Here is a 129,489-nt window from a genome sequence, read left to right as displayed (position 1 = left end):
CTGACAGCTTGGTGAGTTTTTACGTGGGTACACAGCTTGTCACTTCTGTGTAGGTCACAAACACGGTATTTCCCTCTCCCTGACTCCCCGAGGCTCTCTTTTTTTTTTTTTTTTTAAGATTTTATTTATTATTTATTTGACAGAGAGAGATCACAAGTAGACAGAGAGGCAGGCAGAGAGAGAGAGAGAGAGAGAGAGAGGGAAGCAGGTTCCCTGTCGAGCAGAGAGCCCGATGCGGGACTCGATCCCAGGACCCTGAGATCATGACCTGAGCCGAAGGCAGCGGCTTAACCCACTGAGCCACCCAGGCGCCCCACCCCGAGGCTCTCTTAAGTGCCTTCCCAGTGAGTACCAGGAAGAAGTTGGTTTTCAACTGAACTCCAACGACGCAGAGGACATAATTTGCATAATTTACATATTTTACACAATCTGCATAATTTGCATAATTTGTCTGGGAGAAGGGGTCTCTTGACAGAAGGAGCTGTGAGTGCAAAGATCTTGCTTTAGGAAAGAGTGTGACATACCTGAGGGATTGGCTAAAGGCCAGAGGAACTGGTGAAGTGAGAAAGGAGACAGGAGGCATGAGGTGGAAGCCGGGTGTTAACACAGAATCTCACAGGCTGTGGCGAGGAGTTCACTCACTGCAGGCAGCTTATTGAAATGCAACAGTGAGCATGATATCAATATGGGGATAACCTTGGATCTGCTCAGCCTCACACTTAAGGACTTTATTATTAGTTACAAATCACAAGCAGTCCCGCTTCTCCATCAGGGAGACCTTCCAGGATATCCCCGCATGCCTGAGAACCACGGCTCTAACGTGGCGGGAAAGAATAGCATAGAAATGAATCTTGCTCCCAACCTCAGGGATTTCCAGCGTGTAGGGATCTGAGGGACATGAGAATCCAGTACAAAGTGGCTGGTGCTGAGAGGGACCCACCCGTCAACCGCTGAAAAGAACTTTCTGATGGAGCTGGCAGGTTACTCTGACTGACCTCTAGCTGGAAAGGTGGGTCCAGCAAGGTTGCCTATGGTGGTCCCAGAGATGAGTACCCCCCTCCACAAATAAAATGGGTTTTACTTAAAATAGCTCCATTCTCTCTGGGCCACAAAAAGTGTGAGATTGGAATGTGTTTAAGTAACCCAGGAAGGGGTGTGGGCCCAAGTGGATTAGTGTGTGGGTTGTGGTGCTGCCATCAGCCCTGTAGGAAGGGGCCAACTTCTGAGAGTAAGGGTATCTTTTTCTGTAAAGAGCTCTTTTTCCCTTTTTCTTTATTAAACAAACAAACAAAAAAACAAAAAAACACCCACAACTTTTAAGGAGCATCTTTAGCTACTTCCTCTTCCCTCCCCCAGGGATTTACTCCTTTGAAGGCAGTTGACTTAACCCTTGGTAGTCTGATTTATAAATCCTGTCTGAGCAAGATGGGCAGGAGCCCAAAGCTCTGTGGTTGCCTCTTCTGGGACCTGACCTAAACCCATGTGCCCTTGCCAGGGACTCCCCAGGGATGGTCGTGGAGATGATGAGGGATACTTAGCCCTCTTTGGGGGGGATGGGGCAGAGAGAGGCAGAGACCTGGCAGGACCCAGAACTGGGGAGTTATCTTCCTTAGCTGTGGTCCAGGGCTGCTGGAGATTGTGAGATCAGAGCAATAGGTTTGTGACAGGTGGGGCAGAAACAGGTGACACTGTTCAGAGGGACTCTGGTAGCCCCCTGCTGATGAGGGTGAGGGCTGGTTCATCTCCTGACACTTCTGACAGGGCTGCCTCCTTGGGGAGCCACTGGGAGTCCTCCGGCAGAGGAGGCAGGACCAGAGGAAGCAGGACGGAGGTCCAGACAAGCAAGGTGTTCCCAGGAGGGGGTCTTCCCAGCCACACGGGGGCACCAGCCCCTCTTCCTGGCTCTGGCTGCTTGCGATGGGCCTCAGCCAACAGGGCCTATCTTTAGGCCTTCCCATTGTAGGCATTGATGAAGACCCAGAACGGGGTGCATCCTTCCCCAGTGAAATTGCCTTTGAGCCCAGGGTCTTTTCTCATAAGGGACACACTCTGAAAGGCACCCATTGTCAAAGACAAAGAAAGCTGACACTCATTAAAGTGGTAAAGACAGATATTAATCAGTATTGATTAAAATACTGGTAAAGACAAATTTAATCAGTATTATACTCACTCTGACAATAGGGAAAAGCATCCAACATGAACTGAACCCAACTTCGATTTGTACAGACGTGACTGGGTGTTTTGGGGTGTGGAGGGACTAGGGATGAGGGGTTCTCTGGAGTCAGTGGAGTAAAGAACTACAAAACAGAGGAAAGGGTTGGTCCACATGAAACCCATCTACATTTGCTAAGTGGCATTTATCCAAGGTGGACTCCTACCCTCCCACAGAGCCTGGGAGACACTGTCTTCAGATGCTGCCTGGAACAAACAATACGGGGGGTTTTTTTGGCTGCCTTGAGTTTTTTCCATCAGTCACTTTAAGGAGGCACTTAGGGTCACGGTTGGGACACGACCCTGAGCTATTAGAAACTATGGTAATGTTCTCGTTCAAGTCTTTATAGGTCAAGGTTGACAGGCCTAGTCCAAACAACTGCTCCGAGTAATGTGGCTAGAATTTAGGCCACGAGAGTGTCTTTGTCACCATTCCCTTCACAATGTGCAGCTCTGGTTATTATGGTGCAAAGAACACCGGACCCATGCTGCCTGAACAGGCCAGCCCTGGTCCTGGCCCGGCCTCCGGCTCACCTGACAGGTGAGGGAGGCAGCATGGCATGTGTCTGCGGAGTGTTTCAGGGATGACTTCTGGATTAGAACTATGGCTGGGGGCAGGTGGCAAATGAGGCACTTGCCTCTGGCACAAAATTTCAGGGACTGCCAAAACCCTCAGTAATAAATATAAATATTTTAATGTAATATGTTAATAAATCAAAATGCAAAAAAACCCTACGATGAGCAAAATATTAGAATTTTAAGTAAAGATGGAATCTGACTGTGCTGTGATTAGGGTGAGGTGAGGGAGGCCACAGATCCTGGCAGCCTCAGACCCCTAGCTCCCACGCTCTGGAGGGGAAACTTTTCTTCACTTCCTGCCTGTCATTTTCACTCCTTCCACTAGGGGGAGAACGTCTACTGCACAAACCTCCAGGCCCCAGGCTTAGAGGCTGGAAGAGCCACTCTGGCTGTTTTCTAGATTCAGAGCCAAATGAGGGGAGAAAGCGACTCTGGCTCACAGTACTATGCGGCCACGACCTTGCACACTGGGGAAGAGAAAAAATAAAAACACAAGAGCCGCGTGTGTTCCTAACACTTTCAGTGGAAGAATTCCACATACATTCAAAATTGCAGAGATGGCTGGTTTAGTGCAAGGAATACAGCAGTTGTCTGGGAAACAAGAAATCTCTGTTCCAGTTCCAGCTCTGCCTTGACGGCTTGGGTGCCTTTGGCCAAGTCATTTCCCATCTCGTGGCCTCAGTGTTTCCATCTGTAAAATGAAGGGTTGGATCAGATGGTTCCAGAATCCATTTTGGCCCTAAACATCTCAGTGTCTATCTCAAAAGCAGAGCTGGAAGAGCCTGAAGTTCCTGAAACAGAAAGTAAAGCAGCCGGGTCATTCAGGCCGGCACATTCTGGAAGGTTGATTTTCCACATTCGGCCTTCTGCCTCCATCCAAGACTTTCAGCCAACCGCCAGCACTAGGTGTCCTGAGCTGGAAGACAAGTCACTTTATCTAACGTGGGCCTTAGCTGGGTTTTACACGCGTTGTCTCTTTTCAGCTTCTCAACACCGCTGTAAGCAGCTACTAGGATCATCAGCCCCGCTTTACAGATGGAGAAGTTTGAGCCCTTGCAAAGGTTAGGTCAGTGCCAAGGTCACCTAGCTGGTGAGTGCATGGCTAGGCCTGGGCGGGCATTTAAGTCCAGAGGATGAGCAAGCCCACGTGTGAGCCGCAGACCCTCCCTGCCACCTGTGTATCCCCTAGGAGAGTGAGTGTCAGGGAATGAGAAGTGCCCTGATTTGGAAGCACTCCTGAGTCCAGCAGACAGCTCCTGGGTTCTTGCCAGGGCAAGGCCAGGGAAGGCCCCAGTGGTACCCCTGTCAGGCGAGGGATCAGAAACCCCCAGGGCGGGGTGGGAGTGTGGGAGAGGGCAGGGTCCTACCTTCTCCAGTTCCTCAGTTTCCCTGGTGGGGCCTGCAGGGGTGGGGATGAGGGGGGATCTGGAGGGTGAACCAGCTCCCCAGCTCATTCTAAAGCACAGCCTGCATTGCCAGTCCCTGGCCAGGCCTAAGGGAAACACAAAACCAGAAAAGACTCCATTCTGCTCTTTAATGGGGGGGGGGGGTATTCCTTTTTTTTCATTTTCTCCTTTCTTGATGCCATTTCCACAGCTGCCCTTAGGCCCAGGTGGAAGGTGAATCTGAAGCTCAGAGGAAGAGTTTGAAGGTCTAACTCTTCAGCCACAGGTCCTGAGGGCGGAGAGGAGTGCCAGGCTGGCCGGCTCCTAGTAATCTTCGGGAACTTCCTGGCCCGGCCCCTCCCCCTCTCCCTGCTTCAGAGACAGAAGCCTGGAAAAAAATTTCTCAGCAAAGGCATGAAGATGGCTCTGGGCAAATGGCTTTTTTAAAAAAAGACATTCTTCATCTACTTTATAATTTTCCCTCAGATTGGCCCTGATTAAAAATGGGAAGGAAGAGTTCACCTTTGTCTCTGGGATTTATTTTCACTGATGCCCTTGTCAATTCAGCAACACTGAGTCATGCCTGTCCCATGTGCTCTTCAAGTTGAGGCTGACAAGGACCCAAAATGGCCTCCTGGTGTAAAAAGTCCACGTTTCACTTGGGCTCCCTTATCGAATAAAAGTCATTTAAGGTATGAACTTAACATGGAGCTCAAGGGCCTTGGAGGTGAAAGGCTAACAAGGGCATCTGGAACTACTTCTCAGCTGCCCCATCAGTTGGCAGAACTGTATGAGCAAATCACTCTTGAAAAGCTCCCCATCCCCTAGTTTTTGTCCCAGTCAGGCACCATTCAACCAGAACCTGCCCAGGACAGGATATGGTGGGTCTGGAAGAGCCATTTTCTATAAGGAACAAAGAGGAAGGGAGAGTGGGAGTCTCAGTGGTGCCTGCCTACACTTGCAAGGGAACCCAGGGGTCAAGGGTGCAGACTGCTGTGAGAAGTTCTAGAATGCACACTTGAACACTGTTGGAATTTATCTCGTGACCATATTTGGTCAGTTTATTTATTCGACAACTAACTACTGACCCTCAACTATGTGCCAAGCACTGATACTGGGAGGAGCAAAACACAGAGATGGTCTCTGTCTTCCTGGAACTCAGCCTCTAGTACAGGTGACAGACATTGGACAAATGACCACCAAATAAAGGTAAAATGTCAACTGTGACATGGTGCTGTGAGAATGCCAAGTGAGGATTTGTCCTATAAGAAGCCAAGGAGAACTTTACTGGTGGAAGGACGCCAAAGCTGAGAGCTACATGGTGAATTAGCCGTGGGCAGCAGGGAGGGGAAGCATTTCAGGGAGGAGCATCTCATGCAAAGGTCCTGTGGTGTGAGAAAGCATGGCAGTTGGAGGCAGTCAAAAAAGCCCCCTCCCCCGGGCAGTGGTGGGGAAAGGTGTAAGATGAGAAGATGACTGGCAGAGCCTGGATCTTGAAAGCTTATAGGTCAAACTGAAGACTTTTGTCTTGTCCCTGAGAATAACAGAAAACCACAGAATGATTCTAAGTGGGTGGGTGGGAGAAACAAACTTGGGTTTTGAGAAGATCACTCCTGCAGCCAGAGAAAGAACACTTGAAATTAACCTACCAAGCAACCTTCTAAAGGAATGCTTGACTTGGGGAAAGTACTAACAATAAACACATTCATCGGCCTCATATGAAGAATGAAACATAGTGCTGTGTGCTTCTCAGGGATTCATACATTTGGCCTTGAGAATAGCATCTAAAACAGCTGTATTACTATGATGCATGTTTTGTAGATGAGGAAACAGAGGCCCGGAAGGTTGGTTGTGGTCACTCAGCGGGAGAAGGTGCAGAGCAGGAGTTCAGATCTATGTCTGGGTAACAGCAGAGGCCCTGCTATCATGACTACAACCCCAGAAAGCTACAGGTAACCCTGGCCTGGTCCTCAACCTTGGCTGCACGTTGACATCACCTGGGTGGGGTGTTAAAAAGTCTAGTCCTCTCCCCAGTGAGACTCTGTTACAATCAGCCTGGGCATTGGGCATTTTTGTAAACTCCCCAGGTGGGTTTACAGATTGTGCAACCCAGTGGAGACCCCCCTGCCCTCAGCCTGGGAGAACACCTGGGAATGTTCCATTTCCAAGGTTGTAGCTTACAGCAGTGTCTCTGGCTGCACTCAGTGACCTCCGAGTTCCCTGCCAGCATAGAAAGGCTACAGTTTCATGATCCACCAGTTGTGCTGCCAGAAGCTTCTCTCCCAAGGTGAATGGGTTTCTGGAACTGACAGATGGAGGCCAAAGGACCTTGGTAACACAGCATTGGCTGTAACGCCTAGGCAGCAAGAGCCAAGTCCTCAAGGCTGCGTCTTAAACCCTGCCAGGCACCTTCCCTCTGGTCCAGACCCAGCCTGCAGGCAGGCTGAGAAGAGGAAGAAAGATGGTCAGCTAGTCCCAGGTGGGCATGGCCACAGCTGTGTGTTGCTGGCTGTTGGCCCCATTACTGGGGACTGATCCACTCCTTCGAAAGCATCTAGAGCCTCAGAAGATAGGGGGATCCCTCCAAAGCCAAGGCTTCCCAGAAGTCAGGGGTGACCAGGCCTGAGGACTGGGTGGTGAAAAGAACCAGGAAGCATCCCTCACCAGCCCCCTTGGGGGCTCCTTGTGTTCTTGAAAGTGCTGCTGCCTGGATGGATATTTGACTTTTTCCCCTTCCTCTCTCTAGCCAGGCTTGTCTGCTACCACTTGAAGCTGCCAAGTTCATGCCTCCATCCAGGCCCTGCATTTGCGATCCTTGGTAAGCTTAGAATGCCCTCCTCCACCTATTGTCTTGGCAACTCTGGGCCTAAAACCCAAGCCTGGCCACTTGGCAGAGCTATGAGAGCAGACTGTGAGTTGCAGGGCACAGAGGCAGGCCAGGCCTGAGCCCTTGCTCCTCCCACATGCCTCCTCCCTAACATCTGGGGGGGCCTTCCTCTGTCCCCAGGGAGGCCAGGCCCACCTGAACCAGCATCACTATGGCAGTCTGGGGATTCAAGTCACAAATGCTCACCTGACCCTCTCCAAGCCCAGGACTGCACAGCCATGGGAGGCTGGGAAGAGGTGGAACAGCGAAAAATAAAACTACCACCTCACACCGGTGGGCTGCTTCCTGGCTTTTCCAGGCTCTCCTGGAACTGTTATCTCATTTATAGACATAGGATCCGACAGCCCCATGGCAACCACATGTGTCTCCCTCGTTATAGAAATAAGAAACTTAGAGGACCAGAGATGGTATGCTTATTATAAAGTCATGCGATCTCAACTCCAACCCAGCCAATTTGGATGCGCCTTTGATTCTCAGGATAACTCTGCAAGATTGGCAGAGCAGACCATCAGCCCATTGGACAGATGAGGAAGCAGAGGTGCAGAGAAGAATCAGTCTGCCCAAGGTTACCCTGGACCTCACTGGTGAACAGAGACCAGAAACCTGTACTCTTGGCTCCTGCCACCATTACACTGCAGAGCCCCGGTTCTGAAGGGCTGTGAGAAGGGCGAGAAGGCAGGTGGGACGTAAATAATGTGAGCTGAAGTGAGTTCAGGTGGGAAGTTGCTTTTAGGACTGTGAATTTGGAACTTCTCAGAACTAGAGTTTGCCCCCAAAGGTCAATCTCAGCCCAGTGTTTTTCCTTCACCCCATGAGTCTCAGTGTTTTCATTTATTAAATGGCAATAAGTGATAGAACTTACTACATAGGGTCATCATGAAGATTAAGTGAGGTAAAAGCCCCCAAAATGTATGACCTATCCTTAATAGGCAATAAAGAGTAGTTACTATTTTTATTTTAATTGCCATTATTATAATTTCCATTATAATCATAACCATTCCAGAAAACAATCCATCAAAACAGCTTCTTCCAGTAATGGGGCCTCATTTCCAGCCTGCTGGGCTCCTAGCTGGTAAATCACCCCAGAGGGAATCTATCGGTCTTTGCCCTTCCTTGTTTCTTCCTTGAAATACAGTGGTGTGCTGGAGGCAACCAGTACTGGCTTCAGAGGCCCTATTGTTAAATTTTCAGGAATTTTCTGAGCTGGTAGTTCAACACGAACATAATTAAAATTAAATTATATAAACCGCTGGGAGCCAGTTCTTCTTGGGTCTCTCTCACGTTAGCCGGTCTCACAAATAGAGGCACTGACTCTTCATTCTGGGCTGTCTTTTCAAAGATGTTTGTACAATGTCTTCTTCCAGAGGAGAGGGCAGGTTTGCTTATCATCCAGAATAAGAAAAATAACATCCACCTCTGAGCATTGCAAAAGAGGTAACTTACCGGAAAAAGAGATTCTGGGGGCGCCTGGGTGGCTCAGTGGGTTAAGCCTCTGCCTTCAGCTCAGGTCATGATCTCAGGGTCCTGGGAGCGAACCTCACATTGGGCTCTGTGCTCAGTAGGGAGACTGCTTCCCCTCCTTCTCTGCCTGCCTCTCTGCCTACTTGTGATCTCTCTGTGTTAAATAAATAAATAAAATCTCAAAAAAAAAAAAAAAAAGAAAGAAAGAAAGAAAAGAAAAAGAGATTCAGGTGCCTAAGCTCAGGCTTCCTCTCTTGTGTTCAACCTGCTGCTTGTGCAAGTGCCAGCTGGCCCACTTTGCTTCCACCCCGTGGGAACTGGGGCTTAGGGAACTAGTGCAAGATAATGCTGACACTCTGATTACCGCAGCTGCTGTGAGTAATAAAGGCCTTTGTCTCTGACCTGGGAGTCTCATGTCTTCTGTTGGCATCTGTGAAACTGACAATTTGTTAGTTTACCAGTAGAGTAAACTCTTAGAACTTCTGAAGTTCTGGATGTAAAATTAAATAAATTACACTGAAAACAAAGGTAATTAATACTCCAAACTCCTACTACATTTTTTTTGTTATCTATACTCCATCTATGTAAGTGTGGAAATACAAGGTATTGGTGTGCCTCTGAGCATCTCTTCCCAACTCCGCATTCAGTGGTACAATATAGGTAGCTTGAAATCAACTATGAAAGTCGTATTTTTACCACAGAAATTGCCCTTCCTCATCTGGAACCAGTTGTGAAACATTTACCGTCACATCACTGTCGAAATCCTACAAATCTCTCCCCAGCAGTTCTCAAATCTTCACGTTCCTGAGGAGCTTGTCAAAATGCAGGCTGGGGCGTCTAGGAGGCTCAGATGGTTACGTGTCTGCCTTCAGCTCAGGTCATGATTCCAAGGTCCTGGGACACAGCACCCCCTCAGGCTCCCAACTCAGCGGGGGTCTGCTTCTCCCTCTCCTTCTGTTGCTCCCCTGCTTGTGCATATGTTATCCAATAAATAGTCTTTTTTTTTTTTTTTGGAAGATATTATTTATTTATTCGAAGGAGGTGCAGGGGGGAGGGGGAGGGACAAGGATATTCCACAGGGAGCACGGAGCCTGACATGGGCCTCCATCTTACCACCCTGAGATCAGGAGCTGAGCCCAAATCAAGAGTCAGACACTTAACCGACTGAGCCATCCAGGCACCCCAATATTGAAGAAATTCTTAAAACTCATTAGTAAAAAAGCAAGCAATCCAATTAGACCATTGGCCAAAGACATGAAGAGACATTTCACCAAAGATAAACAGATGGCAAATAAACACACACAGAAATGATGTTCAAGATCATTAGCTATTAGAGAAGTGCAAATTAAACCCACAACATCACTAAGCACCTATCAAAATAGCTAAAATAAAAAATAGTGACGATAGCAAATGGTGGCAAAGATGCTGAGAAATGATCATTCTTCACTGGTGGTGATGTAAAACGGCACAGTCCCTCTGAAAAACAGTTTGGCAGTTTCTTTTGAAAAGTAAACAAGCACCTACCATACAAGCCAGCAATGGTTCATTGGTGTTTATCCCAGAGAAGTTAAGATTTGGGTTCACAAGTACAAAATTGCAGGGGCACCTGGGTGGCTCAGTCAGTTTGTGTCTGCCTTCAGATAGGGTCATGATCCCAGGGTCTCGGGATTGAGCCCCACATTCAGCTCCCTACTTAGCAGGGAGCTTGCTTCTCCTGCTTGTGCTCTCTCCCTCTCTCCAATAAATATATAAAATATTTTTTAAAAATAAGGGAAGGGCTGAATAAACTCCATCTCATGGAACAGCACTCAGCGATAAAAAGGAACAAACCATGGATACATGCAACAACAGAGGAGAAGAACTGTAAAGAAAATATCTCATCCCTTTGGCCCAATAGTCCTACCTTGAAGAATTGGGATGCTAAACACAGACAGATTACTTATGTAAATAAAGATTAAGATTAAGATTATTTATGTAAATAAACACTAAGTATGTACATGTTCCAGGCTCTGTTCTGGACACTGGGGATAAAGCTACAAAGAGAATAAAGACTCCTGCCTTCATGAACCTTCCAGTCTAATAGAGAGAGAGGTGATAAACCAGGTAAATAGACACAGTAGTATGTTGGATGTTCCTGAGTACTATGGAGAGAAAATGAAGTGGAGGAGAAAATAGGAGGTTGCTTGGGGTGGCTTGCATGTTTGGTAAGGTGTTCAGAAAAGGTGTCACTGCAAAGGTGACATTTGAGTAAAGACCTTTTAGTAGGTGACATGAGAATATCAGGGTATTGTGGGGTTGGGGGGACATTTCAGGAGGAGAGAACAACACATGCAAAGGCCTGAGACAGTGTATAGCCAAGAAGCCACTGTGGCTGGAATGGAGGGTCAGGCAAATAATGGTGGCGCAGGTCACGTATGGCATCGTGGACCTCGGACCTGACACTGGCTTTTACATGGAGGTGGAGAGTGACCTGGAGTGTTTTGAACAAAGGGCTTACATAAATGTTGTACATGTAAACAAGAAATAGATGCAGGCCCAGTTCCCCCCAGCAGAGAGCTGGCTGGGTGGGCCAAATCTGACAGCGTTCTCAAGTAGGTTTCATAGTGATCAACAAAAAAAAGGGAGTGGGGTAGAAATCAGCTCCAGAGAAACGCACATCCTTGAACCTAGTAACAATAAATTACAGATAAGAAATAATCCTGCAGAGGAGGGAAGGGATGTTTTCCCTCTCCGTTCTCTTGCTGTGCTCTGCCAGGCTTTGGTTCTGCTGAGATGACATGAAATCCTTGCAGTACGTGGGACTGGGAAATGGGACATTAGCAGGCTGCAGCTGCCCGTCCTCCCTGCCTCATCTCAACCCTAGGTCCGGATACCCCTATTCCCCTAAATGCCTTGCATACAGCTTCTCATTTCCACTAGCGGGTGGATGGATGGATGGATGGATGGATGGCTTTTATTTTTAAGTAATCGTACCTACACCCAACATGAGGCTCATTTTCACTACTTCGATCTTCACAACAACCTCATCAGCCAGGTCCTATCTGCTTCATTACATTTTAAATCAACACCAAGAAAAAGAATTTCTTCCATTTTATACTTTTTCCATTTAAAGACAAGCACTACCTCTTCAAATGGGTCCATTTTAAGACATAGTCTCAATACCAGCAATATTAAAAAGTGAATGACAGAATTGAGGAAATTCAGAGTTATAACCCCACTCTGAAGATAATAAAGTTGAGGCTCCTATACTTAGAGGTGTAAAATCGGGGTGAGGGGGGGAAGCAACATGAAATCAGAGACTTGAAACACACAACCATGGATCCTGGCCCCAGTTCCCTCATTGTAGTAACTGGCAACCCCATCCACCTATGTGCTTAGCTCAAAAATGTTGGAAGCATTCCCTCTACCACAGTGTTGAGAAGGAGGGTTCATCTTAATCCTAAATGAGCAGGACCTTGGCTGGGCAGATGGAGCCTCCTACCACAATTACCATCTGTTGATTTTTCGCTCCATGGCCCAGCTCCTGAATTGCTGGTACGTTTTAATCATCAAAATCTATGTGACTTTGCCATTCGACTTATTAGCATCTCTCTAACTGTAAAACACAGGAATAAAATATTTTCCTCAGGCAAATTTTTAAATAGTATTGAAACTTGAAGGAAAATGGGCCACGGCCTTGGGCACCCAGCATGCACTGATAAAGTTGATCCATTCGGCTGTGTGTTTCCAATTAGTCAACCACAGCTTGCCGCTTGGCAGATACGGGTAACAGATGAAAAGGTACTTTGTGTGTCAGCATTAATGCCTCACTGAAAGCAAGTCAGTAACGATTTGTAAGAGGAGGCAGACATCAAAGAGAAAAACCACCATATCATCAGGGTAAGTAAGGGTTTCTGTATTTAAATTGAAGGATGTGTTTGGATGTGTTTTTGGCATGCTGCTTATTATAAATTCCTAGTGTTGAAAGCAATGATGACTTTTCACTCTCTCAGTGGTGAACTAAAAAAGATAATTTTATTTACGTATGCCTGAGATACATATACATTTGTTAATTATCATCTTTGTCTTGGATTTTACTGTTCTATCTTCAAAGCCATCTCTCATTTATAGGGATTGAGGTTTAATCACAGGTGCTGGGGCGGAGGATTAGTACTGCAGTTAAATTTGCCAGGTCCTTCTTAGGTTTTAGTGTTCTTAGAATACTTGTGGTCATGCTAGCTCTTGCTCACTGAGCCCTTACAATGTGGGGGTCTCGTAGCAAGTGCCTCCTGTACGTCACCTGACCTAATTCCTCGCTCTCCAGCTTTGATTTCATGGTCCAACATTATACTCACTCCCTTGCACAAATGGCCTGAATGTCCTTATCTTCTCTTCCTATTATTCTTCACTAATAAAACCTTGATCTGGCCATGCCCAAGCCTCTCCTTTCTCCATTCACTTATTCCTAGCTGAATGTTGAAGAGAAAAAACTGTGCCAATTGACCTCACTTTATTATTTCCTTTTTCATCTGGCATCACTTCAAATTCATGTCTTCAAATCTCAAATAGCACGAAATGTAGCCTAGCAATTCCATCAGCTTCCCTCCCAGACCCCCAGCATTCTCAATGAAACGTTCTTGAGGTGGGAAACAGCACAGCTGGTTTGAGGACCTGAGTGATGGAGGAGGGAAATTGGGGGGGAGGGGTAACGCAGAGGTTACAGGGGCACAGATCATGTAGGTCCTTGTAGGACCTTGGAAAGATGCAGCTTTTATTTTGAGTGAGTTGGAGGACCATCGGAGGAGTGGCAAAATTCAACTCAGATTTTAACAGCATCGCTCCAGTTACTGTTTTGAGAACAGACTGTAAGGAGCAAGGACAAAATCAGGGAGAAGGAAGATGATTGCAAACACCCCAGCAAGAGGTGATTGTGGCTTGGCTCCAGGTGGTTGCAGGGAAGGAGGTCAGAAGGAACCTGACTGATGCTGCCTTTGAAGGTAGAGCCAACAGGGTTTGCTGACAATATGCACGTGGATTATGATAGAAAGTGAAGGTTTGGCCTGAGCAACTATAAGGCTAGAACTGCCCTTTCCTGAGAGGGTAGAGGCAGTGTGGGAGGAACAGTTTCAGAGGGTGAGGACGTGGGGAGGGGAGTAACCGAAGACTGTGTTCCGGACATATCAAGTTGGAGATATCCATTAGACATCTCTATTATTTTCCTAGGACTGCTATAACAAGTTAGTGCAAAGTTGGTGGCTTCAAAGAACAGAAACTTGTTCGCAGTTCTGGAGGCCGGAAGTCTGAAAACTAAGTGTCAGCAGAGCCATGCTCTCTCTGAAGGCTCTGGGAGGACCTGCTCTTTGTCTCTTCTAGCTTCTGGTGGCTGGTGGCATTCTTTGACTTGCGGTCACACTGCCTGTCTCCCATAGAAGCAGGAGAGAGCCAAGGGACTATGATGCTGGAAGCCAAGTGTCTTAGTCCATTCAGACTACTAAGACCAAGTAATGACTGGGTGTGTCATAAACAACAGAAATTTTGATCTTATGGTTCTGGAACCTGGAAACTCCAAGATCAAGGAGTCAGCAGATTCAGTGTCTGTGGAGAGCCCACTTCTTGGTTCATAGACCACCATCTTCCTGCTGTGCCCTCATATGGTGGAAAGGGCAAGATACTCTCTGGGGTCTCTTTCATAAGGGCACTAATCTCAAGTTCCTGAGGGCTCCACACTCAGGACCTAATCATCTCCCAAAGGCCACACCTCCAAATACCATCATACTGAGGATTAGGTTTTAATATATGAACTTGAGGTGGACACAAACATTCAGTCTACAGCACCAAGTGAAGACACTGTCACAAAAAGGAAGACATGATCCGCCATATTGTAGCATGGATGATGCAGCAGGAAAGGTAGGATTAGGACCAAGAGTGGACCATTGGAGTTCAGAGGAAATCCTTTGGAAAGAGTCACTTAGGAGGAGGAGCCATTAGAGGCAAAACATGGCTGGGGAAGATTCAAGAGACAACAGGAGGCTACATCTTGCTGAATCTGTTCATTAGCTCTAGTAGCTTTCTTGGAGAGTCTTTGGGATTTCCTCTGTGTAGGAAAAAATTCGGAAACTGTGGTGATGGTTGCACAACAGTGTGGATGTGATTAACGCCACTGGATCATACACTTACCATGTTTAAAGGAGCATACTCTGTGTTATATATATTTTAGCACAATAAAATGTTAGAAGATAAGGCTGGGTGAAAAATTAGAGGCAGTGACTATTTTGAGAAGTTTTGTTGAGAGAGATTTTGTTGAAAGCCAAGAGAGGTAGCAAGGAGGGAGATTTGAAATATTTTTTTCCTAAGATGAGAGAAGTTGTAGCATGTTTCTATGGTGATGGGGGTGCCCCCCCAGAGGGACAGTTCCTCTGTAACAACAGGCAGGAAGGCAGCAGAAAGGCAAGGAGGAATGACAGGGAGCTTGGGCAAGTTCTCTTCTGACCGCTCTTGTTTCCCCAGTGAGATTGTGAGGCCGTGTCAGCAGTCTAGAGTGAGGGTGGGAATAAGGTGTTGAAGGTTGAGAAAAGTTGTGAAATTGTGGCCATGGTCCTCACAAGGGTCTTCAGACCAGCAGTGTAGTCTCACCTGGGCACTGTGAGAAATGCAAACGATCTGGCCTACCCCTTCTTATCAGGGATTTGGGACCCCACAGAGTGGGACCAGACATCTGTGTTTAATAAGCCCTCCCGGAAGGTCTGAGCTTGGTCTGGTCTGGCCTGAGAAGGCCCAGCCTATTGAAATGTGTTATCATTGCTGGGCATCAGCAACCCTATGAAGTCTTCTGACCTGAGAGGCTGGTGTCCTTGTTCCAAGTGTGGGGTCTCGAGCTGGGCTCTGTTATAATTCTTCCACTTAGTTGTGTGATCCTGGGCCAGTCCCTTGACTTCTCTGGGCCTCAGTTTTCTCACCTTGAAAATGCTGATGCTAATAATTCTCATGAGAATTAAATTATTTATTCTATAATAATGACTTATTCTACCCTTCATGATCTCAGGGTTGAAAGATCCAAGCCCCAAGTCGGGCTCTGTGGCAGCATGGAGTTTGCTTGAGATTCTTTCCCTCTGCCCTTTCCCCTGCTCTCTCTCTCTCTCTCTCTGTCTCTCAAATAAATAAACCTTTTAGAGTGAGGCCTTCAGCATGGTTCTCTGTTTTTTGGTTTTTTTTTAAGATTTTATTTATTTATTTGACAGAGAGAGATCACAAGTAGACAGAGAGGAAGGCAGAGAGAGAGAGAGAGAGAGGGAAGCAGGCTTTCTGCTGAGCAGAGAGCCCGATGTGGGACTCGATCCCAGGACCCTGAGATCATGACCTGAGACGAAGGCAGCGGCTTAACCCACTGAGCCACCCAGGCGCCCCATGGTTCTCTGTTTTTATTGCAGCATCTAGTTGCCCAGGGACAGAGTAGATGACAGTTGCATTCTCTGCAAGGCTGGACTCTTGCCAGGTGGAAGTCATGAAGTGAGAAAAGGCAGCAGAGTTGAGCGTCTGGACAACAAAAGGGTTTAATGATAAGCTCTGAAATCTGCTGTCTACAGAAGCAAGCTTGGGCCTGATAGCAGGTGCGTGGGACAGTGAGAACATGGAGGATCAATGGATGGAGGGCCCAGTGGAATAGAATGGTTGTTGGAGTTGAGGGGCCGGAGGGGTGAGCTGGGAAGACAGGTGGGCAGTTTATAGTGTGTGATGCCTGAAATGGATGGTTTACAGTTATTAGTAATAAATTCGGGGTCTGGGTTGAGTGTGGAAGACAAGATCGTTGGAGAAACTCTCAGGAACTGAGAGTCTTGGACCTTGGATCATGACCCATGATAATGAAGCCAATGAAATGAACACAAACTATGATGAGGCAGTGGTCAGGATAGTGACTGTGAGGCATGGCCTCAGGTCCTCAAGGAATGAGGAGAAATGCCTTTGGGCCTTAGGACGTTGAGACAAAGTGATCTAGTCTGATGATGTAAATTTCTAAGCAGTGGCAGTTTATGACAGAGGGAATGAGAATGGTTTGAGTGTGCCAATGAGGCACAAGGAGGTCACCCACCCCCCGCATTCAGGCCCCCTGGTATGAGGGGAATAGAACAGAAAACAAATCCAACCTAAGGGGGAAAAAATCCAGTGTAAGGAAGCTAGAGTGGAAGGACATTCTCAGAAAGGAGCCAGGTTTTAGGTAAAGGGAAAACAAGAAGAGAATACTGAAAGAGATTGATAGTATAAGTTCATTCTCTGTGCCACTCACCTGGGTATGGAGACAGTGAACAAAAGTGTAAAATATCCTGTCCTCATAGACTTTCTGTTCCTCCTGGGGAGACAGAGTAAACAAGATTGAAAAAGTCAAATATACGGTCTATTAGTGCTTAATATTAGGAGAAAAAATAAAGCAGTGGAGAGAGAGTACAGTGTCAGTAATTGGGAATTGAAATGATAAAGGCCCCCTGAGAAGGTGACATTAAGTAATGACTTGAAAGATATGGAAAGCTGACCAGATATCTGCGAACAAGAAGAGCAACAAGTGCAAAGGCCCTGAGGTAGGAGTATACCCAAAATGTCTAAGGAAAACAAAGAGGCCAGTGTGGTGGGAGCAGGTGGAGGAATGGGGGTATCATGCTGACAGATGAGGTCAAGATGGAAACAGAGAAGTGGGCCAGTCATAGAGAGCCCTGTGGGTATCGGTAGAACTTGGCCTCTACTCAAAGTGAGATGGGGAGCCACTGAAGACTTTGGGAAGAGGAGAAATGCACTTTGATGAGAAGATTCTGGCTGTCATGTGGAGGGCAAAGTGGTGGGACAAGGGCTGATATAAAGAGACCAGTTGAGAAACTTTTGGCAAAATTCCACCAAGAGTTGGTGGTGGCTTGAAGCCGGGGCAGTAATTGGGCCATGGCCTCAGGAGCCCAGACAGCCAGTACATCCTTACTAAGAGCGAGCAGGTAGGGAGAGGGTGGGGGCACAGGAGCAGTAAGAGGGGGCACAGGTGTGTTGTGGAAGTACCTCCAGTTTCTTCTGGTTCATAGTGAATAAGGAAGCAAACTGCATATGAGGTGGGAGAGGAAGTATCAGGAGTTAGCAGGAAGGGAAAGTATAGTCATCAAAGAGGGTAGGAGAGAAGACAGACAAGAGCATTGGTTCTCAGACCTGAGCAGCTGTGCATGTCAGGCTCACCTGGACAGTGGCTAATGCAGACCGCTACCCTGCCCCCCAGAGTTTCTGATTCAGTAGGTCTCATCTGGGGCCTGAAAAATCGCATTTCTTCCAAGTTCCCAAGTAATTCTGATGCTGCTGTCCAGGAACCACCTTTGAGAACCACATGACAGGTGGTACAGCCAGCTTGCCCCACAGAAGGGAGCACTCACTTGGGCTTAATGACCGTGACTTCACTGAAGGCCATCAGCGTCGCTCCATTCTTGTCCAGTCACGCTCAGCTGGCCCAGAGCAGCCAGGTGGGTTTCACCGGGTTTGAAATTTAGCCAAAAGGATGCTACAGATCATGAGAAAGGCAACTGGGTTGTGAGTAAATGCAAAGGAGTGGTGTGACTGATCGACCTTGGAACTAAATGCAGACAAGGTGAGAGGGGGATGTGAGACCATGGAGAGGTGGCAGGATCCAGGACTTTGAGGCACTGGGGTCTGAGTCCTAGCAGGAGTGAACTGGAAGTTGAGGTTAGGGATGGGGTGAGATCCTGGCAAGGGGTGGCCAAAGTGGGCTGGATGATGGGGTAAATGGAGGATGGGCTGTCATGGGAAGTACATCAGTCTTCTTGGGCTTTGAAAACACCAAGACTTAAAAGAGGACCTGTTTAGAGAGAGTGACAGTGAGCCAGGAGCCAAGGTCCTCAAGCAATGAGATGCTGACCTAGGTGCCGGGAAGTGGCCACAATAAGGAGTGGTGGCAAGAGCTGTACTCTGATGACAGGAGGTCCAAAGCCAGAAGGTTTTACAAACGACAGAGGAGGAAGGTCTGGCAAGGGGGAACAAGGAGGAGCCCCCCACTCCGGGCCCCCAGAGTAGAGGCAGGAATGGCAGTGCTATAACAGGAGAGCATCTGGGTATGCTAAGCCAGAGTCTATGTCCCTGTCCTCGAGGCACACATTAGAAACAGCTGGGGACTCAGGAGACCATACCCCGCGCCTGGACACCACCCCCCTATCTGAGATTTTAATGTCAATAGTCTGGTGAGGTGCCTGAACTTTGGAGGGTTTTCAAGCCCGGGAAGAGATTTGAATGTACAGCCCAAGAATGACAGCAAGAAGGGGAAGGGGACACTGAGGAGTCTTAGGATGTGGGGGCTTTGCCTGTGACGGGGTTGGGGTGCCCTGACGGAGATGGAGAGAGGATTGGGTAAGAGCTGGCTTGAGGATCTGAGTCTGGGGGACGGAGTGGAGGCCTGGGCTGGAGGGGGCTTGAGTCCCTGATGTGGTCTCAGAACAGATCATGATGGCGGTTGGGCTCTGAGTGCCGGGGAGAGGGAGGGATGGGATCTTGCCTGGAGCACAGAGAGGTCAGTGGTCCCCTCTTCACCAGCAGTGGGGGCCTGGAGGCTGGAGGGACGGGCAGTCCTAACAGAAGGCCTGGGGCTCTGTGGCCTGCTTCCCTCCAAGTTTCCTCCTCCCCACATCTAATCCTTCAGTGGGCTCTAGTGAGGCAGACAAAGTACCAGGTAGAGCCTAGCTTGTGGAGTCAGATGGTCTTGGTTCAAATCTCTGGCCTAGGTGACCTTAGACAAGGTCAAGTTACTCAAGTAGACAAGTTACTCAATCTTTCTGTGTCTCAGTTTTCCAATCTGTAAAATGGGGCTAAGAATAGGACCCATCTCCCTAGGATTTTGAGAACATTGAGTTAATTTACAGATGGTTGCTAGAGGAGTGTCTGGCAAACAGTAGGCCCTATTTATGTTTGCCATTGTTCTTTGTAAAACATACCCCAAATCTTCTCCCTTTATCTATCCCCATTATTACTACTCCCATCTAGGCCACTGTCAGCACCCACCATCATGGCTGGGAGTCCTGTTTTCACTCCCTCCCTGCAGACCCACTGTCTCACAAAACTCCAAATCCATCCATGTCACTCCTTTGCTTAAATCATCCTATGACCTCTCATCCATGGTATTTAGAATAATGTTCCTGGATTATGATGTCCCTCACCATCTGGCCTCCTCTCCACCTCATTTCCTCCCCACTAAATTCCTAGTTCACTCACCTTCTTCTTTGGTAACAGGCCAAGCACACTCCTGCTTTGGGCCTCTGCACCCTCCTTCCATCCCAGATCATTCCTTCCCCTAGACCACGCATGGCTGGATTCTTCTTGTCCCTCAGGTCTCAGCTGAGGCTTTCCATGACCCCAGTGTTGTGTGACCTCTGATTACTCGTTCTGTTAATGACCATTTAAATCGCTCTGCATGGTACTGGCTACCCTCTTGTATTTTTTCTTTCTTCTTTTTTTAAAATGTCTGTGCTACTTTGAATTTTCCTGAAAACAGAGACTAAGACAAAGCTCTGGGTGTGGATGTGCTCTTTGGAAGATGTTGCCAGAAGCAGTGGGTGAGGATGCAGGGAGAGTACATGGGCTGCCTTAGCAAGCACAAGGATACAGGGAGAGTGAGAGAGGAAGGTGTGAAGTCAGCATCAGCCTGTTAGCCTTATTGCTGAGGGGGAGGGGTGGGATCTCACCATGACCTCTGGGAAGCATGTGGAATACCTCACAGACTTGTTCTGCTGAGGGATGGGAGGCTGAAGCCTTGAGCCCCTGGCTGCCATCCCCCGTTGGCTGAGGACTGCCTTTGGGGCATTATTTCCCTGACTTCCCGGTTGTGCTAACCTGAGGGTCAGTCTAATTCTGGCAGCCAGAGGCCCAGCAGCCCTTCCCAACACAGCTGTAGTTGAACTCAGAGACCGGCTGCACCACAGGCTCTGGGGTCTTCTGCCTGATGCATTTTCCCCTCTAGAGTGTAAGTTGTTAGTGAGTGGAGAATCTTGTGTCCCAAGAGCCCAGCACAGTGTCAGACAGATAATCAGTATTAGTAAATACTAGTTGAAGGAATTTAATTCATCCTTTCTTCAATCTACAGGTAGTTACTACTGTTATCTGCATTTTTAAATTTTTTTTAAGTTTTTGTTTTTTTTTTTAATTTGAGAGAGCATGCAAAAGCAGGGGGAGGAGCAGAGGGAGAGGGACAAGCACACTCCCCACTGAGCAGAGCCATATTAGGGTCAATCACAGGACCTAGAGATCATGACCTGAGCTGAAGTCAGATGCTTAACTGACTGAGCCACCCAGGCTCCCCTTAAAAATTTTTTTAAGTAATCTCTATGCTCACCAGGGGGCTTGGGCTTATCAACCTTACAACCCTGACATCAAATGTCATAATTTCTAGCTCTAAATCTGGAATCATAGAATGCCAAAGCTGGGAGTGAGCTCAGAGGTCTAACCACATCTACTCCCACCATTGGCTCAAATTCCCATTGACAGATGGGGAAGCTATGATCTGAGAGGAGATGTTACCTGCCTATGGTCAGTCACACAACAAGCTAGGGCAGAGGCTAGCCTGCACTTGGGTTCCCAGGGCCTTTGAACATATATGCCAATGGGTTCTGGAAGCCTATCTCGAAGGAAGAGAAAAGAGATTTGACTATATATGTCCTCTAAATTATAAAAGCCCAACATAAAACATAAAGACAGTAGGAAAAATATGTGCAATAAATTCAACAGACTAATTTTTGTTAGTTTTAGTATGTAGCCAGCTCTTCTGTTAGCAAAACCTCAAAAGAGAGATCAAGGACAGTTTGCAGAAAAAATGCAAATGACAGATAATCACATTTTAAAATTCCAGTCTCAATGAAGAGCAAAGAAATGTGAACAAAAACAATGTGTTCAATTTCATAATCAGTTTGGGGGAAAATCTAACATACTTTTCTCTCCTTGTTTTGTTTGGTGAATGCTGACTTCGTTTTGGTGAGGAATCAGGGAAGCAGTCACTATTCTAACATTGTATTGACAAGAATGTGTTTTGGTAGAATCTTCCTGAAGCTTGATTTCTCATCTTGTTTCAGAAGCCATAAAACTGTTCATACCCTTTATCACAGCAATTTCACTTCTAGGAGTGTCTCCTCAAGATATGATTGGAGAAGCATAAAGAAAGTATGTTTTTAGGATTTTTAACTCATTGTTGTCTATAATACACAGAGAAAAACCAGAAACAATGTAAGAGTTACCAATAGCCCTTAGTCATAGTTTAAAATAATCCAACAATAAAAGATTGGTTCGATCTATAATGATTTATCCATCTGATAGGGACGTAATGAGATCAGGAAGACAACATTTAAGGGAAAGAAGCTTGCTGAGGAGAAGAAAAGTCTCAGAGCTCTCCTGGTCTACCTTCTGATATTTCTGATAGCATACTACACAGCCATTACAGATATTTTTGAAAGATATTTTTTCAAGGTATCTCATGAAAACTGCTCCTAAGATACTTTGGAGCTTAGAAAGAGCAGGACACAAAATGATGTATACATGTGATTACAACTTAATGGCGACATGGTAATTTTGGCTCACACCTATTCAGTGCCCCGTAAACACCAGGCATTATACCGCTTGATCTTCATATAACTCTCTATGGGAGGGGCTGTTCTCATCCCCATTTTGCCAGTGAGGAACCTGGGGTTAAGTAACTAGCTGGGAATAGCAACAAGAAAGAAGCAAGGCCAAGACTGAAGGCTGAGGCAGAGTCACTGAGAACCTGGTCTTACCCACTGAGCTGTAGGGAGGCAGAAAGGCCAGGGTGGGGGAAGGGCAGTACCTCAGAAACATCCCTGCTAATAGGGTTAAGGTCCTTGTATCAGTAGATAAACACTTCAGTCTTCAGGTACTCAGAACTAAAATCTTGGAGGTCTTCCTGATTCCCCTCTTTCACACCCTACATCTGGTCCCTCAGCAGGGCCTCCTACTAGCCTTAACTTCAAAATATGCTCTAAATCTGGCCCCTTCTCACCTCCTCCACCAGGGCCACCTGGAGCCTCTGACCTAGTTTTCCTTGCCCCCATTGTCTCTGTGCACCCTGCCCCCCATAGCAAGAATACCATGTGATATAACACAGTTGCCTGGTGCTGGTAGGAGGGTGGGGTTGTTTAGGATCTCAATAATATTTTTATCGTGCTTAGGAGGAGAGTGATACTTGTGTCATCAAAAAAATTTTTAAATAGAAGACTGCCCAACCTCCCCTCCCCCTCTCTGGCCTCAGGGTCCCCAGATGGGTGGCTGCTACCCTAATTCCCAGCCCTTCACCCTCAGGTCTCTGCCCATCTGGAAGCTTTGGAAGCACCTCACAGAAGGTGACCTATTGGCGCCCTGCTGCAGGCCATCAGGACCTCCCCATCTTGAAGGCCCCACCTGCAGGCCCCAACAAGCTTGTCTGGTTGCTGTTTACTGTCCCGGTCTCAGTTTCCTTCCTGTTCATTGTCTGTCAGAGGAGGGGGTCTGGCAGCCTCAGGGGCTTTGAAGTTAATGGCTGCTTTTATTTCCTCCTCCTGGAGTCTGGGTCGTTCTTAGGGTCTTGCTCCATTGTTCCCCACAGACTCCTAGTCAGTCTGGAAGGCTCCTTACCACACACCTATTGTGTGAGCTCACAAACTAGGGCTGATGTGCAGTGTGGCCACATGGCATTTTTTTCTTAAAGCCAGTGTTTTAAAAGTTAAGGGGTACCTCAATTTCTTCTTTTGTTTGAAAAATTTTACGTTCTGGCAGTACCAGGCCCAAATTCTGGAGCTGGAAGAATTCAGAGGGTGTTGAAAGGGCCTCTTCCTTTGGATGTGGCCAGGCTCTGGCTTCACAGCAGTTCCCCCCCGCCATTTTGCTTCCCTTCACCTCCCTGGTTCCTCCGCCCTTGACCCTCACAGAGAGAAATACTTCTCTATCTCCCTCTCTCTTTCCAAGTGTGTCAGGGGTTGGGGGTCAGGGAAGGTAGACCAGGAGAGCTCTGAGACTTTTCTCCTCAGCAAGCTCCTTTCCCTTAAATGTTGTTGTCCTGATCTCATTACGTCCCTATCAGATGGATAAATCATTATATATCGAACCAATCTTTTATTGTTGGATATTTTAAAACTATGACTAAGAGCCATCCAGGCACCCAACCTCCTCCTTTAAATCAGGCACTGTGCTTGTTGTCTTCAAGGAGCCAACACTGTGAGGGTAAATAATAATATTGGTGGGGAAAGAGAGAAAATTTTCCCCCAAGTGTTGCCCATGGAAGAGGAGGGGTGAATTCAGATTAAGTGATATGGCATAGAATGTCTTTGGGAGGAAACATTCATGGGTGTCTTAGTCCACTTGGGGTGCGATAATACAATACCGCAGTCTGGGTCACTTACAAATGACAGGAATTTTTTTCTCACAAGTTCTGGAGGCTGGGAACACAGATCAAGATGGTCCCAGTGTGGTCATGTTCTGTTGAGAGCCCTCTTCCTGATTCACAGCCAGAACTTCTTGCTGTGTCTTCACAAGGTGGAAGAGGCTAGAGATCTCCCTAGAAGGGTCTCTAATCCCCTTTGTGAGGGCTCCGCCCTCATGACCTAATCACCTAAGGCCCCACCTCCTAATACCATCGCTGTTGGGGTTAGGGTTTCAACAAATGAATTTGGCTTGGGTGGGGGTTGTGTGTGGGGGGGACACAAACATTCAGACCATAGCTGTGGATTTCCTCTGGAGTAGACATCAAGGAGGACAGAGGCAGGAGCTGGGTCAGCGACCCAATTTGCAGGACCCTGTGCAAAATGAAAACGAGGGGGCCCTGGGTCATAATGCAGGGAATGTGCTGTTGAGGGTAGTAGACTATGAAGGTTTCTCCTTTCTCCTGCCATCTCTCAACTTGCCATGGATTTTTTTAGTTGCTAGTTAATGTTCTAAATAAAAAAACTTAAAATATTAGCATGAAGTTTTTTTTTTAAAGATTTTATTTATTTGACAGAGAGAGGAGTAAGAGAGGGAACACAAGCAGGGGGAGTGGGAGAGGGAGAAGCAGGCTTCCTGCTGAGCAGGAGGAGCCTGATGTGGGGTTCGATCCCGGGACCCTGGAATCATGACCTGAGCAGAAGGTAGATGCTAAACGACTGAGCCACCCAGAGGCCCCAAAATATTAGCATGAGTTGTACCGTTCATCTTTATATTATGCAATGTCACTTTTCAATGCAAAAATAAGAGTATTTAACTCATATGTAGAATCCCAGAAGTTACACAATTCATGTTTCATAGCTCATATGTGCACATGTATTTAGTTTGTACAATAATGGTAGAAATGCTGCAGAAAGTTAACTTAATCGTTCTTAATTTCACTTCTTTTTGTTTATTTTCTTTTTTGTTCTGCTTTGTTTTTGTTTTTAATAAAAATTGTATTTAAGGTGTACAACATGATCTTTTTATATATATATACATATATATATATATACACACACACATAGTGAAATGATTACTGCAAGTCAAGCTAATGAACATATCTCCTCACATAATTACTTTTTTTTTTCTTGTGATGGTGAGAACACCTGAGATCTATACTCTTACCAAATTTCCAGTATACACTGCAGTGACTATTCACTACAATCACTGTCCTATACTTTAGATCTCTAGAACTTACCCCTCCTACATAGCTGCAACTTTGTACACTTTGAGCAACATCTTCCCTTTTCCCCCACCTCCCTGCCCCCGGTAACCACTGTTCCATTCTCTGCTTCTATGAATTGGACATTTTTAGATTGCACATATAAATGATACCACATAGTTACTTTTCACTCTGTAACTGGCTCGCTTCACTTTGCATTATGCCCTCTGGGTTTATCTGTGTTGTTGTATATGGCAGCATCTCCTTTTTTAAGGCTGAATAATATTCCATTGTATGTGTGCGTTCTCTATTCATTCATCCATCCATAGACATGTAGGTTGTTCCCATGTCTTGACTATTGTAACGCTGCAATGAACTTCTTGAGATGTGCACATCTTATCAATACTCTACCTTTGGCTAACTGATGGCTAAGGAAGGGCAAAAAGAAAAGGAACAATGGGTTGCCCCATCTTTTCCTTTTCTTTGGTGTCATAGATGTGGTTGCCTAATATAAGGAAGCAGCACCAATAAGAAAGGATATGAGAGGGATCCTTGGTCATTCATATGTCTTAGAACACTATTGCCTTCTGTTATAGGTTGAATTGTGTCCCTCCAACTAGAGATGTTGAAGTCCTAACACCCAGGATGCCAGAATGTGACCTTATTTGGAAATAGGGTTATTCTAATGGAGTTAAGATGAGACCAGACTGGAGTAGGGTCTCAACCCTGTGTCCCTGACTGGTGTCCTTTAAGAAAACTGTAAAGGTGGAGGCAGAGATCGCATTTAGGCAGCTGCAGAACAAGTGACATGAAGGACTGACGGCCACCACCAGAAGGCACCAGGAAGCATGGCCTCTTGGGATGCCTCCGGGAATGCCCATGTCTAATAGGTCCACTGAAATTCTGTGCTCACGGGACATGGAGAATATCATATGGGAAGGGCGGCAAGGAACAGCAGACAGTCTCCTCGGCCCACATGCCCGCTCTACTGTCCCTTCAGACTTCATTTACAAACATCATTTCGAAAATAAAACTCCAGAATTTCCAGCAGTGACGGTAGGGTATTAAACCAAGTACAAGGCCCTTCTGAGCACTGGCCTGTGCAACCATAGGTTACACATGTGTGAACTGGCCCTCAGTGGGGAGGGAGATTTATTTGTCTACTTTTTGATCTTCTACCTTTTTTTTTTAAAGATTTTATTTATTTATTTTACAGAGATACACAGAGAGAGAGGGAACTCAGCAGAGGGAGTGGGAGAGTTAGAAGCAGGATTCCCACGAAGCAGGGAGCCTGATGCAGGACTCGATCCCAGGACTCCGGGATCATGACCTGAGCCGAAGTCAGACACTTAACGACTGAGCCACCCAGGTGCCCCTACCTTTCTCTTTTAATTAAAAAAGTAATATGGGCCAGCTTTCCAAATGTCCTAGGTTTTGAGCTCTGTTTGCAAAATGCTGTCTTTTTATTCTTCCTGCCTGGTTCTCAGAGATAATCTATAGAGTTGTATCTCAAGAATTTCTGGCCAAGGATCATAAAGGATTTGGCCAACGTTCTTCTGATTATGTACAGCATACTTCTAGAAACAGTTTGAGAGCATTGGCTTGGTTTCTGGTTAAAGACCAAAGGGGTAAGTAAACAAGGCTTATGTCTCTAGGTTTATGGTCCAGATGTCTTCCTTCTGTCCCTATAAACAGAGCCAGCCTTCATAAGTTGGGTCCTAAATGAAGAAATGCAAACCATTAAGACCCAAAAGAAACACTGCTCAAAGTATATGCTTATCTTCCCCTGAAAAGCCGAGTGCCTGAAGAATTTTTATCACTGACCCCCTTGACCCTGCAGGGTGGTCATGCCAGCAAAAGGCTGGAAACAACCGAAATGTCCAGCAGAAGAAGACTGCTTACATGTCTCATGATGGATACACGGGATAATGTGTATCTCTGTGGCCACAGGTGTGGGACCAGGAGGAAATAACAAGGTGTAGAGGGATGTGGACCGTAGGCTGTCGTTCATGTACAAGGAAAAAGGCAGGAATGTCTAAGTTATTAAATGCACGGATCACTTCTGGAAGGAAACATAAGGCGCCGGTTTTCCTCGGGGAGGAGAACAAGTCCTGGAACCAGAGTGAGAAGACAAACATTTTGCCCTAGATTATTTTAATGTGAGAGCTTGTATCCCATGAAAAAATGAGAGAAAAAGAAAAATTAAAGTGAGCATCTGGTAATATTAGATTGACTTGTCCACTGAGGAAGAGGGGAAAGGCCAGAGAAATTTTCTTTCTCCTTATTTTATACATGGGTAAGTTGCCCAATGGTAGGATGGTCTTGCCCTGAACCTTTGGCTCCCAGCCTGTGGGCTTCAGAGACTGGGGGTGGGCGGGTGTTAAGTGGCTCACAGTGAGCCCTTGATAAAGGTTTAGTTTTGAATGAATGACTGAGTGAACCAACAAATACTTCTTGGCTTGGGTGGGATGTAGTGGCGGGGAGAGTAACTAATTGTGTGGTTGCAGGCTGGTGGCCGGAAACCTCTCCTGCTAGGGGCACCGACGTCATTTCTCCCGGTGGACAGGGACTGACCACCCAAACCATCCATGCAATGCATTTTTGTTCTTCAGAGATACCAGGAAATAGAGAGTTTCCTGCGAATGATACGCAAAGGACAGCAGAGTACGCGTGACTTTGAGAATTGTCTTAAAATCGCTCCTGGAGAAAAGCCAAGTATCTGCCTCCCTGGGCCATACGACAGAACTCCCGATAAGGAGAGGGGAGGTTCAGGAGTCCAAGTTAGTGAATCATCAAGGCCTTTCTTCTTTGGGGGGACCCTGCATAGAGAGATGATAATGCAGCTATGAGGAAGGAACAACAGCAACACTGACAAAAAGCCAAACCATACTGGGACTTGTTATTCAGTGGAAGGCCCCGCCAGTGAGCAAGGACATCATGTGATTTAAAAAAAAAAAAACAAAAAACATTGATGGGGCACCTGGGTGGTTCAGTTAGTTACACGTCTGCCTTCAGCTCAGGCCATGATCTTGGGGTCCTGGGACTAAGTCCCGCATGGGACTCCCCGCTCAGCAGGGAGTCTGCTTCTCCGTCTCTCTCCCTCTGCCCCTCACTTGCTCAGTCTCTCCCTCTAAACAAATAAAATCCTTTTTTAAAAATTGGCTTTTTTTCTGATTATAAAAGTAATACACGGTTTCTTGTAGAAAACTTAGAAAATACAGATGTCCTAGAATAAAAAGTAAAAGAAAATTTCCTACAATCCCACCACTCTGATTACAGTTAATATTTTTAGGGATATTCTTCAGTGTCTTTTGCGTATGTGTTTAACCAGTCCCTGTTCTAATAGTTTGGTACAATAGAAAAAATTGTGATAAAACTCCCGGTAAAGAAACCTTTGTACTCATCTGCTTCTTTCTTTTTAAATAAATTTCCAGGGATGCCTGGGTGGCTCAGTTGGTCAAGCTTCTCCTTCAGCTCAGGTCATGATCCCACAGTCCTGAGATTGAGTCCTGCATTGGACTACTTGCACGGCGGGGAGCCTGGTTCTCCCTCTGCCTGCTACTCCCCCACTTCTCTATCAGTCAAATAAATACAATCTTTAAATTAATTATTAAAATAAATTTCCAGAAGTGGAATAGTTAGATAAAGGATACATTTAAATTTTTTTGAGTTTTATCTTTTAGTAAGAGGGTGTTAATTTATATTCCCAACAACACTTACATTTGTCAAATTTACATTTGTGTTTTTAAAAATCCTCAACAAGGATGTACCACACTGTTTCTAAAAAAAATTTTTTTTTTAAGTTTTTATTTATTTATTTGAGAGAGAGAGAGAGTGAGTGCACACAAGCTAGGGAAGAGGCAGAGGGAGGGAGAAGCAGATTCTCTGCTGAGCAGAACGCCCAGTGTGGGCTCCATCCCAGGACCCTAGGATCATAAACTGAGCCGAAGGCAGATGCTTAACCAACTGAGTCACCCAGGAGCCCCTAAAAATTTTTTTTTGTAATGTCTTTGCTAGTGAGTATGAACATTTTCAAAATGATACTAATCCATTTGAATTTCTTCTTTCACGGCATGCCTGTTCATCCATTTCTGAATTTTGGTGTTAGTGTTTTATGTAGTACTGATTTACAAGAGGTCCAAGTAGTAACACAAACTTAAGTCACATTTGTTAAAAACATTTTCTCCAATTTGTCATTTGCCTTTTCAGTGATACTCGACATGTCTAAGTCTTGCACACTCATTCAAATATATATACTCATCCTTTGGTTTCTTCCTGTGCTTTGTATCTGGGCTTTCTCCTCTGAAATAATTCACCTATGTTTTCTCTTAATTGTCTTGTGATTTTGTTGTTGTTTGCTTGTAGTTCTATGGGCTTGATAAAGCTAATTTATAGGTAGGGACCCATAAAATGGAGGCCACCCTAGTGACCTGTTCCACATCACAAACCCAAACCTAAGTCAGACTGCACTCTTCCGGAAACACCTGGCAGGGAAACCTAACATACACCAATCACGAATCTCCAAATTAGCTTTAGCTAGTTTACCTTATCTTAGAAAATAGGACCGGCTAGCCTTCTAAGGAAATCCCCATTGCCTTTTCTAACATCCTGGAAAACTTGCTCTTGCCCCAAATCCCTTTGGAAGACAATTCCGCTGCTGGTGAGGCACTGCATTCCCCCCCATCCATGGACTGTCTTCCCTTGAATAAAGGACATCAAACTTGTCATTAAATTTTTTTAGTCATTTGACAGGTTCTTCTATTTACTTTGGAGATGGTTTAAATAAATTATAGTTACTAATTTCCCCAGCCTAATTTATTGAAGAATTTATCCTTTTCCCCACAAAAGTGAAATGCCACACTTATCCTAAGGATGATACTTAAATATCTTATATATGCATCTTGACTTCAATTATTCCACTGATGCTTACCTGCCCATTGTTTTACCAACACCACATTATTACAATTGCAGCTTGGCAATATGCTCTAAGATTTGGTAATGCAGGTCTAGCCTCCCTTCTTAGTTTTTCCTCACAGATATTCTTCCCTTTGAGTGTTAGAAAAAGTGTTATATGTCCTCCCTCACCCCCCCCATCTATCTGTAATCATTAGAATTTTATTAAAAGAACTAACTTGAGGGGCATCTGAGTGGCTCAGTTAGTTGACCATCAGACTCTTGATTTCAGCTCAGGCCTTCAATTCAGGGCTCTGAGTTCAAGGCCCAGGGTGGCCTCACGCTGGGCACGGAGCCCACTTTATTTATTTTTTTTTTAAAGATTTTATTTATTTATTTGACAGAGAGAGATCACAAGTAGACAGAGAGGCAGGCAGAGAGAGAGAGGAGGAAGCAGGCTCCCCGCTGAGCAGAGAGCCCGATGCGGGGACTCGATCCCAGGACCCTGAGATCATGACCTGAGCCAAAGGCAGCGGCTCAACCCACTGAGCCACCCAGGCGCCCGGAGCCCACTTTAAAAAAAAAAAAAAAAAGTTAATTTGAGTAAAGTCGGTATTTTCACCTCCTTCTATTTCTCCAAACCTTTCTTATCATGTTTCAACTTTTCTAATTTCTTCATTAAGAGCCTGCACTTAACAGTAAGTTTATTCCTAGGTATTTTATACTTTTACAAGAGTATATATATATCATATATATACATACACATATATGTATATATATACATACACACATATATTACATATATTATACTACAATAAATATATGTATTACATTAAAACTGCTCTTTAAGCTCTAGTTGAAGCTTATCAAAGCTGACTTAAAAATTTTTTTCCAGGGACACCTGGGTGGCTCAGTTGGTTAAGCCGCTGCCTTTGGCTCAGGTCATGATCCCAGCGTCCTGGGATTGAGTCCCCCATCGGGCTCCTTGCTCGGCAGGGAGCCTGCTTCTCCCTCTGCCTCTGCTGCCACTCTGTCTGCCTGTTCTCTCTCTCTCTCTCTCTGGCAAATAAATAAATAAAGTCTTTAAAAAATAATAAAAAATTTTTTTTCCAGGTGGGTTATGTGCTTGCAGGAAATCAGTCAGAAACTAAAGGTTCTTTAGGCATGGCTATTTATTGTTGTTGTTGTTGTTGTTGTTTTTATACTTGTCATGGCCATTATCCTTTTACACGAATTATCTTATGTGATAATACATTATCTCCAGCAGGCTGGTGCAATTTTTATTCCCATTTTACACAAGAAAGTTCCCAGCCTCAGAGTGTGTGAGGAACTTGGCAAAAAACATCCACTTTGTAGGTGGATTTGAAACACATCTGTGACTCTCCAAAAGTATCACACACACAAAAAAGTCAGCCAACAGGATAGCTCACGAGGAGCCAATAGATCAGCTGATACGAGGGAGTGCCTTTCCGAAAACAATCAGCTGAATTAAAATGACAATGCTTTCCATCCACCGTACCCTTCCAAAAGACAGGTTTTCCTCTAACCTAAGACGAGATCTACACTCTGCAGGAACATGATAAATACCAGTTGGTATACTGATCTCCTTTAGAATTAAGGACTCGTGGATAACCAAGAGTGGCTTTTCTCGAGCTTTCGTGGGAACTGTCCGTTTGGAAATCTACCTCCCGATAGCAGGACAAGGTTGGAAACAACAACAACAACAACAGAAAGAAAGAAAAAACAGGTGAAACCTAACGTAAGGCTGGCTACAGCGGAGCACGCGGGAGACAGAACTTTCTGGGGGCATCCTGCCCGCGCGTTTCACGCGTGGTGCGCGCAGGTGGCGCTGCGGTCCCTGCGCTCCGCGTGCAAGCCCACGAGGCGCCCGGGAGGCCACCCAGAGACTCCGCGAAGGTGAGAGGAAGCTTTCCACCCAGGCGGGGGAGGAGGGCGGGCAGGAAGCGGAGCCAGCCCTGGCGAAAGAAAAGACTCCAATTCCCAGCCCCCCGCCCCGTGGGGGTGCGGGCCGGCGGCGCATGCGCGACGCCCGGCCCCCAATTCCCCCAGCGAGGGAGGGAGGCCCCCGGCGGCCGGGAGGCTGCGAGCCGCGGCGGGACCCGAGCGCACACAGGGGCGCGGCGGCGGCGGGGGCGAGCGGGGCTGCGGAAGCGGCGGCGGAGAGCGTGGAGCGCCCCGCTTGTCCGCCCAGACGCGTGCAGGCACCCGAGGGCACCGCCGGCTAGGCCCTGATAGGGGCCTGGCGCCCGCAGCCCCCCACGGCCGAAGAGGGATGCGTGAGTTTCGCCCCGGCTCTACGGCAGGATGTGGGAGCAGGACAAAGGCTGGGCGGCGGGGGAGGAGTGGGGGACGGCGAGCCGGTGGCCGCTGCCGGAGCTCCAGCCTCGGGCGACCTACCGGAGCCCACAACTTTCTCTGCAACTTTTGCAAAAAGGAAGATAAAAATTCTGCCAGTTGTTGCACAGCTCCAGGTCGCTCCGGCTCCCGCGAGCAGAGGGCAAAGGGGCACCGTACCCTCGCCGGGACCGGAGGCGACCACCAGCTCCGCCGAGCGGGGCAGGAATGGGCGCCCGTTCCGGCCCCAGCCGGGGACCAGCTAGGGTAGGGGTGCCGGGGGTCGGAGCCGGGGAAGGGGGCGTGCTGCGGATGCTCGAGTTGCCGTGTCCACGCAGGGTGCGCCCTGAGGGCCCGGTAGCGTCGGATCGCTGCGCTGCAAACCCGATGATGGATGAGCCGTGGTGGGAAGGGCGCGTCGCCTCGGACGTCCACTGCACCCTGCGCGAGAAGGTCAGTTCCTCCCCGCCGCGGTCGTGGGGCTGGGCATTTAATGGGGTCTCGATTCGATGTTCTCACGTCGTCCCGCGTTGGTGCTCAAACTCCCGGTGCCTTGCCTTGGTCCTCCCCTTCCCCTTCTCCGGGAGTGTCGTGGGGGGAGACATTCGAGGTTGGGAGAGCTTTAACTGGTCTTACTTATTAAGAACCCAGACGGCTCAACGGAGATAGTCATTAAACTGCGTTTCCCATAGTATTGACAGCTGAGGTAATTTTAAACAGTACGTTTTAAAAAAAAAGATTGTGTATTTATTTTAATGTGAAATTTAAAAATGTATATCTAGCAAGTTCTGCATAGGCTAGGTAATGATTCCCATTGATTGTAACGATACAGCAGTTTAAGATAGAAAAAGTTGTGACTCGATGTAAAGAAATGATAGGTAAATGAAAGTACGTGATATATATAGTTATGCCCCCCTCAAAAAAAAAATCTCTGGGATGGGACTGAATAAAATTTAAGAAACACTAGTCTAAAAGAGAGGTTGCAAAACTGGGAGGATGTGGGGAGAAAACAAACACTCCCCTCCCTCTGCCAGTTTGCCTCTGGAGGCAGCTGAAATGTAATCCCTACATTCACTCCCCTCACCTTAAAGGGAGAAGTGCTGATGGGCTTGGTGAAGGTAGAACTTCCAGGGTTGGTGGCATGGCCTGTGTGTCTTGCCTCCTGCTTCTGGGCTGAGACTGCGAAGGGTGGTTTGGGAAACAGGTGTGAAATAGAGGAGTGTATTGGTTTTCTTTCTTTTTTAAGATTTTATTTATCTATTTGACAGAGAGAGAGAGTGTGTGCCCATGAGCAGGGGGGAGAGGGAAAGGCAGACTCCCCAGTGAACAGGGAACCTGATGTGGGGCTGGATTGTAGGACCCTGAGATCATGACCTGAGCCACGCAGGTGCCCCTTGTGTATTGGTTTTCTAGGGCTGCTGTGACAAGGGGACTTAAAACAACAGAAATGTGTTCTCTCACAGTTCTGGAGTCTAGAAATCCAAAATCAAGGTGTTGGCAGGGCCATCCTAATCCTTGGAGTTCCTTGGCTTGCAGATGCATCATTCCAGTGAGTTTGGTTGTCACAGGTCGTTCTGTCTATGTGTCTGTCTGTTTTCTCTCCTTATACGAACACCACTCATTGGAATAGGGTCTACTTTAATCCAGTAAGACCTCATCTTAATTAATTACATCTGAAAAGACCCTCTTTCCAAATAGGACCACCTACAGAGATTGTAGGTGGACATGAATTTGGTGACATGGGTAGATACTATTCAGCCCAACATAGGGAGGGAGAGGTCTTCCTTGTGGTGTACCTGGGTCCCCACACAGACAGGTCCCACAACCAGTGCATTTGTATCCATTGTCTATGGAGTTCTGCTTAAAAAGTTACCAGCTGTTGGGGCACCTGGGTGGCTCAGTGGGTTAAACCTCTGCCTTCGGCTCAGGTCATGATCTCAGGGTCCTGGGATGGAGCCCTACCTGGGGTTCTCTGCTCAGCAGGGAGCCTGCTTCCCCCTCTCTCTCTGCCTGCCTCTCTGCCTGGTTGTGATCTCTCTGTCAAATAAATAAATAAAATCTTAAAAAAAAAAAAGTCACCAGCTGTTGAGGGTTTTTTTCCCTCAAGGGGGGAGTGGCTGTTTTCCATTATTATTATTATTAATTTTTTTCCTGTACCTATTAATCTACCTCTGTCTGACATTGGTTCCCCAGGCTGTAGTTTTTTTCTGCTTCTTTTGGTCCTCTTCTGGGAGAGCAGAATGGCCAGGGTATAGCCCATTCTGGTCATCTGGAGAAGGAATCCAGGTCTCGGTGGTCAGGTAGAAAGCTGGGATAGCCGTTGGTGTACCAGGCAGTCTAGTCTTGGTTCTTTCCCAGAGCTGGTGGCTAAGTGAAGTAGTGAGAACTGCCGTGGAAACTGGGCTTCCTTGTTTCTCATAGGCTTGAGTATAGTCAGTTCTGCTCAGATCTTGGGAGCAATGACTGTTCCTGATTTGTCCCTTTGATGCAGGAAGGCTTTCTGCAAGCAGCATAAACTGAGCTAGCTCAGTTACCTGAGAACCCCCCCATCTTTTATACGAGCCTTCCAGCTGCTCAGAGGAGCAGGGGCAGACAGTCCCCTGTTAATTGTGCCTCAGCCACACCGCGGTGCCGTGGTAATTTCTTATGGGCTACCCACCTCAGGGAGGACACGTATGTCCAGATTTTACAGGTTAGAAATAGAAACCTCACCCAGGGGTTGATGCCCGGGGTCTTTTAAGGGCAAATCCCATGTTCCTTTGGCTATGGTGTCCTACCTCCCCAATATATTAACAATTTTTCTCCTTTATTTTTTCTCTCTGCTCAAAGAAACAGATGCCCCTTGAGACAATTTGGCTTTATGGAGAGTTTGCAGAGAAAAGTGAGGTCTAGGGGGAACCCACACCAAACTCTCACCTTTCTTAAGTAATGAGGGCTGGCCTTTAATTTTCCCCAGAGTAATTTTTTGGTAGGCATCTATTCCAGTAATACATTTCTAACGCTGTAGGACAACTTCGCAAGTGTCTCGCACTTAGTCGACCCTCGTAGTTTGTCACATGTTGCCAGGTGAACATAAAACACGTTTGCTCGTGTGCTGTTGAATTGTCAGTCATTGAACCAGGAGCGGTTCTGCTCCCTGATTGATGTAGGAAGCAAGGCTGATCACAGAGATAATGGGAGCCCCACTTTGTCAGATGTGCAATTCCAGAATAACATTGTACTATCGCGTGCAAAATGTGATACTGTGGAAATGAACTGTGGTGTTGGATGCGAACTAGTTACCATGGTCAGACTCTGAGCCACTTGTTTAACTTTTCAAAACTTGGAACTTGGCCCCCATTGTCCATTCTCCCCACTACCACCAGAACTTAGATCGTGTCGGTTCCCTGCTTAAAGACCTCCAGTGTCATCCCGTTGCACTCACAGTGACCTCTGCCTGTAATACCTGACACAGTTAGGCCCTGGCCTGCTCTCCGACCTTGTCTCCCACTCCTTCCCATACTGACCTCCTTTCTCTTCCTTGAATGAGTCAAGCTTATTCCGTGTCTCCGGGCCTTTGCACTGGCTATTCCCTATACTTGAAGTCTGTATTCCTCTTTTACTGTTCTCTGTGTCTCTCCATCAGATCATCCTGTTTTCTTTCCTTTATAGTATTTGCCAGTACCTGGATTTATTTTCTGTTGATTATCTTCTCCCCTACACTAGAATGTATGTTCTGCAGGCATTGGTCTGTGTCTGTCTTGTTCAGTGCCAGGTGTCAGTATCCAGAATAGAGTCTCCTTGATCTGAGCAGAGTGGCAAGAAGAATGAGTCTCCTTTGGGTTTTTTTTTTTTTTTTTAAATATTTTATTTATTTATTTGTTAGAGAGACAGGCAGAGTGAGAGAGGGAACACAAGCAGGAGGAGTGAGAGAGGGAGAAGCAGGCTTCCCGCAGAGCAAGCATCCTGATGTGGGGCTCGATCCCAGGACGCTGGGACCATGACCTGAGCTGAAGGCAGATGCTTAACGACTGAACCACCCAGGCGCCCCTCCTTTGGGATATTTTGTAGGCATGTTAGGAGTGAGTGAGGACCTGAGAACTTGGGAGATATGTCACATGACAGGCATTGTGCCTTTCCACTTAATGATTGTTAAATGTGAAGCTGAATGTGAAATGGATCATCACTTTCACGTAGTGTGTGGTCAGAGTAAGGCTTGGGGTTTGTGACCACCCTCAGAAGGCTTCACAAGTGTGACAGGTAATCCTTATTAAGAAAGGCATCATTATCCCATTGGGCTTTTGAGTGGCAGGGGGTTGAGGCTGGGAAAGCCATCAGTTTGCCAAAAGTCATGTCCTTGGGACCCAGCAGCTAGACACCATCAGCAAAATCTAAGCAGTTAGCCTAAAGCATCCTGACTGTGTGGGGTAGAATGGAACCCTCCTCCCGCCCACATCCCTCTAGAGAAATGTCTCCCTCTCCGGCTACTTTATTCCCATGCTCAGCCTTTAATTGCTCCCTTCATCATCCTTCCTGGCTCTGTTGCTTCTGCTGGAACCGACCTAGAACCCCTTTCTCCAGCTACTTCCTGCTGGGGGTCGGGCTGCCAGCCGGTACTGGGGTGGGGGTGGCGGTGGTGGTCAAGTTTCTTTCTTGTAACACCTGTGCCCTTGAACTTCAGTGAGCACAAGGCAGGGAACAGATCCTCACCAGGCCAGTGGTGACAGTGAGGCTGTTGGTGATGTTTCCCTGTAACCAGGTGTATATCCCCATGAGTATTCAGATTAAAGCTGAGAGCCCATTAAAACCTGGGGCGCCTGGGTGGCTCAGTCAGTTAAGCATCTGCCTTTGGCTCAGGTCATGATCCTGGGGTCCTGGGATCAAGCCTTACATCGGGTTCCCTGCCCAGCAGGGAGCCTACTGCTCTCCCCTGCTTGTGGTTTCTTGCTCTTGCTCGCTCTCTCGAATAAAATATTAAAAAACAAAAAACAGAAAAAACTGAGAACCACCTTTTCTTGTTTCCCCCAAAAGAGGAACCCACCTTAAGTTTAAAATTTAAGACCCCCACCCTCCCAAAGCCATGTGGACAAGCCCTACCTGGCATGATCTCATAGCTTTATCTTAGGGACCCTGGGGAACCTGTGTGCTAGAGGCTCCCTCCATCCTTTTCACCTCCTAGGGTCGGGGTCATATGATATCTTGGGGGTCTTCTTGGCCTGTCCCAGACCTGCAGTCGGCCTACTTCCTGAAGCTTGCCTCATTGTATACTTAGAGAACTTTACCTGTCCGAGACCCGTTTCGTGAGCCGGTAGACTGATAGAGGACATTTTTACTGATCTGTGACTGAATTTATACAAAGCTCTTCCTATAAACCATCAACAAAAATGATGTTTAGTGATGATAATCTTGGCGGCTACTGTCTGTTGAACACTCACTGTTTCCGGCGGTGTGCCGGGCGCGCTCTGCTCCCCAAGCATTGACCCCTAGCCCTGGCATTGACCTTGTTTTACAGATGGGAAACTACCAGACTCAAAGGGTGTGAGTAATTGTTGAGAGCAAACAGATCATTATATCAGAGCTTGTACATAAATTCAATTGCAAAATCATCCATTTTAACAAAGATTGGAAATCCGTGGCACGAGACCATCCAGGCTCTGCCATCCATGGCACCGTAGGCTTTGGGTTTCAGTCGGTGTGACGATGACTCTCCACGTTGGGTTTTCTTTCAACCATGCGGAGAATCTAGCAGTCCCGGGCTCTGGCCTTGCTCTGGGCCTTGGAAGGGCTGATTGCCCAGCCAGGACCTTCCTTATTTGGTCCTGGCACCTCACCTGTGGGTGACGCTTTTCACCTTGAAGCGGTTTGGCCTCTGCTGTTGAGTGTCCCTGGGGTGGACATGATGGTGTTCTGACTTGTCAGGGCAGGGGAGGGATGCCTCCAGGGCTTCTCTCACCTGAACTCTGACAGCTGGAGGTGGGAGAATCTCACCCCAGCTCCCCTACCCCTGAGTTAAAGCCACATCGTTTTCTAGTGGCTTCTAAAGCTTCACATCCTTTAATGTATCTCTTCCAGTGTCCGTGGTTTTTGTTTTTTTTTTCTACTCAATCTTTTCCCTAAATTCCTTAAATTTCCCCACTGCAAGGCCAACATTTGACTTTTCTTTTTTTTTTTTTAAGATTTTATTTATTTATTTGATAGAGAGAGATCACAAGTAGGCAGAGATGCAGAGACAGAGAGAGGAAGGAAGCAGGCTCCCTGGTGAACAGAGAGCCCGACGTGGGGCTCGATCCCAGGACCCCGAGATCACGACCTGAGCTGAAGGCAGAGGCTTAACCCACTGAGCCACCCAGGTGCCCCAAAATTTGACTTTTCATAGAAAGTGTTGATCCACGTCCCTGCTCCACAGTTTGACTGGGTCACGCCCTCATTGGTTTTTCTATTCCCCTCCCCTCCTTTGGGGCTTCTGCACACGCAGGGGTGAGTTCTTCCCAAATCATGAGCCCAGACTGGATCTACCAATAGGAAAATGCTCTTGACACAGGCCACAAGATGTGTCTGCCCAGCTTAGTTCCAGAAATGTGTCATTTAAACCTGTCACACCCCATTGGCTGGTTTGGATAAACCCTTACCTACTGACAGGGCTGCCTACGGTTGTGGTCTTCAAGGGAGATCCTAAGCTGTTGGCCCTTAGGGCCCCTTCCTGGAGGGCGAGGTGAGGCTTTTAGTATAAGCAGACTTCCCTGCAGCACTGTTGACAAGAGTGATTGGGCTTCCCCCCTCCCCCACCCCTGGGTTGTATAGAGGGGATGGAAGACAGATTGGGAAATGGTGTGCTCAGTGGGCCCACAACACTCACCTGAGGCTTGGTCTCACTGCACCTTACCTGAGGAAGAAACACATTGTTTTGGAGCTTTCCTTTCACCTGCCTGTCAGGATGGTGTGATCCCTGCCTCACCTGTCTCCCAGGTGTCCCAGAGAAAATACATGAATATGGGCATAGTCGGTCAGCCTTTGGGGCCTCATGGATTTTGGGGTGGGGCAGGGGTTGGCAGGTGCCCCAGCTGACTGGGGAAGCCTGTGCCAAGTGAGGGAGGACGTTTAAGGCTTTGAGCTGGCCCTGTGCCTCTGCCCTTGACTTGTTCTTTGTCTTCCTAAACCACACACCCCCTTGGGTAAAGCGAGCGCAGCCAACGATTCTCTCGTATATATGAGCACCTGGCAGAGAGGTGACACTGTGGGTCTGCAGTTTTCTCTCTTTTTGTTTTTTTAAAGTTATTAAACCGTGTACACACACACACACAAAGTGGGGTGGGGTTTTTTTGCTTGTTTGTTTAGGAGACTGCAAAAACAAATAAAAGCAAGCAGAAGAACGTCAAATTCCTCATCCAGTCCCAGCACTTGGAAGTAATCTCTGTTGAAGCTTTGGGTTAGATTCTTCTCTTCCTTTGTGTGGATGTCATCATCATACATTTTATTTTGTTTTCTGTGTTTTGTTTTTTTGCTGAAAGTGGGAAAAAGCTTGTCTCTAAACACTCTGTTCATTTCACAGTATATTATGCCCACATTTCTTTTCTTTTTTTTTTTTAAAGATTTTATTTATTTACTTGACAGACAGAGATCACAAGTAGGCAGAGAGGCAGGCAGAGAGAGAGAGAGAGGAGGAAGCAGGCTCTCTGCCGAGCAGAGAGCTGGATGTGGGGCTCTATCCCAGGACCCTGGGATCATGACCTGAGCCGAAGGCAGAGGCTTTAACCCACTGAGCCACCCAGGCACCCCTATGCCCACATTTCTGTATCATTCTTCTGTACCCAATTCCTGGTTATTGGACGCTAGCAAAACAAGTAGAAACAAGTGATTGCGCTTATTTAGAATAAGTAATATGAGAACATGGTAACAAAAATTAAGCTACATAAAAGGGTAGGTAGTAGGGCGCCTGGGTGGCTCAGTCGTGTGTTGAACGGCTGCCCTGGGCTCAGGTCACGATCCTGGGGTCCTGGGATTGACCTTCCTCCCTGCTCAGCAGGGAGTCTGCTTTTCTCTCCCACTCCCACTCCCCTCCCCCTACTCATGCGCGCGCGCGCGCTCTCTCTCTCTCTCTCACACACACACTCCCTCTCTCAAATAAAATCTTGAAAAAAGAAAAGGGGGTAGATAGTGAATAGGCTTCTTTCCACCCTGTTCCGTTGCCCTGGTCTCCCTTTCTAAAAAGTACCACTGATCCCAGCTTCTTGTGAATCCTTCCAGAGTTATTCTCTGCATAAACAAGAACGTGTGTGTGTGTGTGCGTGCGCGCGCGCGTATGTGTGTGTGTTCTAACACAGGTGTAGTAAAATTTACACTTTCTTGTACCATTTGATTTTTTAATGTATATTTTATAATAATTCAAATATTATCTGTGAAACCAGTGAACAGAATCTCCATGATGAGGAGGGATTTTTTTTGTCTTTTCTGCCCAGTTATATAGTAGATACTAATAAATTTTTATTGAATAAATGGCTGAGATATTTCTTTTTGGTCATTTTTAATCTAAATATATATATTTCATCTTACAAAATGCCACTGTAGGGATGCCCAAGTGGCTCAGTCAATTAAACATCTGCCTTCGCTCAGGTCATGATCCCAGGGTCCTGGGATCGAGCCCTCCAACTGGCTCCCTGCTCAGAGGGGAGCCTGCTTCTCCCTCTGTCCCTCCCCCCTGCTCATGATTTCTCTCTCTCTCTTTCAAATAAATAAATAAAATCTTTAAAAATAAGCCATTATATATTATATTTCTAGAACTTAATTTTTTTCTCTCTTAACTGTATACATTAAATAACTTTTTATGTCATTAACTATTTTTCTACGATGTCATGCATTGTGTTTTATTGTGTGGATACACTGGGATTTGGTTGGCTCATCTCCTTCTTGGATATCTAGGTGGAGTTATTACTCATTTTGAGTTAAAACTGAGTTACAGTCTACAGTAAGATGTACAGATCTTAAGAGTGCATTCAGTTTACAGTGCACGGTGAATTTGGGTAAATGTATGCAGTCATGTAACTACCACCATATTCAAGATACAGAACAGTGCCAGAGCACCTAGCTGGCTCAGTTGGTAGAGCATGTGGTTCTTGATCTCTGGGTCATGAGTTCGAGCCCTACATTAGCTATAAAGATTGTTTAAATAGGGCGCCTGGGTGGCTCAGTGGGTTAAGCCGCTGCCTTCGGCTCGGGTCATGATCTCAGGGTCCTGGGATCGAGTCCCACATCGGGCTCTCTGCTCAGCAAGAAGCCTGCTTCCCTCTCTCTCTCTCTCTGCCTGCCTCTCCGTCTACTTGTGATCTCTCTGTTAAATAAATAAATAAAATCTTTAAAAAAAAAATTAAAAAAAAAAGATTGTTTAAATAAATAAACTTGAAAAGAAAATCCTTAAAGGGGCGCCTGGGTGGCTCTGTGGGTTAAGCCTCTGCCTTCGGCTCAGGTCCTGGTCTCAGGGTTCTGGGATCAAGCCCTGCATCGGGCTCTCTTCTCAGCAGGGAGCTTGCTTCTCCTCTCTCTCTCTGCCTGCCTCTCTACCTACTTGTGATCTCTCTCTTTTTGTCAAATAAACAAATAAAATCTTTTTTTTTTTTAATCCTTAAAAAAAAAAAAAGATACAGAGCATTACCAAAAGATACAGAGCATTGCCATCAACCTGGAAAGCTCCACTGTGCTCCTTCTCAGTCAGTCAATCTCCATCCTGCTCCCCAGTCCCAGGCAGTGGTCTGCTGTTTGTGGACCATATTTGTCTTTCCTGGAGTTTCATGTAAATGTAGTTACCCGCATGGACTCTTTCCTGTCTGCCTTTTTCTGTTTTGCATAATGTATCCGAGATTCATCCCTGTTGTTGTGTCTATTAGGAGTTTATTTTTTTCCTGCTGAGTAATACTCTGTTTGTTTATGTGTATAACACAACAAGTCTTTGTTTGAGGCACTCTTAGTGTACCATTTGATTATAAATTGCACCGTGGTGGTGATCCTAGTCTGTCTTTGGGTATGGTCTTGGGAATAAATTCCTAAAATGAAATTGTTGGTGACAGGGTAAAATGTTAAGAACTTTGCACATTACCAGTTAATAAAATTCCTGAAAGATTGTGTCTGTTTGCACTTCCACCAATGGTGTGAGAGAGTGCCTGCTTCCCAGCAGCTTTGCGAGACCTAGGTATTGGCTTTTATTAAAAAAAAAAAAAAAAAAAAAATCAGTGCCCTTTGGATAGGTCAGAGGGTGTCTCCTGGCTGTGTTTGAAAGGAATGGGAACCCAGAGTGGAGGAAGCTCTGGAGGCTGGAGGGAAGTGGGACGGGAACTCTAAATAGATATTCCCAGGACCTGTGGAGCCCCGTCTGTAGCAGGGAACCAGCCTGGGACACATGTCAGTCTGGGTGAGGGCTGTTGAGGTCATCTCCTACCTTGGCTGGAAAACTCCCCGTGCTCATTCTTAGACCGCTCCGTGTGTGGTGCCACTGACCCCCAAGGGGCAGTTCTTTAGAAATTGAATCCTTCTTGAGGCCAAATTTGCATTGTCCTGAGGATTGGCTCTCTTGGAGGTCACAGGAGCAGGCAGAGCCAGAGGCTGGGCATTCTTTGGGATAGAGACATCCACACTGGTACCATGAGCTACCCAATCCAGAAATGACTGTGCAGTGACTTGGGTGTGTGGGCTGAGGCAACAAGGATGGGAGGGGAGGGTCATTAAAAGAGAAGCATCGGGAACTAGATTCAGTGACTGTAAGGAAAAGTTGGAAAGAACCTAAATGCCCATCAGAAAGGAATTGGTTTTACTGTGATTTGTCTAATACACTAAAATATTGGGGACTCATTAGATGTGACATTAGGGAAGACAGCTTGGCACATAATGACTGCTGGTTTTCTGATCATTGTGAAAAACCCAGACAACTCAGAGCATGTCTGACTCTGGAGTGTCCCTCTGTTTTAATTTTTTATGATAGAGATTTTTAAAGATACACAAAAGTAGAGAACTTAGTAAAATGAATCCCCATGTATCCTCCACCAAGCTGAGTACTTGTTTCATCTGTTCTCCAGACAGCATGTCAGTTTACCCATAAATATCTGGTAACAGACTTTTTTAAAATGTAGCAACCATGCCATTATCACACCTAACAAAATCAACGACAATTCACTGATAATCTATTATTGTCTGGTCCATATTTACCTTCTCCATGGGTCTCAAAAATGGCTTTTATCATTGGTTTATTCAAAACATTATCCAGATAAGGTCCACATATTACATTTCTTAAAAAAATTACTCTTGGGGTGCTGGGGTGGCTCAGTCTGTTGAGTGTCTGACTCTTGATTTTGGCTCAGGTCATAATCTTGGGGTCATGGGATCAAGCCTCACATTGGGCTCTGCATTCGGTGATGGATCTACTTGGGATTCCCTCTCCCTCTGCCCCCCACCAATAAATAAATAATTTTTTTTAATTACTCCTAAGTTTTTTATTTGCTGATGGCCTCCCTGCCCACCCTCCCTGCCCAAGTCCCTTAAAAACATTTTTTTTCCTATAATGTTGACTTTTGGAGAAGCCAGGTCATTTTTTCTGATAAAAGGCCCCTACCTTTGATTTGGTATCATTTAACTTGAGTTCACGGTTCACAGTTTGTTTCCTATACTTTCCTACTTTTGTGGGATTTTAGTATGCTGTAGCCTGCTTGTTGTCAAGCTGTCGGCTCAAACAACACTTCCTCAGAGAAGCCTTCCCTGACTCTCGGACAAGGTTGGGCCTGGGCCCCTTGTTACATTCTCAGACCGCCCCATGTTATTCCTTCATTGCTCAGCATGGTTTGTAATTACACAGTTCTTAAGGGGAATATTTGATTTGAACCGGCTTCTCCCCATAAAGGACAGGCCCGTCAGGGCATTCTGGGGCTGTGTCTCTTCAGTTCCAAGCAGAGTGACTGCTGCACGTCATGGATGCTTATCTGGAGTCTGTGCCCTACAGTCTACACATTGCCTTCCTGGACTTCGCTGTTGAAACAGGCTTATGGGGTGGGTAGCATGGCTCCCAGTAACTCCATCCTGGTGGTAGAGAAGGGGCCTCAGAGCTTAAATGCTCAGCCAGGGTTTCCCTCTTAAGTGGGAGAGCTGGGACTTTAAAACCATGGACGTGCTGTCCGGAGTCTGACTTAGGATGGTGGGAGAATGGCAGCCAGCCTTGAAGTCAGTGATGGTGTAACGTGAACTTCCCCTCAAGCGATCTGAGAATGTGGGAGTTAGTGGCCTAAAGCCCTTGGCTCTGAGTTGATATCTCTTGTTAGTATCTCCTTTGGAGTTCACTTTCTGTTTTGAAATAATATCAGACTTACAGAAAAGTTGCCAGCATGGTACAAAAATTGTGAACATTTTATTTAACATGTTCGCCTTACCCTTCTCTCCTTCCATCTTTACTCATTTTTTCTTCTAGAACCGAGTTGCATGGGGCACCTGGGGGCTCAGTGGGTTCTCTGCCTTCTGCTCAAGTCATGATCTCAGGGTCCAGGGATCAAGCCCCCAGTCGGGCTCTCTGCTCAACAGGGAGTCTGCTTCCCCTTCTCTCTCTGCCTGCCTCTCTGCCTCCTTGTGATCTCTGTCTGTCAAATAAATAAATAAAATCTTAAAAAAAAAAAAAAAAGAACTGAGTTGTAGGCATCATACTCCATTATCCCTTAACTCTTCAGGGTTCATTTTGCATGGGATTGGCCATGAAGTGGTTTCTGGGGGGCATTTTTGTCAGTCCACTAGGGACATCTTCCTAGGTGTCAGGAACCTCCCTGGAGGCCTATTTGGGGAGGAAGGGATTTTAGCACTCTGGTGAGAAGGGAGAAAGCCTAGGGGCCACAGGTAACCTTTTTAGACCATGAGTCTGGGGAAGGCAGAATTCTGGCTGATTTCCTTGGGCCATCTCCATGACTTCATTGGCAGACAGCCTCTTTATTCAGCATTTACTGAGCCCCAAATACAGCCTGTAGACCTATGGGAGTCTCTGCCAGGGTAGTGTAGACTCAGCCATGTCCTGGGGACCCCCAACAGTAGTGTAACGATAGTCCACATTACCGTGCATTTATGGGTGCTTGCTTGACAAATATTCCCTTCCACAACCCAAGTCCTCAGCAGCCCCCTCTAGGATGTACTATAATTATCCCCTTTTTACAGCTGAGACATCCTTAAGTGTAGATAGTTAAATGACTTACCTAAGGCCATACAGCTAAGAAGATGGCAGAGCGGGGATTGGAAGGCACGCAACCTGGCTCCAGAGCTCACCTTGTTAACGGCTGTACAGATGGTGACACCTCGTTGCCTAGAGATGTGTGAAAAGCTTCAAAGAGGAGGTGCGGTTTGGGCTGGGTTCAAAGAATAAGCAGAAGCTTGCTAGGCGGAGGGAGGTGTGGAGGAAGTTCATCTCCCAGAGCCCAGGGCAATGTGTGATGGCCACTCGGTGACCTGCGAAGGGCAGTCTAGTGAGTAGGGGAGGGGAGGGGAGAGGCCAGAAGCTTTGGCTCTGGGGAGGTGGGGCTCCCAGATGTGCATATGTATCCCGTGAGTGCTCAGAGTGCTAGGAGGAGGGGGGTGCTAGATCACTGGGAAATGGCCTTGGCCTTGGAGACCTGTGTCTTCGTCGGTGAGGAGCCAAAGAAATGGCATCTGCGCTAGGGCAGGAAGTGGGGAGACTTGAGAGTTTTAGGAAATAGAGTCAAAGAACCAGTTAACAAAAGGAGGGAATGGTTTCAAGTTTCTTACTAGTTGGAACAAAGTATTTTTCCATTGCTGAGCCTGATTGGCTTTTTTCACAGTGAACATGGTTCTTGGAAAGCTGCTCCTCTGAGGGCACCTGGGTGGCTCAGTGGGTTAAAGCCTCTGCCTTCGGCTCAGGTCATGATCCCAGGGTCCTGGGATAGAGCCCCACATCCAGCTCTCTGCTCGGCAGAGAGCCTGCTTCCTCCTCTCTCTCTCTCTCTGCCTGCCTCTCTGCCTACTTGTGATCTCTGTCTGTCAAAAAAAGAAATAAATTCTTTAAAAAAAAAAAGAAAAGAAAGCTCCTCCTAGCATGTGCTAATTTCGGTTTCCTCTTTAAAGACTTCATTTAGTTAAGGGAGTTGATGTGTTTTGGGTGCCTATGATAGGCCAGATGCTGTTAAATGCTTAGTGCACATTCTCTCATTGATTATTAATGTTGCTTTAAAAAAAGACCAGTTGGGACGCCTGGGTGGCTCAGTAGAATAAGCATCTGCCTTCAGCTCAGGTCATGATCCCGGGGTCCTGGGGTCAAGCCCCACATCGGGCTCCCTGCTCAGCAGAAAGCCTGCTTCTCCCTCTGCCTACCTTGCGTTCATTCTTGGATTCAACATACATTGTTTAAAAGCTGTTGACATGCCAAGCAGTGCCATCTCCTGGGAATAGAAGTGGTGAACACAGCCATGTTCTCTACCTTCACGGAGCTTGTAGTCAAGCATCAGCCTCACGAGAAGCGCATGTAGAGCCCAGGTGGGCGTCCAGCTGTGTCCCCAGGAAGTCTGAGACAACGGTAAGTCTGGAAATGGGGAATGCATTAGACCACTAGGGATGCCTCAGGCTGGGTGGCCGAAAGCAGTAGAATTTTATTCTCTCACAGTTCTGGAGGCTAGAAGTTCAAAATCAAGGTGTCTGCAGGGTTGTGCTCCTACCAGAGGTTCTTGGGGAGGATCCTTCCTTGCCTCTTGGTGCTCCTTGGCTTGTCGCTGCGTTTGTCCATTCTTGGTCTCCGTCTTCACCTGGTCTTCCTCTTGCATCTGTCTCTGCCCAGTCTTTCCTCTGTACGTCTGTGTGTCTCCATTTTCTGTTCTCATGAGGACACCAGTCATTGGTTACGAGCCCACCCTAATCTAGTATAACCTTGTTGTAACTTGGTCACATCTGTAAAGACCCTCTTTCCCAAAAAAGTCACATTCTGAGGTTGTGGGTAGATAGGGAGTTTGGGGAGACATTATCGAACTCAGTACAGGGGGAAGCCTTCATTTTTCTGTGAATTCTCAGAAGGGTCCAGCGCCTGTGATCAGCTGACCACAGTGGCAAAAATCCTGGATGGTAGGTCAGCAAGGGAATGGAGTCCCACCTGGAGAGACTCAGGGGTCGTGGTCATGCTTACCCTCCTGACCTGTTTTGGGCTGCATAGTTGGGTCAGGGTGCCGGAGGAGCCATTAGAAGGAATCTGAAAATTGAGGAAGGGATCTGAAAGTGTCATGTGACGAGCTATTGAGGCCACCACTTAGAAATGGGGACCCAAGAGGGAAGATCGATCCAGGGTTGGACCTGTTGCAGAGAACCACCCATGCACCTAAATAAAGGAGGGTGTGGGAGAATGAGGGGCACCCCCAGTTGAGAAGGTGTGAGGGATGTGGTCATATCAGGAAGCTGCCGAAGTGAAGAACTTGGGGGACGTTTTATAAAAGGCCATGAGTGTTGTCTGTGGAGGCGTTGGGAGGTCTTCGGTGGGGAGCAGAGTGGGAAAGGGACTGCGGAGAGGCAGGCGCACCTGTGTTTGGCCATGGCTGGATACCCAGCCACTGTCTCGGGGCCTGTCATCGAATGTGCTCTGGAGGGCAGAGGCTCTGGCTTCTGGGAATAAGGTGTGTCTGGAGCTGGCTCTCTCCTGAATTCAGGGGGCCTGTGATCCATGCGGTGGCTTGTGGTGACCTTTCTGTCCGCTGGAGGTATGCTACAGACCAGGGGTCAGCAGGAGGGAATGTCACTGGCATTGTGGGCTCCATGTGCCGCAAGCCACCCTCCCGAGAGTGTTGAAATGGTTTTCTCGAAGAGATGTTGGTTCTTTACCGAAAATACCTCCTAGGGCTTTATGAAACAGTTGGGGTGGATAGGGGAAGGAAGGTGAGCCTCGGGCCTCACAGGGCCTTCTAGGTCAGTGGCGTGCGCTCCTGAGGCCTCTGAAGAACCAACCTACCCCCCTCCCCTTTCTTTTTCCCTTTCAATTTGCAAGTCTCCACTTCCTTGGTTACACATGGTGTTTCTTCATGTCTTGCTACTCTTTGTTCTCAGGCAGACACGATCCCTCAAGCTGTTTCCCAACCAGCTGGCCCCGTGCCTGGAGGCCCAGCCTCCCTAGGGAGGCAGCAGTTGGCGGCGCTGAGACGAGCATAGCGGGAAGCACAGAGGAGACCCGTGTGGTTTTCCCTCGGTGGCTGGTGTGGGAAAGCAGCTCAGCCCCGCGCTGCATCTTGGGCCATTTATGAAGTGGTGGTCACACTCAACGCAGCATCACACGCCAAGTCCCCGGCCAGTTCCTCTGACGTCCCAGTCCAAGCTTTGCCGCTAACCTGCAGGGTGGCCCCAGTTTTCTGGGTCCCCGACCGATCCTGGTGGTGGTACCACTAACTGGGCCCACCTCAACAGGGTGAGTGCCAGGATGGAGAGCCCAGGAGTAACAGTTGTCTGTAGGGCGAGAGCACAATGAGCGAGAGAAGTGGTGGCATGTGTGTCTGTAGAGAACCAGCTCTGTGTACGTGCTCATGCTTACCTCTCAGTGCTGCGATTGCTGGTGAATCTAATTTTCTTTGTATTCATATATATGTTTTCTAAAATTTCTGTAGTAATGAGATGTTTTGTAATTGGTTGAAGATAACATTACTTTGGAAGGAAAACAGAAACCTAAACTATCCCGTGGAAGCCACAAAACCGTGTTACAAGCATGGAGTCAAAAGACCAGATTCAGAGCCATCACTTACGACCTTAAGCAAGTTCCATAGCCTCTCTGAGCTGTCCATGTCTGGAATACCAGGATGCAGAGAATCCCCACCTTGTGGGCTTGTTGGAGGATGAAAGGACTGAATGCATGGGACACAGTATCTGGCAAATGAGATACATATGTATTTGAGATGACGTGTGCAACGTATGTATATAAAATGGAAGCTTGTCTAGAACTGTTCATCACAATGGGTGATTCCAGATACTTGTGAAGACCAGAGAGGAGGTACAAAAGCCTGGGTTTACTGAATTCTAGGGGAAAGTGAAAGCTCTGTCCTTGCCTTGGGGTGGCATGTGCCTCAGTCTACCCAATAGGAGATGATTTCCAAGGAAGAATCAGTTGTTGCTTTCCAAGGAGGATTGAGAGTTGAGTTTCTATAGAATATATAGAAAAGATATGTGTACATAATATATGTGGTGGGGAAGTTGGCGGGTTGGGGGCGGCATTTCATTTGGACCCAAGTCCCTAGACATGGGGCAGGGCACTCAGCCCTTGGCTGCCTGGTGGCATCTGTAGCCTCTTGTGCTGGTCCGAGGCTCCTAATACCATGGCTTTGTGGAAATTCTTACCAGGGCAATTCTGCGGGGAGAAGCAGTGGTTTTTGATCTCAGCGAGCTTTTCAGTAAATCTCTCGGCTTAGCATCATCAACTGATTGGGAGTTGAGCCAGGAATTTTCTCTGGAGTCTCACCTTGCAGATGCATTGGGGTTTAATTTCCCTAGCACACCCATGCCCAGCTGCCAGCATCCTGAAGCACCATCTCCCAGAACTCTGGGAGTTCCCAAGCTCTCTGGGTTGTTGTTACTCTCCCTGCACCCCAAAAGGAATGGTGGTAAGGAAGATCTATGGGTAGCCAGATTTAATTGAGAGTGTCCTAAAACTGTGTTCAAGTTTTTTCCCAAACAAGTGTTTCAGGGCTTCTAGTAAGGTAATAAATGATCCCTTGTAGGAAGGAACAAAGTAGTATGCAGTATAAAGTGTGGCCCACAGATCTCTGTTCTTCAGGGAGTGAACCTTGGGTCTGGGATGTGATGGAACACACATTAGGAAACATTGCCTTGGAAATGACTGAGTGCAGAGTGCGTAATTTACCATTCTTGAAGTTCCCATTCCCCTGTAAAACACTACCTGCTTCCTCTGTGTTCACCCTCTGCTGCTGTTGGGTAGACTGAGGCACACACCACCCCAAGGCAAGGACGGAGCTTGCTTTCTCCTAGAATTCAGCATCCCCAGGTTCTTATACCTCTCTGGTCTTCCTCAGTATTTGAAATTGCACATTATGATCGTTTCTTTCAAGCTAAGATCAGGAACAAATAATTTTTACTTACCTTTTCATTTCAAATATTTGCCTTTGTCCAAATTTGAATGTTCTGTTAATTATTAAGTGTCTTTTTTACGTCAAGTATTGAGGTCACAGAGCTGAACAAGATGAAACCATCCCTTTCCTCATGGTAATTACAGTCGAGGAGTAAAGAAAGACACTAAAAGTGTCTTGGGATGGGGATGGATGGGTGGGGAAAAGTTCTAGATGCTTGGGGAATATCTGACAGGGGCATGACTAGGATGTACTTTTCAGAGGTGACTTTTGAGCTGAGATCCAAAAGGAAGAGTAGGTTAATAATGAGAAGTAAAACCATAAGGCATTTAGAAACAACTCAGTGCAAGACACCAAGGGTTAAAATGAAGACTTCCCTTCTCCCTTAATAGGAGAAACCAGGGGTGACTGGCTGAACGTTTATAGCGCATGTGACCTTCAAACTTCTCTGAGGTTAGCCTGTGAAGAACACAGGCTGACTTTTCTCCCCCATCTGTCCTACAGCAATGACAGGCCAGGGTCCCTGCCCGGCTGTCCTGGCTGTGTGCTCGGGGCCTGTTTAACTAACTACACGTCAGCCTGGCCTCACCCGTTCTCCCAGGCACATTTGAGCCTAGCCCAGGTGTAGAATGTTTGCCACCTCTGCCAAGATCAGTGCCTCTGTAGGGGAGGGGAGAGCAATGGCGGTGAGATCTATGCCTGGAATCTTCAGAAGCCTGTCCAGGCAGCCCTGCTCCCTCTGTGTGCATCCCAGTTTGGGCTTTGTAGGCCTTGTGATGCACTTGTCCGTGGCCTTTCTCGGAGCGCTGTCCCTCTCAGATAATCCTCCTGCTTTGCAAACTGCAGACAGAGCTCTTCTTCAGCAAGCAGAGTGCTTATTAAAGGACTCAGCCTTTTCTGGACATTTACCAGCTACCTTTCCCCCAGAATGGTGCCCCTAGTCACAGAAGTGTCCTGTGTCACAGCAGTCCCCGCCTCTCCCTCATTGGTTACCCCAGTGAAGGATGCAGGGCTGTATAAGGGAAACTGTGGCAAGGCAGGGATGGCATCACAGGCAGAAAAAGCATTCCCCCAGCTGGTGTTGGCTGAGGTCACTCCTGTGTTCATCATGAAACACTCTCTGTCCATTCATTCATTCATTCAAACATTCATTCACTCATTCAGCAGACACTCATTAGCCCTTGCTGTGTGCCAAGTACCAGGGGCACAGCCAGGACATGGAGGGAAAAGTGACTCCCTCTCTCTCCCAGACGTCACATTCTGCAGGATGGAGGGAAGAGGACAGTTAATAAGCAAGCAAACCCCTTGCTTGACAGCCACTGCGCAGTGTGGGAAGACAGGCTGCTGTGGCGTGGGAGGTCAGGGAAGACCTGTCTGGTAAGTGACCAGTACAGACGCTGCAAGGAGGGGAAATGGCCCAAACGTCTAGAAGGGGGTTCTGGTGAAGTCACGACACAACCTTACAGTGATAAAACGCTAGGCAGCCGCTGAAAACATGGTTTCCGGGGCTGTCTTGAAGGGAAATTGGGATACCCTTGTAGATTATGATCCCCTTTTGTGGACATTTGCACGGAGAAAACATCTGAAGAATCCGTGTAAAACTTAACAGGACTTCTCTGCACGAGGGCTCAGAAGTGATATTGGTTACTTTTTTCTACTTTTGGAAATTTGTTGGTGAATATATAATTTATAACTAGTAAAGAGGAAAGAAAACGAAAGATCACTGCTTGCGGATTAGATTTGGGTGGGATCTTGCTTCTTGTGTGGACGAAGTGGGCTAGTTAGCGCAGTGCTGGCATGGGGCATGGTCTTATGAAAGGGCTGATTTTCTCACAGTTATGATGTGGGATTGCCAGGGAATCCTTGGGGGTACATTTTGAGTGGGGCCTTAGTACAGTGGGTATCTAGTCCCTGCCTCTTTTTCTTTTCAAATTGGAAACACAGTCATTGAAATTCAAACTGGTTACACATTGAATGGTTTTTTTTTTGTTTTTTTTTTTAATTTCAGTCGGTTTTTTTGGAAGTTATTTTTAAATTTGTTTTTAAGGTTTGGTGGACATACAGTGTTCTATTAGTTCCAGCTTGTACAACACAGTCATTGGATAGTTCTATGCATTAAGCTATGCTCACCATCATAAGTATAGTTACTGTCTGTCACCATATAACATTATTACAGTGTATTGACTATATTCCCCATACTGTACTTTTCATCCTCGAAATCTTTTTTTATTGACATTATAGTAGTTTCAGGTGTACGACATAAGGACCGAATATTTGTATATATTGGGAAATGATCACCACAATAAGTATAGTGTTCATCGCTTCACATAGTTATATTTTTATCTTGTAATGAGAACTTTTAAGATTGACTCTCTCAGCAACTTTCAGATGTATGAATCAGTATTACTAACTCTAGTCACCATAGTGCACATTACATCCCCAGGATTTATTTACTTTGTACTTGTAAGTTTGTATCTTTTGACCATCTTCACCCATTTTGCCCATCTCCTATCCCCTCACCTGTGGCAACCACTGTCTATTCTCTGAGTTTGTTTGCTTGCTTGTTAGTTTGTTGTACTTCAAGTGTTTTTTAAGAATCAGTGTTGAAAGCATGAAAATAAAAATCACACAAGATCTGAGCCCTCCAGAATACTGCTGTGAACATTTTGTTGTCTAATAGTTTTTTCTTGTCTTCTGTTACAATTTTTTTTTTCATAATTACTATTTTGAAAAACCAAAATAAACTGCTTTGGTAACAGAAGGGGTTTCTCGTAAAGATGGATTCCACCTCCCGCACCTGAACTCCTCACTGTCCCCTGCCCTGTCTCCGTATAGGGAGGACTGTGTGCTCTCCTGTCGGGCTCAGGTGATGACAGGCCAGTGGCTTGGGAGGGGGAGTTTCTGGAAGCCCCTGCCTGTCCTGGTGCCCTTCTTCATCGGTGCCCCCCCACCCCCCGACTTCCTGCTGGCCACAGAGATGTTGCCCCTGCGCTGCTGAGAGGAAGGTCATTCTGCCTGGCCGGGTTCCTGCCCCTTTCCGCCCACACTGGCTGCTGAGCGCCTGCCAAGTGCCTGCCTAATCCGGGAGGGCTTTAGAGGCCGCCCCTCGAAGGCTGCTCTTTTGTTTCTGGAATCCAGGCCCCTCCATAGGAGGGGCTGGCTTCGCGCACCCTGGCTGTTGGCGGCCAGGGCCTTAAGCTGCCTTAGGTCAAAAGTGCTTGGGGAGGAATGCGGATCTTTAAAGCAAAGCCCTTGCAATGAAGATCTTTCCCCCTCTAATTGCATTAGGGAAGGAATCAGCTGCGCCCTCCAACTAAACCAGGGAGGCACGCTGGCGTCCCACACTGTTGTTCGTTTCCCAAGGAATCACCCCTCTCTGCAGCAGAAGCCCAGGCTCAGGGCCCTTGATTGCATTTGGCTCGGGGTTCTCTGGAAGACCTGGGGTGGGGGGTTGGTTTCCTTTCCCATGGAGGCCCTTCGGCCCCCCTGGCCCCCCGGCCCCCCTGTAAACCCTCAGGTAGGAAGCTTCGTTCCACCAGCAGAAGCAGGTTCCTTTGAGAGTCCAAAGAGCTATTCACAGAGGCAGATAAGCTCAGTTTATCTGAAGTTTGATTGCCCAGCTTGAGGAAAAGGCCACTAAAGCTTGCTGATTGCCCTTAAGTGCCATGTCCTTTACAGTTGTGGCAGCGTGACCCCCATTTTTTCCGATGACGGCGCTGGGGCTCAGAACTCACCAGGTTAATCAGTAGTGGGGTTGGGAGCCCCCAAGCTGCCCGACTTCACAGTCTGTGCTGGGCTGCTCCCCAGTGTGTGGGGACAGGAGTTGACTGGGTGCAAGGAGGTACATAACTGATTCATTCTTGTTCTTGTTTTTTTAAGACTATTTTTTGGGGCAGTGTGAGGTTTGCAGCGGTACTGAGCAGAGGGTACAGAGGTATTCCGTACCCCACGGCCTCCCACAGGCATAGCCTCCCCCACTTCCACATGTCCCACGAGGCAGTACCTAGTACCTTTGTTCCAGTCGCTGAGCTCAGTGACACAGTGTCGTCACTTAAAGTTTCCAGTTTGCTTCAGGGTTCTGTCTTGGCAGTGCACGTCCTGTGGGTTTGGACAAATATATGATGACATGTGTCCGCCATCATAATAGGATACAGAGTCATTTCATTGCCCTGAAAATCGTCTGTGCTTGGCCTCTTCTGTCACCACCCCCCCCCCAGTCCCCAGCAGCCACTGCTCTTTTTACCCTCTCCATAGTTTTGTCTTTTCCAGAATGTCATATAGTTGGAATCCTATTAATATGTAGCCTTTTCAGATCATCCTCTTTCCCATAATAACATGCATTTAAGTTTCCTCCTGCCTTTTCCTGACTGTCCTTTTATACTCATGCCCGTAGTTCTGGACCAGCTGCCTCGGTGCCAGGCACACACCGGACTCTGGGACAGTGGTATAGGCCAGATGGCCCTGGCCCCCATCCTGGGGAGCAAGAGCTTATCAGGAGGACACGTAAATAAGTAAAATTTGGCCATGAAGAATAGCGTGCTCTGAGAACCAGGGGGACCTGATTTGGAATGGTCAGAGGCCAGAGAAAACGTCTCTTAGGAAAGGACATTTATTTATTTATTTATTTAAGATTTTGTTATCTGTCAGAGAGAGAGAGAGAGCACAAGCTGGTAGAGGGGTGGCAGGCAGAGGGAGAGGGAGGAGCAGGTCCACACTGAGCAGAGAGCCCCAGTGGGATTGGATCCCAGGACCCCAGGATCATGACCTGAACCGAAGGCAGGCGCTTAACCGAGTGAGCCACCCAGGTGCCCCAGGAAAGGACATTTAAACCAGGACGTGGGTTGAAGAGCCTCCCAGGGCCGCTGTTGTAGGTTTCAGAATCCTACCCACTTTTGGCGCCAGCTACTGCTAACTCCCTTGATGGGTATTGTTGCCCGTTCCAAAGGTCCATAAGTCCATAACTTTCTCTTTCTTTTTCTTTTATGCACAAATGGCTTTCTTTGAGAATCTGCTCAAGCCACTGGACCCTTCCCCAGAAAGTATACCAAGGGAAGACCTACAGTGTGTTGCTCTGAGCTCTCTCCTCCCAATTCATCCAAGAGAAAAGTCCAGAAGCTGTTAAGTTTGGCTGAGTTGAGCGGGGAGGGAAGTCTGGACTTTGCACATCTTCCTTGTTGTGTGTTGGGACTTTGACCTGCCTTGATGAGGGCTGTGCAGCCTGTGAGTGTGGTTGCTTCTTGTCAGGAGCCTCCGAGCTCTTGGAGGAGAGGAAATACCCACAGAGCCTGCAAGCTTGTACGGGCTGCTGGAGGGTGGAGAGGGAAACTGCTGTTGGAGCTGTGGTCCCCCATTGGCTGCTGCTCCCAGCCATCTGGCCGTGGTCCTGGAGGGGCCCGGGTCTTCACACAAAGTCATCCTGCCGGTCTTAATGCCCTGCTCAGAGCCTTCCATGGCTCTCTGGTGCCCTCAGGACAGGCTAGATATTTTAGCAGGGCACATAAAATGGGATTGTGCCCACCATCCCCGCCCGCTCTGTCCAGGCACACCCTGCCTGTCTCTCTGTTCCAAGTGCTTTGGATTCCCTGGGCAGAACACTGTGTAGCTTTGCAAGTGCTGTTTTTCCTGCATCTTCAGCAGGTCAGCCCCTAGACATCCTTCCAAATCTTGGCTGGCTATATCTCTCCTCCTTGAAGTCACCACTGACTGAAAGGCTCAGGGCATTTGCTGCTCACCATAATTAAGTCCCTCATTCCTCCCTAGCTCTCCCCCTCCCTGCCTTCATTCCTTCCACAACTGGGTATTGGGCACCTGACAGTGTTCCCCAGTCACCTCAGGGTGGTGACAGAATGGTGAGGAGCCAAAGCAGACCCAAACCCTGCCCTAAGGGGGTTTGAAATCCCATGTTGGCCTCATAAATTCATCATAAATTCATCAGTGAAGATGAATAATACACAAGTCAAGTCTTTCCTTTAAAGAAGTTAAACTGATGATAAAAGGGCATCTCCATTATTTAAACAAACAGAAATATGGGGGAGCCTGGCTGGCTGGGGTGGTGGAGCTTTCAACTCTTGATGTCCGGGTTGTGAGTTCAAGTCCCACATTGGGCATGGAGATTACTTAAAATGAAGGGTTGAGAAAAAAGATACATTGAAAGTCTTGTGGTCTCAGATCTGTTGCAGATTAAGTAAAGCCTGGGGTCTCAGGACTTTTTCAACCTCTGTTTCTTCATGTGTAAACATAAGGGAGAGGTAGTAATTTATTCACCTGGGAGCACCTTCTGAGAGCGGAGCTCCAGGGTTCCCGGGCTCTGCGGGGGAACGCGCCAGAGGAGAAGAGGTCCCAGCGTGCAGGCTCAGGTCAGGCTTCCCTTCACTGGGAAGGCCTCGCTCCTCAAAGGTGTTCGAAGCAGTCACTGCCCCTGGCTTTCCTTTGTAGCATGGGTCACAGTTTGAACTTGTGTAATTGCCTTTTCATTTGATTTCTAGCTCTCACTTACTGGACCATAAACCTCTTGAGAATGGGTGATGTGTCCATCTTACTCTTTTTACAACAACTGTACTGAAATATAATTCATATGCCATAAAATTCACCCTTCTCAAGTATACAGTTCACTTGCCTTTAGTGCATGCAGAATTGTGCAACCATCAACACTATCTAGTTTCAGAATATTCTCATGATCCCAAAGAGAAACCCCATATCCACTAGCAGTCACCCCCCCCCCATTAACCTCTACCCACCCCTAGCTCCCAGCAACCAGTGATGGACTTCATGTTTATATGGATTTGCCTGTATTGGGTATTTCATATAAATAGGACCACAATATGTGGTCTTTTATGACTGGCTTTTCTCTACATAGCATGTTTTTAAGGGTCATGTTCGTGTTCTTTCTTGTGGCCAAATAATATTGTACAGTGTGGATTTACTGTGTTTTGTGTACCCATTCATCAGCTGGTGCACATTCGGGTTGTTTCCATTTGGAGGCTACTGCCACTGCCAGCTGGCTGGGTCCCACAGCGCCGCCCCCCCCCCCCCCCCCCCCCCGCCCCAAGTGGGTCCTTAGCTTCTCACAGGATAGATATCAGGAAGTGAGAGTAGTTTGGTGGAGACCTAGAGCAGATAAAGTGTGTCTGGGAGACTCAAAGGAAAGAAGAGTGAGTCTCAGTCTTTGCTTGTGGTCTGGGTTTTTATTGAGGATGGTGGTCTGGTGCAGTGTCTTCTCAGGCATCCAGGAACGAAGAGAAGTGTTTAGGTGTCTGCCAGAAGGCACTTATGCCCTGGAGCCAGGGGTCTCGGTGACTCATAGGTCTTGGAAAACCGTTTAAGATGACCCTGCCTCATCACTCTTTAGATGTTATCTATTGTGCTGAAAGACTCAAGAAATCATTAACTCCTTGACCTTTACAAGGAGGACAGCCATTATCTGTACTGTAAGGTGTGTGTGTGGTGGGGCGGTAGGTCCTAGCAAGAGTAGAGGCAACAAAAAAGTAGTCTTTCTTAGGGTCCTTCTAGTTTCCCTAGCTCATGTTGGCTAATGCTGCTAGAAGCTTTCCTATGCAAGTTTTTGTGTGGCTGTATGTTTTTAGTTTGTTCACATCCTCACCAACATGTGTTTATTTTCTGATTTTTGTTTTTACAGTGGCCATTGTGGTGGGTGTGAGGCGCTCTCTCAGGGTGATTTTGATTTGCATTTCCCTAGTGACTAAGTGTTGCACATTTTCTCATGGACTTATTGACCATTTCTGTGTCATCTTTGCAGAAATATCTATTCCGCCCTTAGCCCATTTTTAAATTGGGTTCTCTTTTTATTGTTGAGTTGTAGAAGTTCTTTGTATATTCTGGATATAGCCTCTTACTGATACATGATTTCCAAACATTTTCTCCTGTTTTGTGGGTTGGCTTTTCACTTTCTTGATGTTATCTTCTGAAGCATGAGAGTTTTAAATTTTGAAGTCCAATTTAGATTTTTTTTCTTTTGTTGCTTCTGCTTTTGGTGTCCCTATCAAAGAAACTGTTGTCGAAGTCCTAAAGATTTGCTTCTCTTTTCTTCTAAGAGTCTTACAGTTTTAATCTTATGATTAGGTGCATGTCTGTCTTATTCTAGATTATATCCCCAGTGCCTGGAATAATGTCTGATATATAGAAGGTACTTGATACTTACTGAGTCAGATGAAGGAATTAATATATCTTGGATGAAGGTGCCTGGGTGGCTCAGTCAGCTAAGCATCTGCCTTTAGCTCAGGTCATGATCCCAGAATCATGGGATCAAGTCTGGCTCTCTTCTCAGTGGGGAGCCTGCTTCTCCCTCTGCCCCGATGTCTCTCTTTCTCTCAGAAATAAAATCTTAAAAAAAAAATCTCTTGAATGAATGAATGATTGAACAGGTATCTCTTGTCCCAGAACTGTTGCTCCCTACGAGGAGCCCCAGGGCTAGGCAAGCTGCATTCACAGGTGAGGGGCTCCGGTTTGTTTTAATCTTGCCCCCAAGGAACCGGCAGTGCGTGAGCTCCCATGGTTCCTTTTCTTCCAGCTCTTCCTTGCCTGTTTTCCTTCCATGTTGTTTCTCTTTAGTTTCTCGACTGGACAAGATATAGCTACAGCATTTTCTCAATAAATCGTGTCTGGCCTACTTTAGTTAAATTGCAAATAGGGCAGGTATATAAGGAAATTTTTCCTGTCTCAAAAATCTTGGTCGGTTTGATATTTCTTTTGTTGGCTTTTCTGGTGTTAGAGAAATACATTCAGATAACACAGCAGTGTCCAAATTACAAAGTAAAAGTTGCCTCCTGGCAGGGAAGTATGTTTGGAATTTACTTGTGGGAAAAAAGTGTATGTACAAGTGGAGAGCACGAAGATAAAATGAAAACTAAGGAATCTGGGCGAAGGGTATTTTAGGAGTTTTTTGTACTCTTATTTTAACAGCTTTTTGTACATTAAATATTTTTTTAAAAGTTATCTCTCTCAGTCCCACTCACAGAGGGAATTAAGCCAGGGGACCCTAAGAGGGTCCTGTGTTCTGGATGTTTACGTTCATTTTTCATCTGCTCCTCAGCTGTTGAGGAGGTGACAAAGGTGAAGGCCGGTGACTGAGCAGGCACAACTTGGTGAAGGAGTACAGCCAGAATTTGGGTGCTGGCCCCCGAGCCCCAGGCCTGTACATACTCATCCTTTCCCCAGGGAATTACTGTCTCTGGGGCCTGTTATCTGTTACCTGCCTCTGTCATCATATCCTTGGCACGTCACAAGCCTGTGCTCACTGAGGACAGATGGGAGGCGGTCCAGGGATTTCTGGAATGCGGGGGGGGGTATGGCTACCATCCTGGGACTTGAAGGAAAACGGATGGGTTATGGAGGGAATTGCTGCCCCCTAACCAGCCAGCAGGCAGGCCCTCATGTCCCGCTTTCCTCGGGCATCCGAAGCGCTCAGGAGGCAGCCCTGACCACCCCACCCCCATCCTGCCTGTCCTGCAGGAGCTGAAGCTGCCCGCCTTCCGAGCCCACTCCCCACTCTTGAAGAGCCGCCGGTTCTTTGTCGACATCTTGACCCTGCTGAGCAGCCACTGCCAGCTGTGCCCCTCGGCCCGGCACCTGGCCGTCTACCTGCTGGACCACTTCCTCGATCGCTATCACATCACCACCTCCAAGCAGCTGTACGCCGTGGCGGTCTCCTGTCTCCTGCTCGCAAGTATGTGCCCTTGTGGCTTCCCAACATCCCCCTCCTTGGAGCCCGGGTGCTCCCGAGTCATTTCACGTTTCTGAGGTCTTTGCATGTCTTCTGTGTCTGTCCTTTGCTGAGTGCAATCTGTAGTCCTAATAGTCAACATTTTCTTCAGCATCAGTAATGTCCTGGAATAAGCCATGAGGATTTTCGTAGCAGGTGTAAATGAATCCGCACAGTAACCTTGGAAGACAGATACTTGTAGTCCCCCCCCATATTACCGAGGCACAGAGAGATTAAGAAACTTGCTTTGGGTCATCTAGCTTAGTAGATAGCAGCCAAGATTTGAGCCCAGAATGGCACAGTGCCAGACCTGTTCTCTGAAGTCTGTGTCCCCTGCTTCCTGGCATAGGGGCTCTGAATATGCTGGAAGGGAAACCCGAGCAACCGCTCTTCTTAGAAATGTGACTGCTTGACCGGGGCCCAGCGGGACCCACTATGTGGTCACCAGGCACTGGCCGCCTAGGATTTGCGTCTTCGAGGAAGGCCTCACAAAACACGCAGTGTGGTTTTGACCTCTGTCTGTCTGCCTTGGTGGAGATGACCACGTGGCTGTGCTGCTTGGGTCATGCACTTAAAACACGGTTTTATCCCGCCATCCTGCCCTGGTTTACCAACAGTCTGAGGAGAGGGATCAGCTGTCCAGGTCCTGTCTGTCTGACCTTGTGCATCTCTGGCCAAGCCCCCTGCTGTCGTAGAACTTTGCACATGCTCTCTCTTCTGCCTGGAGAGCTTCCCCCTCACCACAAATCCGGCCCACCTGTGTGGTCCTCATTAAATGTCACTGGGCCCTGCATCCCTGAGAAACCTCCCCCACTGCCCTCATGAGATAGCCCTGATACACGTTTCCCTGCATCAAATACATTTCATTAATACCCACCTCCCCTGAGAAACAGCTTCAGGGAGGGTAGGGAGCTGAGTACATCACGAGGCCTCCAAAAAAAAAAAAAAAGTGTTGGTGGAGTAAAGGAGTGAATGGAGCTAGGGGTTCCTTTTGTGCTAGGTCCTGTGCTTCTCCAAGGTGGCCATCTGTGGTCATGACTCTTCCTTGACGTCTAGTGCTTTCTGCATAGAAATAAGTCAGATTTGACATTCTCCTCCATGATATGTAATCGTCCTGTTTTATTATATCAGCCGCTCCCGAATCCTTGAGTCCCACAGGTCCCACAAGAAGATGGTACCCGTTTTCTCCTGTGGCTTTGTCTGCTCTTGGCACACTGCCATGAACCCCTCCGGGCGTGATTACCCAGTTCTGGAAGCATGGCTTTCGAGTTTTAAACACTCTTGTTTCCCGCCACGGCACCATCCACTTGCCGTTACTTGTCACCAGTCATTTCATGGCTTGCAGTTTACAGCCGTCCCTGTTTGTGATTTGCTTTCCCTTGGGCCAGCTGCATTGGCTGTGTTCTGCAGAGAGGGTAGCCTTGGGGGGGCGGTGGGAATCCGGCCTGCCTGTTCCTTCCAAGTCCCAGATCAACATGCCGCTCGCTCTCTTCCATCTTGGGCTTACAAGGCATCCCCGCCAGCCTCAGCCTAGGGCAGAACGGGCATCGCGTTTCAGATGGCCCGGGAGGAGTCTGCGCCGTGGCCTTTGGCCTGCTGCTGTCTGTGATCTGTGGGCTGCATCGAGGCCCCAAGGGGCAGGGGACTTAGATTTCCACGGGGCCGTGCAGGCTGTCCCCCAGCATCTGTCTGGGGAGCTGGGATGTGAGGCACACACTGGAGACTCCTTTGTGCTGCTGCCGCCATGGTGGAGGGAAGGGGGCCTTTCAGACAGAGAGGCAGACGCCAGCCCCCCCGCCTCCCATGTCTGAGGGGAGCAGCCAGCCTGGAGCAGCAAGAACGGATTTCGTAGGACACCTGCCATATGCTCAGAGGCCTTCGGAAAGAAAAGTTTCCATGACAGCCTGAAATCCTATTCATTGCGCCCTCCCCTCTGCCCAGGCTGACTGTCGGCCACAAGGGGGGGTCACCTTGCCTCAGGAAGCTTTGAGTTCTGCTAATTCAGTACCAAATTATTCTCAAGAAGAAGAGCTGTGGTTCCTGTCCCTGCCTTTCAATTCTTTGGGTTTTAGAGCTGCTTCCAGATAAGGAAGGAACCTTCCAGATAAGATGGAACCTTCTCACCTACATACAGTCCCTCTGCCCTCATAAATCGGGTCGGTCAAGGGGTCTATGTCCACAGGCCAGTGGAAGGAGGTGGAAAAGCAAGGGCCTGTAGGTTGTTTCACGGCGGACAAGTGGCAGAGCCGCCCCTTGGTCTTCCTGTGCCTGAGTTAACTGCATTTCCTATACAGGAGAGCGCCCCACTCTAATTATAGTCTGGCTATAAGTGTAAGTCGGGTAGAGACGCTCTCTCCACTCTCTCCATCTTATACAGCGTCCCACCCCCTCTGTCTTTTTGTTGGTGTTGCTGTAGTTGCTTAATTAAAAGGATAATTTGACAGCCTGGAGACCCCACAACTTCCAGGTGAGTTGGCTTTCACTGTCGTCCCAGGGGCGACAAGCTTTGTCGTTTACCGGTCCCTTTCTGTGTGCCCAGCCCTGGGCCAAGCACTGAACGATCTTCCCAACCAGCTTACGTGGTTGTGTCATCATCTGCCCATTCTAGAGGCTCAGAGAGGCTGAGTAACTTGCTGAGGGTCACGCAGCTCAGAGTATTGTTTATTCTTAATTGGGGTAAAATTCATAACACAGCGTGAAATTTACCATCTTAACCGGTATAAAGCATACCACTTCGTGCTGTTTAATACGTTCACACTGTTGTCCAACTGTCTGTCCCCTCTCTTTAGTTCCAGAACATTTTCATCACCCCGAAAGGCACCCTTGGATCCACCAAGTGACTGCTTCCCACTCCTTCCCACTCCCAGCCCCTGGCAGCCTCTCATCTGTTTTCCGTCTCTCTGGATTTGTCTCTTCTGGATACTTCCTCTGAAAGAGTCACACAGTCTGTGAGCTTTTATGTCTGGTTTCTTTCCCTTTTTTTCACTTTTCAGGGTTCATCCAGGTTGTAGCACACATCAGTGTTTCATTCCTTGTTGCGGCTAAATAACATTCCGTTGTAGGATATACCACCGCTTATCCTTTCATCTGTTAATGGACATTTGCGTTGTTTCTGCCTTTTGGCTGCTGTGACCAGTGCTGCTGTGGACATTCACTACCAGCTTTGTTTGAACACCTGTTTTCAGTTCTTTTAGGTGTAAACTCAGGAGTGGAATTGCTGATTAGAATTGGCTCTTCAATGTTGAACTTTTTAAGGAAACTCAAGAGTTTTGCTTTTGCCTGGCTCAGAGATGACTGGGTGTTGAGTGCTTGGCCCCGGGCATGGAGCAGCCTGAGTTAGGAAAGAGGATGGGAGGAGCGCCTGGGTGGCTCAGTGGGTTAGGTGGCTGACTCTTGATTTCAGCTCAGCTCATGATCTCAGGGTCCTGGGATGGAGCCCTGCCTCGGGCATGGAGCCCTGCACTGAGCATGGAACCCGTTTAAGATCCTCTCTCCCTCTGCTCCCTTCCCCCTTGCATGTGTGCTCTCTCTCTCCCTGAAAAAATTTAAGGGAAAGAAAAAATTTATGGGAAAGAAAATCAGAAGAGCCAGAGGCATGACCAGGATGGCCTTTTTGCTAGGACAGTCTTAAATATAAGACATTATTATGATGATTAAAAAAAAGTATGAGAGGGGCGCCTGGGTGGCTCAGTGGGTTAAGCCGCTGCCTTCGGCTCAGGTCATGATCCCAGGTCCTGGGTTCAAGCCCCACATCGGGCTTTCTGCTCAGCAGGGAGCCTGCTTCCTCCTCTCTCTCTGCCTGCCTCTCTGCCTACTTGTGATTTCTCTCTGTCAAATAAATAAATAAAATCTTTAAAAAAAAAAAAAGTATGAGATACATTTTTATAAAAAATCCAAATAAGTAGCACTTGTATAAAAAAATTTGTTTCCCCCAAACCTGTTGTCCTGTTGCCACAGTTTGCTGTGTATACTTCCAGACCCAGACTTACTTGTGTTTTTTCATAATTGGGAAAATAAGTCTATTTTTATTCACAAGGAGGAAAAATGAATCCTAGATTACGCCCATATGAACTGCCCAGTAAGCAAAAGTTATGAGATTCTCCCTTTGTCCCTTCTTTTCCTTTTGTCTCTCTCTGTAATCCTAGTTCCATCATACTTTCTCTTCTGGACCGTGAGCCCCATCCTGCCCCTTACTGACTACTTCTAGGAAAAGCTAAGGGTGACACGTCTGTTTCTTGGGGTAAAGTTCTGACTTCTAGGTTTTTGTAGGTGAGGCGGAATCCTCTGCCACCCTTCATCTCAGCTCTCCTCCTCCCCAGGAGAGGGAGGTATCAACCAAGAGGGTGGTCACGTGCCCCCTTTGCAAGACACTGGTCCCCCTGTGGGGCAGGGTCCTTTAGCCCAGAGTGACTCTGCCATGCTGTGCTACTGTACCCGGAGAAAGGCTCATTATCCTACTGTACATTTTGGTTTATTTTTATTTTTTTTAGAGATTTTATTATTTATTTGAGAGAGAGAGAGCACGTGCACACAGGAGCAGAGGGAGAGGGAGAGACAGTCTCCAGCAGACTTTATATGCTGAGCTCAGAACTCAAGACGGGGCTGCATCCCATGACCCTGAGATCATGACCCAAGCTGAAACCAAGAGTCGGATGCTTAACTTTCTGAGCCACCCAGGTGCCCCTTTCCTGTAGATTTTTAAAACTAGAAATGGTATATTCACTGGGGCAGTGAGATCCAAAGAATAAAGTAAAAAACATGTTGCCCATCCCACTTGCCAAAGATAGCTTCTGGTGGTAGTTTCTTCTGTCTTTTTCAAAACCGAGCTGGTGTATTTTTTAGAAAAGTTCTGTGCATGTACAGGCACATGGTTCTCATGATTCAAAGATTCTGTACTTGCGAATTTTCCTATTCACTAAAATTTATTTGTAACCTCAAAAATCTGTATTTACAGAACTTGGGCGGTCATTTGCAGACACGGGCAGTCACCCCGTATACCCTGTGCACGTTCCCAGCTGAGGTCGAACAACGCAAGGCTCTGGCTTCTTTTTTTTTTTTTTTTTTTTTTTTTTTTTTTTTTTTTTTTTTTTTAAAGATTTTATTTATTTATTCAACAGAGAGAAATCACAAGTAGGCAGAGAGGCAGGCAGAGAGAGAGAGGAGGAAGCAGGCTCCCCGCTGAGCAGAAAGCCCGATGCGGGGCTCGAACCCAGGACCTGGGATCATGACCTGAGCCGAAGGCAGCGGCTTAACCCACTGAGCCACCCAGGCGCCCCAAGGCTCTGGCTTCTTGTTTTCAGCTCTTGTACCTACAAACGAGGGTCCTTTTCTCTGTTTAGTGCCACACTTCCTCGTTTTTGTGCTTGTTGGTGCTTTTACTGTGCTCAAGGTAGCTCAGGTAGCTCAGTCACTTAAGCGACTGCCTTCGGCTCCAGTCCTTAATGCAGCGTCCTGGGATTGAGTCCTGCTTGTGGGATCCCTGCTCAGTGGAGAACCTACTTCTCCCTCTCCCTTTGCCTGCTGCTATAACTGCTTATGTGCTGGCTGTCAAATAAATGAATAAATCTTTAAAAACTTAAAAAATAATACAGCCCTTAAGGAGCTCCTGGCTGGCTCAGTCATCTGAGGGTCTGATTTTAGCTCATTTCAGCTCAGGTCCTGATATCAGGGTTGTGGGATCAAGCCCTGCCTCTGCTCCATGCTCAGCGAGGAGTCTTCTCTCCTCTCTTTGTCTACCCTCCCCACAAGCACATGTGCTCACGTGCTCTCCCCCTCCCCCCGCCGTAAAATAAATAAGTGGATCTTTTTATAAATAAATAAATAAATAAATAAATAGGCCCCACGCATCATGCTGTCTAGCATTCCTGAGCACAAAGCTGTGATGTGCCATACAAAGAAAACAATGTGCTGGATAAGGTTTGTACGAGCGTGAGTTCTCATACTGCCGACTGTGGGTTCGGTGATAATGAATCAGTAGTATATTGACCAGAAATACACAGGTTCTGCATTGATCGATTGATGAAAACGTGACGGAGGCTCAGAGGAGCCTAAGGCTGTACTTGCCCTGGGAACGTGGTTCTATGTTTGCTGGTACAGTGTCCCCAGGGCCTTGATAGAACACAGCTTCTGTGAATAACCAGAATGAGCCGTGTCCTTACACAAGGGGGTTGGTACCAAAAACTCGTTCTTTGTAGTCCATCAGGGAGCGTCTTTCCTGTCCGTCTGCAGGGTTTACCTTAACTCTCCATCGATCTCAGAGTTCTCCGTGTCATAAACACTGCCGTCTGTGGGATGACTCCTGTCCGTGGACATTCCGATTGCTGTCCATTTTTTTCGCTACTATAAATAAACAGTATGACAGCAGCTCTCCTTTTGCCTATAACTCTGCTGGTGTAAGTGTGTCTGTGAGAAGAATGCCCCGCGGTGCCGTTGCTTTGGTCAGAGGTGTGTGCACTCTGTGCATTTAAGATTTGGATGGGTAGTCCTAAATTGCTTTGCAGAGGCTTTAACTAACAGATGATGAGATCCCTTTTTTCTTAAATTGAGCTCAATTTGTGGGAGCCTTTGGAACCACGCTTCTCCACCTAAATAAACCACCAGAAGGGGAGCAGTGTCCCTCCCCTTTGCTGGCCCCTCACAGGAGTCTACTTGTGGCTTTTCTTCTGTGCTCCCAGCAAGGGGTACATTCATGTCCCACCTGTCTGCCTGTCCTGTCCAGCATGCCCAGATGAGACATGAGCTCCCCAGACCCAGTGGATTTTAAGACTCCTTAAGCCAGAAATCAATAACCTCATCTCTTAGCAAAGGTATGGATAGAAGCCATTGCCTGTCTAGGGCTTATGCTCTGGACCTCAGGAAATTCTAGGAGAGGCCCTTATCTCTCCTAGTCAAACACCTTCACTCCCCCTCAGACACCCCTGCATCCCTTCCCTCCCTCCCTCCCTCTGCTTTGATTACATAGCAACTGCTGCTTCTTCCAAGCAGCTTCTTTGACAGCAGGGCAAGGAGGGTGGGATGGGGTCTCTGTTGGAGATCTGGAAACTTGAAAGCAGTGTTAATCCCTCCTGGTAGACAGGAGTGAAGGAAGGCCTGAGGAGGTTAAGCCCACAGCTCTCCCCCAAACCGGGAATGCTTGAGATGCCTCTAGGGCACTGATTATAGCCAGCAGATGCAAAGGGGGCCATTTTCCCAGGTGTCCTTTTTTTTAGGTGTACTTTAGACAAAGCTTAAGATTTATTTACAGGATTAAACCTTTGGAAGGAAAGAAATATGGCTGCCCCCCTTGCAGAGGTAATTCGTGTAAGGGTGGTTAGTAGCAGGGGCGCCTGGGTGGCTCAGTTGGTTAAGCGTCTGCCTTCAGCTCAGGTCACGATCTTGGGGTTTTGAGATCGAGTCCCATGTCAGGCTCCCTGCTCAGCAAAGAGCCTGCTTCTCCCTTTGCCGCTCCCTGTGCTTATTAGCTCTCTCGCAAATAAATAAATAAAATCTTTTTAAAAATACAAAATAAATTGGAAAAAAAAAAAAAAAAACTTTGAAAAGAAAGGTGGCTAGGAGGAGTACTAGCATTTCCTCCCTGCCATGGCCTTACATTTTAGGAATCGGGATGGCGTTGACATTCCACGTGTGCATTTCATGTGACAGCCATCCAGAAAGCTGCAGCAACGTCGGTGTGCATCTCCTGATCAGTGGCATTTAGCTGGCAGCCACACGGCATGGGGCGCACTGGGAAAAATGGCCTGTCTCATGAGGGTTACACCACGTACATCCGGGCCCAGGGCTCTGATGTTGCAGGGAAGTGAGTGAGGACATGGTGACTTTCCATTTCCCGTTCCAGTCTCTGCAGGCTGGCAGGCTTAGTTAGAGCCATTTTCAGGGAAAGGATTTTGGATGATGTGTCGGTCAGAAAGCCGACTGGGCCGGAAACTCAGAAATGTAGTTTGCTTTATAGCAGGTTTAATGCTCAGGCCTGTTGGTCCAGGGCCTGAGGTTCTGGGATCCAAGTGGGGTTTTGGGGGGGTTTGTGTGTGTGGGGGGGAGAATAAGGAAGGAATCTTTTTTTTTTTTTAAAGATTTTATTTATTTTGACAGGCAGAGATCACAAGCAGGCAGAGAGGCAGGCAGAGAGAGAGAGGGGGAAGCAGGCTCCCCGCTGAGAAGAGAGCCCGATGCGGGGCTCGATCCCAGGACCCTGGGACCATGACCCGAGTTGAAGGCAGAGGCCTTAACCCACTGAACCACCCAGGCGCCCCAGAAGGGAGGAATCTTAAGATGCATAGGTTAGTTGAAAATGGGAGTTTTAGGAGCCCTTGACCCCCCCACATGGGCAAGTCACCCCAAAAACATTTATTTGACTCTGCTGTATACCAGAAGGTGTATATCTGGGGAGGCGGTGGCAAACGAAATATCTACAGCCCTTGTCACTGAAGATAACTCATTCCACACACATGGTACCTACTGTGCGCTGAGCCTGGGAAACCGTGGGGCACAAAGCAGATCAAGTCCCCGTCTTCATGTTGCTTAGGATCTGAAGGCATCTCCCAGAGAAGCAGCCTTCAAGCCAGGGATTACCAGCAGGGCTCTGGGCACCTTCCCAGCCCAAGCCAGTGGCCCTTCTAAGAAGATCTAAGTGTCTTTACTTTCAGAATAGCCTGGCCTACGTCTTAGAGGGAAAAGGACCAAGATTGACGTCAGGTGCCTGTCTGATCTTCCACATTTACCTGCAGCTTGGCTGCTGGGAGCTGAGCGTCTTTCTTTTCACTTACTTTAACCTTGAACCCTCTCTGGACGTGTCTTACCATACCTTGTCACCTGTTACATCCAGGATTGCGTTTACGTATTCTCCTGTTAATGCTGAAGTGAAGAGGCAGAGCTATGGGGTGCTTACTCATTGGGCCCCACCCCACTGGGAGAGCCACCGCTGAGTTTTCCTGAGCGTTTGCTCTGCTGGTCCCAGCAGCCTGCGCTTTGCTGGGCACACACACACCCCCACCACCTAGTCAGCGTGACTCAGAGTCCTACCAGCAGGGCAACGTCCATTTGTTTTAAAACTTTCAGACCCAGCCCATTATACCCTTGGGTGGGGAGATTAGAGATGAATTTTTTTTTAATATTTTATTTATTTATTTGACAGAGATCACAAGTAGGCAGAGAGGCAGGCAGAGAGAGGAAGAGAAGCAGGCTCCCTGCTGAGCAGAGAGCCCGATGTGGGGCTCGATCCCAGGACCCTGGGATCATGACGGGAGCTGAAGGCAGAGGCTTAATCCACTGAGCCACGAAAACGCCCCAGAGATGATTTTTTTTTTAAGGATTCTATTTATTTATTTGTCAGAGAGCACAAGCACGGGGAGCAGCAGGCAGGGAGAGAAGCAGGCTTCCCGCTGAGCAGGGAGCCGATGTGGGAGTTGATCCCAGGACTGGGATCATGACCTGAGTCGAAGGCAGAGGATTAACTGACTGAGCCCCCCAGGTGTCCCAAGGTGATTTTTATGTTAGATGTGTTTGCCTGGATTTTCAAGATTGTCTTAAAGGAGTATCTGTTGCCTCTCCCTCCTGAGTGTTTAATTACAGGCATATCAGTGTCTAGACAGGAAAAGTGTCTTCTTTGTCACTGACATGTTGGGGTTCCTGGAACTCTTCTAGGAAACTGTGGGCATTTGTAAAGCAGATTCACACTGAGATAGTCTTGGACTAAGGCAGAATCATGTTCTGGAACCTTTGCTGGTTCTGGCTTCTATGGTCCCATCAGTGGCATCCTCTGAGAATTTTAAACTTTTTTTTTTTCAGTGGGAGAGTGATATTTCTTCTTTGTAGAAAATTAGAAAATAGTGAAAACGATCAAGATTAAAATAAGGGGCTGGCTAAGTCGGTAGAGCATGCAACTGTTGATCTGAGTCGTGAGTCTGAGCCCTGTGTTGGGTGTGGAGCCTACTTAATTAAAAAAAAATAATAAAATAAAATAAATTACTTGCAGATTCACTACATTATTTTTTTCTGTAATCAAAATTTGGGGGTGGAGGGCAGATCTTGGCCCCAGTGACCAGGGAAGGGCTAATATGTTGTTTATATGCCAGGCAGGGTTTTGAGTTCTTTGCACGGGTTTACTCATTTGATCCTCAGAACAATCTTATAAAATAGACCATTGGTGGTTAGGTGACTTGCCCGAGGGTACAGGCATCTCCCCGAGTCCTTGCTCTCAGCCAACCACACACAGCAGCAGCCTTTGTCCTACGGCTGGATGGCTCCCTTCCGTGGCCGCCCCCCGGGAAGACAGGCCAGCAGGTGGCGAGGTTTGCTAGGAGACTCCTGGCTCTCTTTGTGGAGCCTGCAGAGCCACGTGTTGGCTGACCTGGGTGAACTCCTCCGTCTTCAGGACCAGGTCTCGTGACTGGAAGCCGCTCCCCTTCCAACCTGGAGAGACGTGGCCGACATGGCCTCTCCTCCTCCTTTCCCCTGCTTCAGCGTAGGTGCTGGGACCCCTGATGTCCACACCTCTAGCCCTGCAGGCCAGGAGGACTCACTCCCCGCTCTCCCTGCAGCCACAGCCCCATCAGGCCTGGTCCCTGCAAGCTGGCGGGAAGCGTTCTGCGGAGCAGCGACCTCTGTTACTGGAGAGAAGAGAACGCCGTCCCTGTGCAGGAAGCCCTTGCTCAGCCAAGGCCCCAGTTGCCAGTCGTGCCCCTGATAAGGGGCCTTACCCTGCCACCCCTGCTCTTAAGTAGTCAGGGAAATAATTCGTGAACCAGAGCGCAAAGGAGGCTGGGATTTGCCAGAGCCACTGTGTGACATCATTGTACCAGTGGCTCCGTTCTGAGACAGGGAAGTCCTCGCAGCCTGACAGGAAGCTGGTGTGTGACCCAGCTGGCCACATGCCACCTCTGACCTGGGAGGCCCTTTTTACGATTTCCTCCTGAAGAGAACAACCACCCACAACCTCCCCTCTTGTCTCTGGTTCCAAAGTAGGACTCGGGAACTGACTCAGCCAGTCAGAAATATGCTGTCATTCCTTCCTTCGTTCGCTCATTCATTCATTCTGTCAGTATTTGAGCCCTGTTCTGTGCAGACTGGAGATGCAGATGTGGGTGGAGCCGTCTGCTCTGAGGGAGGAGGGAGACAGGTGCTGGAAGGAGGGACACAATGTAAAGCAGCTTGTGGACGGGGCCAGATCTGTTGTGTGCTCCACTGTCTCTGAGGCTCGGTGCCTGGGACACATATCCATGTGGAATGAGTCCTCTTCAGGGAAAGGGACTGTAAACATTGCTGCCACTCATGCTGTCTTCCTGGGGCTGTCAGCCACTGTAAGGATCTTTCTTTGCATCCTGAGGAAGGATGAAACTCATCCAGGCCTCGTCCCAGGTGCACCTTCATGCCAGGTCTCCCCAGCTGGCCCCAGAGATCAGAGGGTTTTTCTCCAGGACATTTCCTAACCTCCAGATCTCTGCAGCAGGTCAAGGGCAGCAGAGAGGGAGGGGACGCTCCCTGCTGCCCCCCCCCCCTCCGCTGTGGGCTTCACAGCTGCCTCCCTTTAGCTGGAGGGTTTCCCTGCTCCGTCCCTGGCTTTTTCTCTCCCCTTTATCAGACCCTGTCCAGAAACTAACCTGTCATTGTCCCTGTGACTGCCATTGCACAGTTGGCCCCGAATCGACAGAAGTGCACTGACAGAGCAAGGACCAGTGTTGGTGGGGCGCCGGGCACCATTCCAGAACACTGAGCTCTCACGCCACCTTTGCCACAGTTCCACGTCAGTTATGCCCATCGCGGGGGCCAAGATGTTGAGACTTTATGAGTGGCTGGGCCTCTGTAGAAGCCGGGGGAGTCACCATCAGAGTCATCATCGTGCCCTCTGTGCTGCTCTGCCAAGTAAAACAGCCTTTGAGAGGGATCTGTCCTCAGAGCAGTTTCCTGGCTTCTCTGTCAGTCACTTTGCTCAAAGTCTGTCTCCCGTGGCTCCTGAGAAAGACGGTGCCTGCCGGACCTATGAACGGTGTCCCTGAGGGAGACAAGTATGAAGCCCCCTTCTGGCCTCCAGTAACTACAGAAAGCCAAGGAATTTTTTTTAGTGGAAAAGCTGGTTTGGGTGGGTGGGTCGGGGTGTGGTCCCTTATTACAGAAAGTGTCCCCGTAGAGTCGTGCTCTTCCGCATCAGTCCTGTCATTGGAAGAGGAGAGTGGGTCCTGTGGAGCGTACAGATCTTCCATGGAAAGGCTCTGGGATCAAAGTACTAACTAAAGCAGATGGGGGATGAAGACGAGAGTGTGTGTACAGAACAGGGCCTTTAGCAGGGCCTTTAGCTGGGGAGAGGGCAGGGCACAGCTGGCCGCCTACCCACATCCACCATGCACTCAGACAGCCGTGGAGACTTCCCGGGAGAGCGGGGACCCCATGACTGTGAGATGCTCTGGACTGTGGAGCCATTTATTCGTTATTTAAGGAAATAAATCTGGGGGTGCCCAGATGGCTCAGTCATTAAGGGTCTGCCTTCAGCTCAGGTCATGATCTCAGGGTCTTGTGATCAAACCCCACATCAGGCTCTCTGCTTGGCGGGAAGCCTGCTTCTCCCTCTCCCACTCCCCCTGCTTGTGTTCCCTTTCTCACTGTCTCTCTCAGTCAAATAAATAAAATCTTTTTTAAAAATTTAAAAATAAATAAATAAATCTGTATTAAGTTTATGCCAGATGCTGTGCTGGGTGAAGGGGCCCTGTGATGTTCTTAGGAGACGCACAGGAGCCCTGCCCTCCTGGATCAGATAACCAGATTTCCAATTTTCCTCTGTCCCTGACCAGTTGGGTGGTGGAAACAACGGACTCGGTCCTTCTGAGTTCCTGATTCCAAGTGGAAGACACTCCCAGCCCCCAGGCTTACTACCAGAATGCACTGGGAGACTGGTTCTTCCCAGCGGCTGCCTGTGTTTCTTGATGTGGTGGAACCAGGCTTACAGCAGAGAACCAAACGCAGCGGTCCCTGTGTTCCCAGAGCTCACATCCTGGTGTGTGTGCATTCTGCCTCTTGCTGGCCAGCTCAGTGACTGGGAATTCCTGCCCCTGTAGGGAGGACCCATCTGGGAAAGGCTGTGGGCCCCAGACTCCTCTTTGCCTCCCTCTCTGTGAACCTTGGAACTTCCAGCCCCAGAGTGGAGTTCAAGGTCACAGTCCAGGGGAAGGAGGCTGGAGCCAATCTAGTGTCCAGCACAGCCGGGCCAGTGGTATCGGCGGCCGGGGTTGGCGGGGGGGGGTGTGTTAGAGGGGACCTTTTATTGAGTTTATTTTTCCCCTTTTTCAGAGCCTGTAAGAATATGTCTTGGGGCACCTGGGTGGCTCAGTCGTTAAGCATCTGCCTTTGGCTGAGGTCATGATCCCAGGGTCCTGGGATCAAGCCCGGCATTGGGCTCCCTGCTCAGTGGGGAGCCTGCTTTTCCCTCGGCCACTCCCCCTGCTTGTGTTCCCTCTTTCACTGTCTCTGTCAAAAAAATAAAAAAATCTTTAAGAAAAAAGAAAAGAAAATGTCTTGTAGTGCTGCCTACCAACTTTGGTTCATCTGTACCTTTCAGGACTTTAGAAGAAGATTGCAGGTTTGGGGTGCAAAGGATGAATACCATGTTCTGTCACTTACAGAGCAGCAGTTGCTGCCGTTTCTGGGGTGCTGTCTGTGCCCGAGGCCTGGAGCCAGTCACCGTGCCCGTGCTGTCCCGAGCCTCCCTACTACCACTGTTGGAGGTCTGGGTTTCCTGGTGATCACACCAGTTGTATCTGTATTATGGGGGCAAGGATGGAAAACTGGCACCTGAGCCTGAACTTAGGAGACTTTTAGGGAGGGCATTCCCAACCTGTTTCCAGTCAGGGCCTTCTCCAAAACCTGGGCTCTCTCTGGTTACAGAATTCTCTGCTTTCATTAAATATTCTCAGCTCACATTAAATATTTGCCCCTTCTGGTGGCCACTTCTTTGCCCTCATAGGAAGGAAGAATCTGTGGAAGAAAGAATTAACAGCCGAAAGGTCTGCATTCAGCCTGGTCCTGCCCGGGAACTCATGGGCCTGTGCTTCCACCCCTGGGTACCGGGGAAAGCTCCCCACCAGAGCTTCCCCTTGGGCTTCTGCTACCTCTACTGCCCAGCCCTTCCCAGTCACCTCTGAAGCTGTTGGGCCCACCCAGAGGGCCAGGCGAGACTGGGAAGCCGCTGGAGTGGCTCTTTATCCCTTAACGTTAGCACCTTACAGAGTAGGACAGAGGGCTTCTGAGGGGTGTGGGGTAGCCATGGGGGGTCTCATTTCCTAACCAGATTTTGTTCTCGTTCTCAGATGACAAGGTGGGGGGGGCTTTAAAATAGGAGAGTGGCCCTTCTTGGGGAATAGTAGCTTTGCCTGTTTTTAAAAGCATGCATTTTAGGGTGTCAGGGTGCTTCAGGCCCTTACACGTCTGAATCTTGATCTCAGACCAGGTCTTGATATCAGGGTCATGAGTTCGAGCCCTGCTTTGGGCTCCATGCCAGGTGTGAAGCCTATTTTTTTTTTTTTTTAAGATTTTATTTATTTATTTGACAGAGAGAAATCACAAGTAAGCAGAGAGGCAGGCAGAGAGAGAGGAGGAAGCAGGCTCCCTGCTGAGCAGAAAGCCCGATGTGGGGCTCGAACCCAGGACCTGGGATCATGACCTGAGCCGAAGGAAGCGGCTTAACCCACTGAGCCACCCAGGCACCCCGTGAAGCCTATTTTTAAAAATATTTTTAGGGGCATCTGGGTGGCTCAGTTGGTTGTTGAGGGTCTGCCTTTGGCTCAGGTCGTGATCCCAGGATCCTGGGATCCTGCCCCACGTGGGGCTCCCTACTCGGTGGGGAGCCTGCTTCTCCAAACTCTACCCTCCCCCGCTTGTCTGCACTCTCTGTCAAATAAATAAATAAAATCTTAAAAAAAAAAAAAGAGAGAAAAGAGAAGAACTGCATTTCTTTGGGTAGGAAGGGGGGCCAGCTATTTAAAACCTGGTTCTCCTTAGCCAGGAAACTGTGGCCTCAGATTGGAACCTGGGTCTAGCTCCTAAATGAGTCTGTAGACAGGCATCTTTTTTTTTTTAAGATCTTATTTATTTGACACAGAGAGAGAGATCACAAGTAGGCAGAGAGGCAGGCAGAGGGGGAGGGGGAAGCAGAGAGCCTGATGGAGGGCTGGAGCCCAATGCAGGGCTCAGTCCCAGGATCATGACCCGAGCCAAAGGCAGAGGCTTACCCCACTGAGCCATCCAGGTGCCCCTGTAGACAGGCATCTTGCCGGACCTGAAGGACTGACTGGGGTGGGGCGCGGGGTTCACAGGGAGCAGTGTGGCAAGCCACCTGCTTCGTCATGGACAAGCGGCCCTGTGCCTGGATATCACAGACGGCGCCCCACTGACCTTTTACAGAATTCTACTCTGCACATGCGCTGTTTCATATCGGAATTCTTCTGAAGGGCGTCGAAATGTTGATGATTGTTGGAGGTGGGCAACATCTTCTTGGGGGTTCATTATAACATTTCTCTCTTTTTGGTATATTTAAAATTTTCCAAAATATTCTTTCAGCAATTAAAAATACGGTTTCTGTTAGCCCTCATTCAGATAAGTCAGGAATCCTGTTGGCCCTGCTTGAGGCTTGTTTGCTAGGACCTTGGGTGGAAGAAGAAAAGCCAGGCTTTGGAGGAGTCAGTTCGTAGATACAGAAAATAGAATGGTGGTTACCAGGGGAGGGGGAAGCAGGGACAGTGAGTTACGGTTGCATGGGGATACAGTTTCAGTTTTGCAAGATGAAAGGTGCTCTGGTGATTAGTTGCACACCAGTGTGAATGTACGGAAGGCTACTGAACTGTATGGTTAAAATGGTAAATTTTATGTTATGTGCATTTTACCACAACAAGCAAAAATACTATTAAAAAAAAAAAAAGGATGGGACACCTGGGTGGTTCATTCAGTTAAGCCACTGCCTTCAGCTCAGGTCATGATCCCAAAGTCCTGGAATCAAGTCCCACATCGGGCTCCTTCTCTGCCTCTGCCTTCTTGTGCTCTCTCTTTCTCTCTCTCTGACAAATAAATAAAACAAAATCTTTTTTTTAAAAGGGGGGGGGGAGGGGAAGGCTCCATAGCTCAGGGGTTAGAGCACTGGTCTTGTAAAGGGGGGGGGGGGAAAGCTGGCCTGTGGGGAATCCCTTCGGAGGCTTGCTGAATTGACAGCTGTCTTGCCTCTGTGGTTGATTAGGCCACTTGGCTGGACTCACCGTGGTCAGCACGGTAATTGTGTGACCTGCGTGGAATGGCTGTGGCCCTCCAGGTTGTGTACCAGCCCCCGGAGAAGCAGGGGAAACGTCAGCCAGGTGGGCAGAGGGCTCTCAACAGCATTCTTTGCAGGTTCCACTGCACTGAGGGCTCACATGCTTCTCTGCCTGAGCTCCAGACCCAGGATGAGCGCTTGGGGAATTTTAGGATTAAAAAAAAAAAGTCTTTAAAAGTATGTCGATAAGGTTCCCCCTGCTCAAATTTGGGATGGTGTGACCATCCAAAAAGAAAAATGTAGGGGCGCCTGGGTGGCTCAGTGGGTTAGGCCTCTGCCTTTGGCTCAGGTCATGATCTCAGGGTCCTGGGATTGAGCCCTGCATCGGGCTCTCTGCTCAGTGGGGAGCCTGCTTCCCCCTCTCTCTGCCTGCCTCTCTGCCTACCCGTGATCTCTCTCTCTCTCTCTGTCAAATAAATAAATAAAACCTTTAAAAAAAAAAAATGTAGATGGGGCGTCTGGGTGGCTCAGTCGTCAGGCATCTGCCTTCGGCTTGGGTCATGATCCCAGAGTCCTGCAGGCTACCTCTCGCACTCCCCCGCTTGTTTTCCCTCTATCTGTCCAATAAATAAATAAATAAAATCTTTTTTAAAAAAAAGAAAGAAAGTAAAATGTAGATAGAGTGATAGAATTGTTAAAAATTCTTTTTCGGGGGTGCTGGGGTGGCTCAGTCGTTAAGCTTCTGCCTTCTGCTCAGGTCATGATCCCAGGCTTCCTTCTTGGGGGAGGTGTGCTTCTCCCTCTCCCACTCCCCGTGCTTGTGTTTCCTCTCTTACTCACTCTCTGTCAAATAAATGAAATCTTTTTTTAAAAAATGCTTTTTCAACCCCAATGTAATTATTTATTCAGGAAAGACTCATTTGTAGATGCCAAAGCATTGAGTTAGGTTGTTGGAGGACAGGATATTCACGGAGTCTGATGGTGCCACCTCACAGATTACTTCTAATTTCACAGGAAAATGGTAGAGAGATGGAGAGATCTGGTGTCCCCACCACCTTAACCAATTGATCTAATGTGGCATCACTATTGCTGGGACAAACTGACATTATGTAACTCCTGATGGGATCCGGTAAGAAGGGACAGAACATGGCCTCTGTAAGTTTCCTTACCCAACCTGTTGGATGCTGAGGAGACAGTCCAGAATATGGGGCGTAATTTTTCTTTTTTTTTTTTTTTAAGTAAGCTCTAGGCCCAACGTGGAGCTTGAACTCAACCCTGGGGTCAAGACTTGCGTGCTCCCCCACTGAGCCCGCAGGCGCCCCCAGAACATGGACGTTTGAGAAGAAACTGGGTGCAGATTCATCCAGAGTCAGTGTCATGAAAAGCAAAGGATGGAACTAAAGAGATGGAACGGTCACCGTGTGTGAACCTTGTCGAATCTGGATCCAGAAAAACAAAAGTTACAAAAGGCATTTTGGGGACTGTTGGGGGAAAGTCAGATGTGGATCGAATATGAGAAAATGCTATTGCAGAGGCGCCTGGCTGGCTCAGGCAGTGAGCCTGCAACTCTAGGTTGAGGATGGTGCATTTCAGCTCCCTGTTGGGTGTGGGGCCTACTTCAAAAAAAACAAAAACAAAAAAGAAAGGAAAGAAAATGTTATTGCATTAATGCTGACGTTTGTAGGGTTGGTAATAGCGTTATGATTATGTAGGAAAATGACGTCAGGCATGGATGCTGTCCAGGGGTGGCATGTCATGTCTGCAGCTTGGCTAGAAATGGTCCCTCCCGCAAAATACACACACACACACACACACACACACCCCAGATGTGACTCAGAGTCAGCACTTGGTAAATCTGGCTGAAGGGCCATTTGTGTTCATTGTTAACATCATTTCAACTTCCCTGTGGATTTGAACGTTTTCCAAATACAACGCATGCTGAAGGAGTCATAGTCTGTGAGTGTGTGGCTCTGATCTGACTTGGAAAGACTCAGACGTCTGTCCGCCACACGTCCCCCAGGGACCTGCTGAAGAGTTCCAGGCATTTGGTGTCAATGCATTTTGTCGATAAGGAGCAAGCGGCTGAGTGGCCGCGCTCGGTGGCCGAGGCACCCAGGACAAAGGGCTGGCGCACTCTCGTCATGGGAGGAGGGGAGGAAGTGTCCGCCAGACACGTGCAGCACCAGGAAACTCATATTCTGGCCACAAACTGTCTCATGCTGGGGAGTAGCTGCTCAGCTGGGGTCTGCCGGCCAGCCGCGAAGAGCAAGGACTATGAGATCCCTGCTAGATGAGCAGCCAAGTTCTCTGAGCTTTTGCTCTGACAAATGTCAGGTCCAGAGCAAACTCACTGAGGATTCAGACCCCACTGTGGCTGGCCCTGGCCTGCAGCAGCTTCTCCAGCCTGGGGAGCAGGTGAATTCAGATGCCTTAGTAATCCATGGCCCCTTCCACTGGAGGGTAATCCTTTAGGGCCTGGTGACAAGGGAAAAGGCAGAGCTCTGAAAGGTTTGAAAAGCTCTGAGGGCCGGGAGGAAACTAATCTCATTGAGCACAGCTGCGGGTCAGAGCAGATTGCTGGGCTAGGGTCTTAGCGTCACCCCCAGGTTGATACACGCTTTGGCTGGGGCTGTGACCTTCACGGTGTCACCCTCTGCTCCGGGGAAGAAATGAGCCCTTGTATCCACTGAGTGTCTGTGAACAGGGTTGGCTTAGTTCAGCACAAGGTTCAGGGAAAACATCACAATTTTGCAAAAATATTTTCTGTTTTTAAATTGCACAAAGATAGGCTCATTGGAGAAAAAAATTAGGGGATGCAGGTAATCTGAGAGAATCAGAGGACAGTTAAGATGGCCTAAAATTCAACTATTAAGAGAATACCATTCATCCTTTCAACGAATATTCATGGGGCAGTTACTACGTACCAGGCAGTGTGCTGGGACCTGGGGGCATAGCTGCAGACGGGTCACATGTGGTTCTTGTCCTCACGGGCTTCGACCTATTAATGACCTATTGGTCAGGTGCTAGTCATTAATATTAATAGTTGATATTAAGTAGTCTGAGCATGAGAAGTGCCTTGATGACATCCGGTGGCCTCAGACCTGGGTACCAGAGAACGCATGATAGGGTGAGTGAGGGGTGAGTACTCCCAGCTGGAGGAAGGGTCCCCTGCTTAGGGAGGGTGTAGGGGGCTGGCAAGGCCTCGTCAGCCAGGCCCCACCCCAGGATTTCCAGCCATACAAGAGGCTCTTGCCCCTTGGGCAGCGTTGACCTTGCTGTTCCTGCTTGAGTTGCCCTTGCGTGCAGGACATGGGAAGGTGTGCGCCCTGAAGGTGGCGTCCCACCAGGCTTGGGTCCTGACGGTAGAGCTCCAGAAGGAGAAGGTCTGGGCTTTCGGTCAGCTGTGGAGGGGCCGCTCAGCCGTCAGTCTCCACTCCTCGCTCTTCTGTACATTTCTGCCAGCTTGGCTCCTGCCCGGCAGAAACCAGGCTTCGTGTCATACCGTCTTTGTCTGTGTAGTGGCCTCCGTACGGCTCCCTGAGAAGACAGAGATGCTGGCTTCCCAGAGGCCATGTTTCATTTCTCAGGGACATTTTTTGAGGCCTGCCTGAGATATGCATTATATCCGCTGTAAGGCAGCCTGAAGTGGTTACTCCCTTCTCTCTCCTGAGAAGGGTGGAAGTCTGATGGGAACTGGGTCACGAGGAGCTCACTGTGGTGCATAGGTGTGTAGATGGTTTGTCGCGCTTTTAATCGGCGCAGATAGACACGTGCTTTCTGAGCTCAGCAGGCTGCCCTGTCTCTCCTGACACTCACTCAGCGGTGTTCTGTCCCCAGTCAGCTTGGGCTCAGAGGCCACAGGCGACCACGCTGAGGCCAAGGCTCAGGAGTCACTGTGTTGTGGGGGTCAGGTGGGACGGGGACTGTGGGCGGGGAAGGCCTCCAAGGGGCAGGGATGTGGGTGAAGGACAGGGAGAGAGGTTGGCAGAGCGAAGAGGGGAAGAGGAAGAGTGCCCCAGGCAGGGGGCTGTGTAGATGAAGGCTGGTGGGCAACCGGGGTTGGGGTGGTGCTTCAGAGAAGGGCACGGACGGAGCCACAGCCAGGTGTGCGTGGTTTCCGCAGGGCCGGGTGGGTTACGGCCCGTGGCGGCCCCACCTGCAGAGCCTCCCACCGTGCAGGCCGCCCCTGGAGCTCCCTGCCCCTGCTGAGTGCCAGGATTGCTGTGTAAATACCTCGGTTCCCTTGACCCTGGAATGGGATCACTGAGGCTCGTGTTTAATGTATGTTTGTGTCTAGCCCCATGCAGCTCTGTTTCATGCCGTTTATTTCCAGGACCTTCCGGTATTTATTCATGGTTCCTTCGGTTCCTTCAGTACCTTCTGAGCTGTGTGACGTACCTGTTTGTGGGGTTTCACATCTTTTTGTCGCTGCCATTGATAGGAATATATCACAGTTCTCTGTTCCTGCCAAACAGATCGTGCCCACACTCGGCGATCTAAACAACAGTGATGTGGGTTGCGTGGTGTTTCCTCTGCCAGTTTCATCTGCGCTCATTCATCCAGCCCTGGAGGGACGCGGCTGGAAGGTCTCACTCGTGTGTTTGAGAGGTGGTACTGGCTGTTGCCTGGGTACCTCTGTTCTCCTTGTGGCCTCTCCACCTCCAGCAGGCTAGACCCGCTTCCTCACGCGGCACTCCCAGCATGGCACTCCAAGGGAGGAAGGCGAAGTCTGTAATGTCACACCCACACCCATTTTCTCTAAGATATAATTGACATTTAACGTTGTATTAGTTTAGTATATGTGCTGCTGAGGCGAGCACATCATTGTATTAGTTTCACATGTGTAAAAACCAGTTGATCTTTGTATGTATTGTGCAGTGATCCCCGCAGTAAGTTTAGTTAACATCTGTCACCTCACATACAGTTTTTTTTCTAGTATGAGAATTTTTTTTTAAAAGGTTTTACTTATTTGAAAGAGAGAACATGCAGGAGAGAGCGCAAGCCAGGGGAGCAGCAGAGGGAGAGGGGGAAGCAGGCTTCCCACCGAGCAGGGAGCCTGATGCGGGGCTCCATCCCAGGACCCTGAGATCATGATCTGAACTGAAGGCAGAGGCTTACCTGACTGAGCCACCCAGGCGCCCCTGGAAGTTTTTGCCTTTTGACCACCTTCACAAGTTTCCCCCACCCCTGCCTCTGGTAATCACCAGTCTCTTCTTTGTGTTTATGGTCTAGCTGTTTGAGATTACATATATAAGTGAGATCATACATTATTTGTCTTTCTCTTCCTGGTTTCTTTCACTTAGCATAATACCCTCAAGGCTTATCCGTGTTGTTGCAAATGGCAGGATTTCCTTCTTCGTAAGGCTGAATATTATTCTATTGTATATAAAGACCAAGTTGTCTTTATCTGCTCATCTGTCAGTGGACACTTGGGTCATTTCCCTGTCATGGCTATTGTAGTCAATGCTGCAGTGAAGGTTGGGGTATGGATAACTTCTAGATAATGTTCCCTTTTTGCTTTTCCTCCCTTTCTTGTCTTCTCCCACATTCCCCACCTACTCGTCTTTCCTAGGCTCACCTCCCAAGCAAACCGTTTCTGAGGGAATCCAAGCTAAAAACCTGTTGACAGGGCTTAAACCCAGTGCTGAGGGGATGGGGAGCCATTGTTGGGCTTTTCTACATGGTGAGGGGACAGGGTCAGATTTGTAAGGTCATTCTGACTCTGGCTGTCTGACCCCTGACCAGTCCTGAGATTGAACTAGTGAGGGCCAGACGGGATTTGAGAGAGGGCTCCCTTACTTCCCAGGCCATCGATACTGTTGCTAACAGCCACTGAGCACCTCCTGTGTTCCACGTGCTGGCCTGATCATGTGGTATGCACATCCTCATTGTCCCTGACAAGCTTTATGAGGTTTAGTTTCCCTTTTACAGAAGAGGCAGCTGAGGCACGGAAAGGGTGAGACACCTGGGCACAATCACGCAGCTGGAAGTGATGGCTTGGGGAGCCAAGCCCTAGTGTGTCAGATCCAGAACCTGTGCTCTTGGTCCCTTGGCAGTGGGTGGCTTTCTGTCCTCCCTGCCCGCACCGTCCAGGCACTTGAAGGTGGGTCTTTACCTCTTGGGGCAGGCAAGTGCCATCTTCCAGTAACCTCTGCTTCTCTCGCAGGTAAGTTTGAGGACAGGGAAGACCACGTCCCCAAGCTGGAGCAGATAAACAGTACGAGGGTCCTGAGCGGCCAGAACTTCACCCTCACCAAGAAGGAGCTGCTCAACACGGAGCTGCTGCTCCTGGAGGCCTTCAGTTGGAACCTCTGCCTGCCCACACCTGCCCATTTTCTGGACTACTACCTCCTGGCCTCCGTCAGCCAGAAGGATCACCACTGCCACAGCTGGCCTGCCACCTGCCCCCACAAGACCAAAGAGTGCCTCAAGGAGTACGCCCACTACTTCCTAGAGGTCACCCTGCAAGGTGAGGCCCGACGGCGGGACCTGTTCCCCTTCCCCAACCACACAGAGGCATGTCTACCCACGGAGTCCTTACTGAGCGGAGCCCATCCACCCAGAGCACTCCTACCTCACAGGGGTCCACAAGGAAGGGGCAGCGAGTCTTCCAGCATTACTGATACTGTGTAACGACAAATAGCAGCTTGGATACTGGTGGCTGGCACCCTACTGATGTACTGATCACCTGCTAATTTTTCTTATGATCATTAGGTCTTAGGTCATTCCAGAAGAGCTGTCATTGTACAGGTAGGGTGGGGGAGGGGTTAGTTTTAGTAATAATGTTTAGCAATAAAATTACCCTGTTTGGGGACATTATTTGAATTCCACTCGTCCCACTGTCTTAAAATCCAAGTATCTTGGTATCTTAAAATACCAGGTCAGAAATACTGTTGATAAAACCACCCCCAATAACCCACCCCAAACCAAAATGGTTCCGAGTAACAAGATCAACAATTAGGATATCGAGCATTAATGGAGGATATACTGTGAACCAGGCCACTTATTTTAGTGCTTTGGGTTATATGATGTCATTGTAATTTCCCAGTGACCCCACATGAAAATCACTGTTATTCTTGTTTTACAAATCTGTTTCCTCCACGGGTGCTCAAGAGGTGAAGTAACTTACCCAAGGTCATTGCTAAGATTTGAGGAGGAGTCTGGCTCTGTGCCGGCTCCTGTCACCATAATGCCACCTGCTTGACTCTGACTTTAACAGGCCGACGCCGAAGTCATCAGAAATGATAAGCAGCGTAAGAACGAGGACACATTCATCCCCAGTGTCCTTCATGAAAATCCTGGGCATCTGAGGAGTTGGCCTTTGCACATGAGAAGGGCCGGCTTCCCCATGGTGCCAGACATGTTAGTAGGACACTAAGATTCATTTCACACCGTATCCGTGTACCAAAGCAGCTCATGTATTCCTTAAATATGTGTAGTTTTGATTGGCCAGTCATAGGTCAGTCAAGCTGAGGGTGGGAGAAGGTTCCTCAGTAAACGGAAGTCAGTTGCTAGTTTTAGTTCTGAGTATCAGATGCTTATGGCTGTTAACTCATTCAGCAGATTTTTACTGAGTGCCTGCTGTAGGCCAGGCTTTGTTCCTTTTAGCAAGTAGCCTGTAGTCACCCCCCCAAACAGGAGCCTTTGCCGTGCTGTGTCAGTCCTGTGGTTTGTGGTGCTCTCCGTAGCCCGTCAGCGAGCCCCTGGCAGCCCCTGGAAGCTCTGGACGAGATTTTGAAAAGGATTCCTCTAGGCTGACACCAGGAATCCCAGACTGAGAGCTAAGGTGTTTAAGATTCAGGAGTAGAACTCCACACTGTGTCCAGTTTTTCATCCTGGATGCATGTGGCAGCCGTGAACAGGCTTGAATTGAATCACTTGTCTACCAGTTCTTGGGAGGCCCGAGGCAGAGAGGCCCTGGGAGCCCAGAGCGAGGCTCTGTGGTGCTGACTGCCGTGATTCTCTTTCAGATCATATTTTCTACAAATTCCCACCCTCTGTGGTTGCTGCGGCCTGCGTTGGGGCCGCCAGGATCTGCCTTCAGCTTTCTCCCTACTGGACCAGAGACCTACAGAAGATCTCAAATTACACCCTAGAACATCTCAGCACGTGCATTGAAATCCTCCTGGTGTAAGTTCCGCCCCCGATCTTTCCGTGTTTCCAGAACATCCAGGCACTTGCTCTCAAGACCCACCTTACACAGTTTCTCGAAGTCAGAGGGTTGTGGTGGCTCCCCTAGGCAGTGTCTCCCGTAAAGTGAGCCATGGTGACTCCTGATAGAATTGAGGTTTGCAGAGGTGAACCTTCCTATTTCAGGTTCCTCTGGGTTTGCAATGTTAAGGTCAAGGGGTGGGGGAGAAGAGAAGCTGTGTGCATACCCTTCTGAGTGTCTGGGCTGTGTGCTCTGAGCTCCGGTGCATCAGTCAGCCTTATGGACGGTTACACTGAGTCATTACACTCGTGATAAGCTACTTTCCTTAGACGTGGCCACAAAGCTGACCTCTTAGCCAGCTAAGCTCAGAGGGGCTTAACATAAGAGGCCTCAGTGGGAATACTGGGAAGGACATACTGAGTGTATCAGAGAAGGTGTGTAAAGGCAGCATAGACCCATCACTATGAAACTGGTATTGAAGGAGGAAGCGTTCAGTGGTGACCGCAGGGAGGAGACAGAACTGAGAAGTCCCCAGAGCTGCACCCCATTCCTCTTTCGCCCAACAGGTGGCAGCATCTGCTAGATGCTGGCCCCACTCACAAAGGGGCCAGGCCCCCTCCCCCACCCAGAGCTGCCTCCCAGCCTCCTGGTGAAGGAAGCTTTGCTGGTAGCTGGCTGCCTTTGTGTCCTTGTTCCAAACCGTCCACCCTGCTCCCTGGACCTTGTTTTAAAATCTGTGTTTGTCGAACATGCTCAGAGCCAGAGCATATGGTCTGGTCTGAATGCAGATAGGTGTGCCCAGATTCGCAGCCACCAGCCCTGCCTCTTCACCGTGGTGGTGGCTTCTGGGATGCCCAGCTTCTCAGATCCGAGGCCTCCCTGTGCTCTAGTCTTAACCTGAGTCTCTGCTAGATTAATGGAATTGTTATTTCAAGAAGCTTTATGGGAAGCTTTTTTTTAAAGATGGAAATAAACCTGTTGATCCCCTTTTCAGAAGGTGAAACTTGGGCCCCAAGGGTGGCTGGCTTGAGATCGGTTTGGGGGTGCCCCGAAGGCAGAGGTTGTTCTCATCAGCTGCCAGGCTGTACCTCCTGGAGCTTGCGCTCGGCAAGGGGCCGAATGGTAACCAGGAATTTATCATCTGGGGGGTTGACCGCTGAGATGGGCCAGTGTACTGGCTTAGAGGACAGCGAGGCTAGTCTCCAGGGGCCAGAAGGGGTTTCTGCAGGAAGCAGATCCAGGCTTGGTCTGAGGTCTGAGTTTAGTCAGAGAAGAGCAGGGATGGCGCTGCGGGCAGTGAGCATGGGCTGGGCGCGGCCGTGGGGTCACAGCACATAGATCTCGAATTCCACTTAGGGGCTCACTCAGGGGTCTGCTGCTATGGCCTTTGACCTCAGGTCTCACCCAGGTCCTCTCCTTTCAGAGCCTATGACAACGTCTTCAAGGACGCTGTCGCAGTCAAGAGCCAGGCCTTGGCAGTGGTGCCCAGCACAACCCCCACCCCCACCCAAGTGCTGTTCCAGCCGCCCGCCTACCCTACCCTCAGCCAGCCGGCAACGCCGGGCCTGGCCTCGTTCCAGACCCCCGTGCAGGACCTCTGCTTGGCCTATCGGGACTCGCTGCAGGCCCACCGCTCCAGGAGTCTGCTCTCTGGGGGCTCTGGCTCTTCCCTCCACACCCTGTACCCCACCCTCCAGCCCCTGGATGTGTGCCCTGTGTCCCTCCCAGCGCCCCTCAGTGTGCAGATGGCCATCACAGCCGAGCCCAGGCACTGCCTCGCCACCAGCTACGGAAGCAGCTACTTCAGCGGAAGCCACGCGTTCCCCACAGGCTGTTTCGACAGATAGGGCACCTTCGGGCCACACAGGGAGGCCTTGGAAACTCACTGGGCAGAGGAAGAGGACACAGTTCAGGGGAGCTCAGCTGAGTGAGGCAACTGGGAAGCCGTCCCCACAGAGCCTCGCTGACTTTGAACACAGAGGGTTCATGTTCTTTTTAATGAAAGCCAACAAAAGAGCAAAATAGTCCATGTCATCCCTCTCCCGAGAGAATTCCTCTGAAAAACGTCTTCCACATGTGCAGCTGGGGTGCAGGGGGACGGCTCGGCCACAGTCCTCCGGAGGAGGGACCCGGTGGAGTGAGAAAGACCTGGTGAGAGGCCAGGAGACTGGACACCGGTCAGTCCGCGAGCATGTCTGGTGTCTGGCATCAAAGACTTTATTCCTTGCCAGCGTCGGTGACACTGAACAAGGAGGGACTGCCTGACATGTTCTCAGGACCCCCAGCAGATGCCGAATTCGGTGCTCTTTCCCTGGCTCCGTACAGAGGAGCCTGCGTGTGTTTTTGCCTGAGCGTCTGCCTTCTAAGGCACGGTGGGTGGCTGTCTTGCCTTTGTTGTCAAATCTAAAACCTTATTTGGCTTTTTAGATATTTCACCCGGTGCTGCTTCCCGAAGTGACCTAGCTTTCTGTTCAGTAAGGTATCTTGTTTACATGCTGTATCAGGGATTTTATGATACTTGAAAATTCCTTAGGAGAAGAAAAAGGTGGATTGCCACATTGCCTGTCGCACGCAAGCTGTAAGTTCGAACCCAGCTTGTAACAGCCGAAAATGCGTTTTCAGAAGCACATGGTTGGGGAAAGCCAGTTTCCAGGCTCTCACTTCCGGAATATTCCACGTCTTGGATGCTGTGTTCACCTGTAGAACTTCAACAACCACCCAGAGGAAAAAGTGATTGAAGGGTAGACAAGGGTTTACCACTAACAACCCCCACCTCCCTCCACCATGGGCTTAATGGTGCATGAGGTTAAACCCAGCCGTGGCTTTGAGTTTGGCTAATAGGGAAGGCTAAAAATGTGGAGTATTTGCTTCATGCCAGCTGACTTGGGGAGTGGGCTCGTGCATGGGTATATGTCACAACCACTGACAGGCAAGCGATTGGTTGGATCGAAAGCCAGTATTTGGGTCTCCGCCGCAATTGGGCTCTCAGGAAGACTCCTGTAACCATGTGCAATATGTTTCTATTATGACTCATGGCTTGTGCTCATTGTTCTTTTTTGTTTGTGTTTTTGGGTTTTTTTTTTTTTTGTTTTTTTTTGGTTGGTTTGGGGTCAGGGGGACATGGTGTTCACCCATCAGAACTGGGAGGTGCAAAGAACCACAGAAGCGTTTTTGTTTGTTTGTTTGAAGGAGAACCCGTCTCGGTTTTCTTGGCTTATGAGCCAGTCCGGGAGACTGGCTCAGGGCCTGCCAGGGAGGCAGCTACGTGCTGCTGAGTTGGATCCGAAGGTGATTTCCAGAGCAAGTGGAAGCTTCCACGTAGAAGCGGAGTAAGAAGAGGTGATGGGGATAAGGGCGCTGCTGACCCTTTGTCACTCGAGTGTGGGATAACTGCACATTCGTTTGTTGCTTTTCTCTTTTTCGTTTGCCAACCTCCTTCTATTTATATGAAACTGGTTTGGATTCCAAGTTAATATGTCCATCTGTTCTGGGACTGGGGCTTGTGAGGGGCCCCCCAGTAGAGCTCCCAGCCAGCCCAGCAGCAGAAGAAGGCGTCCTGCAATAAACATGTTACCTGCTCTTGGTCTCTGTTCTCTTCCTGCCCTTGTCCTCTCCACCAGCCCCCAGCGGTGTCTTCCCCCCTGCTGGGAGGTTGATGCGGGGGGGCCAGGGGGGTGGGGTAGGTGTGGGCAACATGAGACTGGCCACTGTGGAGCTGGGTGCTGCCCCCCCGAGTTGGAGCTGGGCCTCCCTGGGGACACACACAGCGGAAGTTAAGGTTGGACACCCCAGCTCTACCAGTACTGGTCACGGTTCTCTCTCCACAGAAACGGAACCTGTTGATATATGTAGCCAGAGAGATGTGTTGTAAGGAATTGGCTCACCCAGCTGGGGCTGACAGGTCAGGAACTGTGGAGGGAAGGCCAGGAGGCTGGGGTCCAAAATGTGTGGGGCAAGCCAGAAACTCAAGACTTCTGCTACAGTCTCTGGGGAGAACTCCTTCTCCAGGGAACCTGTTTTTGCTCTACAGCCCTCACCTGACAGCATGAGCACACACACACCCGCCATGCACACACACGGAGAGTAGTCTCCCGTACTTAAGGCTTACTGATCGGAAGTGTCTCAGTCAGGTGCCTTCCCAGCGACACCTGGACTGGGGTTTGACTAAACGGCGGCGCACCGCAGCCTGCCCAGGCGACCAGGTACAACTCACCACAGCCACTTACAGGCTGTCGGGAGACAGCTGCCTCCACAGCCCTGAGCCTCCATCTTCTCACCTTTTGAAGTGGGGGTGATAACACTCACCTCGGAGGGTTCTCCTGAGGATTAAGCGAAGTAATGCACATCAGAACCAAACATGAAGTCCCCTTCAGGATGCACCATTGTCTTATGTGCCAGTAAGAAGAATTAAAGGAAAACCTGCCAACTAGACCAGGGCACCGTGTCTAAGATACTGCTGATGAAACACTGCACTCTCCTGTCAGGAGGGTTAAAAAGTAAAAATCTGTGTACCGTAGACTCGATGATGGAATTTGCTGTCAACCTTTCTGGGGACGCGGTAGAAGTGTGGCGCTGAGTGGTTCTCACAAAGCACGGATGCCTTCAGTGAGGACAGGAGGTGTGGGGAGATAGACGTTCAGGGCATGAGGCTGAGGTCCGGCCCCCGGAGCTGTTTGGGAACCATGTGTGTTGACAGGGCAGGGCAGGGCTGGGGATAGGACTCCCCACCTGCCGTGTGCAGGCCAGGCGAGGGAGGGGGCTCTAGGTTTTGAAGATTCCACGATAAGGCAAGTCATGGCTTTACCAAGAGCACCCACTTCACTATCCCTCTGTCTTCAGGCCTCAGTTTCTCCACCTGTTACTTAGAGATGGTTGAGTAGTGTGGTTTTGAGCTCAAGAAGGGGACTGAGCCACAGAGGTCCTGGGCTCCTGCCCGCCTTCGCCCCGAGGGATCCTCTTGTACTTCTCCCACACATGGGCCATCCGTGTTGGATTTGATTCGTGCCCATGCTGGGCAGTAGTTCGGAAAGCTTGAAAAAGCCCAGAGATGAATTAAAGGCCCTTCTGGGGCTGAACTCTGGTTCATTCCAGAGATTTTCAAACCTGAGCAACCTGCACAATGGCGTGGGGCATTCTCCAAGAGGAGTGGGGCCTGGAGATCTGCATTTCTAGCTGGCTTCCGGGTGACTCAGACCCATGTTTTCTCTGACATTCCAGCGGAGGACTTCACACAGGGCCTGGTTTCTGGCCCAAAAGACAGAGTAAGGAAACGGCATGCCTGTCTGAATCTCTGAGCCGCCTGAGTTCCAGACGTAGACCTTGTTCCATGCTTATTAGTTCTTTGTTCTGTGCAGCGTTTCTTTTGCCAAGCCGTGTGGAGGCTTGGGACATGCAGATCCATTTTCCAAGGAGAACCTGCTTTCCTTTAGGTTTAACATCGTAAATGCCTGGATTAGCGTTGGGGTCAAGGTTCCACTTCCTCGTGCCTTTTGGGTTCAAACTCCCCCTCTCCTGTTCTGCCACCAGCATGCTCCTCTCCCTTCATCCTTTCCATCCGTGATTCTCAGAGCAGGGCCCATTCTTGCCTCCTGGAGGACGTTTGGCAATGTCTGGAGACGTTTTGGGTCTTCACTAGTGGGGTAGATGGTGGCAGGCATATAGCGGGTAGAGACCAGGGGCCCTGCTGAACATCCTACAGCCCAGGATGGCCCCCACAAAAAAGAACAGTCGAGCCCGAAGTAACAGCAGTAGCGAGGTTAAGAAGCCTCAGCATGTGTTACCTCCCAAAGAGGTCTGTAAGAATCCTAGTCACTCGTTACTCCTCTTATTTTCTTCATAGCTGTTAAAGCCATCTGAAATGATCTTGTTAGTTGGCTTACTTGGTTTGATGGTGGTGCCCTCAGCTACTTTCCCCCAGTAGAACATGAAGGTGATGGTGGCATGAATCATAGCTGTTAGCATTTATTGAGCATTTACTGTGTACAAAGTGCAATGCTAAGGAATTTGCTCCTCTTGTTGATAATCATCCTAGTAACCCTACAAGGTAGGAACTATTATTAGCCATATTTTACAGATCAGAGAATGGGGGCATGGAGAAGTTATTTGCAGTGGGGAAGGCAGGGGCCACAGTTCACACCCTGGCAGTTTGAATCTGTCCTGCCGCCTTGTAGTACCTCAAGGGCTTAGGATGAGTAAAAGGCTCTGTAATGGTCCCAGCTAGCCGCTGCACTCACCTGGTGGGGAAGACATGACAGGATAATGGATATGGGTTCATAAAAGAAAAGGGTTGCCAGCCATTTGTTCTCCTGATTGACGATGTGGCAGGCAAGCTCAGCAACAGACAGAAATACAGAAATGGCTTCTTGCACATCTGCCCTAGGCTAACGTGATTTATGGCTCCATCTGTCTTCCCCCAGCAGGCTTGGATCTGGGAGGGTTTCCCTGAACCCCATGTGAAGGTGTAGAGCTGGGACCAGGCTTGGGGCTTTCCCAGAGCATCCCCTGGGAGGAACCCTGCCTCTGGACTGGCTCTGCCCATCCCTGGCACCACATGCCTAGGAAAGAATCTTACCAGCCCTCACTCACCTCATTCTCTGTTCCTCAGGGAAAACCTTTGTGACTTGAATTTCCGCAGAAAGGCCATAGCATTTCGCAGGAGTCTCAAGTCCAGATGCCCACCAGGACCAGGCAGGTAACGCAGTGAGTCCAGCTGGGTGACTGACACAGCATGATGCGCTGGGTACTGCGGTGAAACTAGCGTCTCCCTAGAGGATATGGCTTCTACTCTGCTCTGGTCAGTTAGTACCTTTCAGGGACATAAGCTCTGCATTGCTGAACCTTCAGAGTTCCAGAGCCACTGGAATCTGTACTTTCTAGGAAACCTACTAATTTTCATTTAATTTAAAATTAAATTTTAAAAATTCTTAGCACAATAGAAGACCAATAAAATACATTGTAAGTTAGAATAGTTCTTAGGCTGGAAGTGTGAAACTTCTGGTATATAGGTGAGAACATTGGGCCTCAGAGGTGGAAGGTCGAGCTTGTCTGATCTTAGCTAGATGACCTTGAAAAAAGCCACCACTCTGCTCTGAGTCTCTTATCTCCCCACTTCTAAGGTGGGAAGGCTATGAGCTTGGGCTTATGATAACTAAGCATGGAATGTATAGTATCATTATTCAACAGTGAGTTCTATGAGAAAGAGTGTAAATAATTGGGTCTCTCCCTTCTTTGGGGACTCAGGTGAGTTTCTGAGCTTCACTTCTGACCTAGCTCTAGCTTCTAAGGAAGAACTCGAGTGGTCTGGCTTCTGCTGGGCCAGCTCTGACCAGTATTTCAGGTTGCTGCCCTGGATGGACACAATGGGCAGGATACACAGGAAGTCATGCTTTCTGCAAACATGGGAGGCTTGGGACCCAGAATAGTCTCCAAAGTCCTGTGTGGCTGGGGAGCACTACACAGGGACAGTTCTTTAGTCTCCGTCCTTAAGAGTACAGTTCAGGAGGACTGGTGTAGAGCCCAGCTATCCTTTTAAGAGGACCCTCAGGAGATGCTCGTGCACGGCCAAGTTTGGACACTTCTCCCTGCTCTAAATGCTCTGACCCTGCGTGTGCCCATTCTCCCGAGTAGAACTGCAAGAGAGGCCCTTAGAGCTGTTTAATGAGCACTTACGATGTTCCAGGGCCTGTATTTGACACTTGGCTCATGCTCGCTCTCTCAAGAGCTTGTATTATTACCACCATTTTCCAGACCAAGACACTGGGGTTCAGGAAGGCTCAAGGTCTCAATATGGGCAAGTGGTAGGAATTGGTTTCAAATTAGAAATGCCTGTCTGAGGAACCCATGTAGCCTCCAATGCCATGTCACCCGTAGATGACATACACTCTGCCACCAAAACCCAATCACTCAGATCTCACTGCCCGCCCTTCGCCCCGCCCCCCCAACAGACACTCCCACCTTGTCCTCGGGGCGTCAGGTGGGTGGTGGAGCGCCACCTAGTGGTGGTCTGTGAAGATGCTTTGGAAAGCCCCCGCTTCGCTGGATGAGCTTGCTGGGAGGGAAGCAGTGACCCCCGCCGTGGAGTGAAAGAAATGACTCACTCCCACGGGTCAGGATGAAAGTCACGAAGAGACTGGGATACAGGGCCCCCGAGTTGAGGCCTGTGGAGTGGGGAGTCACTATAGCATCTCGGACAGTGCAGCAAAATGACGAAGCTCTTCTTTCTGGAAGCCCATGAACATGGGTTTTTACCCTTAATCCTTGCAACTCCCCCATGACCCAGGAAGGAAAGGTTTTTTGGTCCATGTTGCACACGGACAAGGTAAGACTCACAGAAAGCCAGCAGCTTGTGCCCGTGCCTGGAGTCAAGTGAAGGAAGCAGCTAACCCTCTCAACATGCTGGTTGGGAATGGCGGTGGTGATGGTGGAGGTGATGGTGGCTGGTCATGGTGGCCACAGCTCACTATTTAGTGAGCTTGTAGCATGACAGCTCTACAGGTGAGTACAATTATTATCACCATTTTCAGGTGAGGAAACCAGCTCAGAGGAATGGGTGAACTTACCCCAAGGGGTCAAAGCTTCTAGGCCGTGGAGGAGGGATTTCAAACCCTGTCAGTGTGTCCCCAGAGTCAAAGCTGTCAACCTGACAAAGCCTCCCTGCCAAGATGCCGTCAGAGTGATGCTTTCCTCCAGCTCGCTTTACTCCATCTACCACCCCCCCGCCCCGCCCCCGCTCCAGAAGATGGATTGAGAAGCTGTAGCCTCCATCAGGTGGCAATACCAAAACCCACATTATTCTCAGAGACACTCCCTGTCATGTGACTGTGTGCAATTGTCTTCCCCTCTCTGAGCTGCTGTTTCCGTATCTGTGAAATAAGAGTTTAAACTAGTTGAGCTCTGAGGTCCTGCTTTTCTATGCGTGTGTGACTTTAACAATACTGGCTTAAGAATTTCTCCCCTGCTAACCATTTGGATTGTCCTTGAATCAGTCGCCAAAGTAAGAACAGTCTCTCTCCTCTCCTCTCCCTGCCTCCCTCTCCCCATTCCCCCCTCCCCCCTCCTCTTCCTTTCTCTCCTATTCTCCCTCCTCTCCCTTCCTCCTCCTCCCTCTTTCTCTCAATCTCTCAATTTTCAGCCTAATTATGGTTAACTCTCTGTTATTTAGAGACTTATTATCCAAGCTCATTATGAGTAATTATTCAGTCTGGAGGGGAAACAGCAACACTGCTAGTTTAATTTAATGCTTACCTAGTTCACTTAATTAGCAGTAAGTCTTGGCAAAAACGATGGAATGCACGGGTACTGGCTTGGTGGGAGGTGGGGGGAGGCTGAGTGCTGTTCTTGGGAAGGTAAACAAGTTTCAGGGCAGAATGTGGGAGGAGGCAGGAGGGAGCTGCCAGTAACCTGGGCCATGTCACCAAGGATGGGCTGTGACAGTGAAGGCTGTGCATTACAGGGGCTGGAAGCACCTTGGGTCAGGTAGCACTTATGAGGCACCTGCTGTGTGCTAGACCTTGTGCAAGGCACTAGCAAGCCTAATTTCTAAGGCCCCATATCTGGGACTTGGACAATCAAGATAATTTAGATGATCAGCTCTCATAGCGGGTACATTTTCTTTTTAGTAGCCTTGCAGTAATTTTGATTTCGCCAAGGACAGTGTGGCTTACTTGATGCTGCTTTTCCTGTTAACATCTGTCTTCACTTAGGGAGGCCGCAGGCTCGGGGCTCTAACGGAATGTAGCTGTTGTCCAGTTTTGGCTTTTTTGATAGTTTTCATCGATTTATGGAAAAAGATGTTAAAATGTAGAAGTGATGTAAAGTTTCTATTGTAGCAAAAATAAGTGAATTGCCATATAGAAAAATATAGGGCAAGAAGTCAAGGAGGGGTCCTTGGGGGTCCAAGGAGGAAGGAGAATGGGAAAAGGACCGTTCAGTGCTCTGGGTTAGGGATTCTCTGGCCAGGGCACAAGCCGTTCCCCCCCTCCGCCCCGTGCCCACTCCATGCCCTGGACAGACAAAATCAAGCAGGGAAGACCCAAAGCCTTCCTCAGAATCCTGGACTCAGCTCCAGGAACCCAGCAGGAGGTCAGACCACCTTCAGACCACCTTCCCCAGCCAGCTGAAGCCCCTCACAGTGTCTCTCAGGCACTGCTGTCCAAACCAGGACATCCCAGGTCCTTCTTGTCCCTCTTGGCACTCCCATGGCCCACTTGCCATCTAATACTCTCTCCTTTCTCCTCAGTCCCTTATTGGTCCTCCTGGCCCCCTCTTGTGCCACTAGGTAAACTGAGGCCCGGAAGGATGCCTCCACAGCCAATGAACAGCAGAGCCACGGCCATGCCAAAACACCTTTCTGGCCAAGTCATGGTGTCTTCCTCCTTCATCTGCCAGCCTTGGAGGCCAGCAGCAGGACCCTCTCCTGGAAGTGCCCCCCACCACCATCTGATACTCCTGCGCTGTGGCCCACATGAAGAGTCAGTGTGTTAAAGGAGCCCTGTGTCTCTACCCTCAGAGAAGCAGATGGCAAGGTGGGGCAAGGGTGCCGAGAAGTGTGCCCACCCTGCTTCTCGAACAGCAGGGGGTTGGGAGTATTGCTGTCCACATTCAGGCCTTCCTCTGCCACACTGCTGAGCCCACAGGGGTCTCAGGGCCAAGGTTTGCCCTGTGTAGCCATCCTCCGGGCTTTCCCACCCTTACCCAGCTAGAAAACCGCCCCCAAGACACCAGAAAACAAAAACAAAGACAAAGAGGTTCAGAGCAAACAGAATGTTTTCTTCTTCCAGCTTTCCCTGTGGGCCCCACCTGGCTGCTCAGGCCAGCCTCTTGCTCACACGCTCATAGGTCACGCCTCCGATGGTGGAGATCTGAAAGCAGCCAGAAAGAGGGAGTCACTGCAGGGGTCCCTAAGTGAGACGGAACACAGTCGGGGAAGACAGGCCTCCAGTCCCAGCCGCGAGTAGAAGTGAGCAGGTCACACCACTTCTCTGAGCCTCAGTTTCCCAATTTGTTACACGAGCTCCTGTGTAGACTCAGCGAGGCAAACGTGCTAAACAGATGTTAGGGCTGATGGGGCTCTTTGTATTGTAACCTTCCATCTGTCCACTGAAGTTCACCTACTCCAGGCACTTCCCTTGTGTTATCCCATTTAATTCTCCCAACATTGCTGTAGGATTGTACCCATTATAGAGATGTGAATACTGAAGTCTGGAGGAGTCAAGTAACCCCTTTAAGATGGAGAGGCCACACTCAACTTCACCACACACCTTTTATGGAGCACTTGTGCTTGGTGGTGGGAAGATAGTTCCTGCCCTGGAGAAAGGCAGGCAAGGGGGAGCTGTCCAGTGAAGGTACAGTGCTATGTCCTGGCTCGAGGCCTCTGAGACCCAGCAGAGGAGGCAGCCTTCTCACAAGAAGTGAGTGGGTGGCAAATGGCGTCTTGTGTAAGCAGTTCCGTCAAGGGTGGCCATGTGATTGGCACTGGGAGCAAGATGGCATGGAGGGGGAGCTGTGAGCAGGGAGGAGGCTGGGACTTGGTCTAGAGCGACGGTGACCTGGAGGGGGAGGATGGATGCCCGCCTAATGCAATCCCTGTTGGTGAAGGATGGAGGTGTCCAGGATGATTCTGGGCCTCTAGGAATGGGAGATAGGCAAGCAAAACAGCTTTTCTCTGGCACCTAATCCGTGTGCATGCCTCTGCCCTTGTGCATGCATGTGTGTGTGTGCTCGTGACAACCCTGAACTGTGGGCACTGCTCACAGCACGCAGGCTCCATAGTTAGGAGCCTCTCGGAATCAGGAAGCAGGTTTGTTCAGTTTGGGAAGATCCTCCTCTTGAACACAACCTGCTTCTGGTTCTCCCGCTCTGGGTGCTCCCCACACACCTCACAAGCTGGGAGCTTTGCTTCTGGGAGTCAGAACCCACTGGCTGACATTTCATGTAACAATGTGTCCAAAGCATTTATCGATTTTCTAAGAGGTCAATTTCCATCCAGGAAAAAATGGAGAGTCACTTTTGTTCTTTTATATATATATATTTTAAAATACTGTGCATCTCTTTAGTTTTAGATTTTTTTTTTTTTTTTTTCAATTAAAGACCCACTAGCTTGGGGAGAGCTGGCAGAGAGCCTAGTCTAGAAGTCAGCCTCTGGGATCTGCCTCCACCATAAACTAGCTGCGTGGCTTTGAACAAGTTACTTGTTATCTCTGATCCTCTGTGGCCTCTGTAAAAACGGAATAATGGGAGGTCATGGAGACTCTTCAGCTTCTAGCTGGGTTTGAGATGAAGGAAAAAGAAAACGAGGGAGAATAAAGAAGAGAAGAGGGGACAAGGGGGTGGCAAACCCCACCTCCCGCATCACTTCCCTTCTGGAGAGTCTTGGGGAGGGCAGACTGGACCCCAGGGAGCTCTGGCCCAGGACATGTGCTCCCAAGGGGAGAACGAAGTGTGGAAGAGCCTACCTTTGCTTTTAACTTCACATCCATTTCTTTCACCTGGGGAAAATTCTGGAACCCCAGGGGTAGAAATGGAAGTGAGATGAAGGGAGAGCAGCACCTCCAGTCTGTGTTTACAGAGCACCGGGTGTGGAAAGGGTCTAGCCACAGATGTGTGTGTTACCCCTGCCAGCATTTTTTCAAAGGTTTAATTCATTGCCAAAGCTTAGTCTGGAGGTTTCACAGAGAAGTGCAAAGTTCCAGCTTCTCTTAAAAAATCAGAAGATCTAGCGGGGAGGGCTTGAAGTCCCTTGAGGGAGTGGAGCAGCATGGTGGCTGCCCTTGTGGGGCCCACCCAGACTCCCCCCTTGGTTTAAACTTGGGGGAGGGTCCCATAGGCTTCCACGCTTGGGCCGCTGAGGCGACAGAGTCACGCCAAGCGTCAGTTCCCAGCACTGTCAGAGAAGCTAGGTGCCCTCCAGCTAGCCACTCAGCTCCCAGCCCCTCAGTGCCCTCACCTGGAAGATGCAAGGAAACATCCCTATCTAGCAGGGTATCGTGAAGGTTGAACGAGTTGATGTCCCCCGGGCACTCAGCAAAGAGCCTGGCATGTGGGAAATGCCCCTAGAGCCAGGGCTGGAGGCAGAAGAGTGTTCTCATCATCGTCCCAGGAACAAGCAGACACTCAACACTCACCTCCACCAGCTTGTCACCCACGATCTCCGAGGTCTGGCGATAGTTGGGGAACTCCACTGTGATCTTCCCACCCTCCATGTGCACGGTGGCCTGGAAGAGAAGCATAACACGGAACCCAAGCTGGCAGAGGCCCCCAGATGCAGGCCAGTCCCCTCTGGGATTGGACTTGGCTCGGAAGTGCAGGAAGCAGACGACACACACAAGTCCCTCAACCTCGCTGTGCCTCAGCTTTCTCACCTCTGAAATGGGGGTAGTAACGGTACCTCCTCCAGAGTTCCTAAGAAGACTGAAGAATTTCATAGGACATATGGAAAGTGCTTAGAACAGTGCCCCACACGTGAGGAGCCCACCTTGTTAACTGTGGAGTCGGTTAAGATCCTTATTGTTAGGATAATGATGATGTCATCTGGGATGTGGATTGCAGCATTGTCATCGTAAGCAACCTAAACAGCCATCCGAGCTCTCCACCAGTGAATAACCTCAGTGGTCTATCAATGAGGGGGTGTGTTAAAGGAAGGGTAGCATCGACATACTGTAAGATACTGTGTGAGCATTAAAAAGAATAAGGCAAATCGATCCGTGCTGACACAGAAGGACATCCTGAGAAATTGTTAAAATCCACAAGTGCCAGAAGATGAACATTAGGAGCACTCATTCTGTACCGTGGCAGCCATGGCTGTGGGCGATAGAGGGGACTCAGCATCGGTGGAAGATCTGCGGGATCAGGTTGGGTTAAGAGAGGACAGTCACCTTTTACTTCTTTCTTACATAAGATTACAGTTTCGGACCCACGAGAGTCCGATTCTAGGGCTATGCATCTGTAGGCTACGCAGGAAGGCAGCCCAAGCAAATGATTGTGGTCTCTGAAGCCAGGCTGTCTGGGCGTGAAGGTCTGCCTGCGCTGTGTGACAGGGCCAAGTTGACTGAACCCCAGGGCTCAACCTAACTCCCTCCTCTGTAAAATGGGATAGTAACTCGTAGGATTCACTGCATTAACATGTGTGAAGAATTCAGCAGGTGTCTGGAATATACATTAAGTGCTTGGCAAGTGTTAACAGTTTTTAACAGTGTCTGTTAGAGACCGAAGCATTAAGAACGGGGAGTGGCTAACTTGCTGAGTAACTCAAGCGCTTAAGTCTGGACGCTAGACTCGAGAACCGAGCCTCAGCTTGGGGTGCAGCCCCAGGGAACAGGCTTGAGACCAAGAAGTTAGCCAGAGGCTTAGTAGGAAAGAAGGAAGGGCAACTAGTGGCACCTTGAACTTCTTGCCCCCCATGGTCTCCATGTCACACTCCTCGCCGATGGTGAACTTATTGGTCATGGAGTGGCCGCCCGGGTAGTGCTGGGACCAGGTGAAGTTCTGCCCGTCCTGCTGCACCTCCGTGACAATCTTGAAGTTTCGGCCCTTTTCGATAGCATCACTGGGGAGTCCTGGCCCAGGGATGAGCAGAGCGGCATGTAAGAGCTGCTGACAGCCTGTGGCTCTGGGAGAAGGCTTTCCTGCCTGGTGGCAGGCTAGCACGATGGTCAAGAGCACAAATCCCAGTTCTACCATGAACCAAGAGCTTGGATACCTTTCTGAGCCTCAGTGTTCCCATCAACAAAATGGGGGTAATAAGGTCCATTTCACAAGGCTGTTGCGAGGATGAAATTAAAGTGATTGTGTCTTGTAAAACTCCTGGTATATAATTGACAATAAATACTAGCTGCTCTTCTGACAGCACTATAACACAAATATAACAGACACTGCCATGCTCCCAGGGTCCTAGATGAACGGGACCATCAAGACTGTCTTCTAACACTGGTGTTTCACAGATGAGGCAGTGAAGACCCAGAGCAGGAAACAGGCTTCCCAGCCTCTCCTCGGAGGCTAACAGCAGAGCCAGGTCTACCACTGAGACTGGTGCCATTGCAATTCTACATGAGGCTGTTGTAGGTGAAACCAAGTCACCGTTCCTTCTGGGCCACTCCCAGTAACTGACTCAGAAGGGCTCTTATCTCCCCAAGGCCCCAGAGCGCACATGCTCTGCTCTCAGGGCCTCTCATCCCCTGGGGCCTCCCTCTGACTCTTGACAATGGCACTGCCTCGACTTAGAGAGTGCCCCAGGATTTCTGCAGGAGTGTCACGGCCACGGTCCCATGGGTTCCTCACAATGGGCACTGCAAACGGAGCAGTGAAGGGGAGCGCTTTTCTAATCTCAGCCCACAGTTCCTAGCGCAGTAAGAGGCCCATGTTTGTTGAATGGCCAAATGAATGCGTGGCTTGTCACACCTGGCCTCTGGGTCACCTCTCCCCAGGCACCACTCATCATCTCATCACTGGGTCCTGGGTGCTCATGATCTCTGCCCCTAACTGACAGCATGACCTTGGGCACGTCATGCTGAGGCAGCCCATCAGGAACCCGGGCTGGCCCTCGCCTGTAGCAGGTCTTCAGTGTATGTATGAATGAATGAGTAAACCAGTCAAGTCTGCACCTCACCAACTACTGGCTGTGTGTCCTCGGACTAGTAACTCAGCTTCTCTGGGTCGCAAGGAGTTTGGGTTGGTGGCCCCAAGCTGGCTGTGACAAACTAACCCAGGGAAGGGGTCCTCATGCCCTCACTCACCGAGGCACTTCATGAACTCGTCATAATTCTTGTCGCTCTCGAACTCGTACTTGCCACTGAAGGCCATGCTGCTGGGACAGCTGGAGGATGAGGAAGAAGTGTCGTGGTGCTGAGGGGCCCGGAGCCCCAGTTTATAAACTCTGCCGTCACACGCTGGGGCTCGGCCCCTAAGTCACCCCACCTCTCCCTCCAGCCCTGAAGAGGAAGCAATTGCTGTTTTACAACGAGGGCAGGACCCAGCCCAGTGGAGCCTTGAGGTTGTTCGCCTGGGGGAGTGCTCCCTCTGCCACTCCCAGCAAGGGCGATGGCAATGCCAGAGCTTCCAAGGTCTCAGCCACCTCTGCCCTCCCTCCCTCCGTTCATCCTTCCCCTACCTTCTAGCCATGCTCTGCACCCCTTACTTACTTGTTCAGCCCCTCATTCATCCACCAAAGCACATGGAGCACCTACCGCTTGCAGGACAGGCACCGAGATGACATGGATGAACGAAACATATACCCTCCCCCCAAAAACTTCCAGTCTAGTTCAGAGACAAAACACAGAACTGTGGAGGACCCTAATGCAGGCAGGATGTGACCAGTCCCTAGACAAATGCCTATGTGTGGCCTGGGGCACAGGGAAGGAGCAAGCCGGCAGCTGGGGGGCGAGGAATCTTTGCTAGGAGATGGCATTTGATGCTGGTCCAGAAGGAACCATAGGACTTGGATGTTTAGAGAGACAGAAGGTTGGAGAAGGTGGGAAATACAGGAGACAATACTCTAGGATGAGGGAACAGTGTGATGGAGGTGGGAAGGGCCATGACGAAAGGAAAAATGAGTTTGACTGCAGCAAAGAGCCCTGCAAGGAGAGATAGAAGCAAGGTGCTGGTAATGCCGGTAAGGTCAGGCAGCAGCCCAGGGGCCCAGGGAGCAGCTTGGAGCAGGAGCTGCAAGGGTGCACCAAAGACCCGCCACATGCCAGCCACAGGCCAGGAGCTTGGTGGATTTTGTGTTGTTCGAAGCTCACAGCTGGCAGGGTGGGGATTCAGACCCCAGACTTCCAAGTCTTCTAGGACTGCTCCTTAGATTCGACTGATCATAACTTCTCTGAGGAGTTTCCTTTTTTTATTATTAAATATGAAAATTTTTGCAAGTCGGTCTCCTTTTCCAGAATCAGCTCTTCGTGAATCCCCATCATTTCTTTCTTTCTTTTTTTTTTTTTTTCTTTTTGAATCCCCATCATTTCTGTCTAAAGCAGACCTCACCACAGCTCTGGGACCCAGTGATTTCTGAGCAGATGAAACCTCCTTTGCCCCATTTTGCCAGTGTTCAGTCTCCAGTCTTGGAATTCCTTACTCCTGCCAGGGGCCTTATTTTTTAGAAGACCATAAACACACACACATACACACATCCACATCCTCATCATCTTTTTTTTTTTTAAAGATTTTATTTATTTATTTGACAGAGAGAGATCACAAGTAGACAGAGAGGCAGGCAGAGAGAGAGAGAGAGGGAGGGAAGCAGGCACCCCGCTGAGCAGAGAGCCCGATGCGGGACTCGATCCCAGTACCCTGAGATCATGACCTGAGCCGAAGGCAGCGGCTTAATCCACTGAGCCACCCAGGCGACCCATCCTCATCATCTTTATCATTGTCATGGATTTTCTGATAAGTTATATATATTAACATTTCGTAAGTCAGAACAATTAACAGTCCTGTCACTTGGCAGAGATGGCCCTTGATAATAGTTTGTATCTATCCTTCTGAACTTAAAACGTGTACATATACTTCTTATGTAAATGAGACTATACTGTGCTGTAACCAAGTTTCTTTGTTTTTTAAAATTTATTGACTTATTTTGAAAGAGGGCACAAGCAGGGGGAGCAGCAGGCAGAGGGAGAGGGAGAAGCAGGCTCCCCACTGAGCAAAGAGCCCAATGCGGGGCTCGATCTTAGGACCCTGGGATCATAACCTGAACTGAAGGCAGACGCTTAACACACTGAACCCCCTGGGCGGCCCTGTAACCTCATTTTTTTGTAATGATATGGGTACATGTCTGTATCATGACATGAAGGTAAATCGTATCCCTTTTAGTTCATATTCTATTGTCTGTATGTTGTAATTTACATAGCTATTGCTGGATTTTCAGGTTATTTCTAAACTTTTCTATAAAAATAATTCTGAGATAAAATTTTTTTCAGTTTTATGCCCTTGACAGTCAGCAAATAGTTCTTATCTACATTAACTGTCTATAGATTTTCCAAAAGTGGTGGCAGGTACTTAAGCAACCAGCCTAGAGAGCTTGTTTGGTGATTCTTCATTCTCGTGGTGTTTTCTGGACCACCGCACACTGAGACGGAATGGAACATTCCTTATTCCTTTGGCCTAGATGGCTTTGTTGAACGTGGTGTGAATGTGCGTATCTGGAGTTCCCATCTCTTTCATGGCACTCTTTGAGTGCCCGAGGGGCGCGCTTCCTGAAACCCACTCTGTGGACGCTCCTGTGAATGGTGATGCTGTGTTCTCTGGTCACTACCCCCTGCCGCCCTTCTTTGCCAGAGCCGCTCTGCCGGGGCTCGGTTGGAAAGTTGAGATAAACGTTCTCTTTCACACCCTGGTATACATGTCAGATTATTTACTAAAGGATGAATTTCTAGATGGGAAATCCCTGGAACAAAGGGGTTTTGTATCTATGTTTATATCTGTTACTCTGCTGCCTGTCGGAAAGCCTAGAGCCGTGTCCGCTCGCACCTCGAGCGTGTGAGGATTTCCCCTCTTCAATACTGATGACGACAGAGCAACAGCAATAATGGTTACATTTATCAGGTGTTTATTATGCACTGGGCACGCTGCTGAGTGTGTTACACAGATTACCTCATTCATTCTTCAAAGGGAGTTTATGAAGTCAGAGTCATTTTCCCCATTTTGCCAAGGAGGAAACAGGGCTTTAGAGGAGTAACTTGCCCAAAGCCACAGAGCCCCTGTGGAGAGTGCCAACCACTGTCAACAGCATTTAAAGAAATTTCCAAATCCTCCATAACCCATTGCCCTGACTCAATAAGTGTTCCTTTTCTTCTGCTTTCTTCCTCCCTCTTTTGCTTTTCTGTCTCCTCTCTCATCCTGTTTCTTTCTCACAGACCTCAATTATGGCAGATAAATAAGGGCTATAATCACTACATAAATGCAATACACCACTCTATTTTTCTTTGCTCAGCATTAGTTTGAAAACACAGTCCCATGTTTCCATGGAGCTGCCATGTTTATTATTAGAAATAGATGCATAATGTTTACTGTTGGACTTTTGGTGGGCCCAGCTTACTCCATTAAATGTGAGACCACAGTGAGTTTCTTTATATGATTTTTTTAGAAAGCATTTCCTTGAAGTAAAACCCCGGGATGGAATCACAAAGTTATGGGATCTGGAACATTTTGTTTTTAAAGATTGATTGATTGATGATTGATTGACTGATTTGACAGAGAGAGGGAGAAAGGAGTAGGCCAGGAGAGAGAGGGAGAGGAGAGATGCAGACTCCCCACTGAGCATGGGGCAGGGGCTCGATCCCAGGACCCCAAGACCATGACCTGAGCCAAAATCAGGAGTCCAACGCTTAACCGACTGAGCCGCCCAGGCGCCCTGAGGTTGTGTTCTTACAGTGCCAGTCTTGTGAAGGAAAGGAAGGCTTGTGAAAAATAGAAATTTCTGGGCCAGAAGTTCTGAGTTGGCAGGTTGGGGGAACCCTGGAATCTGCATTTGCTACCCTCCCAGTGGTTGTGCTACAGTTACCCTGAGACGCTCCAAGCCAGAGGATGTGCAAAAGAGCCAGCAGGATGGACCAGCCAGCCTCTCCGGGGCCCCACCTAATTTCCTTTCCCATTGACCTCCTTCTGCATCGTCAGAACTGTTTTTTCCTCAATAGCTGCTCATCCAAGGTCAGCATCAAATGCAAGGCAGGCGTGGTGGGGGTGTGGGACCGGACGACATTGGCACCTGGACGCCTGACTTCAGCGGTGCTAATTTTCCCCTTCGTGGGAGTTTACAAGCACATCTGACCCTCCATTCCCTCCTCCCACCCATGCCCTGCCCCTTTCCCCTTTTTAGCTGGGGTCCACCTGTTCCTTCAGTTACTCATTGTGAACCTTCCAAGAGGGATATAAATGAACTCAAAACTGCCTCCATATCACAGTGAGGTTTATGGGGCAATTGAGCTAACAGAGAGGACTCTATCGCAGTGGAGGTCAAGAAGAGCCCCAAGGCTAATGCCCCTGAGCCACCCCCACTTCCCACTGGACTCTGGCTCTAGCTTCAAATCAGCCACCATTATTCTGAGAGTAACTAGCCTAGGGAGTGAGAAATGCAGGTGCTTTAGTCCCTGGTTGGAGAAGCCCCTCCTCCTAACCTCCCCACCCCAGGACCTTCTAGCACTTTGCTTGGAGTAAGTGATTGACTAGGGTTACACGTACCTTAACCAAACTTCCTTCCACTTCTTTCCTCAACCAAAAATCTGCAAGTGCAACTTGGAGTTGATCCTAGAGTGTCAAGGCTCAGTGGGATCTTTGAGGACAATTTATTCCATGATGACTTTCCTAGCTGTGCTCTCAGGAGTCAGAGGCTAAGAAACTCAGCATTCCCTCGGGACACCCAGTCAGGACTTTGTTAACATACCATTTGAAGCAGACGTGTTGGAGACTCTGAGGCTAAGAAGACAGGGTTTGAATCCCAGATCTGTCACTCACTGGCAGCGTGAGCTTGGACAAATCATTTATCTTCCTGTGTTTCTGTTTTCTCGTAGTTACTTAAATAAGTTAATTAATAGGCGTTTGGGTAGCGCAGTCGGTTAAGCGTCTGCCTTCGGCTCTGGTCATGATCCCAGGTCCTGGGAGTGAGTCCTGCATCAGGCTCCTGCCCAACAGGGAGCCTACTCCTCCCTCTGCCTGTAGCTCCCCCTGCTTGTGCTCTCTCTCTCTCTCTCTGTGTCAAATAAATAAATAAAATCCTTAAAAAAATAAATAAGTTAATTTTTGTAAAGCATTTTTCACAGAGCCTGGCATATCTCATTTTGTTGTGCTTTGCTTTATTCTGCTTTGTAGATGCTCCCTTTTTTTTTTTTTAAACAAAACTCCATGTTAAGCAAGTCTACCAGTCCTATTTTTCCAATAACATTTGTTCACTTTGTGTCTCTGTGTCACAATTGGTAGTTCAAGCAATATTTCAAACTTTTCATGACCATTATATTTGTGATGGTGAGCTGTGATTCATACTTATGACTCACTAGAAGTCTGATGATGGTTAGGATTTTTTTTTAAGATTTTATTCATTTGACACAGAGAGAGAAAGAGAGAGTACAAGCTGGGGGAGCAGCAGAGGGAGAGGGAGAAGCAGAATCCCCACTGAGCTCAATCCCAGGACCCTAAGATCATGACCTGAGTCGAAGGCAGGCACTTAAACCACGGAGCCACCCAGGCACCCAATGGTTAGCATTTTTAGCAATAAAACGTTGTCTTTTCAGACAGCCGCTACTGCACACTTAGTAGACCACAGCATAGTGTAAACTAAGTTTTATATGTGCTCGGAAACCAGAAACGTCGTCCAACTTGGCGGTGGTCTGGGACAGAACCTGCAATGTCTGTGAGGGTTGCCTGTGTGTGTTAGGTCAGTGTTGCCAGGGCTGGCCAGCTGTGTGGCTTCAACGCTACTGTGTCTAGTCACCAGCTTTGCAGTCACAGTCATCTCCCTGAACACATTTATGAATGTTCTGGAGTGGGTCCCTGGCTTTTGTCAGGTGTTTCAAGGGGGCCTCCCCAAAAGTGAAAGGCCACTAATCTGGTCTATAATTTGTAACATAAGCACTGATCAGAAAGTTCCAGAGAATTTATTTAAAAGATCTGTGAAGTGAAAATGTGAGTTTAAATCCCACAAAGGCCTGGGGGTCAAATCCTGGCTCTTCCATTTCATTTGTATACCTCTAAGTAAGTTACTAAAAATTTTTGAGCCTTTGAAAGAGGAATTTAGTGGCACCTGGGTGCTCAGTGGGTAGAGCACACAACTCTTGATCTTGGGATTATAAATTCGAGCCCCACCATGGCTGTTGAGACTACTTAAAAAATAAATATATAAAATCTTTAAAAAAAAAAAAAAGATACCCATGGATCATAAACCAGTCCAGGGCCGGGGTTGGGGGGCGCCTGGGTGGCTCCGTGGGTTAAGCGGCTGGCTCTTGATTTCTGCTCAGATCATGATCTCAAGGCCCTGGGATCCGACGCAACAGGGAGCCTGAGGGAGGACTCTCTCTCTCTGTCTCCCTCTGCCCCTCCCCCTGCTCACTCTCAAATAAATAAGCAAGCCAGCACAGGACGGTGACCTCGGAGACGGTACTAGAGATGAGATGGGAAGTCCTATAGCCTTCCTTCTGCAGGGCAGCCCCTCACTGGAAACAGTATCGGGCAGACAGGAAAACCCTTGTTTTCTGTTTCTGCTCTGTCTCCGATGGTTCCGCTCTATTTTTGAGCTGATGGAATGTCTGACTGTCGCAGACACAGACCTCCAGGTTGCAAGAAAGAAACCCACTTGAGCTGGGCTAGGCCAAAAGGGGGAACTTACTAGGTTAAACCATATGTAATTGCTAATATTTGATCTTCTTGACCTTACAAAACAACAATTTCATATGGTTCAATCTAATGTATGGATGCACGGCAGACTTGGAGAACCCAAGGGGTAGAAATGGAGACAGGGAGGAACCAGGACCAGGAACTGGAAAGCGCCAGAAGCCAGCCCTTCCGGCGTCATGGGCAGCTTCTCTCATGATCCTGGCTTCCTGCTGTCCTTTTTCTCCTGCCCGCCCTCACCCAGACCTTCAGGGCTTTCTGAGCAACTAACAAAAGCTAAGTCAGGAGACGTAATCTGATGGGTCCATCATGAGTCAGATGTCTGCTCTAGTCCAGCCATCTGGGGGCAGGATGGCAGGGGTCTTTAGTGCAAGCAATGGAAACAGATGTGAGCGGAAAAGAAAGTTATTGAAAGATTATAGATTAGATCACAGAATTGTCAGGCTTGGAAAACAAGCCCAGACACAAGAGGATAAGCAGCTAGAACCATGGCCTCAGTGACATCACAGCAGTGCTTTGTTGGGATCTGCTGGGCTGGGCAGTTTGCGTCCTTATCAATGGCGACATGGCTCACTGGCATTGCAGCCACCGTTGCCCTGGGCAGTGGGTATGGCCCCCCAATCTCCCAGTGCCCCCCACCAGAATGGAGTTTCTCTTAAAAAAAAAAAAATAGAGAGATTTTATCTATTTATTTGACAGAGAGCACAAGTAGACAGAGCAGCAAGCAGAGAGAGAGGGAGAAGTGGGCTTCCCGCTGAGCCAGACTCGGGGCTCCATCCCAGAACCCTGGAATCAGGGCCTGAGCCAAAGGCAGATATTTAACCGACTAAGCCACCCAGGCACCCCGGGAATGGATTCTCTTGTCCCTGCTTCTTTTTATCAGCAGCTGCAGAGGAAATGTCCCAGTGGGAGTGTCTGATTGATCTGAAGTCATAAGCAGGCACCTCATTGCCACTGGGTGAGGGGCACAGGAGTTATCTGGCCTTTGCAGCTTCCTATTAGGAAGTGGACCCCACCTTCCACCAGAACCATGCAGTGGTTCTGCATAGATGAGGCTGCAGACACTCCATCCCACCAACAAGGCCACCACTTGCTCGGGTGGAGAGGGACAATTTTTGAGGAAGGGGACTGTGGGAACGGACAGGTGCCCAGAAAGTGTCCACAACAGTGACCTTTCCCCCAAGATCCTACCAGCTCCTGTGCTGTGTTCTCCAAGAAACCTTTTTCTGCCCCCAGTGTAGTCCACCCTGGCCAGGCTTCCTTCTGCTTATAACCTGCAGAGGATTGAACTGTTACTGTTGCTTTTCTACCTGAGATTGAAGCAGCAACTGTTACTGTTGCTTTTCTACCGGAGAGCAGGAAGTTTGCCACGTGCATCTCTGTGATCTGCACAGCCCACCCAGAGCAGACCCCTGGTAGGACTCCAACCAGTCCTTGCTGATCGACTCAGACATTAGTCAGGGCTCCTGCAGATACACGTAACAGACACTGATTCTTAGGGATCACCGAACAAAAAAGAAATTTCTGGGGAGGATATGGGTAGCTCATAGAAAGGTTGGAAAAGCTAAACTACCAGATCTCAAGATGGCACATAACCCCAGGCAGCAAGAAGGTAAGATGAGCGACTCACCTTCAACGGTCCCCCATCCTTACAGCGCTCCCCTTAAGACTCAAATTCCTAGCTTGGCCAACTACTGGCCGTTATCACTTGGGCAGGCGACTCAATTTCTGTGCTTGGGTTTCCACGCTGGCAGAATGGGGCTAACAGTCAAACCCACCTGCCAGGAGGATTGGTAACCCCGTACATGAAGACAAGACGCTCAGAAAGGAGACGGCACCTGCTCTTATGGAGAAAGGGGAATTGCACGTTCTTCCAAGAACTGCAGGTCCGCTCTATGATGCCTTAGCTACTAAGGCCTGGAAAGGAAGACTGCTGACCCCGACATCTGCAGGTCTGATCCTGCCTGGGGCCATAGCAGGGAAGGAGGAGGAGAAGTGCAGGAAGTAGCTCCAGCAACATCCAAACAACCTCACCTCCACACTTGCAACCCCAGCTGCCATGACCCTCAGAAAATATGGCTTCAGGCCAAAGTCAGGTGCCAAAAGGTCTTCATCCAGTTGCCTGTGCAATTATTCATCCTCCCCTCTCCTGCCTCTGGCTAACTGTGATTAATTCCTGTGGCCATCCTAGGAATCACTCCTAATGAATTTCTAATGAACTCATTTGGTGTTAATGCAGTATGTAATTCCGCAGGACACTCATTATAATTTAGCCTTATTAAGTCTCTAGTTATTGGAAACTACTATTGCTCTAAGCTCATAAGCAGGAGAAAAGTAATTATCCGGAGGAGGCAGTTAAATTATGGAAAGGATTGGACATTCGGAGAAGGCTGGCCAGTGGCTACTCCCATTTTTTTGGTTTCTCCTTGGGCTGTACTGCTCTGTGGAGAGGAGCCTGCTGTGCAGGTCTTTGCGCTGAGGCAATGGTACCCTCTCTGACCTGTTCGGGGATGTCAGAGCTGCGCTGACTGCGGCCTGTGTGGTGGGAGTTTTAAGCCCCATCCAGAGGTGGCCCTCTTCCCAAACGGTCCACTTGTCTCCGGCTTGCGTCTGAATTTACAGGGCACGGGTAGATGCTTGGGCCTTGAGGTTTGGTTGCCTATGGGGGAGGTGACCTGTGCCACACCTCAGAGGTCACAAAGGGTGACAGGCTATCTTATCTGAACATCAGGGCATCCCTGTTATTGTCATTAAACTCCTTTGACAGATAAGAAGATTGAAGTGCACAGAGGTGAAGCCACTTGCCCAAGGTCACTGGGTGCCAGAGTGGCAACAGAAGCTGTATCTCCAGGGGCGCCTGGGGGCTCGGTCGATTAAGTGTCTGCCTCTGGCTCAGGTCATGATCCCAGGGTCCTGGAATGAGTCCCGCATGGGGCTCCCTGCTCAGCGGGGAGCCTGCTTCTCCCTCTGCCTCTGCCTGCCACCACCACCACCACCACCACCCACCCACCCACCCCCGCTTGTTTTCTCTTTCTCTCTCTGTCAAATAAGTAAATTCTGAGAAAAGAACCCGCATCTCCAGACCCCCAAGTGAGCTCCTTCTCTCCAGCTCACCTCTCATATACCGCCTGGCACACTTCTCATGCACACATGACTCACATTTCCTGCCTAGATCAGACATCCCTTGAGGTTGGAGCTGTGTCTGTGACCCCGTTACCTGTTTGACTGGCCTTGGTCTAGAGGATGGGCTGCCAGGCCCCCTTGGTAAGGGCAGGGCGCGCCCCCCTGAAGACCTGGAGTGTTCTCTCATGTGAGAGCTCATTTAGTTCTCTTCTCGCCTCTCCCTGAAATTTTCTCCTGGTTTCTCACAACCAGCTTTATACTTTTAGCTAAAATGTAGGGGCGCCTGGGTGGCTCAGTTGGTTTAGCAGGTGCCTTCGGCTCAGGTCGTGATCCCAGAGTCCTGCGATCAAGCCACGCACTGGGCTCCCTGTGCAGAGGAGAGCCTGCTTCTCCCTCTCCCTGCCGCTCTGCCTACTTGTGTTCTCTCTCCATCTCTCTAATAAATAAATAAAATCTTTTAAAAAATGTAGATTAAATTTTTTTAAAGTTTGAAATAATTTTCTCCTGGAGATAAAAGTAACCTGTGCTATTTGCATAAAATTCAGAAAATGCAGAAAATTCTAAAGGACATTAAGGATCCTCTGTAACCCTCTCACTCAGATGAAACTATTGTACAACAGTTGGTATAAATATCTTTCAGCCCTCATGATATGCACATATAAACACACATACGAACATTTTATTCATAATGGGATTCTACTCTATATATTTGTATACACTCTATGTATATGTACTATTGGGAAATTTTTTTTTTTAAGATTTTATTTTTAAATCATCTCTACCCCCAATGTGGGGCCTGAACTCACAACCCCAAGATCAAGAGTCACATGCTCCACTGACTGAGCCAGCCATCCAGATGCCCCTGGAAATTGCTTTTTATTAAACTTGGGAACATGAAATTTCTGAAAGATGAATTTACATTGTCAAAGAATAAAAGCTAACTTCAGAATATTCTCGGCAACTGCTCTGGGTTAGGAGAAAATATAAAAGAAGGGGAATTTAGAAAATAAAGCCCAAAGCATCTCATACACAAGCCAGAAAGGAAATGTGCTTCTTGCTACCTTATCTTCCACAGCATCTCCTTCATGACTGTGCATATCAAGGGCATGAGAAGAGCAATGGGTGGCGGAGGAAGGTCTGAGTGCAAAGTCACATGGCACCAGGGGTCAGGATGAGGGAACGGGCCATGGGAATTTAAAGGTAAACCCAGGGGCCTGACGTGGCCTTTCTCAGCTCCCCAGCCTCATTTTCTGCTGTGCCCTCCTTCTCTGCTACAAACTCATTATCACTGGACTCACCCACTCTCTACTCACTCTGCTCTGCTACTTTGCACCTACTTGCCTTTACACATACTTTTCTGTCTCTCTAGAATGCCCAGTGGCATAAATGGTGAGAATTCACTTTTGTGCAATACCTAAGTCCATTGTTTGCCTAGGAAGTACCCAAAGAAAACTCCTTGGAGAGCCAAGTAGGTTTTGTGTCAATATGGAAGGAAGTGCTGGGTGGTGGGGTAAAGGTTTTCCTTCCCCTTCGAGGTGGAAACAGACTCCTCCCGGCCTTCCTTGGTGCTATGTTTAGTTCGGCTTCCATGACCAGGGAGCCGCTGTACACACCTAAGGCACACTGGAATTGACCTCCTGCTTCCTGGGCTGTGTTCCGGTCTGCAAGTCCCTCTTTCCTAACTCTTTCCAGAACTTGCTGTCAGTCCTGGGTGAGGTGCTGTTGGCCTCTGCCTGTGGTTTCTCATCTCACTCACAGCCAAGCAGACCCTTGGAGCTGTGGGTATGTTCATCATGGCTGTTCAGACATGGTGAAGGCATGGGCAAATTTGTGTTGATAGCAATGTGACCAGTATGTGTGTCTTTGTGCCTCTCTGTACAGAAAAGCGCATTGCCCAGGTGCATGTATGTCTATGATACTGTAAGAGGAATGGCACACATGTGTGACAAAGTGTATGCATGTACACAGCTGTGTCCCTATAGCTCTGTGTGGGAGAATGTGTGCTCTCCCTGTGTATAAGGTGTGTACACATGTGAAGTGTTATGTACTTGTGTGTACGTACAAAGCAGAGTGCGCGTGTGTTCAGCTGTAGTTTTCTGTGAACGGCTCTGGATCTGTTTGTACACAGACATGTGGGAGTGTGTGTTTACTGAAAGGGAGAGAGATATTAATTGGATGCCTAGACTACAAGTAAAAGCAAATAGAGCAAATAAAAACCCTCAAACAATAGTTATTATCTCACATAACTGGAGTTTCAGAGACAAGGAGGAAAGGACTCTCAAGCTGACTGAGCGCATTGATCAAAACATCTTTTTTTTTTTTTTTAAAGATTTTATTTATTTATTTGAGAGAGAGATAGTGAGAGAGAGCATGAGCTAGGAGAAGGTCAGAGAGAGAAGCAGACTCCCCGTGGAGCTGGGAGCCCGATGCGGGACTCGATCCCGGGACTCCAGGATCATGACCTGAGCCGAAGGCAGTCGTCCAACCAACTGAGCCACCCAGGCGTCCCTGATCAAAACCATCTTTAAGAAACCTGTGCTTTCAGGGCATCTGGGTGGCTCAGTGGGTTAAAGCCTCTGCCTTTAGCTCAGGTCATGATCCCAGGGTCCTGGGATCTCGGACTTTCTGCTCAGCAGGGAGCCTGCTCCCTCCTCTCTCTCTGCCTGTCTCTCTGACTACTTGTGATCTTCTACAAGATCACAAATAAATAAATAAAATCTTTAAAAAAAAATAAAAAGAACCTGTGCTTTCCACCTCTCTGCTGGGATGCAGTATCCTTCTGGTCACAAAGTGACTGCAGCATTTCCAAATCCCACACTGAGACACTAAGAATCCAGTAACAGATAAATGCATCTTTGCTTTTGGGGTGACTTTCCTAAGAAGGAAAACACAAGTTTTTCCAGAAATCCCAATCCTATTCCCTGCCCCCCACCAGGCAGCCATGCCTCATTGCTAGAACTTGGTCACACGGTGAAAACTAAACCAGTCTCTTTTAAGAGGACAGAGACTACCAAGTTCCACTTAAACTAATCAGGACAGCCCCTCCTGGAGCTAAGGATAGAATTAGCTTTTTAAAACACAAGGCTGGGGCACCTGGGTGGCTCAGTCAGTTAAGCATCTGCCTTGTCTTAGGTCATGATCTCAGGGTCCTGGGATCCAGCCTCACATAGGGCTCCCTGCTCAGCAGGGAGTCTGCTTCTCCCTCTCCCTTTGCCCCTCCCCCCGCTTGTGCTTGCTCTCTCTCTCTCTTTGCTCACTCTCTCAAATAAATAAATAAAAAATCTTAAAAAAAAAAAAAAAGCACAAGACTGCTTAGAGGAATGTCAGTCATTTGACAGAGTTCTGTCAGGAGAGCTAATGGGTGGGGTGCCCAGGGCTCAGCTGGTAGAGCTTGGAACTCTATCTCTGGATAGTGAGTTTGAGTCCCACATTGGGTATAGAGATTACTCAAAAAAAAATTAAAAAAAAAATCTTTAAACATAAAAAATAAATTAAAAAAAAAAACAAAAAACAGGGGCACCTGGGTGGCTCAGTCAGTTAAGGGTCTACATTAGGTTCAGGTCATGGCCTCAGGGTCCTGGGATCAAGCCCCATGTTGGGCTCCCTGCTCAGCGAGGAGTCTGCTTCTGCCTCTGCCCTTCCCCCCACTCACTCTCTTTCTCTCTCTCAAATAAAATCTTTTAAAAAATAAAATAAAAATGTTAAAAAAAGACATGGGAATGGATGTTGTGTAGACAGGTGTGTGTATGTATGCAAGCACGTCTCTGAGTCTACATGGCTTGTGTGTATGACATACGACTGTATAATATCTATCGGTGTTTCAGTGACCCATTGTTGTATAACAAACCATTCCCAAACACAGTGGCTTAAAACAGCAAAACTGTGGGGATTCGCAGTGCCTGGATGGATAGAACCTGACTTATAGATGCCTCCCTAGCGGAGACTCATGGTAAAGCAAAGGAGCGCCCTGAACCCTGGGCCTCCTCTGAAGTTTCTTGGCTGTAGGCGACCAGATTCTTACCGCGGCTCAAGGTTCTCGACTAGGGAGTCAACACGGGCACGTGCAGTGGTCACGGACTTCACAAACTCCTTGCCTTGCACGAGGCGGATTGATTAAACTCACAATAAAAGCAGAGCTAGAGCTCAGCTCGAGGCCTTTTGCCTCTGGAGCGTCTGGCCCGCAGGCCCTCTCCTTCCTCCTACGTTGGTGTCTGGAGTGAACTTTTCATTTGCCATCTCAGGGTTTGCTGACAAAACCTGACACAAAACCTGATCAGTCCCCATAGTTCTGTGGGTCAGGAATTTGGACCGGGTATGCCTGGGGGTGGTCCTCTCCACCTGGCACCATCTGTGCTGACTCATGATGCTCTATTCCACTAGTCACTGGGCTGAGCTGGAAGATGGAGGCTTCCCTCCCGTGTTTGACGCAGTGCTTCTCTGCATGGCTCCTCTGTCTCCTCGCGTGACGAACCTGGGCTTCTTCACAGCATGGTGGCTTCGGAGGCTGAGCTTCCTTCACGGCAGCTCACTTCCAACGAGGAGGAAGCAGAGGCTGCCAATCCTCTTCAAGTCTGGATTTAGAAATCTCAGAGTGTTACTTCTACCACAAATATTCAGGAGGAGAGAAATAGAATCGACCATTGGAGAGGCAGAAAAGCACGCACGTGCAGAGAAGAAAGGAATCCACGGCCGCCATCTTTGGAAGTGGTCTACAACAGGAAGAATATGTATTGGATGTGAAGGTGGGTGTTTCTGAGTGTGTGGATCCTAGTTTGCGGGCATGAAACGAGTGTGGGTGTGTGTGTGTCCGTGTGCATGTGTCTGTTAACACCGGCGTGCCTGTTTATGTGCACATATGTATCTGCGGGTGGCAATGTGTGGAGCACCGTGCACGCATACATAAGGAGAGGTGTCCATGAGTACTGGCGTGCAAGTCCCCCTGCACTAGCGGCACGCAAAGCAGGTAAAGCTGATGGAGTGGACCTGCCCTAGCTGTGGACTTTTGGGTAGACACGCTGAGCCTGCAAATCCTGGCCTGGGTAACAATCTAATCATTACTAGGATTTTATCCTTGACTAGGAGACTGTGGGTCTCAAGTCAGGCAAAAGGCTCACCCTTTTCCATACCCTTGGAGCCACACTGCTAGCCACAGAGGAGGAGACCCCCTACCATTGTTTTGATTTCCTGAGATCCGGAGGTTTTTTCTACCTGCGATCTCCTATCCCAGGCCTGCCCTTGGGGCTGTAAATCTCAGGACAGGACTTCAGATACAGTGGGAGGCCCAAGCTCAAGGCTGGTCACAGGGTGGTGCTGACCCCCGGCTTCTCTTTCATAGCACATTTCCTGGTAAAGAAAATCTGACAGAAGGGCGGTGAGCAGGGAGGAAAAGACATGGATGGAGCACTACCTTGTGCCGTCCCTGCGAGTCCTCTCTGGAATTTCACTCAGTCGCCACAGCGAGCTCTGAAGCAAGGACTCAGTGGGTCTTTTTGCAGGTAAGGGAAAGGATGCTCAAACATCCCACAGTCACACCTTATAAAGAGCAAATGGTTTTGATTTGGATTTCCCTGATGGCTAATGATGATGAACATTTTTTCATGTGTCTGTTGGCCATTTGTATGTCTTCACTGGAGAAATGTCTGTTCATGTCTTCTGCCCATTTTTTGACATGATTATCTGTTTCTTGGGTGTTGGATTTGAGGAGTTTTTTATAGATCTTGGATATCAGCCCTTTGTCTGCAGTGTCATTTGCAAATATCTTCTCCCATTCCATGGGTTGCCTCTTTGTTTTGTTGACTGTTTCCTTTGCTGTGCAGAAGATTTTTATCTTGATGAAGTCCCAAAAGTTCATTTTCACTATTGTTTCCTTTGCCTTTGGAGACGTGTCTTGAAAGAAGTTGCTGTGGCTGATGTCGAAGAGGTTACTGCCTATGTTCTCCTCTAGGATTCTGATAGATTCCTGTCTCACATTGAGGTCTTTCATCCATTTTGAGTTTATCTTAGTATATGGTGTAAGAGAATGGTCGAGTTTCATTCTTCTACACATAGGTGTCCAATTTTCCCAGTCCATATATGCAATGGAATATTGCTCAGCCATCAGAAAGGGCAAAAACCCAACTTTTGCATCAACATGGACGGGACTGGGGGCACCTGGGTGGCTCAGTGGGTTAAAGCCTCTGCCTTCTGCTCAGGTCATGGTCCCGGGGTCCTGAGCAGGCTCGACGGGGAGCCTGCTTCCTCCTCTCTCTCTCTGCCTATCTCCTCTGCCTACTTGTAATCTCTGTCTGTCAAATAAATAAATACAAATCTTAAAAAAAAAAAAAAACATGGACGGGACTGGAGGAGATTATGCTGTGAGTGAAGTAAGTCAAGCAGAGAAAGTTGATTATCATATGGCTTACTTGTGGAGCATAAGGAATAGCATGGAGGACATGAGAAGAAGGAAAGGTAAAGTGAATGGGGGGAAATCGGAAGGGGAGATGAACCATGGGAGACTGTGGACTCCAAGAAACAAACTGAGGATTTTGGAGGGGAGAGAGATGGGGGGATGGGTGAGCCTGGTGGTGGATATTAAGGAGGCCACGTATTGCATGGAGCACTGGGTGTTGTACATAAACAATGAATCTTGGAACACTGCAGCAAAAACTAATGATGTATTTTATGGTGACTAACATAACACACACACACACACACAAAAAGAGCAAACCGAAGTGAAGAGGGGGATGGAGGGGAGAGAAGGTACATCATTTTTCTTTTGCCACAAATTCCTTTTCATTAAGGAGAGTCTTAAAAATCAGGGCGCCTGGCTGGTTCACTCAGTAAAGCATGTTGACTCTTGATCTCAGGGTTGTGAGTTCAAGCTCCGTGTTGGGCGTAGAGTCTACTTAAATGAATAAATAAAGTAATTTTTGGAGTAGGTAAAATATTCCTACATTTCAATATTCAAGAGTAAGAAAAGGGGCTACAAAGCAAATCCCCCCTTCACACCCCTGGCCCCTCTGCCATTCTGATCCCCATGCCATGCCCAGGCAACAGAGCAGTCCCTTCTAATGTATCCTTCAAAGCAATGTGACGCATATACACAAACATGTATACACTTATGTGTGTTTATATATTCTCCCTGCCGGTCACACTTTAATTTTTAAATTTAGTAGAGCTTGAAGAATGTTCCATGCTGGTGCCAAAGAGGTCCTCCTGCTGTTTTCCAGCAGCCTGGTGTTCCATTCTGGGGCTCCATCATGTATTCAAGCAGTCGCCTATTGAAGGAATGTTTAGGCTTGCTTCCAACATTTGGTATAACAAAGTAGCAGTGGAAAATGTGCATTATTCTGTTCCACATCTGTAAGATTGTATCTGTAGGGTCAAGTCCCCTGAAGTACAACAGCTGGGTCAGAGGATGTGCTGGAAGCTGGCAGATCATGCCCTGTGAGGGTTCATTCCCCCACCACCACCTGCCTCCGGCATGGGTGAGAGCACCTCCCAGCCTCCTTCAACTCCCAGCTCCATCCCCGTGCTGTCTTTGAAGGGAGATCAGGTATAGCCAGGCCAGGAGGGAGGGTGGAGGTGTACCCAGGGAGGGAGGGGGGACATGACAGACACTTGGAAAAGGTCATAGGACATCAGCTGGTGACAGAGACCGCTCCCCAAGATAAGGCAGCACCCTCTGTGCCCAGTGGCTTCTACCCACATGTGCAGGAAGAGCTGGGGCCTAGAAATTAGGAGATGGGATTCTGGGTCCAGGGCTCCCACCTCCACTTATAAGGGGCTGTACAGAAGCCCCTTCCATAATGATAACAGCCATCTCCAGGCAGAGCTCTGAGCTGGCACTTCTGCAGCCTGAGTTCAGAGAGGTTAGGGGACCCACCCAAGGTGGTCCAGCCCTTACATCACAGAGTCAGGATTTGATCCCAGACTTAACACTGTTTCATGGCCTTGGTGCAGTGAGGGGCTTAAAGAGCAGCTGGTTGGGGTAGAGCAGGTGGGCACGTGGCCTCCTCCACGGAGAAGACTGTCAAGTTCCACTTCTTGCCCCAAAGCCTGAATCCTCAGCAGTCTCCCCGATTTTTCACACTGGTTTTGTGGTTCAGCCAAGGCAGTGAGCTCCCTCGTATCAGGTACTAGGGCTTACCACAGAACGGGGTACACAGTGGGTTGGCTGATGGAGATGAGGGAGAGGTGTTTAGGTGAGGGATGGGGAGAAGGTGGGTAGGGACAGAGAAGCCATAGCAGGTAGGACAACAGGGCTAAAGCCGGGAGCACCCTTTCCTGCCTCAAGCCTTCTGCTGCCCCAGATGCCGAGACCGGGAGCGCCCTCTGGTGGCACACTCTGCAGCCTGGCCAGCAAAGGCACTCGTCGGGGGGCAGTCTGGGTCCAGGGGAGAGGGGCTGCGCCCTTCCCATCACTATCATCTCTCAGGGGCCGGCCGGCCTGCCACTATATCCAGGAGTGTCCTTCCTTGGAGGAAAGTCAGCTTAAGCATAGTAACAACGAGGCACTCACACAAAGAATCACAAAGGGACCACTGGAAGGAGGAAGGGGACTCTTGAAGCCACGACTGGCCCATCAGAGTTACAGGAAAGGTGTAACAAATCTCACAAATGTCCTCTCCACTGTAACCTGGGACATCCCAGCATTTGCACCCATGCCGTCTCTGCGCCTTCACAGAGCTGCCTGGATGAGCATCTGTCGCCCTATCACCAGGGGCTGGACCAGCCTCAACCTGTGAGCCCCGCTGAGCTGGAGGACAAAGCCTGCAATGAGACACAGAGTGTAGAAAGGGGCTCCTGAGACCATCTTATCACTTATTCACTTGTCTATTTAATAAATCTTATTGATCCCTACAATGTGCAGACACACGGGGTCTGGGGATGTGGAAATTAAAAACAGGCAAGGTCCCTGACTTCTGGGAATCCAGAGTCCAGGCTGGGAGAGGCAAACAACAAAGGGACAAGGTCAAGAGTGCTGGGGACACTATACAACAGGGTGACGCACCAGCATCTAAGGAGGTCATTTTCACACTGGTGGGCAGGGAAGGCCTGGTAAGAACACCGGGTGCGGACACTTCAGTGCTTGGGACGCAGGACTGCGGATAGCAGGCGCGGGAACTAAAGGCAAAAGTTGAGCTCTACAAAAGCTGGGTGAGGGTGGGGGGCCAACTCAGCAAATGGCAGGAACAGAAGGAAGGACAGGGTGGGGCGAGAGAAAGAGCAAGAAGATCTGGGGTCAGAGAGAGTAGGAACCACACAGGCTCCAAGACTGCGCCAGAGGTTTGATTTGATTCTGAGGGCTAAGGTAGTCACTGCAGGGCTCCAAACCGGAGGACAGCAAGATCCAATGGCATCTTTAATAGTCTGTGCCTTTTGCTTTGTGGAAAGTAAAGGATAGAAGGGATGAGGTGAAAGCAAGAGGCCAGCTAGGAGGGGAGTCCGGGTGTCGAGACACAGAGGTGGTTTCTGCAGTGGGGCAGGAAGAGTCATGTTCTGATGAACCTTAGAGGCACAGTGGGCAGTGCACAGTGGACAGGACCTGCTGGAGGATTGCTTGGGAGGGGCCAGGAGAGCCGAGAGCAGGCTGGGTGCCTTCTCTCCCACTCCATGCCCCTTTCAGCCTGGGTCTAGGGCCTACTGAGTCATCTCACTCAGCTCACTTCCAGCAGGGGAAAAGGACCTTACACTCCACTGCCAGAGGTGCCCCCCCTGCCGCCCCCCAGGGCTGTATCGCCGGTGGGTGTGTTCACTAGGGACCTTGGGACCAGAGGTACTCTCAGCCTTCTATAGCTCTCCATTTCCTCTCTGGGTCTCCCTCTCTGCATCCCCCTTCCTCTCTCTCGCTCTCTTCCCTCTTTCCCTCTCCCCATCCTTCCCTCTCCCATCCTTCCCTCCCTCCCTCTCTCTCTCTCTCTCTCTCTCACACACACACACACACAGAGTTTACTGCAGCCTTGTCAGAAGGAAGTCTCCAGCACAAACAAGGGGTCTCCAGGGACAGAGCGAGAGGCGCTGACTGTGGACTTTTCCAAGGAGCGGGAGGCAGCCCTTTGCTGGCTTCCACATTCCATCCTCCTGCTGCCTCCATTGTAACACCCTCCTGGTTGGTGCAGCAAGAGGAGCTGCTATTCCCAACTAGAGGCAGTTTTGTCTCAGGCCACTGGGCAGCCTCTGAAAGCATTTTGGTTATGCAGATGTGGAGGGAAGGAGACAGCCATCTAGTGGAGAGAGGCCAGGGATCTGGCCCCCAAGTCAACCCTCCTTGGGCTTGCTGCCATCAGAAATGGAAGAGCCCGTCCTCTTCCCCAAGGTACTGCTGTCCTCACGCTGCCATGACTCAGGGGGCAGCCTTCTGTGGCTGTGTTGCTCCCTTAGTCCTCTCAGCTGCGAGGTAAGTGGGACTACCTGCCCAAGGTCACACAGGGAGAGGCTGTGCAGGTCCTCAGACTCCAAAACCAGCCTCCTTCTCCAGTGAACGGAAGGGATTTCACAGGGTGCATCACTGTTGCTAGCAATGCGACACTTTGTTTCAAGTGAAGTCATACTGGGAAGTCCAGGGTACAGGAGATAAAGTAGGGCTGCCTAGGTTGAAACAGACTGCCAGATTCTCAAAGCCCCTTCCATCCCCCCACTTCCATCCTCCCCATGAAGCCTCCGAGGCCATCTCTCTACTTGGGGCCCCTGTGCAGGGCAGCTCAGGCTGTGCTCTGTGAAATGGGGGACACCATTCCTGGGGGTCACTTCTGGGGCTGGTGGGGCTACGGTGAGCTACCTCCAGGGCAGGGGTGGCAAATAGGTGGTGTCTTGAACATGCATTGCTAGTTCTACGAGGTGCTGTAACTAACAAGGAGCAGAAGGGGGGCAGGGACAGCTGCGAACGCTGAGGCTCTGCCTTCCCCGGTCTAAGAGATGGGAAACACGAAAATGAATTTTACAAGGAGATGCCTTGCCACTCTCTACTCCTTACAACTCCGTGGTGACTCGAAAATGGAGATATCACCACAGCTTGAAAAAAACCCGCCCACGGCTGGAGGCTTAGCTACACTGTGGCCCCTGAGAGCCTCCAGCATGCCCTGGGTCAGGAGGCTTCTGCATCTTTCCCAGAACCTGGGCAGGTTTGCTTTTTTGGGTGCTTCTACATCACCTGATACTGACCTAGCGTCCTATGTTTGGGCAGAGAGGGGCTGTCATTGAGATTTTTTCCCCCGTCTCCACTACCCTTTGGTGGGAAAGGCTTGTAGCCAGAATGGGCCAGATGAGCCAGACTGGGGACTGGAGGGAGATCTTCCCCCTCAGGGCCTTGGCTTCTTCCCACCCTTTGTCAAGCCGGGTGGCATCCCTGGGGTCTGGCCAGGAGGACCAGCAGAGACCTTGTAATGTGGAACAGCAGGCACTGTCTATTCTCTGTGCAGGGGGTTCCCCAGTGGCCCAGAGCCTGGGAATCTTCCAGCCTGGGATGAATCATCTTGGCCCTCTGTCTTCACCCCCTCCATCGCTCTGCCTGGACCCAGCTACAGAGCGAGGCCACTATTGCCAACAGGGATGTTCTCCCTTGTCTGTGGCTAGAGAGGCCAGGAGGTGTGGGCTGCAGGCCTCTCTGGGCCACGTAGCACAGAGAGAAGAGCCCAGGGAAGGGCCAGCAGCAGCTGACCACCAGGGAGGAGAGGCAGGGAGACACGTCATGTATACCCTTTTGTACCTCTTGAGATCTGCGCTATAGTGGACCAATTTTCAAGAAAAAATTAGAGAAAGCATCAGCACCACCTGGTTCATTCAGTCAGTAGAGTGTGCAACTTGATCTTGGGGTCATGAGTTTGAGCCCCGTGTTGGGCATAGAGTTTACTTTATTATTATTTTTTAAATTTATTTATTTAACAGACAGAGATCACAAGTAGACAGAGAGGCAGGCAGAGAGAGAGGAAGGGAAGCAGGCTCCCCGCTGAGCAGAGAGCCTGACGCGGGGCTCAATCCTTAGACCCTGGGATCATGACCTGAGCCGAAGGCAGAGGCTTCAACCCACTGAGCCACCCAGGTGCCCCTAGAGTTTACTTTAAAAAAGCAGGGGACTCCTGGGGGGCTTAGTTGGTTAAGCAACTCTGCTCAGGTCATGATCCCAGCATCTTGGGATTGAGTCCCACATGAGGGTCCCTGCTCAGTGAGGAGTCTGCTTTTCCCTCTGACCCTTCCCCCTCTCATGCTCTCTCTCATTCTTTCAAATAAATAAAATCTTTATTTAAAAAAAAAAAAAAAGCACCTGATAAATCAAAACAAACAAATCATCTTTATGGGGCACCTGCCTGGCATGACCCTTGCTTTCAGGGTCATGAGTTCGAGCCCCATGCTGGGGGTGAAGTTTGTTTTAAAAAAAAAAAAAAGAGGAAGAAGAGAAAGCCCCAGTTTGGGGTTTGATGCTAGAGCCCCTGGATGGGGAGGTGGCCAGGCCAATGGCACATAGAGCAGGCCCCATGCTAGAAAGGTGGAGGGACTCTGGGTCTCATCCCCTTATCATGGCCTCAGAAATATGAAATTCTGCCTTCCCATTTGTGCATTTGTTAATTCAGGAAATGGGTACTTTTCTAAGATTTTATTTATTTGACAGAGACAGACACAGTGAGAGAGAGAACATAAGCAGGGGGAGAGGGAGAAGCAGGCTTCCTGCAGAACAGGGAGCCTGATATGGGGCTCGATCACAGGACCCTGGGATCATGACCCAAGCAGAAGGCAGACACTTAACGACAGAGCCACTCAGGCACCCCAGGAAACAGGTATTTCTTAAGCTCCTGCTTTGTGCTTGGCACCATGCTGGATGCTGGTCAAGTTTTCTGCTTCCCTGGAACAGCCACCCCTATGGCGTGTGTGTGAGGTGTAGACAGGGAAACAGGTGGACTGTGTAAAATGCTGAACTGGGACCTACTACGGGCCTACCATCAAGGTGGGGTCTGAGGAGCCAAGGAAGGCCTCCCGGTGGAAGTAGTGTGGAAACTGAGGTCCAAAGATTGAATCAAAGCCAGGGAGGGTTAGGGGTGCAGTGCAGAGGAAGCCTGGGTGAGAGGCCCAGCTCTGAGACAGGGTATGGGGACTTCTGGTAGGATTCAGGAGCCATGTGAATAATCTCCAGCTGCCTTAGAGCCCGGACCCCTTTCAGCAGAACCTGGGCCCATATATAGTGTCTGGTCTTACTGTGCGCACCTCTCTGCCCAGCGGACCAGTGCGTCACTAACCCGGGACTGATTATGTTTTTGTGGTTGCCCTGCTGCACTGGCTAACACTGGGCCAGGCACGCTGTCAGGTTCTCTTGAATGGTTCTGGTAAAAGTTCATGATCTCCCCATGGAAAAGGACAGAGATCCAGCTATGAGGAGTTATAGCTCATCCCATGGGGGAGGGACCCAGTGTCTGAATGTCAGATAGCAGGACTGCCTGTCAGATAGCAGGACTGCCGGAAAGAGGAAGAGGACCACAAATGGCTTGTGATAAACGGGGTGGGGGGTGGTCAGGGAAGCCTGGCTGGGAGGGTATCCCTGGGCCATCTCACATACGAAGCCCTGAGGGCAAGGTAAGGGGAGGGTCCTAGGAACAAAAAGAAAGCCTCTGAGGCTGGAGTGAAGGGAAGGAGGGCAGGAGGGGAGGTCAGGGCGGAGACAGGGAGGGACTAGGGAACAGCACCCTGTAGGCCAGGCAAGGTTTCGCCTGTTATTCCAAGTCCATGAGGAAAACTTCCAAGTTTCCTTTTTTTTTTTTAATGATTTTATTTATTTATTTGACAGAGAGATCACAAGTAGGCAGAGAGAGAAAGGGGGAAGCAGGCTCCCCACTGAGCAGAGAGCCCAACATGGGGCTCGATCCCAGAAACCTGAGATCATGACCTGAGGAAGGCAGAGGCTTAACCCACGGAGCCACCCAGGTGCCCCACCTTCCAAGTTTCTAAGCAGGGGTGTGGCAGGACTTGATCTTCACTTTTATTCTTTAACTTTTTAAAAAAGATTTTAGGGAGAGAGAGAATCTCAAGCAGACTCCCCACTGAGTGGGAAGCCCCGTGCTGGGTTATCTCACAACCTGAGTTCATGACCTGACCGGAAATCAGGAGTCTGACATTTAACCAACTGAGTCACCCAGGCACCCCTTGATCTGAACTTTTAAAAGATCACAGCAGCCCCAAAGATTCGGGATATATTTCCAAGAATGAATGAAAACAAGTCACCAATATGTTGGACGTGGCTGGAGGGAAGGGAGGAGTCCTGGAGGGTTCCTGGATTTGGGGCCTGTGTAGCAGTTACTTGAGCTGCTGTCACTAGAAAGAGCTCAGTTTGGGGGTCAGATAGCCCCAGACTTCAATCCGTATTTAATGTTTTCAAGCGTTGGTTTTTCTCTTCAGAAAAATGTCAACAAAGTACGGTGACAGTTGCACATTGAGGGGGTTAATGCTTGTCCCTTTGATGAAGGATAATTGGAAGGCAGGCAGGGACAAGATGCCACCCTGCCCAAGAGGAAACCACCCTTAAAAGGATTTTACACCACCCTGGAAGCAGCCCTCCACCCTTTTCCATAGGCTAGATAGGTGACAAAAGTCTGATTGGATGACAGGCGCTGGGAGGGTTAATCACATTGAAACAGTTCGCCAAGTAACCCATAAAAGCCCCTAGACTTAAAAACTCTGGGTTCCCCCCTCCTCTGTGGGAGCACAGTACAATCACTTTGGTATCGCTCAGCTCAGTAAGCCTTGCTTTGCTGCCCATCATTCTGTCTGGTCCACCTCTTCAAAGTGTTGGTGTGACAAAGCATTATAGGCACGGACAGAAAAAAGTCCTGGAACACCTTGACCAAAGAGATTACAGATGTCCAGAAAAAAAACAAGGTGTCCTAAGGTCCCATACCCAGACTAGGTACCTCCAAATTTGCTCAGAGGAAAACAAGATGAATGGAGGCTCTGAAGGCCAATGTAACACTCCCTTCCCATTTCAGCTCTGACCCCATGTGACTCTTGTTCTCAGGATCGTGAGTTTGAGCCCCACATTGGGTATAAAGATAACTAAAAAAGAAAGAAAACCCAAATGAATAAACAAACTTAAAAACTTCGTTCTGAATCTCAGTTTCCTTACCTGTAAAATGGGAATATGGAATATGCCTATCTCCTAGGCCTGAGATGGTTTTAAATGAGATACTACACAGTGATCACCTAGCACAGTGCTGTCGCAGTAAGCGCTCAGAAAAAGGGGGAGGGGAGTGTAGGGCCTATCCCCTAAGTCCCTATGTTCTGCTGGGGACACATAATCAGCTACAAAACAACACACACAAAAAATCACACCCCTTTCATGCAGTATCTTCATCTGTGGTCTGACTTCATCCCTGCAACCATGCTGCAATCTGTCACTACTTTGCAGATGAGGAAACAGCTCCGAAAAGGCCAAAGAACCATCTGCAAAGCTCCCACCGCAAAGCCTGGGCTGTAAACCAGGCTTTGTCCATTGTTGCCTGTGGCGAAGTTGTCTGTTTAGTGCAGTGGGCTTGCTAGGAATGGCTTCTACGTTTTTTTAAAAATACATAAAAATACATTTTCTTGACATGTGAGAATGATAAATTCAAATTTCAGCTGCCATTAACAAGGTCTTTACATAGCCTGGCTCATTTAAATGGCTGCTTTTGCCACAAGGGCAGAGTTGAGTAGTTGTGACAGGCAGGGTAGGGCCTACCGTATTTACTCTGGCTCTTTGTGGGGGTCGGGGTGGGGAGAAAGCGGGCAGACCGCTGCTGGGAGGCACAGCTGTACTTGGACAGTTCTCGCCCCAAGGAGGCAGAATAAATGCCCTCCGTAATAAACTAGGCTCCACTCGAAGGCCATCCGGGAAGAAGAGTATCAAATCCGAAAAAGGCAGGTCATTCCATAGACCCCTCCAACTTGGAGGGACCTCGGAGAAATCGAGTCCAGCCGCTGCTTTTTAGGTGAAAAAACCCGAGGCCCAGAGGCAGACGGCAACTTCCCCGAGGCCACCAAGCACGTGGCGGGCAGGCAGCGTAGGGGTGGGTCGGGTGGAGGGCTGCCTCCCTCCCCGCGGGCAGATGCGGGCCAGCACCAGGAGTCCAGAGTAGCTATGCGGGGGGGGGCTCTTCCGTTCAGTTGGGCCCCGGGGGGCTGCGGGGCGCAGGGTGGGGAGAGCGGGCAGCCCACCTACCCGGCGGGAAAGAGGAGGTGCCTCTGCTAGGCCTCCGCCGGCCCGCACCCCCCTCGCTGGGCCTCCACTGCGCGCACCACCCCAAACCCACCCCCAGCTCTATGGAGAGGCCGTGCTCAGCCTGCGGCTACCTGGGCGCAGGGATTTGCCCGCCTTCTTTTGTCTTTCGCCTTTTGTCTTTCTATTTTGCAAAGCTTGCGGACACGCCCTGCTCCCCGGGCTACGAGAGCAAGGGGGGACCCGCGCGGCGGGGGAGCGCGGGCGCTGGGACTTTGCAGGAGCCGGCGGCGGGCGGGCGGAGCAGCCCTGGGTGCGCGGTGCCTCCCGCCGGGCGGGGAGGCGAGCCCCGCCCCAGTTCCCTGCGGCGAGCCAGGAGGGCCGCCCCGGGGAGTTTCGAAGGCTCCTTTCAATTGTCGCTTGCAGAAATAAGAAATGTAATAGCAAACATTTATTAAGGGCGGGGCTCAAGAACTGCTTGCTGCTCACGGTTCGTGTTTGCAACCGTTCGATCCTCTGCCTCCACAAGCCCGAGCTTCCCAGGGCGTCCCCGTACCGTCACCTGGAACCCTGGCTGCCACAGACCCCCGCACGAGTCCTCATCTGATCCAAATCTCCAGCCCCTCCCTCGACTACCCTTCCCCGGGGGCCTTTGGAGCCACAGTCCACGACAAACTGCTGGGTACTCAGCCTCTTCTCCGCATGGCGCCTTCACCCCCACTGCCCTCAAACCGGCCGCCGCCCCATCCTTACAGCCCCTTCAAGGGAAGCTGTTAATTTTCCACACAGTCCTGTCGATCAGGGCGCAGCGGGTAAGGTCACTCTCTGGCTTACTCCTTGGGGAGCCTTGCAACCCGTTTCTCTTCTCTTCTCCGGAAGTCATTTCTACCTGTGGACTTAACTACCACCAGCCCAGACAGCCCCAGCCCCACTTGTTACCACACGGAAGGAAACACCTGAGGTCTAACAGCTGGGTTAAGAATTTAGGTGGGATAGATGGACAGGAGGAAAAAAAAAAATCCATAGTTTTAGTACTGGTCCCCCAAGAGGCCCAATAGTGAAATTGAGGCCCCAACAAGGCAGGCAGTTTTTATACTTTTTAGACAAAAAGACAATAAATCTGTGAGGAATCAGCAGGACAAAGAAAATTTAACTTTGGGAACTTCAGGCGGTAAAGAATGCTAAACAGAATTTGGACTGGGGGGTAGTAAACCAGTGACAAGTACCAGGGCTGTTCATACAGCCTTCTGGGCTCTGAATTTCCCATCTCTGAATAAGGATGTCTCTCTACCTCCTGGTACAGGGCGGGTGTCTCTCACGTGGGAGGTTTATTTCCTGCTCTCAAGGGGGGACAGAACAGGCTCTGAGTGTCCTCCTTACACAGGCTCCCTTCAGTAACTTTTATTTAAAATCACCAATATGGGGTGCCTGGGTGGCTTAGTGGGTTAAAGCCTCTGCCTTCAGCTCGGGTCATGATCTCAGGGTCCCGAGATCGAGCCCCATGTCGGGCTCTCTGCTTAGCAGGGAGCCTGCTTCCCTTCCTCTCTCTCTCTCTCTGCCTGCTGCTTTGCCTACTTGTGATCTCTGTCTCTCTAATAAATAAATAAAATCTTCAAAAAATAAAAAATAAAATCACCAGTATGCCAAAGTGGCCCATCTTGGCGCAACCTCCCCTTGGTCTCTACATTACTCTCTCCTACAAGCTGCTTGAAAGTGACTTTCACCGGTCAAACATTTCCCTTACTCTTGTCACCTTCCACCCACCTCACCCCCTTCCTCCCTCCCTGGTATCCTTAATTCTCATCACCAGCATCACGGTTTTAGGGTCCTCATTCTCTTTAACCCGCACTTCCTCTCCCTCCTTTTCCCTTGTCTTCCCTCCAGCATCTCTTCAACTTCATTCAGACCTCCAACCACTGTCTCTGTTGGCCGCCTTCTCCCTTCCTTCCAACGCCATCCACACACACCCAGTTCTCCTTCCCAGACTCACCACTAGTATTGGTTGCGTGTGTAATGTTTCCTCTTGCCTAGAATGCTTTCTTGAAATGCTTTTGTTCTCCCGCAGAAACGTCTTCCTTTTCCTTGCACGTCATGGCTGACCCTTCTCAGTCTCCTGAACGTGTTCAGGCATCAGAATGTCATGCCCCTCGCCCCTTCCTCACCTGTGGTCCTTGAACTATCTCTTAAATCAAGGCATGTCTAGGTGATCTCATCCTATGCTGTGACAGCACCCCTAGGCTGTCACACCCACATTTCTTTTTTCATTTCTGACTTCTCTGGGGTCCAGCCACTATTGGAGGCCTAGCAGTTGTCTCAAAGCTAACATGTATTCATCGTAGTCACTCTGCTCGTTTCGTGTTGACAGGATTCTCTCCCTGTGTCCCCCGTCTTGTGTCCCCCAGTCTCCCCCCACTGCAATAAATGGCATTCACACCACGGTTGCTCAAGCCCAAACAAAGCATCATCTTTGAACCCTCTCCTCCCTTCTATGGCCACAACCAGCCTCTCAGGAGTCTTTGTCAACTCCAAATGCATCCTTGCCTACCACTGGTCTGAACACTCACCCCCTAGATTATCACAATATTATCGCTGATCTTTCTGCTTCCTCCTTGAGGCCCTACAATCTATTCACATAGCAGCCAGAGGGACCTGTCAGGTCAAACTGTCCCCCCGCTCAAACCCTGAGTGTGTCCCATTTCCTTCCAAGTCAAAGTCCCTACAGTGGCCCACAAGACCTAATGACCTGGGCCCTGTGACCTCTTACACAGTCTGTGAGGGCTGCTGTAACAAAATACTACCAAGTGCGGGGCAGATCGACAGCGGGAGTGTGTTTCTCACGGTTCCGGAAGCTGGAAGTCCAAGATCAGGGAGGCAGCACGGTCCACGAAGGGTCCTCTTCAGGGCCTGTCTCTGTGTCTCACATGGCAGAAGGGAGCCAGAAATCTTATCTCTGGAGCCCCCTCTATCAGGGCATTGGTGTCCTTCAGGAAGGCTCTGCCTCATGACCTCAGCATGTCCCAAAGGCTCCACCTCCTAATATCAGCGCCCTGGGGATTAGGATTTCGACATGAAGTTTGAGGCCAGCACATGGGCCACAGCCCCTCTCTGACTCATCTCTTGCTAGCCCAGTCAGCCACACCGGCCTTCCTTACCCTGTTCCTTCCACATGCTCGTTCCCCACACAGGGCCATCGGCTGATGGTCTCCTCTGCCTGGGAAGCTCATCCCCTCACCACCTACATTCTGTCCGATGTCACCTTCTCAGTGCGAAAAGAGGAGGCACTTTGGAAGTATTTTAGGAATAAGTGACACCAAATCCCCTGCAGCCTTGCTTCAGGGCCTTTCCTCAGCAGTTCCTGTCCCCCAGCGCTGTGCCCCTCCAGAGTCAAGGCCTCT

At 49.0% G+C, this 129,489-nt stretch overlaps 2 protein-coding genes across 3 annotated transcripts; one reads left to right on the top strand and one right to left on the bottom strand.

Annotated features, from left to right (window-relative positions):
* The first annotated feature begins 31,753 nt into the window (after positions 1-31,753).
* Positions 31,754-88,089, top strand: CCNJL (cyclin J like). 2 transcript variants are annotated; one of them, XM_047731366.1, is made up of 6 exons: positions 31,754-31,936; positions 32,713-32,827; positions 59,887-60,100; positions 82,525-82,827; positions 84,329-84,488; positions 85,934-88,089. In XM_047731366.1, the coding sequence occupies exons 2-6, from the start codon at positions 32,762-32,764 to the stop codon at positions 86,355-86,357; spliced, it is 1,167 nt and encodes a 388-aa protein (XP_047587322.1). In that variant the 5' UTR covers positions 31,754-31,936; positions 32,713-32,761; the 3' UTR covers positions 86,358-88,089. The 2 variants fall into 2 exon arrangements, with proteins under 2 accessions (XP_047587322.1, XP_047587321.1); XM_047731365.1 differs by lacking the exon at positions 31,754-31,936 and adding an exon at positions 32,045-32,316.
* Positions 88,090-95,273: 7,184 nt separating this feature from the next.
* FABP6 (fatty acid binding protein 6) lies at positions 95,274-100,485 on the bottom strand. Its single transcript, XM_047731195.1, has 4 exons — positions 100,239-100,485; positions 98,887-99,062; positions 97,632-97,721; positions 95,274-95,369 (listed from the first exon to the last, which is right to left on the bottom strand). Exons 1-4 carry the CDS (start codon positions 100,303-100,305, stop codon positions 95,316-95,318), a joined length of 387 nt encoding a protein of 128 aa, XP_047587151.1. The 5' UTR covers positions 100,306-100,485; the 3' UTR covers positions 95,274-95,315.
* Between the last annotated feature and the right edge of the window lie 29,004 nt (positions 100,486-129,489).

This window comes from Lutra lutra, chromosome 5 (assembly GCF_902655055.1).
Source record: "Lutra lutra chromosome 5, mLutLut1.2, whole genome shotgun sequence".
In the NCBI taxonomy this organism is placed as follows: Eukaryota; Metazoa; Chordata; class Mammalia; order Carnivora; family Mustelidae; genus Lutra; species Lutra lutra.
Note: the sequence above shows the minus strand (reverse complement) of the source record. Positions and strands in the feature narration are given on the sequence as shown.

Excerpts from the sequence above, each read along its gene's own strand:
- CCNJL (XM_047731366.1), top strand. The coding sequence starts at position 32,762 with ATGATGGATGAGCCGTGGTGGGAAGGGCGCGTCGCCTCGGACGTCCAC. Across the intron at positions 60,101-82,524 it reads CTCCTGTCTCCTGCTCGCAA|GTAAGTTTGAGGACAGGGAA; the intron begins GTATGTGCCCTT and ends CTTCTCTCGCAG. Across the intron at positions 84,489-85,933 it reads TGCATTGAAATCCTCCTGGT|AGCCTATGACAACGTCTTCA; the intron begins GTAAGTTCCGCC and ends CTCTCCTTTCAG.
- FABP6 (XM_047731195.1), bottom strand. The coding sequence starts at position 100,305 with ATGGCCTTCAGTGGCAAGTACGAGTTCGAGAGCGACAAGAATTATGAC. Across the intron at positions 97,722-98,886 it reads TGGGGGGCAAGAAGTTCAAG|GCCACCGTGCACATGGAGGG; the intron begins GTGCCACTAGTT and ends CTTCTCTTCCAG. Across the intron at positions 95,370-97,631 it reads TGGGTGACAAGCTGGTGGAG|ATCTCCACCATCGGAGGCGT; the intron begins GTGAGTGTTGAG and ends GGCTGCTTTCAG.